Source organism: Dasypus novemcinctus, chromosome 6, assembly GCF_030445035.2.
Source record: "Dasypus novemcinctus isolate mDasNov1 chromosome 6, mDasNov1.1.hap2, whole genome shotgun sequence".
Classification (NCBI taxonomy): Eukaryota; Metazoa; Chordata; class Mammalia; order Cingulata; family Dasypodidae; genus Dasypus; species Dasypus novemcinctus.
In genome coordinates, this window is record NC_080678.1 from 106,778,653 (window position 1) to 106,900,548 (window position 121,896).

General features: G+C 49.2%; 1 protein-coding gene across 1 annotated transcript; it reads right to left on the reverse strand.

Annotated features, from left to right (window-relative positions):
• Positions 1 to 68,495: 68,495 nt before the first annotated feature.
• LOC131278918 (anthrax toxin receptor-like) lies at positions 68,496 to 121,294 on the reverse strand. The gene is made up of 16 exons (XM_058299555.1): positions 121,123 to 121,294; positions 93,280 to 93,351; positions 92,576 to 92,647; positions 90,869 to 90,953; positions 90,730 to 90,763; positions 89,671 to 89,750; positions 89,525 to 89,593; positions 89,109 to 89,186; positions 88,930 to 88,990; positions 80,927 to 81,025; positions 77,394 to 77,463; positions 76,403 to 76,481; positions 75,549 to 75,959; positions 74,384 to 74,425; positions 73,018 to 73,101; positions 68,496 to 68,729 (listed from the first exon to the last, which is right to left on the reverse strand). The coding sequence occupies exons 3-16, from the start codon at positions 92,638 to 92,640 to the stop codon at positions 68,496 to 68,498; spliced, it is 1,491 nt and encodes a 496-aa protein (XP_058155538.1). The 5' UTR covers positions 92,641 to 92,647; positions 93,280 to 93,351; positions 121,123 to 121,294.
• Between the last annotated feature and the right edge of the window lie 602 nt (positions 121,295 to 121,896).

Consider the following 121,896-nt stretch of genomic DNA (forward strand, 5'->3'; position numbering starts at 1 on the left):
TGATTTAGGGCTCACCTGGATACACCAGGATAATCTCCCATATGAAAATCCTTGAGTTAATCATATCTGCAAAGTCCCTTTTGCCATAGAGGGCCACTTTCAGAGGCTCTGGGGATTAGGACGTGCCCATCTTGGGGTTCGTGTGTCCACCTTCTGCAGTGTGTTAAGTGAACAGCATTTTTAAAGGACGGTGACGAGATGTCCCTTGTGAGGGCAGGGGCACCAGAGACATGTGCTAAGTTGGGGAGCAGTGCCTTAAAAAGGGGTAAGAGGCTCAGTCCTTTAGTTCACCCCCTTAGCTGCTCCTAATGCTCTCCTCGCACCTGCTTGAGCTGGAGGCAGTTTCTCTGGAGGCCCAGGAGCCTCACTCTCACTGTCTTCTGCAGCCAGCATCTTCCTTACACCACAGTGCTTGCTCCTGTGTTTTTTGCCTTTCTATCTTATATGTCCTAGTAAGCACTTGCTGAATTATAGACAATTGACTAGTAATATCAGCACAGAGGCACCCCAAGTCCAGAGCCACGTGTCTCCCTTCTGACCCATCTGCTTAGGTGACTCTGGACTCAAGGGCCTGGGGGCAGAGTGATTTAATGGAGGTGAACAGAGTGCTGGGCAGGGAGCCTCCAGCAAGGCCACTGCCATGGACTGGTGGGGTGGGCTTTTCTGGACTTGCCCAGAGGCCTCTGTAGCTATCAGGGTGCCCTTGTGCATGGATGGCTAAGACGACTGTGTGCAAGAGTGTGTGGACCGAGCCTGATGAAGCCCTCCTGGCGCTCCCCTCCAGGCTCCCCGGAAGGGCCTTGGGGAGGAGCGATTAGTGAGCTGTGCTGCCTGCAGCTCGGGGACCACCAGAGAAGGGTTGGGTGGGGCGAGCTGGGGTTGCAAACCTGGCTTTCCTGGCTCTGGGGAGGGGCACCTTCCGAGGGCCATTGGGGCTCGTTGCTCTGACTCAGAGGTACTTGTACCTGGCTCTCCCCTTCCAAAGGAGTGGAGGTGGCCCCAACTTAGAGCCAGCCTGCCCTTTCAGCAGCGTCACCTACAGAGGGACCGAGGGGACCCGGGAACTGGGGGAGCCAGGAGGTCTGAGCGAAGGGTGGGACACGGAGCCTGAGGAGCACCCCTGGGCCCCAGCCCTTCCGTGGTGGCAGGAAAGATGGCAGCCGAGGGGATGTGTTCATGACGTGGCACTGTATCTGCACCTGCTTCCTTTCAGGCCACGTGGGCTGGTGAGGAGCATGGATTCAGTGCCAGCTCTGCTGTTTCCAACCTCCGGAAATCTTAGTGTTCTGTGAAATGGGCAGAATCCCAGAGCCTCCCTCTCAGAGTGTGCCCGACTCGGAGAGCTAATCCTCTTCAATACTGGGCACGTAGGATGCCCCTAGATCACTCTGTCATCACTCCTGTACGTCAGCCAGCCCAGGGCCTGTGGGGCCCAGCCTTGGTTGCCTGATGTGTGGAAAAGCTTTCCAGAAAGGGGAGTCTCTGCCTCCTCCCTCCAGCCCTCCCGTCTCAGGGCTCGTCCCCCCGAGACCCCTCTGGGCTCTTCCGCAGACTGAGGTAGGCTGCCCTGGAGGCAGAGCTGCCCACGTTGGGGCAGGCCCTGAGCAGAGGGTCAAGAGCTCCAGGCCCCTTGTCTAACATCCCTGCCAGGAGCAACTGAGAAAGAGGGAGGTGGGCAAAGCCCCACGTTTGGAGTCAAACAGCCCTGGTGTGAAGCCCAGCCTGGTCACTTCCAAATTTAGTAACTTCCAAGAGCCTCAGTTTCCCCCACTGAAGGATGAGGTTACTGCTCAACCTGTGGGCTGAGGAGAGACCATGGGGGCCCCATTGTGAAGTCCTCCCCAGCTGTGGACTCTGTGCTGGCTCTTTCTTGCAGTGTCTCCTTGGCCCCAAGGAGGGCCTGGGGTGCACGCCCTGGCAGCTCGTAAGTGCTGGCGCAGGGCTCCTGCTGTCTGAGTGGACCTCTGCAGTCCCAGGCCCCGGGTGGCAGCCGGTGGGCTGGGGGCCAGGGAACGCCCCTCTCAGCTCCCCTGAGCCCAGCAGCTGGCCTCCTGGCCCGCCCCTGCATCTGCTGTTAGAACCATGGTTTTTATGGCTGTTCTCTTGCTGTCAGTCTTGAGGTGGTTTTACGGGCTCCGTGTTCTGGGAGCCACACCTCAGCCTGAGCCAGGGCCCTTGACATTCCCTAGAGCCTTTATGGCACCACAGCGGCATACGGTGGGTGCATGCCCGGAGCCACCTGCGGGGACCGAGCTGAAGGTGGTGGGAGGATGGGCTGTGAGCAGAGTGCTGCCCAGGTGAAGTCCAAGGCCCCCCGGGCAGCGCATTTATTCTTCCCATTGCCTGCTGCCATGGGAGCGATCTGCTTGCCTGTGGGACTGGAATGCTTCTGGGTTCTGTGTCCTGACATAAAGTAATCTCAAAAGACCTGAGGAGAATTTGGCGACTTTAAAAAACTAATACATAATGAGTTATCCTGTCTGTCAGTTAATTATTTTTTGAAGAGGCTGCCTCCCTCCCCCCCCCCCCCGGTCCTATATCCGTGTCCCTTACAGTGGTTGCCTTTCAAGGCTGCCTTTTGACATTTTCTCCCACTGGACTATATACTCCTTAGGCTTTGCAGGAGGTGGTTTAGTGTAGGGCAGTGGTTAGAGCTGGACTAACCTTGGTTGGAACCCTGTTGTCACCCCTCAGCCATCTGGGTAGTCATTGAGACCAGAGGAGCCCCTGTCCTTACTTCCCAGGGGCCAAGAATCCTGCTACGTACAAGGTGGCCCTGGAGAAAGAAGTGTTGTCCAGCCCAAATGCCGTGGCTTCCCTGGAGAGACACTGTTAGAAAGTCCCCAGTAATACCTGGTGTTTGTTGTACACCTTTATGTGTTGGCCGCTGTTGTAAGAACTTTGCAGTAACCCTGTGAGGCGGGAAGCATGGCTATCCTTCTTTTACAGATAAGCAAAGTGAGGTCAAGTAGTTGTCCAAGGTTACACAGCTAGTGAGTGGCAGAGCTGGGATTTGAACCCTGGGCATTCTGACTCTGGAGCCCACACTCTTACTTACTCAAGGTACATGGCCTCCCTAAGGCTGTTCTGGTTCTAAGAGACTACAACTCTCTTACCATGTGTCATTCTTACCTATGTACTCAAAGAATTGATAACAGGTTCTCAAACAGATACTTGCATGCCAATATTAATAGCAATACTATTCACAATTGCCAGAAGGTAGAAGCACCGCAAGTGAGGGCCAACTGACAAATGGATAAACAACATGTAGTACATCCATGCAATGGAATATTATTGAGCTATGAAAAGAGTGAAGTTCTGATACATGAGACAATATGGATGAACCTTGGAGACATTACATGGAGTGCAATAAGCCAGACAGTCACAAAGGACACATGTTGTATGAGCTCACTGACCCAAAATAATTAGAATAAGCAAACTCAGAGTCAGGAATTAGATTATAGGCTATCGGGGGCCAGAGTGGAGGTAGAGGATAAGAGTTAAGGCTAAAATTGTACAGTTTCTGTTTGGGGTGATATAAAAGTTTTGGAAATGGCTGGTGGTGATGGAAGAACAACATCGTGAACATAATGAACGGGCCTGAACTGTAAATTTGAATGAGGTTAAAAGGGCAAATTTTTGGCTGTGTATATGACTAAAAAGAAAAACAAACCTATAGGACTGTTCAATGCAGTGAGCCCTAATATAAACCATGGACTTAAGCTAACATGTAATGATGAGCTCTTCTCAGTTGTAGTAATGATAGCAATGAATGCAAGGTGTTAGTAATGGGGGCGGTATATGGGAACTTGTATTTTCTGCATGATTTTTCTGTAAACCTACAGTTTCTCTAATAATAATAAAAAAGGAGTATTGGGCAGCCCAGGGGCTGGGGGGTGGCTGTGGAAGGAGGGAGAGGTGGCACTGCCTGCTGAGTAAGGGGGCTGGGGGTGGGTTGAGTAATGGCACACGTCTGTGTGACCCCACCACTGGACCCTGGGCAGCCAGCCTGCCTGCCTTGAGAGACACTGCCCTTGGTTCTCAAGGCCGGGACCACATCCCTGAAACGGGACATTAGGAGGAAACAACCATATCTGTGGACACGCTTCCTTTAGGCCGGGGCTCCTTGCTGCCTTGGGCTGCGGAAACCCATGGCCGAGGTGGCTGAGAAGGGGCGAATCGAAGGGTGATCAGAGTGAGGCTGGCTCAGCCGGGAATCCTGAGAATTCTGGTACTGGAAAGACCGAGTCCGTTGCTCTATTTTTAGCAGTATAAGGGGCCCTCGGGCAACGGGGTATGTGGGAATCCTATTTTTTCCTCCATCTTGTTAATGGAACCTCTAGCAGTGTTTATGCCTGATTAGGTTTCCTCTGAAGTCTCCCTTGCCTGCAGCCCCAAACTGTCCTTTTCCTTCAGCGCAGCTGGGAGGAGCAAACAATGAACTTGTGAATCTGCCCTGTTTCCATTCTCCCTTCCTACCAGATCCAGCTCCTCCCAGAAGGCAGGTGGCAGCCTCTCTGGTTTTACATCCTTCCCCATCCTGGGCTGTTGCCAGAAAAGCAGAGGGCTCCCCTCCCAGATGAATGAGTATTCCCAGAGGAGTTTCCTGGGAATGTTCTGAGAATGTTCCCAGGCCTGCCTGGCTTGTTTGGAACCTGTGAGTCCCCCAGGCTGGCCCACCAGAGGGATGAAGGAGACTGCTTGGCTGGAGGGGCCTGCTGAGGGCTGGACAAAATGTGGGTGTGTGGCATGCGGGTGGGTCCCACCCCTGCAGGGCCACCGAGGATATGAGGACCCAGTGCAGGGGGCAACTGGTAAGACATGGGGCAGGGATGTGCCTCCTCATTCGATACATTCATGTTCTCTCTCTCCACCATGAATGCTTTTTCAGAACAGCTTTATTGAGATACAATTCTCGTGTCATACATTTCCCTCTTTTAAATGGCTTTTAGTAGACTCACGAAGTTATGCCAACATCACCAAGATCTAATTTCAAAATATTGTCACCACCCCAAAATGAAACCCTGTACCCATACCCCACTTCCTATATCCCCTGGCAATGACTAATCTGCTTTCTGCCTATTCTGGATGTTTCAAATAAATTGCATCCTCCAGTGGGTAGCTTCTGATCTCCATGTTCTGTGACAGTGGGGAGCCTCTGTCTTTTTCTCTGAGCATGTTTGTCTACAGAATTTCATAGGTAACAGACACAAAGAAGAGGCCTCTTAGGCCATCAAGACAGAAAGTTAGGGATGAATAATCAGAATCTGAAAAAAGTTGGTATCTTGAGAGAATCTCTCTTTCCCCTTACCCTGGCAAATGGGAGCCCATCAGATTTTGCTGCCAGATATTGATGAGTTTTTGTGCCTCAATTGTCGGAATAATTTCCCTCCCACCAACTAGGATGGTGAAATGTATAAAGGATGGATTCAGGATTAAAGGGCATTTTCACTGCCCTTTTGTGATATACCATTTGATGAGCAGCAAGGTTAGTTTCATAGGTGGCATGGCATCCTCTTATAAGCAAGGGAGCAGGGACTACGTTACCTTGGTTACAACTCTTTGCTACCTGGACCTTAGCAAGTGTATGTCATTTTCTTTGACTCTGGGTCCAAGTAGCTTGTTATATCCTTTGACCAACATGACCTTGGCCATGCCCTTGAAGGCCAAGAAGTTGCCTTGAAGTACACATGGTCCCTGATAGAGTCACTGGCAAATAAAGTGGGTTTGATGCTTACTAGTGGCTGTGGGGAGGGGAGGTACCATGGCAATGACCTTTGGTGATTAACAGACCATCAGGATTAAAGGGGGGCCTCATTGGAACCATATGCCAGAGCTGCTTTATCGTGGGGCTGCTGGAAGTAAGTTGCCAATAGATATTTCAGTTCCTAGATTATGAAAGGAGAGCAAATGTATAATCCAAGGGTATAAAGGTTTCATGCTCCCAGTCTCATGTGATGGCATTATTTGTGCTTGGATGGCTGAGTCATGTGCTGATTTCTTCCTAACTCCCTTCACCAAACACTTGCAGAGTATTGATCACATACGAGACACATCACAGTCTTTGTATTTGAATATGGGTTTAATTGTATCTCTTTCTTGAAATGAAATTTTTGAGATGATCTTTATTCCCCCCACCCACGGGCCTTGGCTGGGATGGGAAGACAGATGTTGGCTGGTGTTCTTGGATATGTCCATGCTGGTCTGACTGGGGACCTTGAGTAGAACCTTCTCATCTGAGCCTCAGTTGCCTTCTCAGTCAAGTTCCTGCCTCTCAGAGGGGTGACGCTTAAATGAGATCATGTTTCTGAAAATAGTTTGAAAAAAAAAGGAAAGGGCTAGCTGTGAGAGCACAGAGTCAGCCCTGGCTCTGTACGAAGGGCTGGGATGAAGTCTTCCCTTGCTTTTGTCTTTGCTCAGTGGGAGGGACCTTTGACCATCTCAATCTGGGGTGAATCATTAAGTGTCCATTATGTGGCTGTCATCGCTGTGTCAGGCCATTTAACGTGAGGTTTCATGCCCTTTTGGGGGGGTTAGAATGAAGCTGTGGTTTGAGCATAAGGTACAGAGTCAGAGGACTTTGAGGCAAATCTGGGCTCTGTCCTCTCTAACTGTGTGACCTTGAGCCAGGTGTGTGCATGTGTGTATATGTGCGTGTGTGTGCATGTGTTTATATTGTAGTAACTTCTCTATGTATCCTGATTCCTAAAAGAGTTACTGTGAGGACTAAACAAGGAAATGTATATAAGGTGCTTGGAAATTCTAGATAAATCCTACCTCCTGCTCTTTCTTCTAGGCTGTTACCACCTCCTGCTCACATTCCTCTTGTTTTGTCTAATTATCCTCATTTTACACATGAGGAGACTCTAGTTCATTTTCATCTTGTGCAGCAATACATTCATGGGTGGCAATCCCACCTCTGTTTAAATAATCCTGTGAGAGGGGAACTGACTCTCTCTTGAGAGCTTGCCTTCCATTTTGGATCAGCTTTACGTGAACCTTTGAACATGCTGAGGTGGATGGTGTTGTATTTACGTCAAAATAATGAGCTGTTATTTACATCAATGTGAATAATCCTGAGATGTGATACGATCTGCCTGCTTCCCAGAGTTCATACTTGGGTTGTTTGTCAAGACATAGAGATGGGTTGATAGTGAACTTTCTCTTGTCTTGATGGTCCCCTTCCCACAGGTGAAGGCCTTTGGCATTTTAGGGACTAGTTCAGGATGGAGATGCAGGAGATTAGCTAGGGGAGTTGAGGGTACAGGGGGAAGGGCTGTGTCTGGGAGGAAATGTCCATCAGGAGCTGTCTGGCCACTGAGTAGGAGTGATGGCATCATGTCCAGGATCACAGGCTGTGTTCTGCCTGCCTGGCAAGTGGAGCATCCCAGATCTGTGCAGCTCTCTATGAGAATAGAGAAGAACAGACGATGACTCCTGTGTGTTGCTGGAGAAGCATTCAAGAGAATCCCATAGGTACTTCATGGATAAAACACAGTAAACTACATACAGAAGGAAACTTTCTTAATGTGATGGTATTTGCTAAAATCTGTAGCATGTGCTCAGTGGATAAATGCTAGACACAGTCCCTTGAGGTTAAGAATAAGACAAGAATGCCCGCTATCACTGCTCTTACTCAGCATTGACCCTTAGTTCTGAGCCAGTGCAATAAGACAAGAGAAATGCAGGAGAAACACAAATGGAAAAGAAGAGTAAAAGAGTCATTATTTGGGGGGATCTGATCATCTAGCTGGAGGGACACTAGACTCTGAATCTATAAATTATTAGGAGCAAGAGAGTTCAGCAAGGTGGCCAAAGGGCAAGTACAAAAATCATGGCTTTCCAATATACAACAACTAATTAGAAAGTAAATTTGAAGAAACCACTGTTCTATTTGGTGTGAAATATTGGTACTTATCCTATGTGGCAACCACAGCAGCAATTATTTTTGCCTAACATATATTTGTACAACATGATAAGTACTATTAAATATAAAAATAGATGAATAGATTTATAAAATAAAAAAATATGTACTATAATATCAAGCCCGTTGGGGCAAGATACGTATCTTTAATTTTATTTTTATAGGGAGGAAACTGACTCAGAGAGGTTAAAATGACCTTACCCAAGGTCACCTAGTGAATAAGAGGCTGAGGTGGGACTTGGCCTCCCAGGAAGGGCTCCTCTTCTTGGTTGCTCTCTGCCACCTTCTTTGGGCCTTTGTGTATCCAGCAGTTTGTCTTGTGCTGTAGTTCTTTATTATCCATCTTCGGTGGTGGCAGATCTCGGTGGAAGGAATAATCCAGAAACATTTATATTTGGGTTGGAATGTACTCTTTGAATTCTTTTATGAGCAGCAGCTTGACCTGCCTAGAATGCTCGCTTTGTCTGCTGCTGGGAGGAGTTGGCTTCCTTTGGAGGTGCCTGGTTGAGGCACGTAGAGGGCAGACAGGGTCAAGCAGCTGCTGGTTATGACCTGGGGTCCCTCTCTTTTCATATTGGCTCAACTGCTTTCTTTTCATCCAATGTACATTTTTTGCTTTTTAAAATTTTATTAAACGGTTCTGCAAAAATGATAAAAATGACATGTTCATTGCAACTGGTAGAAATACAATCATATTTATTTTTTTCTTTGAAAGCTCTCGGCTGCTACACTCCCCTTTTCCCATGCTTCCCTAATCAGTGGTCAGAACTCATTTCTCCTGCACTTGTTTCTCCAGGCTCATGTCAAGATATGCAAACATGTTTTCGTTCATTCAATAAGTATTTATGGAATGTCTATTCTGTGCCAGCCACTATGCCAGAATGAGAAAGATAAAATTCCCTTCCCTCATGGAACTTACAGACCAGAGGGTTACAATATCTGATGGTTAAGAATCTACTGTGCCAGCCAATGATAAATGCTATGGAGAAAAATAAAGCATGACCCTTTTCTCCTGCCTTTTTATTGCAATTTGAAAGGAAGGGTCAGGGTAGAGTTCATTGAAAGGTGAATTTTTTAGAGTCCTGCAGGAGATGTGGGAGAAAGCTATTCAGATCTCTGGAGAAGGAACACTGTAGCTGAGAGGAATTGAAAAGGCCCTGAGGTAGTACTATGCCTAGAAATGGGCTCTTTCTACTGGAACAGAATGTGATACCAGAAGAAAGGCAGGAAGTGAAGTTACAGAGGCAGGGGGAAGGAGCTGGAGGAGGGCAGGTTGCAGAGGGCCCTGCGGGCATCTTATAGGACCCTTTTTGGTTGTTTAATGAAAATGGGACCTTATTTTGTAGTCTTTTTCCTCACAACTTGCTTTTCTTATTTAATAATACCCCTTCAGGTGCATAGATATATAGATCTGTCTTTCTTAGTTTTTAACAGTTATGAAATATCCATGGTGTAGATGTACCTAATTTATTCAACCATTCTTTTTTGATGGACATTCAGGTATCTTTGAGTTCCATCTCCTACCTCCCCCATCCCCGATCCCATGACAGAGCTGCAGTTAACATCCTTGTATACACCGCCCTCTGTTCTGGCACTTATATTCTGGAAATTAGAAAGTGCAATTGCTAGCTCAAAACATGTGTATATTTTAAATTTTAATAGATATTGTTAGAGTTCTCTCTAAAAAGGTTGGTGCCATTTTTTTTTTCCTGCTAGAATTCCATTCCTAAGACTCAGATGCCTGGCTTTGCTCCCTAGGAGCTAAATAGCTACCCTGCAGAGGGGGATGTCACAGTTACCAAAAGGAATGAGTCTAGAATCCTCCATCTGGGGGGAAGACGTGTGGCCTTTTGGAGGATGCTGCTGGGAGTGGTATTGGCAGCTCTTTTTTAGGGTTTGTTTTTGATGGTTGTGATGTCAGGATATCCAAGAAGATGAAAACACAGCTGTTGCTGTGTTGTTTGCATTACGGCTAATTTTCCATATGCTTAAAATAAGCACATCACCTAAGCACTGCTGGGAAACAGATTCACACCTTGTCTGATATTGAATTGTGCCCGGTAACTTAAAGATATGGTTTCTCTGTTGCATGCTCTCTGTGGCCTTGTAAATCCTATAAAATGGTGGTGGGTGGGTGGTGCTTGACCAGATCACAGTGGGGAAGGCGTAGTAATTGCCCATCTCTCCTTTCCCACCCTCAACATATGGGAACAGGGTCTTATAAACTTGGAAGTACACTTTCCATCTGTTTAATAGCCATGTGTATTTGTGTGATTCGTACTGTTGGACATGTAGCTTGTTTCCCTTCTGTTGCAATTCAAACAATGAATTATCTTGCATGTGGGTCTTTTTATACATGGATGAGCATATCTTTTGGGAAGATTTATCAAAGTGGAACTGCTGGATCAAAAGGAATCTGCTGTTTACAAATGCTGATAGAGATTGCCAAATTGACGTCCACAGGGGAAACCGGTGTCCCCAACCATGGTGATGTAAGTAGTGCCATCGCACACCTGCTGCAGTAGCACCGGGTCTGGTCACACTTCCTGGATTTTCACCAATGTGATGGGTGCAATGTCTTATTTTATTGTCATTTCATTTTATATTTATTTCTCATGAGTAAGAGTGAATGTCCCTTCGGATATTCATGAGCTATTTCTGTTATGTGTGTGTGAACTGTATTTCCAATCCTTTACCTTTTATTTTTTCCTTCCTGGTGGATTATTAGTCTTTTTCTTATCTGGCTGCTTTCAGCATGGTCTGTCCACATTACGAGGACATTTGACACTGTGCTCAGATAACCTAACCCGTCTGACTAGTTAGAGGTCGATCCACACTGTCTTTGTTGGCAGGAGTGAAAGTCTAGGCATTGGAGAAAAGGAGGTACATCTCAACCATCTGTAGGTGCGTGTTGCATTTTGACAAGTGTGTTGCCCCAACAGTTCTTCAAACAGGTTGAAAGCAGACATGACAGAGAACCGCTGATCCCTGGAGTCCATCAGCTGGTGTGTATCTTTTATATGGTCTCATTGTTATCCTGTTATTGGTTTGAGGACATATGAGGAATCTTGGTTGGTTGCTACTAAAGTGTATTTCTCCATTTGCTTGAATTTACAACCCTATCGTGTGGGAGTTTTCCAAGTGATGACTCCTTTGGGTTATGATTTAGTCCTGGTGCCCTAACTGCTGTAAGGACCCCCGACTTCAGTATCTTAGTTCAATAAAAAGGTTTCTCTCCCTGGATCCTGACCCATGTGGGGATCCTCATGGGGGAGCTCTCCTGGCAGGGCTCTCCAGCACCTGTCAGGGGTCCATGCTCTTTGTGTTGGGGGCTCAGCCCTTTCTAGTCTTTGGAGTTCTCTGAGTGCTGGGCTGGCAGAGGGATGAGAGAATCATGTGGAGGGTGGCATGGGCCAGGTGCTCTGCTGCCGGGGCAGTCCATAGCCAGTCTCAGTCTTAGGGCCGAGTGCCCCAGGGAGCCTGGGAAATGCAGGCGGGCCATGTGCTCCAGTCCTTGGCCCTGATCCCAGCCCTCCCCGCATGTGCCCTTGTCTCTTGTAAGTTCTCAGAGTGGCTTCCCAAGTGGGATATCGTTCCAGCTCTGCGAGGGAGGTGAGTCTAGTGTCTGAACCCCTTTTTGAGCCAAGGAACCTTAGGTCCAGGGAGACTCCCAAGTGAGGCAAGGCCTTTAGGAGTAGACAAAGTGGGTATGGAGAATGGGCTTGAGAACAAGGCTCTCACCCCGCTGGTCCTTTCTTTCATTGCACTAGAGGGGTCGCCCACTTTGGCTGCACCTGAGCCACCTCTGTGCATGGCGGGCAGGGGAGAATGGGTGGTTTAGAAAGGCAAAATTGGAGGCAGGCCAGAGCCCTTCCTTTACCCTGGTGAGTGACATGAGGGACAGTTGTCCCTTGCCCTTCATCAACAGCAGCCAAATGGTGAGGGGTGACAGCACTGCTCTGGGTAGGAAGGTTTGGCCAAGGTGTCCCATGTGGGGCAGAATTTCCCAGGCTGCTGTGAACCTGGTGCCTCCAGGGGAGCTGTCCCCTTACCTTGAGTTCAGCTGTCGTCCCTCTCCTACCATTGGTGTGGCACACTGGCATTGTCACTGGAGCTTTCTTCCTCACACTCCCATTGCCCTTTATTTAATTATTTTGAAAACATCTGATGCTGCAGTGAGATCAGCATGCGAGCTGTGATATCGCATTGGTTCTATATCGAGTAGTGGGGAAGCATGTGTGAGATGCTGTCACCACCCCCACCTGCCCCCGGCAAGGGCTGCACTCTCAGGGGCTGGTTGGATAAGCTGAGGCATGGCCGCTCTGGGCGCACCTTGGATGCTTTTCACTCTAAGGGGACACCTGGGTTTCCTTATTCCACGAATGCCTTGAACTAACGTGGCCAAAGTCTATAGAGAGACCCTTTAGGTGGTTTTATGAGTTATCAGGGTGGCAGATACAGCACCGAGGAGCAGAAGGAAAGCGAGCTATCAGAAGACCTGCACACAGATATTAGCACTGTCACTTATGATTGAATGACCATGCAACTTTGTTTTTTTCATCTGTACAAAAGAAATAATATCCCTACCTGCCCTCCCACCCTGGATTCTTACGAGGATCACATTTATGTAGAAGTGCTTTATAAATGGAAAAGCACCCTTGAATATAAGGTAATATTGTATTTATGGTAACAGTGGTCATGTGCAATCCTGGTGACCCATTTGGGGTAGAAGCTCATCGACCTCACTGCCATTCCTACCCCACATTGTATTTCAAATCTGCAGTCACCATCTGGAAGTCCATTTGATACACCATTGTTCTTGGAATGTTAGAACTGGAAAGAAGCTTGAGGCCTAACTAAACCAACCTCATCCTTTTATAGAGGTTGAAACTGATACATGGAGGGGAGAGACTTGCCCAAGGTCCCTAGAATGTAGGGGCTTCAGACTCTCAGTTCTAGGGAGTGGGCTCTTTTGTTAGTTTTTTGGGGTCAGGGTGCTCTGTCCATTCTGAAGAGGCTGGAAACCTGGAGCCTCGGGTGGGACTTTACCCTCTGTCATGAGGAGGAGTTGCAGCTCTGACTCACATTGGCTCACTCCTGCTGACCCCAGGCCGAGCTCCATGGCTTGAGGTTCTTGGAAAATGTGGAGAGTGCTTGGAGGAGGAGCTTAGATGCTGAAAAGGTTGGGCACAGGGTCTAAGAGAGAAGGAAGGAGGAACTGAAAGTGTTTGCTGGGAAGAAAAGGAGACCAGGGGTTTTCCAGAACAAAGAAAGTGAGGAGCCCGCTCCTGACCTTGGTGCTCATAGGCCCTCCACACCCCCTCCCCCAGCTCCCACCTCCTATGCTCTCTCTGCCCTCTCTAGGGGGGCGTCGGCCCCCAGGGCATACTCAGGAGGGACAGCTGCAGGACTGTGAAGTTCCTTCTGAGGAGCAGACTGAGGAGCTCCCCAAGTGACCTTTAAGTTAACCTAGAGACGACAAGGAGCAGTTGGTGAAAGTCCTTGCGAGACCGACTTAGGCCTGCTACTCGCCGAGCCCCAGCTACTCCTCTGCTGCCTTCAGTCTTGCTCATGTGTCACCTTCTCGTTGAGGCCTTCGGAAACCCCTCTGTAGGTACAGATATACAACTAGTCCCCACCCTCATTTGTCTCTTCTTTCCAGGCTCGATTGCTTTTTCCATAACATATGTTTTAGTTTGCTGGGCTGCCAAAATGCAATATACCAGACATGGGTTGGCTTTTACAACAGGGATTTATTAGGTTATAAGCTTACAGTTTTGAGGCTAAGAAAAATATCCAAATCAAGGCACCATCAGGTGATGCTTTCTCTTCTAACCTTCAAATGCTGTAATTTTACAACCTGGTAGTGGTTCATGAATTCTGTGTATGTTAACTGAACACATACTTGCTGTGAAACCTGTGCTGGACAAAGGGGACTGAAGACATGGACACCTGTGATCCAGGCTCTGAAATCAATTACATTCCCCGTGGAACTCAGAGCCTCGGCAAACACATGGATCCATGCTATTGACAGCAGCACATCTAGAATGTAGATTCTAGAATCAAATCTAGTGCAAGAACTAGTCAAATCCAGAATCAAGTTTGGTATCTAGACTCAAGTCTAGAATCCTCCCATACTTTAGTGTGCCTTAGAATCACCCAGAGGACTTTGTCAAAACACAAATTGCTAGCCCTACCCTCTGGTTTCTCATTCACTAGAACTGGGTAGGACCTGAGAATTTGCATTTTCAACACGTTCTCAGGTGATGCTAATGCTGCCAGGCCAGGGGCCACCCTTTGAAAACCACTGCTGTAGATGTAGATGTAGAGGAGAAACAGGTCAGTGTGAATTGCTAAAATCTGGGAAAGCTCAGTGCAGGAGGTTAGGTTTGAGTGGGATACCATTGGAACAAGTGAGCGTGGAGGTTGAATTTATGCACAGCCGTCTTGGAATCACCACATGAAATCTGTGGGTACCTTTTGCTGGCCTTTCTCCTCTTGGCATCTGGCCTCACTCATGGCCTTGTCCAGTTCTCTTGGTACCATGAGCAATCTTGGCTGGCAGAGTTGGAGCCCCCAGAAGAGGAGGCTGACTAAGGCTTTGCCTGAAGTTGACCTTGGCCAGCTTGGATGAAGTCACTCTGAGCCCTGGACGTGTCCCTTACTGCACAGACTGTCTTAATGTGCTTATTTGCCTGGGCCTCACTCACTGCCTGCAGGCATCATCAGAGGTATTGCTGTTGGGTTCCGTGGCTCTATTTCTGTTTTCCCGTCTGGCACCAGCACAGCAGGGCCAGATGAGGTGTGTGGCCACCCTTGCTTTACTCCTGGCTTCATGTTATTCTTAAGGCTGGTACTTGGTCAAGTAGAACATTTGAATCTCACCAGAGAATCTGGTGTGGGAGCAGGTGGATTCTTTTAAGGGGAGAGAAATTCCTTGGAGGAGGGAGAAAGCCTTTAGGAAGATAAAGAATGAGATTATGTTTAGATTTAACACACAGCGATGGGAGGGATGTTTACATGTGTGTGTGTGTGTTTAAACTCCAGAATGATTTAGGAATTTTTATTCCTTCATGTGCCCTTCCGAAATTGGATATTAGACATTCTGAAATGGATGTTAGAGGTGAGGGGAGGCATCTGGGAAGCTTCGGAGGGGCCATATCGCTTGTGTGGTTGAAAGACTCTGGGCTGGAAGACAGCAGGTCATACAAATCACAGAATGTTGGGACAAGAGGGACCCATCAGCAGGCTTCTGCTGAGACCCCATCATTTTAACTGTGACCAAGACTTGTCTTGCTTGAATGTCACCTCTCCAACCATTGCCCGACCAAATAGCTCTCTCTTTCCTCTATGCTCCAAAGCTGTTTTATTTATGAAGTACTTCCCTTGCTTTCTAACTAGTTTTGTATGGGTTTGTTTTACGCACTAGATCAGGGATCATCAAGCTACAGCCTGTGGGTCAAATTTGGTGAACTGCCAGTTTTTGTCCATAAAGTTTTATTAGAACACAGCGATGCCCATTTGTTTATGAATTGCTCATGGCTGCTTCTGTGCTACAGCTGCAGAATTGAATAGTTGAGGCAAAGACCAAATGGTCTTCAAAGCTTGACTTTCTGGCTCTTTACAGAGAAACTTTGCCTACCTATCCCAGCACGAGAAGGCAAACTTCTTGTGGGCAGGAATAAGGTTTCACATATTTTTATATCTTCCATTCCTTGCTCCCAATAAGATGCTCAATAAATACATATTGACTAGACTTGATATGCAGTGAATTGATTTGTCAACAATCTTATCCATGAAGCTGGAGCCATCCCCTGGCTCTTCTTATTTCCTAAGCGATTTGTCTCACTGTCTGACCACTTTGTGCCCCAGTTTTTTCTAGGTAGAAAGAAGACAATTTTGTCGGCTTTGTTGAGTTCACTAATCTGTGGTGAGGATAGAACAGGAAAGTAGAATATCTTACCCTAACTGTGGGCCTACCTTCTGGTCTTCTGCATAGTTCTGGCATAGCCTAAAAATAGCACTTCTAATTTCGGGGCCCTCTTGCTCCTCTGTCCCCACACTTTCAGTGCTCCCATTTGCAGGCTCCCATTTGCCTTCAGGCTAAAGTTCAGCACTCACTGCCTGGCATTCAGGAGTCTCCTTCCTTTGACCCTGACCTGTCTGTCCTGGTCTCTCATTCTATCAGCATTTGTTTCATTCAGGGCCTTCTGCACACTGTCCCCTGCATGTGCCACCTTTGCCTGGGAACCCCCTTCCCCTGGCCCCACTTTGGAGGAGTGCCTTCCTTCTCCCTTCTCTGTTGTCTGCTTCCTGTTGGCCTTTGCAGTTTCCCCTAATGTCTGACCTTCCTGGAGTCCTTTGACCTTGGCCAGTAGGAGTGACTGTCTCCTTTGTAGTGTAGTGTTTTGGTTTTTTTTTTTTATGGCTTTGTGCATCCTTGTTAAAAACAGGGACCAGACCCCAGACCCATGGAATGAGAGCACAAGCCTCTTTGTTTGATTGTGTTTTGAACAAGCTCCTAATAGAGTTATAATTCTGATTGAAGTTGAAGGATCACTAACTTCAAATTATCTTTTTATGGGACTCTTTCTTGTCTCTTCAGATTAACTGTAAACCTCTTGAGGGGAGATCCGGCCTTATTTTTCTCTTCAGAGCTGCAGGCCTATTTGGAGCTCCAGGCAGTGAGATGATTTGTAGGTGAGATAATCTCCTGCATCAGCCTGAAGTCTGGTAGGCTCTCAGTAAACGTTTGCTTATTGATGGATACCAGATGTGAAAGTGCCTGGGAAAGCAAACCATGCTCTGCTTTCTACAGGTTTTGCAAAAAACCTTCTCAAAGCCTGTGTGTTCAGGAGCCCACAACCCAGACACAGAAATCCCACCCCACTGAGAAAAGTGCACCCGGCAGAATCCTTGCATTTCTTCAGCTCAGTTCTCTTTACTTTGATCTCTTAACACTTATGAGATAAAGTCTCTTTTCTTCCCTCCCTTTGGCTCATTCCAGTAACGGAAAACCATAGGTGTACAGGCTGACTGCTGGGGAGAAGTTTATGTGAACACTTAAGAATGTAGCAGAGGGTTTAATTTGTACAACGAGTTTTGCTTTCCCATTTAAAATGCTCAGAGAGACGTGCAAGTTATACTGCTTGTTTACACAAGTCCGGACTCTGCGATCTCAGCAAAGCCTCCTTCCCTCTTCAGGGAGTGACGGTACAGCCTTGGTGTTGAGGGCTGAGCTCAGGCCTCATGCTTTACTTCAGCCATGTGGCGGGAGGGAGGTTCAATTCCAGAAAAAATAAGTTCAAGCAGTGTTTGCTTAGAACACGGGAAGTTGACATTTCACAAAGCTGGGAGAACAGAGCAGTGTATAGCCAACTCGTCATAACTGGGAGCCTGGGTCCCAGGTCAGGGCTCTCCTCTAACTGGAACAGAAAACTCTTAGGCTATAATGGAAATAAACTAGAGTCAAACAACCAAAACAGATGATCAAAAAATTGTGCTAGCAGTCAATAGGGAGGGCAGATTTGGGAAAGTTCTCTGTGCTCCTTGGTATGCAGATAAACACTTCTTTCATGTAGGGAAAAAATATGATTCTTCAACTTATTCCCCTCCTCTCTTCCTCTCTCATGATTTTACTCCATTAATATTAGGCTTAATTATTCCAATTTATTTTAGTACAGGTTAATGGTGTAACGTTAAAAATGAATGAACCCTTCATTTTAAAATAGGCAGTAATATTTAATATCTGATTAAAGCTCAAATAATTTAACACTGCATCTCTATTCTGTCATGAAATGCAACAGGAACTTACCTGTAAGATACCTGGATTTGTTGCTGTGCTCTTGAGAAAACCCACAGCCCTCTTTCTCTCTTTGTCATGAATCTAGACAGTGGAGGGCAGTCCTTTCAGAATCCAGAACAGGTATCTTCTGGGGCACAACAAGAAGCCATCAAACTTGAAACAGTCTGCATTTAAGTGCTACAACTGTTTTTCCTCTGTTGCCCCTGGAACCAAGAGCATTGGTGGGAAAAGCTCAGTAGTGTTAGTGTGTGATCCTGTATTACAAATAAAGACAGAATCTGGCACCTTAGCCTCCTCTTTGCACTCGCAGATTCTCTCCAGTGGTGACTGTAAAACTGGCTCATCCGCTATCACATTCAGAAGAGGAGAGAGTGACACAACAATTTCAGAAATATGTCTGATGAAAACTGGGATCTCTTATTCTGTGAAGGGAAAATGTGTACTAATAAGCATGTTGTTTGATTTGGACAGTTAATTACTTTGCGATATAAAGTATGCTTGGTCAAACTGGCTTCTATTTGTGTTAAATATGAGAGTTTAGAAGGCCATCTGGCTTGTGTGCTTATGAGAGGGAGGTTTCAGAAAGGAGCTTTGGGGAAGCGGACTTGGCTCAATGGATAGGGTGTCTGCCTACCACATGGAGGTCTGCAGTTCAAACCCTGGGCCTCCTTGACCCGTGTGCAGCTGGCCCATGTGCAGTGCTGATGCATGCAAGGAGTGCCATACCATGCAGGGGTGTCCCCCACATAGGGGAGCCCCATGTGCAAGGAGTGCACCCTGTAAGGAGAGCTGCCCAGGGTGAAATAAAGACCAGCCTGCCCAAGAGTGGTGCTGCACACACAGAGAGCTGATGCAACAAAAAGACAGATTCCCGTGCTGCTGACAACAAGGATAGATTACATAATTTTGTCTTTCTGTGTCTGGCTTATTTCACTTGACATATCTTCAAGGCTCATCTATGTTGTTGCATGTATCAGGGCTTCATTTCTTTTTACAGCTGAATAATATTCTATTGTACGTATATACCACATTTTGTTTATCTTTTCATCTGTTGATGGAGACTTGTGTTTCTTCCCCCTTTTTTGCTATAAACATTAGTGTACAAATATCTGTTTGGAGTCCCTGCTTTCAATTATTTTGGGAAGACCAAGAAATGGGATTGCTGGGTCGTATGGTACTTCTATGTTCAACTTTCTTTTGCACTCTGGATTTTTGTAACAGCTATGTATGCAATTGGAGCAATTAACAAATTATTAACCAATTAGATCCTTGGCAAAGTATGATTAAATATAACATATTAAAGAGGAACAGAGATTAATCATCCTACCCCATAAATCCAACCCCTCTGCTATCTGTGTCCTTTGTGAATGAGACTTTGCTTTTAAGATATGTAAACTCTTCTTAAATCTACCTATGGTTATGCCTCCTTAGAATTTCCTCCCTAGATATGGCCAGGGCTTGGGTTGAAGAAGTGTGGTTGGATGCACTGGCTTCTCCTGTTGATCCAATGCCGTGGCTGGACTTGGAACATGGGTGACCAAGACAGGAAATCTCTGGGAGAGCCCCAAAGCCATAATCCTTCAACATCACACAAAGCCAAGGAGGTTACAGCAAGACCCAGGACTAGCCTTGATCTTGCCCTCCTTGCAGAAATAATTCTTCAGAGAGGGGTAAGCCAGTTTCTGTCAAGGGTGGCCTCCTTATCGTGAAGCTGATGGTTGTTGTATTACTCAAATTCCAGATCTTAGAATATTATCACTGCATGGGCTCCCAAGGCCAAGTGTGTGATACTAATCCCTTTTTGGGGTTAGACTCTCCTAGTGTTATGACCAGTACCCACAGTTACTGCCTTTGAACTGGAGTTGCTGTGTGTTTGCCAGAGCTTGGATTCCAGTGCCCATTTGTGACCCCATCCATCTTTCTGTGAAACTGGGCCCATGGTACATTGACCTGATTTCTAATGAGCTTTTAACTGCTCAGGATGGTATTTGCTGTGGTCAGGCCAGAATGGGGTGAGGGAGAAGCCTTGCCTGGGAGCCCAGGCAGCAAGAGCAAGGGTCAGGGCTGGGGAGGGGCAGGCAGAGTCACAGGATCCAGGCTGGCAAGAACAGCCCTGCTCGTGAGCCTGGCACAGGGATGCCTGCTAGACATGATAGTCCTGGGCCCACGAGCAACCTTTGGAGCCAAAAGAAGGTTGGAGGCCCACAGTGCTGTTGATTGAAGCAGGAGGGGACGGAGATGCTGGAATTATGTCACCTTGCCAGAGTCGACTTTGCCCCATACACAAATTGGTAGATGGGCTGCTGGCGGGTCATGGGTGCAGACAGATTACAAAGAAGTGGGTCCTCCCTGGCTGGGTGCTTGTTCCCTGCGTTGGGGCCGTGCCTGCATCTAAGCAGCCATGTGCCTGTGAAAGTCAATTGAAAGTGTTATCTGCAATCAAATATGGAACTGAATGTCTCAACCCCCCAAATCAAGGAGGCCCAAAGGGGTGGCTCTGTGAGCTGACCTCGTGGGGTGGGCTTTGGCAAAGTCCCAGTGTCCTAGCAGGGACAGGTAACTTCCCTGCAGTTGGTCAAGAAAGGGTAGTACTGCTTGCTTGTCCCTGGGATTCTAGAGGGAAGGAAAGGCTGAGGCTGCTTCTGGGTTTGTGAACATTTCTTTGTGTACCTAAATCAGAGCTCAGAGATGATGACAGTAATACCAATTGCTAGCAACTCTTAAGCTTTTAGTCCACATATATTAATACATTTATGCTTCATAATAGCCCTATGTGATAAGTGCTAGTTTCTCTGTCTCACAGAGGAGGAAACTAAGGCACAAGAAGGTTCAGTAACTTGCCAAGGTCAGTCAGCTAGTAGGTGACCAAGCCAGGATTCAAGCCTGGGCAGGGTGGCCCCAGAGCCCGCGCTTGCCTCCGTGCCCGCTGACCCTGGGGATGTGCTAGGCTTTTGCCCTGTGGGTCTGTGTGGAGATGCCTTTGATCTTGCTGGAGAAATTTCCCATCTTCTAAACCCTTGGAAAATGTGAGGAGTTGAACCTCCCAGCTCTATCCTGAGGGGATGTCTCCTGGATTTGCTGAATTTTTAAAAAAGGTTTCATTCTCTAGGAAGCTTTCTCCTGGGGATATCAGAGACTGGTGATGGCTCGCAGCATCAGCCTCTGTTCTGGCTCCCTTCCATCACTCCTAAAGCTTGGGTGCTCTTTGCAGTTAGCTCTGCCTGCACCTGTCAAGGTGTGTGTGTGTGCACAGCCACAGCCAGAGACCTGGGCTGGCTGAGCGGGCCTTCATCGGCCTCCCCTCTGCGGTATTGCCATCCCAAGGATGTCACAGTGTGCCTGGGAGGCTTCGTGGCCCAGGAGGGATGGCCACATGCAGAAGGTGCCTCTTACCCAAGGAGGGAGAGAATGTTTGGGAGGAAGGTTGGGCCTGGGGGCTGGACTGGCCCAGACCCATGCAGCGGGTTTTTCCTGCTTGGATGAGAAGTCCAGTCCTTGGGTTGAACAGCCTGGAGGATGTCCTGGCATGGGCTTTTCAGAGCCTGGGCCCTGGTTGGCACTTCCGTGCCATTTCGGATGGAGTAGTGGTCGGACAGGCAGCTGCTAGAGTCCTGTTGACACGGTAACCCTGACTCCACCATTGCTTAGCCACGTGACCTTAACCACTTAAGGCAGGCCCAGCTACATAATTTGCAGGGTCCAGTGGAAAATGAAAATGCAGGGTCTCTTGTTCAAAAAGTTAAATTCAGTCTTCTTGGTATGGCATCAGAGTCCCTCTGCCACTGGGCGCTTCTGCCTCCCCAGCCCCACCTTGCTTCTTCTGCCCTTTCTGCTCTTGGGAACAGCCCGCTGCTCCGAGAGCCCTCACTGGCTGCTTCTGTGCCTTTGCTCTTCCTCTTCTCTCCTCAAGGAAATGCCCTTCCCCTTCCTTGGCCAGACAGCACTGCATCCTCCTGTGGCAGCCACCTTCCCAGGCTCCCACCTTCTTCCTCCTTTCCTCTCCTCCCTCTCTGGTTTCACAGCTCTCTGCTCTGGGATGCCTTTTTGGATAATGAGAAACAGGGAGAAGCCCAGAGACTCCAAGAGCTGGGGGGCTGGTGCTTAGCACAGGGGCAGCAGGCCTGCAGGGGAAATGGCTCACCCATCAGGCGACATCTGTCCAGTGCCTGATCCCTGCCAGGCACTCTTCTGGGCTTGGGCTGTAGAGGTGAAGATGACAGACACCGCTCTGTCCCATGGGGCTTACATTCGAGTGGAGGAAGATAGTGACACATATATTAACAAATTGATGGGGAAAGAGTTTCTGGTCATCGGAGGTGCTGTGCAAAGGAAGTGGAGGGGAGGGTGGGTTGTTTAAGATAAGGAGGGCAGGGAAGGCCTCTGAGTGCTGCATGAGGCAGGACACTGGGCTGTCAGAAGCTCTGGGGTCTCCCAACCCCCTCTGTCCATTTCCTCTTCAGCCCCATGAGATGGGGAGGGGCCATCAGTTTTCTTTGCCCCAGTGCCCACTGCACCAGCAGCCTGAGAAGTCACACCCTGTCTTTCCATCACATCCCTCCCTCCAAGTGAACAGCATCCACCCTCAAGGTTTCTGCCTCGTGGATGGGCTGCTGGTTTCCCATAGACCCTGCTTTGGAGCCTCCTGGCGTTTTTTTTTTTTTTTTTAAGATTTATTTATTTATTTAATTTCCCCCCCTCCCCTGGTTGTCTGTTCTTGGTGTCTATTTGCTGCGTCTTGTTTCTTTGTCCGCTTCTGTTGTCGTCAGCGGCACGGGAAGTGTGGGTGGCGCCATTCCTGGGCAGGCTGCTCTTTCTTTTCACGCTGGGCGGCTTTCCTCACGGGTGCACTCCTTGCGCGTGGGGCTCCCGCACACGGGGGACACCCTTGCGTGGCACGGCACTCCTTGCGCGCATCAGCACTGCGCATGGCCAGCTCCACACGGGTCAAGGAGGCCCAGGGTTTGAACCGCGGACCTCCCATATGGTAGACGGACGGCGTAACCACTGGGCCAAAGTCTGTTTCCCCTCCTGGCGTTTTATCCCAGCCACCAAACTTAACCCAGAGCCCTTTTTGAGATCCCTGAGATGGCTGGGAGTTTAGAGCTGCAGGGAACTGCAGTGATGGACCTGGCTGACCTCTTCATTTAAGAAGGTGAGTCGCTTGGTCACGGGGCTGAGAGGCAGGGGCAGGTGCCGCATCCCAGTCTCCTGACCCTGTGAGAAAGGGGTCATTCTTTCTCTACTTTTGATTTTTGATTTTCTTGGGGGATGCCAGGGGCCGGACTGAGGTCAGGACATTTCAGTCATGTGGGTAACCCTTTGGATCAACAAACCAGCCCAGAGAAAGGCCCACTGGCCGAGAATGGGCTGTTTCCTTGAAGCGACTCCTCTTACGTATCACCAGTTCTTCTTTGCAGGAGGTGTCCGGAGCTGCTGGCCTCTAATCCCACTGGCTTAATTTAGCTCCAGGCTGGACAGAGGCTGGGCTAATTATAGCCAGCTGGCCATGCTAGATGCTATAAATAGTGTGGGATGCACCTGTTGGGTCATTAATAGGCATTTATCAAGGATTCCGTAGAGGGCTGGACACCAGGTGTGGACAGGAAGCACCTAGAAGCTTTGAACTGTGCTCACAATTTACAGTTTAGTCAGAGGGAGTCGGTGTGAGCAGGGGAGTGGGATGGTCAGGAGCACAGGCTTGGGAACCAGACGGCCCGAGCACAAATCCTGGCTTCACCACTAACTAGCCGTGAAACCCTGAGAAAGTTCCCAGCCTCTGTCCTTCCATTTTCTCATCTACCAAATGCAAAGTTTAGTAATATCTACCTAAAAAGGATGTTGTGAGGATGGAGTGTAGGTATACACACACACACATAATATATGGGTGTATGTGTGTAATATGTGTATATCATTTAGAATAGCCTAATGTATTACATGTACTAAGATTGTCATTATTGTTATGTGTGAAATGCCATGAGGATGTCAGAAGCACCCTGGCCAAGCATGTGCCATCCTGTTGGAGGGCTGGGGAGGCCTGGCCCCTCCCACCTGGGCACTTCCCCTTGGACAAGTTGTCTCCTATCATCAAGTCTCCATTCTTCCTCTGTAACAGGGGCACCCCGGTTACATTTCATGGGCAGCTGTGAGGATGAAATGGAAGGATCCCGGCAGGGCACTTTACACAAGGCCAAGCACCTAGCGAGCATGAAAGCAGGGCTCATTTGTAATTGTGACCCCTGCCCTGTTGGATGACTCTGGCAGGTCATGCAACATCTCCAGGCTTGACAGATGATCTAATCTGCGGGAGAATGGGACCAGGACCTTAGAGGGCAGAGAGCTGGCAATCCTGAGACCCCCTGGCTAAGATGGGAAGCTGGATCTTCTTCCTGTGCCATCGTCATGCACCCGCCGCTGGTGGCTCTCGCCTTGGGACCTCATGGCACTCTCGCTGCAGGGCTGTTTGCTCTGTGTCTCTACCCCTGCACCCAGTGGGGTTCTGAGTGCCATGCAATGGAGAGTTTTGTCTGTGGTCATGTTTGAAGAAGATTTAAAGGGACAAGGGACCATTGGCTTAGTGTGGTGAAACAGAGGTCAAAGGACGGAGATAACTGTATTCAGAAGAGCTCTCCTGGGAAAGAGGGGCACGTTCACTTTGTTCTGCTCTCAGAGCAAGCGTGCGTGATGGGAGTTTCAAGGAGGCAGCTCTGTTCTGGGAAAGGGGGAGTTGCCTGCCTTAGACCTGCTTGAAGTGAGAAGACCCAAGAGCTCCGCAGCTCATCTTGGGCTTTGTTATTCAAAGTGAGGTGAGTGGGAGGAGCCGGGGCACAAGCCCTGCCCCAGGCCTGAGACCCAATTTACCTTTTTTGTTGTTTTAAATTTTTTGTAATATGGCACTTTATTTTTAGAGAAGTTTTAGATTTGCCTTTTAATGGGATTCCGGGGAGATTGGCGTGTACATGCAAGTTTGAGAAGCGTTGCTCCAGACCAGGGCTTCTCAAGCCAGGAAGCATTTGCCCCAAGCTAAGGCAGAGACATCGGAGGCTTTTGCATGGATCTTGAGCTTGGTTCTCACAGTGCCCTGGCAGCTCACCTGGGAGCTTGTTAGACATGGGATGGGTCAGGCCCCACCCCAGACCTGCTGAATGAGAGATAACTGGGGGTGGAGCCCAGGGCTGTGTTTTCACCAGCCCACCAGGGGCTCGGGTGCAGATTGAGAAGCAGGAGCTGGAGCTGGTTGTCAGCCCTGACTGCACCTTGGCGTCACCTGGGGAGGGAATCAGATACAGTGCCTGGGTCTCACCCAAAGAGGTGTGCCTGTGCCATGGCCACTAGGATTGGTAAAAGCTCTGTAAGGGATTCTCGGGTGCAGCCAGGCTCCAGAACTGCTGCTTGAGGCCTATAAGTCTCAGTTTTCTCAGCTATAAATTGGGCAGAAGAGCCCTGTTTACCTGCCGGGAGAGGTGAAAGTACCCTCTAAGCTACCATTTAGCTTCCTGGGCCCAGGAAAAGTGCACAAAGGAGACAGGTTTCCTTCCATGAGGAAAGGTGCAGCAGGGGTGCTTGCCCTGGGCCTGGAGGGAGGGTGGTGGGGCCGCGTTGTAGACCTTCTGCAGCATCGGGATGGAATTGTAACATGGCGACTTGCTGGCCTTCCAGCCAAGCACTAAAAGAGCAATGTCCTGCTTGATGCAAAAGCTCTGCTCCCAAAAAGGACATGGCCAGTTCCTGGAGAGCCCAGTTTGCACAGCCTCTTCCTTTTATGCTTCCCACACTCTGCCACTGCTGCCCAGTTCTAGGGCTTGCCTTTTTGTGTGGCCTTCGTGCTGTATTCAGGGAGGAGGTTGACTTCTGTTCCTTGCTGGCTTCCCTTGCATTAGAATGGGGAGGGGGCTGCTGGGGCACTGGGCCCCCTGGTTCTCAGTACTGGTGGTGGCAAGAGTGAGGTTTAGAGAAATATTTACGCACAGTAATCCCTCTGCTATGCCACTGCCCATCTCCCGGGAAGCTGTGGAGCAAACACAGAGTTCTGGCTGTAATTTATTGAGGGGATGCGCTGAGCCTTCCAAGGGTGAGGATGAAGCTGGAGAAGGGGGGCAGGGTGATCATGGCCTCCAGCCCCAGTCCCTTTAGCGGCCAGGGTCTGAGGGCCCTGAAAGTCACCAGTAACTCCAGCTACAAAGGAACAAACTGTACACGCGTCATGCACGCTCAGTTCAAAGCACTGTGGACACCAGGTGTGGCAAGTAGTCAGCGTCTTATCTTAAAAACCAAATTATATGGCCCTTACTGTGTGCCAGGAGGCACTGTTCTAAGTATTGCCTCATGGCATCCTCGCAACAGCCCTGGGAGGTAGGTGCCATTATTTCCCTCATTTGCATGAGCAGTTGCTTCTCAGGGTCTGTGATGGTCAACTTCTGCTTGGCACAGATGGGGAAACTAAGGTCCAGAGAGTAGGGACCTGCCCAAGGGGTCAGAGTGAGGAAATGGCAGAGATAAAATGAGAAGTCAGGTCTCCATCGTTAAGGCAAATCTTGAAAAACAAAAGGCTTAGCCAGGTCTCTTCTTGGTTTTTAGTTTAGGAAGACTTTATTACCAGGGCTTGGATTATGTAACAGCAGAAAAAAGAATTCCCCGGATATTTGTGCTGAAAAGATTTATAGGAAAGCATCGAGTATGGTAAATTTAAAAACTGAAGACCATTTCCCTAGTAAGAAATACCTGTACATTATGAGTATGTGTCTATCTATATCTATGTGCATCTACCTACACATATAATACATATATTGTGTATACAATGCTAGATTATACATATACCATACAGAAACAAAAGGCCAACAAACAATAGCTGCTCTTACCACATGAGATGCAGCCTGATGTTTTCTTTCTGGTCTGTTCCATTTTATTAAAAATGATAGCCCATGGCCCATTAAGCAGACTTCTACTGGGTTAAGTCCTGCAGCTTGCAAACTGTTGGTCTAGTCCCGCTCTCTCACATTACAGAAGGGGAAGCAGGGCCTTGCTCATGTGCCACATCTTTTAGTGGGCTCCCTTCCTGCCTGCCCCTACCACTGCACCTGCGGCTTTTGCTAAGAACCTTTTTAGGGTGTTGCTGCCGGGTTCTCTGAGGCTTCTGGGTTTTGAGGCCTGGTCTATCTCCCCTTCCTGTCCCATGAACATGCTGCAGATACGGGGCTCTCAGGCCTTCCCTGGCCTTTGCTGTCTCAATGCTTCTGTCGCTCCAGGTCCCTGTTCTTTTCAGCTCCTTCTGAGAAGCAGAGCTGGGACTTTGACACTGCATCCCTAGGAGTTGTGGGCTGGTGGATACGGGTGTTAGGGACTTTGAGAAAGGATTCATTTATCTAGACCCCAAACCCCTTGTTCCCAGTTCTAAAACCAGTCCCCCAAAGCTTTGAAATGTGAGGGTTTTCACATAATTCATTTGGGAGCAAACTGACCTGAACTGACGTGAGGTTGTTCATTGCCTTTATTCATTCAACGTGGTGTGAATATTCAAATATCTCACCGGAGAAATGCTAATGTGTTTGCAATGTTTGGCCCAAACCTCATTCACCTTATCAATTTTCTAAAACTTAAAATAATCTGAATTCTAAAACACATCTGACCCCAAGAGTTTTGGTAAGAGATTGTGGACCTATAGATATATTTGAAGTGTGTGTGTTATTGATTAATCAATGAATATTTCTTGAGAGAAAAGATTGATAGATGGCAGAAAGTATACAGGACCAGCTTTCAGGAAGTTGACTGTGAATAGCTAGAAAATGAACCTCTGAGGGTTTTTGTGGGCGTGAAATGAGTGATGGCAATGAAAACACTTTGTAAACAATCTTCATACCTGTGTAAGGCTGGGTGTAGTATGGCTTTTTAAAAAACTCTGAATTATATTTTCTAACCCTGCTCTGCTTTTCTACTTTTTACAATGTCCATGTGTTGTGTGTGTGGGTTGAAAAGGTATCGCTTTTATTTTGTTGTGCCCTGATGAAGACTAACCAAATGCAAAATAAGAAGACAGAACTACAGCTCTGCATCTTTGTTGAATCTTTTCCCATCTCCTCTGCTCTTTTCAAATATTGTCTTCCTCTTCTCTGTCCTTCCTTCATGATATTTCAGGTTTCCCTTTATAAGGGCTGTTGCCTACAAACTGGCATACATTTTTTCCTTTATGACTGTTAGCCTTGTAGGGCATTAAAACCTCACTGCGTTTTCTTTTTCCTGAGAAATGCTTCACAATTTCAAAGTTTTTTGAAGTTTCTGCTTTAGAGGGCCCTGGAAACCTTGGACTCCTGAGACAAGAGCAAGGCTTGTCCAGCTTAAAATCAGAACCATCGAGACAGCAATCCTCAATAAGGAGGCATCAAAGACAACATTTCCTATAAAGTAGCATACACGGTTTTCCAGGATTTGATGTGCTGTAATAGCCTGCAAGTAAGACTGATTTGGACTCCAGTGTCCTGCCTGCTTCGAGCCTGATGGTTTCATGTGGTGGCCGTGTCACCTGATGTCACATCTTAACATGGGGTCTGTGCTTGTGTATCACAGGGCAATGACCTTGACCAGGCAGGTCTGTTCTGAGGGCTCAAGGAGATTTGTATTTCAGTTGTATTTGTAAGCATCCTTATTTCCCTTTCCCATTACTGCGCTGGATTCTGGAGCCCAGATCATCTCCCCCACCTCCATTTCCCTTGGGAAGGGTCCAATCCTACAATTTCTTGTTTAATTAAATTCACTCCTCAGATGAATAAGGGGACTTGTATTCATAACTGCCAAGACTTCCTCCAGAGACTGTTATTTGCTCCTGAGTGAAATGTATTTATTTGGAAACTGGCAGGGGAGCCTGGCTGCTCTGCGAGGAGAGGGCTGGGCTGGCCGAGAGGCAGGTCGCCTGCCAGAGGGCTGGGGCCTGGGCAGCATGGCCCTGGCCAGGCCTTCCATCCCCAGGTGGTGATGGATGGTGTGGCCTCTGAGTTGGAGAGGGGCACGAATGTGGTTGACACATGACAGACATGGACCTTGGGTGGGTCCAGCCTGCAAATCCATCCCCGATTAATCTAATCCTAACTCTTGGGAGATTTGAGCTTTGCATGAATTTGAACTCTACTTTAGGGCTTGGGGCCAAACCTGTTACATTGCCCTGCAGGCATCCTGCCCCCTTCCCCCTTGGTCAGCTCTGCCAGAGGACAGGACATACCAGGGCTGTCCCAGTGCGGGAGCTCCCTGAGCAGCAGGGGTGGTGGGGAAACAGGAGAGCTGGCTCCTCTTCTCTGTCTCCCTCCTTTCCCCCCACTTCCTTTCTCTTTTTTCTTTTCAGTTTCTGCTTTACTGTTCTTTTTTTCCCCCTTCCTCTTCTTTTTTTTCTTTCCCCTTTCTCTCCCTCTTCTTCCCCTCATTCTGTATCAGAGGAATGCAGGACCTTTTTTTTTTTTTTTCATTCTGGGAAATGAATACAGTGAGAATTTGGGGATTAGATCTCACCTAGGCTTGCCTGAGCAATGCTTGATGCACAGTAAGTTTTTAGAAGGTGTCCTGGACATTGGAATCACTTCTGAACTTTTCCTGGTGGGAGGCCAAGTCATCCCAGCAGAATTCTACCTGGGAAGGGCAGCAGTGGCAGCCTGGGGAAGGTGATGGTGGGGGACCCTCTCCCCAGGGACGTGAGCTCGGCCAGCTGGGGACCTTTCTGCCCAGCCCAGCCTTGGAACTCGGCACAGTCAGGCCTGCTGATAACACCACCGGCCTGCAGTGGGACAGCTGCAGGCACCAGCAGGCCACTCCAGAAATGCCAGCGGTAATCAGAAACTTTATTTCAAATGCTTTCCTCAGCATTCATGGATGGCCAGAAGCACTTTTGCTGTGGCACTTCTCAGGTGGCTGCCCTAGGCTGGGCCGGGGCAGACCAGGGAGGCCTGAAGCCAGCTTCCATCGTCCCTGGACAGGGCCCCTGGGAGCAGAATGGAAGGACAGTCCCCAGAAGCCTGCAGCTTCATGCCCAATGGGATTCTGGTGCTTTAGGCCCCTGGAGAGCAGAATCATGGGGGACATTGCTAGGCAGGAGTTTTCAAGGTATTCTACTTTAAAAAATATATTCTTACTATTTTTACTTATCATTGCTTCCTATCCTTCTCTGTGCAGTGGGTGAACGTAAGAGAAATGAGGGGAATGAGTAACAGAAAGAAAGATTTTGGGGAAGAGGATATTCTGTGGAGGCATGACAGCTGCTTTACCTCTGACAGTTTATAATGGCGAAGAGGCACTAACTTGTTCCGTGTGTCCCCTGATAAGAGAATTAGGGCTGCAGGGAGGCATTTTTCATCTCAGAATTCCAGTGGGGTGGGGTGTGGGTGGGAGGCTACATTTACACTGTGGGGCAGCCACGGCGTTGGGTGCTTGCTCCCCCAGATGAAGAGACACTATATGCTGCAGGAGATCACCTCTAGCATAGCACCCATATTAGCTGCCAGTTACCGACCCCTTCTAACGTGCGGGGTGCTCAGTGCTGTCCCGGGATCAACCCATTTGATTCTCACAGCTCCCTGCTGGGCAGGAGCCATCGCCAACACCATTTTCCTGATGGGGAAAATTGACACATAAAGAATCCAGTCGCCCAAGTGCACGGCTAATTAGAGTTAGTGACAGGGCCTGAATTCTCCCCGGGGCAGTCTGACGTCAGCCCCTTCCCCTCCTTCCCACTCCCATCTTCACCCCCAGGCCCTGCTCCACTCTTCAGCATCAGCGTCTGCTTCTCAGTGATGTTTTAATTGTGGGTTGAATGGCCTGGCTCTTTCTTTCACTCTTTTCCCTCTCTGCTTTCTTTTTATCATAGTCTTAACTGTCATATAAACATATTACCTTATAACCTAGTTGAAAAGGTACCACTTCGGGTAGATGTGCTTGGAAGTGAGAGCTTTCCCCTGCCTCCCCACCCCACTCCTGCCCATTTCTCTCCTCTAAGGGAGAACCTACCTTGGAAGTTGTCATCTACACATGGAATGGCTCTGCTCTAGAGGGATTCAGGAGGGTACTGGGTGAGAGGACTCGAGGACACGTAAAAAGCCCAGTCGGTCAAGGCCATTCCCAGGGTGTGCCCTGATGGCCCTCTACCTGGGTAGAGATGGATGCTGCCAGAAGCAGGATTTGCCCGGAGGCAGGTGCAGCAGGCCCTTCTCTGCAGTTCCCTGGAATTATGTCCTGCTCTGCCCGCTCAACTCTGCTCCCTTCTGCAGGCTGTCCTGCACCAGCTTAATCCCCCCCCCACACACACTGACTTCATGTCACTCCTCTGAGCTTCCTTTACTTCCGTGAATGCTGAGAGCCAGAGCTCCTCAACCCCAGAGTCACGGCCTCTGCTCTCTGACCCCAGCTTGTTGTTCCAACCTTCCCTTCCTTGTCTGCCCTCCATGAACCCCTTCCATGCCCAGGTGGCCTGGCAGGGCATCCTAAGTGCACCTTCACAACATCCTTGTCTTTGTCTGGGATTTTCTCTCCTCTCCTATTGACCGAAGTCTTGCTCATTCAGGGTTCAGCCCATTCTTTCATTCACTCAATACTGGGCCAACTTCAGGCCAGAAAGAGGCTGGGAAGCCGAGACCTAACAGGGCAGGTCTCTCACCTGTGGAGAGCCCTGGGCCTAGGAAGGGGCATGTTTAAAATACTTAAAAAAATTTTTTTTAGAAGGAATGGAGTATTGAATTTGCTAACTCCTACATGGGAAGCAGGTGCTCAACTATTGAGCTATATCTGCTCTGGAAAAGTACTCCCCCTTACACTTAAAAAATTTTTTAAAAAGATTCTTCGATTACTTAAATGTTACAGAGATTATATAGGGGATTCCCATATGCCTCACTCCCACACCTCCCACATTTTTCCACATTAGCAACATCTTTCATCAGTGTGGTACATTCATTGCAATTGATAAACACATTTTAGAACATTGCCACTAAGCATGGATTGTAGTTTATACTCTCTCTCATTCGTCTCTGTAGGTTATGGCAGGATATATAATGGCTGTATCTGTTGTTGTAATGTCATTCAGGATGATTCCCAAGCCCTGTAAATGCCCCCCTATTAAACCTGTTTTTCCTTCTCCCTAACCCCAGAACATCCATGGGTCACTGCCTCCACAACAGTGGTGTTTCTTCCATTTCTAGAATCACAATAAGTCTATAATAGAATACTCATAAGTTTATTTTAGCCCATAGCTTGTTTCCCAATCCTGGGGACTCTGGGATGGTGACACCCACTCCACCATTATTAATTGAGGGGGCTTCAATCCCATATATCCAATGGAAGGGACTCTCTTACAGTTGTAGGCACTCACGGTTCCTTGCTAAGTTGTTTGTCCATCATCTCCCTGTTAGTTGTCATCACACAGAGTGCCTCTCCGGGGGTAGAGTATAAAGCACCCAGTAATCCCCTCTCCTAGGAAGCCTTTATTGATTGCTTCTGTCACTGTGAACCTGCCCTTCCCTGGAACCCTACAGATCGTCATCTAGATTCTTCTCTTTTGGTTGCTTGTTTTCTGCCTGGTATAATTCACTTTCTTTTATTGCCAATGTCTCTTGGCCTCTCTCCTCAAGGAACATACCACACTGCCTAGCACTGCACTGTGTGTGCCTATTAATAGGAATGTGCACTTCTATTGAGCTCCGACTTCAATGCGCGTTTGCATCCGTGCTTCCCCTTGATTCTCCTAACAGCCCCGTGTGACGGCAGAGCAGAGCGATGAGCCCCATCTGCCAGAGTGTACATGGATTGTTCATGGCCATGTGGTTGATAGGTGGTAGGACCTGGGTGAGGTCCTGGGTGCTCTGGTCCTCACCCTAGTTCTGCTGATGCATGTACCCCTGCCATGGTAGCATGAGCAGATGGAGCTCCTCTGGGCCTGCAGCATGGGTGAGAGTGTGTGCTGGAGGATCAGAGGGCATTAGGCAACTGGGCAGAGAGGAAGGTTTTGAGGTTGAGATGGAGGAGGCTCACTGTGGGCCAGGGAGGTACCGGGGGCAATGCAGGGTGAGTGGATAAAGAGGAATTCATACCCCAACTCTTCTTATCCTGACACTTGTGCTCATTCTCTTTCTCCACGGAGACTGGGAATAGCTGGTGGAGTGAGGGTTCAAGGAATGATGGGGTGGGGCTGGGGGCACAGCAGGCAAGGATGGATGAGAGAGAACAAACTGAGCAAGGCCTGGGACCCATCCCTTCTCCCCGCGGTGACATGGCCTCTGGGGAGTATGCAGGTGAACCAGAGACAGGGGTTCCCAGGGAGGAGAAAAAGCTGGAGCCCCCACCCACTCACACATTTCAGAATTACATGCAGTTCTTTAAAGTATTTAGTGGAACTGGAGACAATCTATACAAAAAGTGGAATTCTCGTTCCCGCTCACCCTGGCTATTGACTTCTGGCCTTGCTGTGACAGCAAAGGAGCTCTGTCAACACCACCTGGTTGAAAAATTGTGGCTTTTGAAGCTCGGCTGTTTGAGTTACCTATGTGTTAAAAAAAACTTACCTTGCGCTTGACAAGAACAAAGTGTGTTTCTTTAGCCCTGGCATGAATCAAAAAATAGTTGAACTTTATTTTATTTTTTGCTCAAGTTTAAAAATAAAAAGCCACCTTTGGGCTGAGATCAAGAATGGAAAATTTCAGGGCATAGGAGTAATTTTTTTTCCATCTGTTCTGGGCAAGGGATGATAATATGTTTTGATGGAAGGTTGTGTGTGAACCTCAAGATGAGGCTCAGTACATATTGCCTTGCATCCTTCATTAGGAGGGTGTTCTCAATGAAAGGCCCTCCTACCCTGCCCTGGCACAGCTGAATAGACACGGTACAGAATGGTATGGGAGAGACTCATGTAATTGAATACGAGTCGCTGCCTGGGACAGGCAAAGAAGGAGGTAATTAAAAGTAATTGAAAGTGAAGCAGACTTGGCCCAGTGGATAGGGTGTCCATCTACCACATGGGAGGTCCACAGTTCAAACCCCAGGCCTCCTTGACCCATGTGGAGTTGGCCCATGCACAGCACTGATGCACACAAGGAGTGCCCTGCCATGCAGGGGTGTCCCCCACATAGGGGAGCCCCACATGCAAGGAGTGCACCCTGTAAGGAGAGCCACCCAGCGCAAAAGAAAGTGCAGCCTGCCTAAGAATGGTTCCACACCCACGGAGAGCTGATGCAACAAGATGATGCAACAAAAAGAGACAAAGATTCCCATGCTGCTGACAACAACAGAAGTGGACAAAGAAGAACACTCAGCAAATGGACACCGAGAGCAGACAACTGGGAGCGGAGGAGAAGGGGAGAGCAAAAAATCATCCAAAAAAAAAAAAAGTAATTGAAGCTGCATTTTCTGCAAAGGTGGCTTTTATCACATAAAGTGCAGGCCAGTACCTCACATGATCGGTCACTGTGCTCTAGATGGACAAATGTCTAGAGGTAGCTGCTGAAACCAGGGAATTTTGCATTGAGAGAATAAGGGTTGGAACAGCATTGAGTTTTCATTAAAAACATCTAGAGGGAAATGGACTTGGCCCAGTGGATAGGGCATCTGCCTATGTCATGGGAGGTCTGCAGTTCAAACCCCGGGCCTCCTTGACCCATGTGGAGCTGGCCCATTTGCAGTGCTGATGTGCGCAAGGAGTGCTGTGTCATGCAGGGGTGTCCCCTGCATAGGGGAGCCCCATGCACAAGGAGTACACCCTGTAAGGAGAGCCGCCCCACGTGAAAGAACGTGCAGCCTGCCCAGGAATGGTGCTGCACACACGGAGAGCTGATACAATAAGATGATGCAACAAAAAGAGACACAGATTCCCGGTGCCGCTGATAAGGATAGAAGTGGTCAAAGAAAGACAACAACAACAAAAAACCATCTAGAGAGTTCTTGACTACTATAGTTTATTTTGAAGGATATTATGGTTAAAGCTTTGTCTGAGATACTCTATTCTTACAGTTTAATATTATTAAGGTATGAAGAAACTGTTTTATGTATGTCAATTTGATGGTTTCTGACCTCTTCGAGGAAGTACACATTTGTGCTACCAACTGCCTCGGATGTTCATTCTAAATGTCTCCCATGGGTGCTGAAATTAGTCACAAAATTCATGTTCTTTCTGAAAAAATCTGAATGTCCATGAGGCTAGCACAGTCACTGGTGGAAATTTGGGCAGCTGAGACTCTTCCTTAGAAACCCAGGGTTGTCCTGGTGCGGCATCTCCACGTGGGGCTGGGTGCTCCATGTGCCCACCCACAGATCTCACTGAGCAGCACCAGTGTGGCTGGAGGAGGGACAGGCAGCCAGCAGCAAACCCCCAAAGCACAAATCAGGTGACCCGGAATTTTGTCTCAACTCGGTCGTTTTCTTCCTATGTGACCTTGGGCATGATGCAGACTCATCTTCCTTGTCTGTAAAATAAGTGTGTTGAATCATATATTCTCTAGGTCCTTTCTAGATCCCAAACCTTGTAATGAACAAACTAAAATTCAAAAATTCAAGGAAGAGCATTAGCTCTTATTGGGGTAGTCAATGTTGATAAAAAGTTGAAACACTTCCTGCCGGTTAAAAGTAGCCATGGCCCCAAGCAGCTTGATTGTCCCACTTACCAGGACCCCTTCCCTAAAAGCCTCTGGATCCCCCATGACCAGCTACTACAGAATTGAAGCCCAGCGCAGCTTTAGGCATCAGACCTCCACCCTGGACGGGCACCCACCCTGGTGGCCATGGCTGTCAGATAGGGTGCCCGTCACCCCAGCTTATGGGAACAGCCTCCAGGTGGAGTCAGAAGCCTGAGTCCGTTCTGCAGTTGATGTGACTTCCTGTTTCTACATCTGAAAACAGAATTCATCATAAGGAGCCTACCTGCCTCTGGGGGGAAAGGGGGGCTCTGAAGCTTGACAGCCTGGCTCTGCCACTAATTAGCTGTGTGATCTTGGCCAAGTCACGATGTCTTTCTTACCTCAATTCATTGCCTGTAAAATGGGATTAATAACAGCACCTACCATACAGAGCTGATGATGAGATGAAATGAGCTAACCCTTGTAAGATGCTTAGAGTAGAGTAAGCATTGTAGAAGTGACAGGTTCTGTGGTCAAGGCAGATGGCTCTGGAGTTCAGAGCCATGTCAATTGGCCCTACTTTGGAGTTTGTGTTCCTGAGTGTGATGGTGTTGGACTCAGATATAATTTTTCTACACATGCCTCTTCTGTTACTTTTACCGGACCTTTGGTTGGCATTTGGGTTGGTATATACTCAGGAGACCTGAATCTCTGAACTGTCCATGTGACAGCCAGGCCCTGGGCCTCAGCAGACTTGCAGCTCCTACCCTCTGGTTTCTTAGCCTTACCCTGACCAGCTGGCAGGGAGGTGAAGCGGATCATCCACCACACCAGGGAGCCAAGAGTATCTACAGCTGCAAGCAGGAGAATTGCATCCATCACCCATGTGGAATCTAAACCCCCTCTTGATGTAGAGGGGGACTGGACATAGCCATCCCAGCTATACAAGATGGAGGATTAGAGTATGGATTTGAGTGGACTTACTGTTGTGCTGCTGGGGAACTATTGTGATTAGTAAGGGAAGAAATTGTAGTAGTGATGTGGAGAGGGTGGCCATGGTGGCTGCTGATGGTCGGGAGAGGGAAGAAGAGATAAAGTATGGGGGCATTTTCAAGATTTGGAGTTGTCCTAGGTGGTGCTGCAGGGACGGATGCTGGACGTTGTGTGTCCTGTTGTGGCCCACTGGGTGGACTGGGGGAGAGTGTGGACTACAATTTGTCCATGTGTTGCAGTGGTTCTCCAGAATGTATTCGCCAGGTGCAGTGGAAGTGCCACAATCATGGAAGAGTTTGTTGATGTGGGAGGGGTGGCATGGGTGGGGTGGGGGGTATATGGTGGGGACCTCATATTTTTTGAATGTAAAATTTAAAAGAAAATAAAGAAGAAGAAGAAATGAAAAAAAATAAGTAAAAAAAATAAAAAAAATAAAATAAGCCATCATGGGGGAAAGACACTAAAAAAAAAAAAAAGCAATGATAGCTGTGTGTGTGCTGCAAATGCTTGCACCTGAAATACTGAAATAGAGGGCTTTATGATGCATCAAATGAGATAATGTGTAGCAAGCACCTAGCACAATGCTTGAGAAATAGGTCACATGGTAAACCAATGCTAGCTCTTATCTAACTAGGTCCTATTAGAAAAACAACAGTCACATTTGAGGTGTTTTTAGTAGTGTCTCTCCCAGGATCTATGTTATTTCTAATTGAGATAAAAATAAGTTTAAGTAAATTATCTGGAGGAGCATTCCCCCTGCCCTAGTCTATCACAGCCACACCTGCACACAGGCACATGCACACTCACACACTCTCTCCTGTTTTCAGTAGCCCCAGGGCGGGCCACCTGTGGAGGTAAGGAAGATTTGCTAAAGAGCAGAGGCATTTTTTTTTTTAAGGAGAACCCTAGTTCCTTGCTTGAGCTTAGTTTGGGGTAGACCCTGTTTGGCCTGGAGCCCCATGGTATACTGGTGACTTAGGGACTTTAGTGGTGCAGAAGGGGGTCTGTCTCTTCTCTGGGTCTTTGCTGAGAGAAGTCACAAAGGCACTAGAGAACTTGAGAGCAACTTTTTGACGCTTTAGAGGCAGCACCTAGCATCTCAGAAACTGGATGCCTGTGCCTAGAGCCCCAGCAGATCTGATGGGAAGGGAAGTGGGAGCCACATGCCCTGCCAGGAACTACCACTGGCTCCACGCTGGGTGGGCTCGCCCAGCTCACTGCTGCCTCATCAGCACAGGGTGGAATTTGCTGGGTCAGGGGCTTTCTAACTTCATGTGGTCTTCCCCTGAGACCCGCACACAGTAAGAGATACATTTTACTTCTCAACCCATTCCACACATCCCTGAATGCAACCAAACAGAAGATTGGTGAAGCAGCACCATTGTGAGGTGCCATGCACTCTATGTTGTGTGCTATATTATTTTCTATTTCAGTTAAAAATTACTGACTGTGAATTACTAAATAGGTTCCTTTTTTTAAAAATTTATTTTTAAAATTTATTCCCCCCCGACACCTGCCATTGTCTGCTCTCTGTGTGGACTTGCTGTGTCTTCTTCTGTGCCAACTTGCACCCTCGGTGGCACCGGGAAACAGCGTCTCTTTTTTGTTGCATCATCTTGCTGCATCAGCTCTCTGTATGTGTGGCACCACTTCTGGGTGGGCTGTACTTTTTCACATGGGGCAGCCCTCCTTGTAGCATGCACTCCTTGACATGGCACTCCTTGTGCACAGCAGCCCTGTGCATGGGCTAGCTCACCACATGGGTCAGGAGGCTCTGGGGATCAAACCCTGGACCCTCCCATATGCCCATATGATAGGCAGATGCTCTATCAGCTGAGCCATGACTGCTTCCCTAACCTAAATAGGTTCTTGTGGCCTGCTATGGGTCATGACTTGTGGCTTGAAAAACCAGGTGGAATGATATTGGAGGTCACTTGGGTGCTGTTATTCTGTACTCTGCTTGGGACAGGAGGGGAGGGTGCAGGGGTTTCATCTCTGTTGCTCTGGACATTGTGCTGAACTATTATACCAGCTGCCTATCCGGTTCCAGCGTTGGGGCCAGAAACTCAGCATGTGGGCATTTACATAAACATGAAGACTTGAAGGTATGGATAAAATACTTTTAGGCTGTAGTGCCCCTTCCAGATTCCCCAGACTTAGGGGTTAAAAATGGGAGATCCCTAGCCAAAGGGACGTGCTGGCATGGCACTTTCATCACCCCACGTGGACAACATAGATGATGTGGTCTCACGAGTTCTCAATAGAGCAGGGTCCTTTAGCTCTTACAGTGGGCCACTGTCTTAGTTTTCCAGGGCTGTTGTGACAGATGGTACACGCAGGATGACTTGAAAACAGGACTTTACTGTCCCATGGTTTTGGAGGCTAGATGTCCAAAATCAAGGTCTTGACAGGCCATGCCTTCCCCCAGAGTTTGTATCATTCTGGAGGTGGCTTGCTGCAATCCTTGGGGTTCCTTGGCTTGGCTTGCATTTGCCTTTGCCACATGACCATCTTCTCTGGCTTTGACTCCCTCTTCTTAGTCCCCTGTATCTCTCTCTAGATTTCCTGTCCTCATAAGGGCCAGTCATATGGATAAAGGCCCATCTTGACTCATTTGGGCCTCATTTAAATAGGATCTTTGTTCACAAATGAGTCCACACCGTAACCAATAATAGGATCTACAAGGATCCTGTTTACAAATAGGCTCATACCCATGGACTTGGGGGGAAGTTGGTTAGAACTTGAACATGTGTTTTGTGGGGGACATGATTCGATGGCCCACAGGTGCTGTGGTCAGGCTGCAGCACATGAGCTGGGCACGTCAGGGAGGGTGTGCACAATGGCTAATCGCTGCCCAGTGTGGGCCCTGACCAAGTCCAGGAGCAGCGTCCAGCCACCGTGGCAGGTGCCAACCTTGGCATTGCTGGATCATGAGGGACTCTGGGGTCCCACTGGAGGGTCTGGAGTGATGGTGATGACCATGCAGCAGTTCAGGGCAGCAGCTGCTTGCTGATATGTAACAAGTCTTTCAGTATTTTAGCAACTGGGAGACTGTACCAGTATGTACTTCCCAATCTCAGCCCTGGACAACTTAGCCCTGTTGCCTTAGGTTGTGCCAAGGAGAACACCATTAGACCCCACCTTTTATGCACCAGCTGGGGGTGGCCCTAACTCTCACCCAGTGCTGCCTGGTGACAGGGACTGGGCTGACCATGGGTGTGGGGGTGGCTAGCCTTCTGGGCCTGAAGCCCCCAGACAAAAAGAACCCATCAGTCCTTTTCAAATATATGACCAGAAGTCACTCACTCATGTCCCTGGATTAGCATGGAAGTGAGATGTACACTGATGATGAAGTTGCTTTAGCTGGCTCTATAATTAAGGTTCTCTGGGCCTGAGCTGCAGCCATGGTCCTGATGGACAGGGCAGCTTTCCAGAGGCAGGGACTGACCATTGGGCATTGAGGGAAGGTGGCCCTGGTGTTGGACTGGGGAGTCTCCATTATCACAGACCTGTCTGTTTCTTTGCCTCAAGCATCCACTGCTGAATCTGTGATGAAGGTGTCAGGTGGTATCAATTTAAATGTGGACACCTGTGTCCTTGGGCCTGGTCAGATGCCACTGCCTCTTTTCCTACATGATGCAGAGCAGCTGATGGGCCCCACCACTTGGCTTTCCAGCACTGCATTCGTGCCAACCTCTCCTCCCCTCCCCCAGCATCAAATGGCTCTGAGGAAATCTCTCTCAGGCTGGGTGAGGAGTTGAAGTTGACACTCCAAGTCCCATACCGCCAGGGTGTCACCTGCCTCAGGAGGTGGGTCCTACCAGCTTTGTTATTTTTTTAAGACTAGGGTTATGATCTTTCCAGGACTCAATTGGAGAAGCAAGGACTCACTTTCTGAGCCCCCTCATACCATGGGATAGGACTATCGATTTCATGGATGTACTGTGAAGATCAAAGGAGATAGAAAACCAGCTTTGGCAAAAGAAAAGAATGTATTATTATTGTCATTGTTATTTAGCATTTCTTAGACTATGAATACCCAAATACCTCATTTGATAGGTACAATCTTCTACCAACCCAGTCTGGGATGTTGGCTGACTTTCTTAGAGAATGGCATAAAGAGAAAAAATCACTTCCCATGTATAGTCTCATGTCTTAACTTGGCTTGACATTGTAAATTAAAACAAACAAAAACAAAAATATGGAAGAGGGGGACCCAGAATTATCCAGCCCCTCTTCTAATAGCCCATTATTGCTGTCTTTTGATACCCCTTGTTCAATTCTGGAAACCCTAAAGAGGATGAGAATTATATTCTGCCCAGGAGTCCCCTATAAGCCATTTAAACAGTGTTGAATTGTACACTCATTTTTTGTAAACCCAGTTGAGCTAATATTATAAACTTGGTTCTCTGTCACTTCTGGCTGGCTTGGTATTTGTGTCTTTCTACATATCTCTTCTGTCTAGTGCACACTCTGTACAGAAGAAGCTTGCACCCTCCCAGCTGGAGAATGCCTATAACTCATGAACTGGAAATTAAAGGGCTAGTTGTGGACCTTGATTCATAGTGATCCTGAAAGCTTTGGGGCAAGATTAAACTGCCTTTGGACAGTGACTGGCAGCTGCCAAGATTGAAATAATGAGCCTGGAGCCCCCAATTCCCTGCAAAACACTTGAGTTAATTTCCTTCCATAGCTTTCCCTTCCTTTCACAAACCTGCCTCTTGTCCTGTTCTATGTTCATTATGTCACATCCATCTACTGCTCTTTTGCCAGACTCAATTGCCAGAATTATCTGAGTGAGTTATTTATATTAGTCTAAAACCAACCTGCTCTTGCAGCTAGAGGACCATCAAATAGAGCACATTTGATTGTCTTGTGACTTTCAGCCCCAGCTCTGGCAGCATCTATAGGAGAAGGGTTTGATGTATTAGAGTGTGATTGTTCCTGTGACTAATGGGCTGAAGGCTGGAGCTGGGGAAATGCCCCAATGATTGTATTTTCAGCTCCCACCTGTGCACCTTCACCTGTGACTGTTGGGTATTGATGGAAGCTGGCTTCCTGGGGTTGGGCATGAGACACTAGGTGGGGAGTGTTTGTGACCCAGGCACCTGTGCTCATCTTGATCCTCAATTCTGGATGGATCTGGGCCACATTTCCAGGGTCCTGGTTTCCACCAGATGCCTCATGGTCATGGCTTTGAGGTGAATGAAGTGTGCAGACCCTACCTTATTGTATCACTGTCTTCATCAATATCAATGTTGACATTTCTGTGGAGGGTACTTTACAGTTGATAGAGGCCTGTCACTTCCATTATGACTTTTCATTCCTCCCAACCACTTTTGGAAATTATTGCTCCATTTCTGAAGATGAAGAAACTGAGTCTCAGAGTGGTCAGTGACTTGCCCAAAGTCTCCCAGTGGTTTCAGTGACAGAAAGGGGCTTTGATCTGTGGTCAAAGCTTAAGGTCTTTCAGGCCACACGACATGTCAACCATGAATTCTTATCCATTCTTTTTTGAAAGGAGCTCAGCAGGCTTTCAGGAAACATGCATTTTGCTATTGCTCTTTTACAGGATGTCAGCATTTGCCTACGTTAATTTCCACATGGTCTTGATCAGGACTCTTAACAGTTAAACAAGGCTTACTTGATTGATTCCAGCACAGAACCAGAGGGCCCAAAACGCAACCAGGACTCCTGACCTCTGTAGTGTTAGCTCTCATCTCTGGATGCCGCTCCCGGTCAGGCCTGTGTGTGCGCAAAGGACGTGGGGGAGGTTTCTGCCTTGCAGAGCTAAGTTTGGGTCTCTGTACTGCTCCCTTTTCATCTGTTTAGTTTAACCTCCAAAGTATTATACCATGTTCTCTGTGCCAAATGAAAAATGATGTTTTCACTTTGCTTCATGTATCATTCTTAATGCCAGCATAGGGGCTGGGTTGTTGGAACACTTTACCACACTCGGCACAGAGCTCACTCTGCTTAAAGCTCCAAGAGGTACTTGGATTTAAAAAGAAATCAAACTGACTGAACAATAGGATGTTGTAAAGATAAACCATTGTTTTGGAAGTTCAGCCCAGAAAGACAAGCTGGAAAAATAGGTAATGCTGAAGTGTCATTTTAGTAAATTATTTTTCCCCCCCAGAGATGGAAGGTGGGCTATTCCTTGATGATAATTTTTAGATTATTTCTCCAAGATTTACATTTCTGTTATTCTTTAAAAATTTTTTTCCTGCCCCATGGGGTCTTCAGTCCTGGATACTCATTTCTTACAATAGTCAAAGTGACCCTTGATCCATAGAGTTTTATTTGGGCTGAAGTCAATTTCCCAGGAGAGAACACCCCAGCTTTTCCTAAAGTAGATCAGACACATCTTATCATGCTCTCTGGCCCCAGCCACCCAGGTCACTTCTCCTAATATAAAGACCTTCTTCCTCTTCCTTAAATGTGGGCACAATCAGGAATTCTTTATCCTATACATTTTTCTCTGGTGCACACATGTGTTGGTGTTTGTGCAAATGTGTGTCAGAGTGAAGAGATGATAAGGAAAGAGATATGGGAGTTGGGATCTTATGAGTTGGAAGATTTTTCTCAGAAAAGAATGTCATTTTTTATATGTTGGAGGAAGTTAGTAATATGTCACCACCGACCTGGCCCACACCCTGCTTTGATCGACCCTTCTTCTGGGTTCTTTGCTTGATGTTTTCTGTCTTTCATAAGCCCTGTTGGCTCGGAGCTTTGTGCCATGACCTGTGAAGTCAGGTTCTTTCAAACACAAAGCGTTCTTTAGAGATGGCAGCGATTCCATGAACAGGAAGGCCTTGGAAAGCATGTGGGCTCATTAGCCAGAGGCTCAGGTTCTTTTGGATTCTTCCCCAGTCTTCATTTCCAAATTGCAAAAACAGTTTCTGTGGACTCTTCCTCACCTCATCAGAAAGGACTGTACACAAGGGAGCTTTTCCAGGGAGTCTTTGATAGTTTCTCTCCTGGGCCCTGTGGCATAACCTGGGATGTCTGAGGGTTACAGAAAGAGCAGGCATGCCATTGGCCCTGGAAAATCTAGTTTTGGCCTGACTTCAAGGAATTTGTTCTGCCTGCTTTGAAGAGCCGGTGTTACCAGCTCAGGGACACAATGGGCTCCCCTCTCCATGAGCTTTATGAGTAGCCTATGCCAGTGGTTCCTGATCTTGGCCATCGAGTCACCCGTTGGAACCTACAAAGGAGATCAATCCTACTCAAGACCTATCCAGCATGGTGGAATTATCATGTACAGTGATAATGTTTTTTTTTTTTTAAGATTTATTTATTTATTTAATTCCCCCCCTCCCCTGGTTGTCTGTTCTCTGTGTCTATTTGCTGCGTCTTGTTTCTTTGTCCGCTTCCGTTGTCCTCAGCAGCACAGTAAGTGTGGGCGGTGCCATTCCTGGGCAGGCTGCGCTTTCCTTCATGCTTGGCGGCTCTCCCTATGGGCACACTCCCTGCGTGTGGGGCTCCTTCATGCGGGGGACACCCCCGTGTGGCAGGGCACTCCTTGCACACATCAGCACTGCGCACGGGTCAGCTCCACACAGATCAAGGAGGCCTGGGGTTTGAACTGTGGACCTCCCATGTGGTAGATGGATGCTCTAACCACTGGGCCAAGTCTGTTTCCCATGTATTTTTTAAAAACCAACTCTACAGGGGATGCCTTTTCAGGCACGAGAACCAGGGACTCCTTACTTATTGACTAGGAAGTGGGGAGAAGGTGGTGGTTGGGGGATGACACTTGACTAGCACCTTCTTTCCTTCTGGTCAACTTGAACTCAGCCCCTGGCCACACAGCTTCATGGATCTGGAAACATCCTGTTGCTGGCATTGAGCCCTGGGTTCAGCAGGACACCCTAGTCCCTGTGGGGGCATTTCCCTGAGAAATGGCCCTGAGATAGAAGCTGCTTCCTGGGGGTGGGATGCTCCTGGGACATCACAGGGGGGTTCACGACTGAAAAACTCAGCAGTTCCTCCTTGCCCACAATGGTGCCCAGGCTGTGGCCCAATGTGCATGGCAAGTGGGCAGCTCATTTCATGGCCACGTAGAGTTGCCTGATAACTGCCCAGCAGAGGTTGGTGCACTCCTCAGTCCAGATCTTAACCTGGGCCTGAGTTGAGGGACCCGTTAGCTCCTTGAGGAGTTCCTCCCTGCCCCCATTTCTCCATTTCCCTTCCCTTTACTGCAGCAGGAAAGGAAGGCGTGGGCAGTGGTGCAGAGCCATTGATCCTTGATGGCCCATTTGGGAACATTCAAAATATGTAAGGGTTACATTAAAAAAAATCAAAATAAAAATAGCTTATGGAGTCCCAAGAGGAAAAGCAAAAAGCACACAAACAATTTCAGATTTTCTGATTTATGAAATAGGGGAATAATACTGAGAAAGTTGGCTTTGCCTTTTTGTTGCTAAAATCTTAATGATGATGTAGCAGCACAGAGGCTACTTTCTACCTTTTTTTCATTCTTTAATTAGATAATGGGCTTCATCAAGATTCTGAGCCACAGCTGATGCCCAGGCCATCGTGGTCCCCAGGTCTAAGCGGTCCACAACAAGAGAAAATCATATACATGATTTTCAGGAAGAACAAAACTATCCCCTCTGGGGGGTTAAGTTCTGGTGCTGGAAATTCCAAATGCTGAAGGGGAATCAGAGAGCACCAGCAGACAGGTGTATCGGTTGTCTACTCACCTGGCAGATGCGTGCCTCCACCGGGTGTTTATGATGGTTACCACTTAGCTAGTACTTCTCCGTGCTACCTGCTTGACCTATTATCCCTTCAATCCTTCCCACACCCGCAATGCATGTGCCCAGTTACTGTCCCTGTTTTCACATGAGAAAACAGACCCAAAGAATTAAATAACCTTTTTAAGGTCTCCCAGCTGGGAAATGGTAGAATTAGGACCCAAACCCAGGCAAGTACATTGCAGAAGTCACGGGTTTATCCACTGCACTGCTCTGCTCTTTCCTGATGTAGCAGATGACTCTGCTCGGGAAGCCCCACTGTACATAATTCCATCACCCTTGCAAACCTCATGTTTGTTTTGGCGGGACTCTCCACTGATAGAAATCTCCCCATCTCTTTACATACAAGCTCTTAGCCTCCTGCATCTAAACCCTTTTACTCTCTGTCCAGGTCCCAGAAACACTTGGAGAGTGTAGATTTGTCCAGGGAGTATTTTCCCCGCTTGGCTAAAGGAAGTTCTATGACTCTGTCAACTAATATTTGACCTTGTTGCTTCTGGCCTTTCAGTGGACTTTGTAGGCACCTGTAAGCTTTTAATTGTAGTGCTCCCTTAGTGGAAATCAACTTCCCAAGCTGTCTTCAGGAGGAGAGGGTGACCTTTAAATGCATATCTGTCATCTTAATGATGGCTAGAGTAGATGATGCTGATCAGGCTTTACAGTAGGGTACCTGTCTTTCCTTTTTTTTAAGGCTTTATTTTATTTATTTCTCCCCCCTGCCCATTCCCCCTATTGTCTTCTCTCTGTGTCCATTTGCTATGTGTTTTTCTGTGTCTGCTTTTATTCTCATTAGTGGCTCCAGGAACCAATCCTGGGACCTTCTGGAGTGGGAGAGAGGCAATTACTCTCTTGCACTACCTCAACTCCCTGTTCTGCTACATTGTCTTATTTTCTCTCCTCTGTGTCTTGTGTTGGTTCATCTTGCTGCGCTAGCTCTCTCCGTTGGCTGGCACTCCTGTGCAGTGTGGATTACCTGTGCTGGGTGGCCTTCCCACACAGGGTGGCACTCAGCATGGGCCAGCTTGCTGCATGGGCCAGCTTGCCTTCACCAGAAGGCTCTGGGCATTGAACCCTATATGGTAGAAGGGAGCCCAATTGGTTGAGCCACATCTGTTTCCACCATCCTTCCTTGATGCTCCATGTATGTACTTGGTAGAAAGAGGACCTTCCTTGAAGGACCAAGGCTGAAGCATCAGTGAATCTCTGGGTGGAATCTTGGAGCATCATTGCGCTCATCAGAAATAGTCAACTGAGGATGCCTCTTAGAAGCGTGCTCTCCTGGGCTCTTGTCTGGGCAAGATATACTGGAAACAGTGCCTGGCCTCTTGGGTGGGGGACCTAAATGTAGAGACGGTGATGTATTAATGGAAAGAACATGGAATGGACTGTGGGGTTGCGGAGCTTAGAATTCAGTCTGATTCTGCTGTTCTCTTTCTCTGGCCCTCAGTTTTCTCATCTGTAAAATGAGGCCACTGAGTTAGAATCACGGTACTTTTCAGAATTTTCTACTGAAAATCTTTCAGGGGAGAGAAAAATAAAGGTAAACAAGCCCTTCTCCATCCCTCCTCCCAAATTATAGGAGATTAATCCAAAGTCAGCCACTCTACACACAACATTTATTTAATAAACTTGTGTAGGTTTTTCTATGTTACTCCATGTTATTTTTTTAGGTACTAGGGCTGGCGATTAAACCTGAGACCTTGTATGTAGGAAGCCAGTGTGCAACCACTGAGCCACATTGGCTCCCCTGGTTTGGATTCCCCCCCCCCATTAATTTGTTTGTTGTATGTTCTTTTTGTTTTTAGGAGGCACCAGGGACTGAACTTGGGACCTCCCAAATGAGAAGCGGGTGCTCAACCACTTGAGCCATATCCACTCCCCTCCCTACATCTTTTAACCAATTTTATATTCTATTAGTATGTCTCCTGAGTGGCTTTGTATACTGTATCCCTCACACCATAATTCTCCTTGAGGCCTAAGTTCTGGGAGGCAAATTTTGAGGTTGGATTGGGGAGGGCAGTATATGAAAATAATTCTTCCGCTTTGACTACCTTTTCTGCATGTCTATTTTCGCATTGCTTCTAGTATTGTTTCCTCACGGACTTAACAATTATGTCAACATCTTACCTTAAAAATGCTCCACTTTTTGAAAATGTGCTCAGAGGGAGCATGTCCAGTCCCACTTCTCCCCCCAGCCTTGACCCAGCCACCTTCCCTGGGGAGAGGCATGCCCGAGACTGACATGCCTGCTTGGGGATGTTCTCCAAGGCCCCTTCCAGCTCAGCTCTGTGGGTCTGTGCGGGATTGCAAAGTTAAGATAAGCATGCCCACAGCTTTGCAGATGGCCCCACAATATGTTCACCCAAGAGAGAAAAGAGAAATTGAGGCAGGAGAGAACAGCATGAAATCCCAGAGGGAGCGGGGGCCCTGGGAACTTCCCAGTGCTTCCAGCAGTGGAGTAAAGGCAACTCTGGCTGCTGCTGCACCCCCTGGGGCCAAGCATGGGCTAGTCTCCCATTGCAAGCACTGGGAGCGAGGCAGCCCTGACCCAGCCATGCTCAAATGGGAGCCTCTGGGAAATGATGATCAGATCTGGGCTGGAAGCAGGGCCAGACCTCTGTCTTCTCCAAGCCATCTCCATCCCAAGCAGACACCCAGGACCTCCCCTTGGCTGTCTCTTCTTTCTCATCCTTTCTCTTTGCTCTTCCCTGGCCATGGCCATGAGCAGACCAGAGGCTAGCACCATTGCCTGGTTTGGGAAAGTCTCTTAAGGGGCTGAGGCTAGGGGTCCCTGCACAACTCCTGAATCTTACACCTTTCCTTTACACTCCATTCTTTTTCTCCTCTTAGCACCCTCATCTTCTGAAGCTGTTCTCTCTCTGAATAAACTAGCACTTAATCCTCCAGGGTTGGCAATGGAGGAAATTTCTCAACATGGACAAAATATGCCCAATGTCCCTGACTGTCCAGTTTTACCTTTCTCTTCAAAAATTGCCTGCTTATCGGTACTACCGCCAAAACTACTTACAGGGTCACTCTTTCCCTCTAAACTTGGTGGCTCAAACTTGGATGCATAGCTTTCCCACCTTTCTCTAATTCCCTGTATCATGTTGGAATTTGATCTGGGACTTTACTAAAGACTCTGGGACAGCAAAAGTGAAGGAAACTGAGGGTAAAAGCCAGGTAGCAGCCTCCCGGCATCTAGTTTATCCCTCATAGCTCACAAATCCTCCACCGTGTCCTAGATTTGGGTTTGCCTCCATGAGATGGGACCACCCGTTTTTCCCCAGCCCACAACTAGATCATCTGCTCTTCTAGACACCCAGAACCAGGAGAGGGAGGTCAGAGAGGGAGCTGTGAGGGCCACTCCCTCCTTAGGTCAAGGCTCATCTTCTGGGTCTCCTGTTAGAAGACCTCCTCTTCCAGGGATCACTAGTGAAGGAACAAGAGCCTCCTCCCCCATTCAGGGACATTTCCTCCTGGCCCAGAGGTGCATCCCCCGACCCCCCAGGATAGTGGTGGTAGAATTCAATGTAGTTCATTCAACACCTCCAGCCAGCCTGGGAGACACCCTAAGGGCAGGACCCTTGGATTGGTCTTGGTGGAGGCAGGATAAGATAGTGGCTGGACGTGGCTAACCTCAGATCACCTGCATTCTAATCCTGTCTCTGCCTCATTTGAGTTGTCCTTCTGAGAGGATATCTTAACTGCTCTATGCCTCAGTTTCCTTCTTTGCAGAATATGTGTATTTATAGTGCCTATTTCAGCATGGACAGGTATTTGGGATTGCTGGGTTAATACATACAAGGCATTTGGAATGGTTTCTGCTGGTAACCATTGCCAGTGATTTATTCCGAGTGGGTCTGCTCTGTGGGTCTAATCCTTGAGTGGCCGGTGTGGCAAGATAGTGTCACCATCCATGGCACAGCAAGGCATGTTGTAATTTTTCAGAGCCTTCATATGTGCTTCTCCTTATTAGGTCCCATCCCCTCCCTGGGGTATTAGCTCCACGAGGCAAGGCTCTTGCCCATTTAATTTGCCTCTAGAGCTTCAGTACCTAAAACCATATCCAGCCCATAGTAGATGCTCAGTAATTATTTGTTGGGGGATTGAGCCCTGCGAGTGAGTCATAGCTGGTGGTATTAACTCATTTGACAGAAGAAAAATCCAAAGCTTGGAGATACAAAACACCTCTTCTAAGGTTGCATAAGGAGCCAGCAGCAGAGCTGGGATGAGACCCCAATCTCCCACCCTGCTACACCATTGCCTCTATCAAGAGTCATACCCTCAAGTAGGCTGGTGAAGGGGCTAGAAGGTGGGTTGCTGCCAGGGCCCCTGTCTAAGAGCGTTCTCAGCCTCCACTGTAGGAGTACGTGGTGGTTTCAGTTGGGACTGCGTGGAGCCTTTAGGAGGGACAGACCTGTTCCTCCAGAGTACAGAGCCCCAGGCCTGGGCAGGGGCCTGCTCAGTTCACACAGGGTCAGGGGAGTGCAGCAGCCAGCTGAGGCACACCGAGCCTCGGGGCACAGCCAGCTGAGGCACACCGAGCCTCAGGCACAGCCAGCTGAGGCACACCGAGCCTCGGGGCACAGCCAGCCGAGGCACACCGAGCCTCAGGCACAGCCAGCTGAGGCACACCGAGCCTCGGGGCACAGCCAGCTGAGGCACACCAGGCCTCAAGGCACCAGTTATGGATGGCCCAAAGTATCTGCCAGCCAAGGAAAAGAGAGCATTTCTATGCTGCCAGGTGATTGCAACCCCCTTGCTATAGTTTTCTTTTTTCAGTGCAAGTAGTTTGGGGGCTGATCCCAGGAAGCACCTCGGGAAGAGGGGTGGGGATGGCGATGAGGAGGCAGAGAGCACAAGGCAGCGGGTCTCAGCAGATGACTGCTGTGGGTAGGACTGAGACCAGGGGCTCTTAGGAGACAGTGTAGACCACTCGTCTGAGTTTTCCCTGCAGAGGTGGTGGATAGGGCTGGGGCAGTGGCCCACCAGCTACTGTGTCCCGTGAGCCTCCCTGCAAGGGGCACTGACTCCCTGACATTTCCAGCATGCCCAGTGTGCAGGCAGGGCAGGCTCAGGTGACTTGAAAAGGCCCCAGGTGAGAACTGCAGGTGCTGGCAGCTGGAAGTCTTGTTTTGGGGTTTGGGTACATAGTGGGGTGCTGAGGGGACATGGGGGGCAAACCTATAGCATCTGCCACATCTTTATTGAGTGCCTACTGTGTGATGAGTCATCATCATGGTATAGCTCCCAACCCAGAAGACTAGAACCTAGTAAATTAGAGGCAGCGGGACACCCAGTGAAGCAGGAAGGGGACATTTTAGTTGCAGCAGGTTCAAGCAGGCTTCTGGAGGAAATAGCATCTGAATCTGAATGTTGAGAAGATCCAAAATCCAGACATCTTGGGGAGCAGCATTTTAGGTGCAGGACAACCAGCGAGGAAGGCCTGAGGGGATGGAGGGCAATTGTGAAGATGAAAGGAGCTGATACCTTAGAGGACTCATGGCTTTCCATACTTTTGACCCTAGTTCTGCACCAGGCCCCCAGAGCCATAAATCCACTCCCTCTTCCAAAGTCAGTCCTTGAGAGGCCCCTGATCCAGGGGTCAGGGGAAGGGTCTGGGCTCCCCCATCTGATTACTCCCACTCCTCAGAAGCCCTTTCACCTTAGACAAGGCCTTCAGCTCTGAGCCTTACTTTCCTCCTCTGCAAAATGGCAGGAAAAACAGTGCCTACCTTGTAGGATTGGGAAGCAGGTTGGGAGGCTCCCTTTCTCCCAGGCAGAGGAGAAGGGGTCCCCAGTGCATGTTAATCTTGTACCCTGCAAGGCTGTTGAATTTGTTTTTTACTCTATTTTCTTGTGAATTCTTTGGGATTGTCTATACAAAGGATCCTGTCATCTTGAACAGAGTTTTACTTCTTCCTTTTCAAATTGGATGACTTTTATTTCTTATTCTTGTCTAATTGCTCTGGCTAGAACTTCCAGTACAATGTTGAAGAACAGTAATGAATGCAGAAACCATTATCTTAGTCCTGATCTCAGAGGGAAAGCTTTCTGTCTTTCATCATTGAGTAAGATATTAGCTATGGCATTTTCATAAATGCCCTTTAGAATGCCAAGGAAGTTCCCCTCTCTTATTTTTTTCTAAATGTCTTCATCACAAACAGGTGCTGGATATTTTCAAATGTCTTTACTGTGTCAATTGAGATGACTGTATATATATTTTTTCCTTCATTCTATTAATGCGGTGAATTTGTTTGATTGTTTTCTGTTGAATTAGCCTTGTATTTCTGGGATAAATCCTAGTTGGTCGTGGTGCATAATTATTTTAATATGCTATTGGATTCATTTTTTGTCTTTATTTTTTTAATATTACATTTAAAAAATATGAGGTCCCCATATACCCCCCATCCCCCTCATCCCACTCCTCCCCCCATAACAACAATCTCCTCCATCATCATGAGACATTCATTGCATATGGTGAATGTGGCTTCATTTTGTTTTGGTTTTTGCAGCTACATAAGGAAAATTAGCCTGCAATTTTCTTTTCTTTCTTTCTTTCTTTCTTTCTTTCTTTCTTTCTTTCTTTCTTTCTTTCTTTCTTTCTTTCTTTCTTTCTTTCTTTCTTTCTTTCTTTCTTTCTTTCTTTCTTTCTTTCTTTCTTTCTTTCTTTCTTTCTTTCTTTCTTTCTTTCTTTCAGTTGGTGCCAGGGATTGAGCCTAAGACCTCATACATGGGAAGCATGCACTCAAACCACTGAGCTACACCCAGTCCCCTAGTTTTCTTTTCTTGTCATATCTTTCTCTGGTTTTCTTTTTTTTTTTTTTTTTTAATTTTAATTTTAATTTTTTTTATTATTGACTTTGTAATAATATTACATTAAAAATATATATGTGATGAGAATAACGGTAGTCACAAAATGACCTAGGAAGAGATCCCTCCTCTTCGAATTTGGAAGAGATTGAGAAAGTTTGGGTTAATTCTTCTTTTGAGTGTTTGGTCGAATCACCAATAAAGGCACCTGGTTCTGGACTTTTCTTTTGTCGGAGATTTTTGATTATTGATTCACTCTCTTGTTATAAGTCTGAAAAGTTCTTCTATTTTTTTTTTTTCTTGAGTCCATTTAGGTATACTGTGTGTTTCTAGATTTGACCTTTTCATCTAGGTTATCAGATTTGTTGGTGCATAATTGTTCATAGCTGTAGCAGTTTGATATGATTTGAATTCTGAAAATAGATTATTGGATTTGTAATCTGGTCTGCACCTCGGTGTGGTTACGTTATGATTAGGGTTTTGATTGGGCCGCATCATAAGGGCATTGAGATAAAAGGCATGGCAAAGGACAGAGTTGAGGGTTTTTTATGTTGGAATTTTGATGTTGGAGTTTGATACTGAAGCCTTAAGCTGGAGCCCCTTGAATTAAACTCACAGAGAAAACAGAAGAAAGCCCCAGGAAGATATGAACCTGGAGCCAAGGAAGAAGCAAGATCCTGGAAGGGAGGAATCCAAGAAACCTGAACCCTTACAGATGTCAGCAGCCATCTTGCTCCAACATGTGAAAATAGACTTTGGTGAGGGAAGTAACTTATGCTTTATGGCCTAGTATTTGTAAGGTCCTCCCCAAATAAATACCCTGTATAAACCAACCCATTTCTGACACCCCTTTGGCTGACTAATACAGAATTTGGTACCGAGGAGTGGGGAAATGCTTTTGCAATTACTTAAATGCTGGAATGGTTTTATAAATGAGTAAGGGGTATTTTTTGGAGGAATTGTGAGATGCTTGGAAAAAAAGACCTACAATGCTTTGAAGAGACTGTTGAAAGCAATGTGGATGCTAGAGAGACTTTATGATGCCTTAGAAGTAAATTGCTGAGAGTTGCTATTCTAAGTTAGCAACCCCTGCTGTGGGCTGCTATTCTAAGTTAGCAACCCACGAGGACCGGGCGGGCTTCCACGGCTCAGCGGTGAGCCCCTAGGCCAGCGCATAGGCCTAGGTTCTCCAGGCGTGGGGGACGGGCGGTAAAAACCACGGAGACAGCCTATGAGAATGAGCTAGTCCAATTTATTGCGGAAATACACTGGATTATATAAGGTCGGGTCAAGGGAGGGGTAGGGATTGGGGCGGGTAAACTACGGGGCGGTAGTGGATAGGCGGAACTGTGCAGGCAGCTATGAGGTAGGCGGTGAAGGATAGCAATGGCTGGAAAAGGGAGATAACAAAGGCTAGGAGGAGGGGTGAAGGGAGGCAGCAACAATTGCTCCTTTTGTTTTATAAAAAAAGGGTGTGAGAGAGTAGAGGGATGGGCTGTGGAGGGTGAGAGAAAAAGGGGGCAGGATTGACTGGCGATGGGCAAATGACATATCATTTGGCCAGAATGTATGCATAGCCCTTAGGGTTGGTGTGTGCCGGTGCTAGACGAAATATCTAACATGATGTTGCGCACGCTTTTTTGGGGTGGATAGCGCTGTGGCTAGCTTAACTGCGAAGAATTCTCAGACGTATAGCAATAAAGGGGGGCGGAGGGTGCACCCAAGCCCTTTACGCCGAGGGAAGCGAACCCGTACCGACGGCTAAAGTCAGAGAGCTTCACAGCAAGCAGCTTCACAGGCGGGATGTACAGTGGGAAGGGGGGTGAGGACGTGGTCGAGATTGAGGAGTGGAATTAGAGGTAGCAAGACATTGGTAATGGATTTGCACGAAAGAGCTGAATACTGCATGGGATACAGTCTTGGCTTGATCTTTGGCAATGCTGAACACTCTCTTGATGCCCCAGGGGCCTACAGTGAGAATTAAAATGACGACAATGAGCGGACCTAGAAATGGAAGGAGGTAGGGGAGGAGGGCATGAAAAAGATTAGAAGAATAGTTTGCGTTTTCTCGTTCTTTGCGGCGCTTTTCTAGTCCTTCTTCGACCTTTTTCAGATTGTCTTCGACTAGGCCGGTGGAGTTGGCGTATATGCAGCATTCTTCTCCAAGAGCAGCGCAAAGACCTCCTTCTTTGAGAAGGAGGAGGTCGAGGCCACGATGGTTTTGCAGGACTACTTCGGAGAGAGAGTTAAGAGAGTCTTTTAGATATTTGACAGCTTCGCAAAGATAGGTTATGTCTTCATCTACGGCCTGTCTGAGAGAGAAGAGGGCAGAAGACTGTGTGGTGAGGGCAGCGATGCCGGTGCCTGCCCCTGCGAGACCCAGAAGGGAAGCAACAGTTAGGGCTGCTGTGATTGGTTCTCTTTTTAGTAGGTGGAGAGAGGTTTGTTTGCGCAGCAAATGGCGGAAAAAGTCAGTGTCAGAGTGGTAGAGGACTCGAGGGGCGAGAAAGATAAGCACACAAGTTTCATTATTAGCATCGAGGGTGGCGACATTGAGGCAGGGGGTTAGTCCAGTGGAGGTACAAAGCCATTGAGAGGTGTTATGAGGAATTAAGAATCTGGTAGTAGTGTCGGGAGAGGAGTAATTAGAGCAAACACTAAGGGAGGGGTGAGGGCCCCGACGAGAGTGAACACAGTGTCCTGTGGAGGAAACAGACTGAAAGTTTAGGGGGACAGAAGAGGCATTCCAATTGCATCCGGCGGGATTATGTTCGGAGGATTTGCTGAAGGAGAGGTTGGTGGCGACAGGTTCATAGAGAGGAAGGGAGGGGGAGAGGCAGAGCCAACAGCTTCGAGTGAGGTTGGGGTAAGATGTGTTTAGGGAGGTGTATGAGGCATTGATTAGTTTGAAGAGGGGACTGGAGTACTGAGTAGGGGGCAAGTGAGGCTTAGGAGCATGGGAGCTGAGGGAGGCAGTGGTAAGGGGGGGTACCAGGTGAGGGAGTGGACGAGGTGGAGCAGAGCGGAGGTAGAGAAGGAGGAGGAGGCAGTGCCTTAGGAAGGTTGAGAACTCGATTTGGGCTTATAGCAGAGGGACGTGTTGCAGTGGTTGCATGGCGCTTTTGTATGGTGAAGAGGCTGCCGTGGTGGTAGCCGTGTGCATATAGGCGAGCTCCCCACGTGCGGCCAGTCAACCACTGGTCATCATTGGGATTTTTGATCGAAAACGTGATGCTGGTGGCCAGGTTGGTTCGCAGGGGGGTGGTGCTTAAGAGAGAGAGATGAGAGTCTCGATTAGGAGGATTTCGCCAGCAGTAGGCTATAGTTTCACAGCCCCAGGAGGGGCAGAAGAAATTTGTTGGGTCTTGGCAGCCAATGGCGGAAGCTGGGCAGATATAGAAACCAGTGGTGGATAAGACTATAGTCTCTTCACGAGTGGGGCCACGTTTTTCGCAGTTGACAAAGGAGTGCCGGTTTGCTTTTTGATACTTGGGCTGGAAGCCGGCGAGCTGACAAAAGGGCAGGGTAAAGGAGGGGGCACCTGCAGTTACGTTGAAGGAGATGAGTTTGTCAAACTGAGTGAGAGTCCAGTTGAAAGGTCGGTGATTCTGATTGGCAGCGGCCGAGAGGGCGAAGAAGGCCAGGGTGCAGGGAATAGCAAGTGGATTATAAAGGGGGAGGTTGGGGGAAAGACATAACCAGCAGGAGCTTTGGGCAGAAGAGGCTAGAGACAACATGAGAATGAGGAGATGAATGAGGCGGGGGAGGGTGGGGGAGCAGGAGGCAGGGGTATGAACAGAGCGGGCTTGTCGGAGGAGTTGGAGAACTTGGCGTTCGATGGGGTCATCATCTTCAAGAGAAAGACGGCTTAGGCGGCGGGCAAAGAAGCGTTGTCGACGTCATTCGCGGCGAGAGAGCTGGTGTGGTCCCCATGGGCGACGGTGTTGGAGTAGCAGGCTCAGATGAATGTACTTGGGGGCGCATAGTAGTCATGGGAGGAGGACCACAAGGGAGGTGAAGATGCCAATTAGAAGCAGCCAGGCGACAGCGAGGAGAAGGCGTTGACGAAGGTTCCAATCTGTCGGGGCTGTGGCTGCGAGACAGACAGCTGAAAAGATTGTTAAGAAAATGAAAATTACAAGAAAGAAGCAGAGTAAGAGTGGGTGCGAGGGGAGCTTGAGGAGCATCTGCACTGAGAGTTCTTTTTTGATGAACTATAAGGCACGTTTTGGTGAAGGTCAGGCACTTGTCAACGGCGGGTTGCGGAGGCAGCAAAGGCTCTTCTTGTAGAGTATGCAGAGTTGGGTCCTTTGAGAGATCTGTAATGACAAAAGAAGGAGAAGAGAGCCCTCATAGAGGAGGGGCAATCAGCAGAAAGAAACTCGGAGAGAGCACTTATTTAAATATAAGCATTTCAGGGAGGGGCTGGTTGGTGCTGAATTTGAGCGAATGGGGCGACATCTGGGCCTCCGCTGTCAATGTTGTCTCTCACGGAGGGCATAGGGTACTTATCATTAAGGGGAACCTTGGGGACGGTGGCAGGCCTGATATAGCGCCCAGGAACCCAGAGTGGTTGTGGCTCAGAGTCTGGGAAGATACAAGCAAAACCTCTCCCCTGTGCTAGCAAGGGAGCTGGATCTTGCCAAAGGTTTGTGGCGGGGTCTTTCCAATGAACAAGGGGAACTTGCGAAGGTTGCCACATGGGTCCCCAATGTTTGTGGGTTGGGGAAAGTCCCTTGTCATCGAAGGTCAGGAGATTGTGATGAATAAGGCAGGCAGTGATGACGGCAGCAGGGGCTTTATGGGGGGAGGAAGCTCTTTCTTTTTGAATGAGTAGCTTGAGCTGTTGGTGAGTGCGCTCAACAATTCCTTGCCCTTGTGGATTGTAGGGGATGCCAAAATGGTGTGTGATGTGGTACATTTGTACGAAGCTGGCAAAGGTGGCACTGCGATAGGCTGGTCCATTGTCGGTTTTGAGATCCCAGGGAATTCCCATGAATAGAATGGCTTGTCGGAGTGCTTTGGTGCAATGTTTAGCGCTCTCTCCTGTGAGGGGCACGGCGTAGCACAGGTGCGAGAAAGTATCAACTGCAACATGAAGATACTTAAGGCGTCCAAAGGCGCTAACGTGTGTGACGTCAAGTTGCCAGCGGGAGTTAGGCCGTAGGCCACGGGGATTAGCTCCGCGAGGCTGCAAGGGTCCAAGAGGCAGCAAAGGTGCACATGTTTGGCAGGAACGCACAAGATGTTTACATGTTTCAATGGGGAGGTCTGGGAAGAGCTTTTGAATGGATCGCGCTGAGAAGTGGAACTGAGAGTGTAGGAGCTTAGCTTGGTTGACAAAGTCTCCCAGTCTTGTTTTGTCAGTGAGGTTTTCTTGAATGGCAACTGGGCATACATGGCGGCCGGATGCTAAAGCGTCGGCGAGGGCATTTCCTTGAGCTAGCGGTCCTGGCAGGCCAGAGTGACTTCTGATATGAGCAATGAACCAGGGTTGTTGCCTTTCTTCAAGCAGTCGCTGTACAAAAGCGAGTGCTTGGTCAATAGTTAAGTCACTGGGTAGGAAAGTAGCGAGTGGGAGGCTGCGACACACTTCTAAAGTGTACAAGCTGTCTGTGAAGATGTTAAGAGGCTGGTCTGGGTAGAGATTGAGGACTGCGGCGACAGCTAAAAGTTCACCTGTTTGGACAGAAAAGTCATTAGCAAACACTAACTGTCGTGGCTCAGGTTCTCTTGGCGTATATATGACAGCAGCGAATGCCTTTTTTGAAGCATCGGTGAAAGCAGTGATGGCAAAGGGGATTGGCTTTCTTGCGGGCAGCGGACGGAACGGGTTGGAAAATGCTAATTGAGATACCCCTTGTAGTAGTGGATGATGTGGATAGTGATTGTCAAAGGAGCCACGAAAGAATTCTATTAGGCTTTGCATTTGGGCATTATTCATGATGAGAGAGGTAACTTCTTTTGCATCGAAAGGCCAAACAATGGTATGTGGCGGGACGCCGTAAGTCTGTATGGAGAGAAGTACTAAGTCCGTGGCTAATGTGATCCAAGCCCTTGTGAAAGGGCAGATTTTTGGGAGTTTACTTTTTGACGTGTGCAGAAAAAGAAGAGGACCATCTTGCCATAGGAGACCCGTTGGGGTGACTGGTGTTGGCAAAACTAAGGCAAGGATTGGGAGATCGGGAGAGAATCGCTCTAGGCGGCATTGCTGGAGTGCAGCATTTACTTGTTGGATGGCTTCTTTGGCAGCTGGGGTGATGGTGATGGGACGAGCAACTGCAGCGGATGGGCTGCACTTGGTTTGCAGGAGCTCGAAGAGAGGCTGCATTTGCGCTGTTGTGATAGGGAGCGCTGATCGAAGCCAATTGATTTGTCCGCAAAGCCGTTGGAGCTCAGTCAGTGTCATGTGATCAGAAACATGGATTTGCGGGCTGGTGGGCCGAATATATTGATGAAAATGAAAGCCTAAGAACTGGAAAGGTGGCTGGGGGTTGACTTTGTCAGGTTGCACTATTAATCCAAGACTTGAGAGGTTCGTCGTAACTGCAGAGAGTAGATCATTGAGAAGTGTGTTAGAACTTGCTGCTAAAAGAAGGTCATCCATATAGTGGATGATGTATGTGTGCTCTGGATGGAACTTAGAGCGTAGTGGCTCAATGGCATGATTGACATAGAGCTGACATATAGTTGGACTGTTCCGCATGCCTTGCGGTAGTACTCGCCATTGGAATCGAAGCGCTGCGCCCTGATTGTTGGTGCGTGGGACTGTAAACGCAAATCGTGGACAGTCTTGCAGGTGAAGAGGGATAGAGAAAAAGCAGTCTTTGATATCGATGGTGGCTGCATGAAAATGCTGAGGGACTGCAGTGGGATGCAGGCAACCAGGCTGAGGTGATCCCATTGGCTTAATATGTTTGTTAATTTCTCGAAGGTCATGAAGGAGGCGGAACTTGCTCGTGTTCTTTTTATTGATGACGAAGACTGGCGAATTGTAGGGACTGGTAGACGGCTCAATATGCCCTGCTTGTAGCTGTTCTTCGACGAGGGCAGAGAGAGCTTGCAGTTTATGAGTTGGCAAGGGCCACTACTCGACCCAGATGGGCTCCTCTGTGTCCCATTCCAGAGGGATAGGGTCAGGTCTTGAGACGGGAGCAGTAGCCCCTATAAGGGGGGGGGGCGGTGCAGCTATGAAGGCTTCTGTGGTGATTCGAGCTTTTAGCTGGCTGAGTACATCTCTTCCCCACAGGATGGTTTGGACTGAAGAAAGGACGAGTGGACGAATCTGGCCTTCATGACCTTCTTGGTCGCTCCAATGCAGAGGCTGGGAGGTTTTCCAGGAGGTAGCAGCTCCCGTGGCGCCGATGACTTGACAGCCGGTTTCGAGGGGCCAATGATTGAAGGCGGCGATTTCAAAGGGAATACAAGAGATTTCAGCACCAGAGTCTAAGAGCCCTTCAAGCCATTGTCCGTTTATTTTAAGCTCTAAGGAAGGTTTTTGGTGACGTTTGATAGGCATTGTCCACATTAAGGTTTTGGAGCTCTCTGGAGGGCCTCTTGGGGGAGGGGCTGAGGCCTGCCCCGCTGGAAGTTTAAAGACTGGGAGATACGTTGCGATGAGCGGCAATCGCGGGCCCAGTGATACCCCTTGCCACAGCGCGGGCATGGTGTGGGGGGGCCTCTTGGTCTGTGCAGTGCTACGGCAGGGCGGGGAGCTGCCTGTTGAGGGCACTCGCGGACAAAATGACCGGGCTGACCGCATCGAAAGCAGGCAGAAGTGGAGGCAGATGAGACAGCCATGGCGGAAGCGAAGGCAGCAGTAAGTGCTTTAGTCTGTGGGTCAATATCTCGACAAGCCAATACCCATTCATGTATTGGCTTATCACGGATAGGAAGAATAACGGCCCGGAAGGGTGCAAGGCACCCATCAAGAATGAGTTCTTTTGCTAACACAAACTGAGCATCTTCGTTAGTAATTTTCCGCTGGCATGCTTCTAAAACGCGTGTGACAAATGCTGGAAAGGTTTCTTGCGAGTCTTGAAGCATTTGCGTAAATTTGGTGGACTGCTTGGTAGAAACTAAAGAGAACGATCGCTGGACAAGAGCTTTTACTCGGTGCCAAAACCCTGGATCTATGTTTATATAAGAACGAGGGTCAGCATAGTTGTTAATTCCTGTGTAGGCGTCAGCTGGATCTTGGATACCCGCCTGGACATTTTCTACCACTTGCTTATCAACAGCTACTTGATAGTAAGCACGCCATTCAAGGAACTGGCCTGGTGGAAGGATGGAACGGGCTAGAGAAATCCAGTCATAAGGAAGAGCAAGTTGAACCCCTAACTCTTCTATTAATTGTTGGACATATGGGCTACCTATGCCGTCTTCTTTAACAGCTTTGTGAAGAGTTTTAACTTCTTCGGCTGTGAAGGGAAGCCAAGTCTGAGGGTGTTGCTGCGTGGGCAGCGGGTTGAGCGGGTATAGCTGGGGGGCGGGAGAATGTGCTTCACTAGAGGCAGGTGGGGAGCTGCTGCCATACGGTGGTGGCGAGGGATGAACGGTAGCAGGAAACAGATGAGAGAATGATGGCTTAGCAGCGTCAAGGCGGCAACAAACTGGCGGCGGGATATTTTTGGGCGCTGGACAAGATGGCGGAGCGGCGACGTCACTTCTAGGCGCCTGCCAAGATGGCGGTGTAGTTACGTCATTTTTGGGCGCCGGCCAAGATGGCGGCGAAGTCACGTCATTTCCGGGAGCTGGCCAAGATGGCGGCGAAGTCACGTCATTTCCGGGGGCCGGCCAAGATGGCGGCGAAGTCACGTCATTTCCGGGGGCCAGCCAAGATGGCGGCGAAGTCATGTCATTTCCGGGGGCCGGCCAAGATGGCGGCGAAGTCACGTCATTCCCGGGGGCCGGCCAAGATGGCGGCGAAGTCACGTCATTTCTGGGGGCAGGGCCGGAAGATGACGAGACAGGGAGGGGCGGGTAAAGGTGAGAGGAAGCGCCTTTGTTCCCGCCGGCGGGCTTGGACATAGGTGAAGAAGAAGCCGGAAGTGCGCCATTTTGGGCAGAGGTGGAAGAAGAAGGAGAAAGTACGTTATTTTGAGGAGCTACTGAAGCGGCTTCTGCGGGCCGTGGGGAGTGCGGGCGGGGAGGTTCGCGCTCGAGAGCGGCAGCGAGCTGGTCAGACAGAGAATTTGGGTCGCCAGGATCATCGGGCTCATAGTCATTGGGTTGCTTGACCGATTTGTCTCGGATGGCTTCTGACAGTGCACCGAGGAGACAGGCGCGTATGGCTACTAGCGCAGGCAGCAGGCCGTGCAGAAAAGACCGCTTTTCATGCTCTATGGCGGAGGTGACTCGATCTATGAGTCGAGAGTATGTGTCTGGGCTCCAGAGCTGGCAGGTGGTGAGCCACGGATTAAAAGGGAGTAGCAGGTCCCAATGTTTTTGGAGCTGTTTTAGGGAAACGCGGACTCCATTGGTATCAAGCAGGGTGGCTAAAAGCCGAACCTGAGGGGTATGGTGTGAGGATAGAGAGGTGCCCATAGTGGGAGAAGAAAAGACGGCGATGGGGTCCCTACCTGGAGAGCTGAAATGGTCGCCAGTAGACAGCAGCAGCAGCAGCAGAGAGGGGCCAGAGGGCAGTGGAAGGAAAGGATCCCGGATGAGCCCCCTGCTGAGAGTTGCTATTGTAAGTTAGCAACCCCTGCTGTGGGCTGCTATTCTAAGTTAGCAACCCACGAGGACCGGGTGGGCTTCCACGGCTCGGCGGTGAGCCCCTAGGCCAGCGCGTAGGCCTAGGTTCTCCAGGCGTGGGGGACGCGCGGTAAAAACCACGGAGACAGCCTATGAGAATGAGCTAGTCCAATTTATTGTGGAAATACACTGGATTATATAAGGTTGGGTCAAGGGAGGGGTAGGGATTGGGGCGGGTAAACTACGGGGCGGTAGTGGATAGGTGGAACTGTGCAGGCAGCTATGAGGTAGGCGGTGAAGGATAGCAATGGCTGGAAAAGGGAGATAACAAAGGCTAGGAGGAGGGGTGAAGGGAGGCAGCAACAGTAAATGATGAAACTATTATTGGAAACTGGGGGAAAGGCGATTCATGTTTTAAAGTTGCAGAGAACTTAGCAAGATTAACTCCTGGTGTTTTAAGGAAGGCAGAATTTGAAAATGGTGAGCCTGGGTATTTAGCTGAAGAAACGTCCAAAGTAAACCAGGAGAATGCACCTTGGCTTATGCTTGCAGCTTACAGCAAAATGCTAGATGAGAGAGATATGCTGAGGACTGAACTGTCAGGTACAAAGAAAACAGAAACTGATTCTGGAAATTCCAAGTCTCTGGAAATCAAGCTCCCAGATGAAAGTGCCCCATTGGAGGACTTAACTAAACCTGGGACTTGTAAATCAGGATTGAAGTTGCTGTTATCTTGAAAGACTTGTAGAAAGTCTTAGTGTCTAATGGCTTTGACCCCTGCTTCCTGCATGCTAAACCAACAAGGTTTTTGGGAGAGCTGTATGAACAAAACCACTGTCAGTCTGGAATCAAAAGGACATGGAAAGGAGAGATTGAAGGAGAAACAGCTTTAAGAGGAACATCATGGAAGCTGAGATCTGGAATTAGGACATCACCTTGGGCCAAGAGAGGAACCCCACCCATGTGTACAGAGAGGGTGAGTTAGCCCCAGCAGCTGAAGAGGATAGATGTTCCCACCCAGTGTTCTGGGAGAGTTTTGCTGCCTCAGGGTACAGAGAGGATGGAGCACATTCCCCAAGGATTATGGTGGTTAAGATCAGCACCTCACAGGTCTGAGAGGGTTGGACCTGTCCCCCAAAGGTTAGGGAAGGTCAGGTGGTCAACTCATTGCTCTGCGAGGGTTGAGCCTGTATGCCAAAGGTTAGAGGGAATGTTGTCTTCACATCACTGTATTAGAGGGATTAAGACTCTAACCTAAAGATTGGATGAGGTGTGGTAACCACCCAACACTCTTGGAGGGAGAGGTCTGGAGCTTGGTTGACACCCAGATCCTTGATGAGGTGGAACCAAGAAAATAGTCATTGGACAAGCAGGTGGACAGGGTGGGTTCCCATATGGCCCTAAGAAGAAGAAACCATCATCTTAAGAATGACTCTCAGTCTGAAATGGAATGGAGGATGCCTTGTAGGTTTACTGAACTGTAGAGGACTCATGACTCATGTTTCCCTCCCAATTTCTCCATATTGTGATGAAAATGTTTATCCTTTGTACATTTGTGTATTGGAAGAAGATGAATTGTTTTGTAAGTTTCAGAAGTCTGTAGTAGACAGGACTTGGCCCCAAGACAAACTATATTTCTTTACATTGATTGTGATATGATTTAGTACTTGCATAGTTACTGATTTAAGGTTTTTTTGAATATTGTAAAGTTTTTTTTTGGAATTCAGAGGGTGGAGTGTAGCAGTTTGATATGGTTATGAATTCCAAAAATAGATATTGGATTATGTTTGTAATCTGGTCTGTACCTGGGTATGATTAAGTTATGATTAGGGCTTTGATTGGGCCATATCACTAGTGCATTCAGTCCCCATCTCTTGGTGGGTGGGCTTCACAAATAAAAGGCATGGCAAAGGACAGAACTGAGGGTTTTTTATGTTGGAGTTTTGATGCTGGAGTTTGATGCTGAAGCCTTAAGGTGGAGCCCTGGGAAGTAAGCACACAGAGGAAACAGAAGCAAGCCCCAGGAAGAGAGGAACCCTGAGCCCAGGAAGAAGCAAGACCCTGGAAGGGAGGATCTGAGAAGCCTGAACCCTCGCAAATGTCAGCAGCCATCCTGCTCCAACATGTGAAAATAAACTTGGTGAGGGAAGTAACTTATGCTTTATGGCCTGGTATCTGTAAGCTCCTATCCCAAATAAATGCCCTTTATAAAAACCAACCCATTTCTGCTTTTTGCACCAGCACCCCTTGGCTGACTAATAATACAATAGCTGTCTTTTGTAATCCTAACTTCTACAAGATCAGTAGAAATACATCCTGTTTCATTTCCAATTTTGTCTTTTGTGTGTCTTTCCTCAAATGTTTATAAATTTTATTTTTCCATAGAACAACTTTTGATTTTGTTGATTCTCTTGATTGGTTTTCTGCTCTATATTTCATTCATGTCTGCTTTAATACTTATTATTTGCTTACTTTTGCTAACTTCAGATTTAGTTGGTCTTCTTATTCTAGTTCCTCAAGATCTGAAATTAGGTTTTGGATTTGAGATCTTTCTTTTTTCTAATGTACACATTTACAGCTATAGTTTTCACCCTGATCTTTGTTTTTGCTGTACCCATAAATTTTAGTATGTTGCATTTTCATTTTTATCATTTTCTAAGAATTTTATGATTTCTCTTGTAATTTCTCTTTTGATTGATTTTGTGTTTAAAGGTGTGTTAATTTCCAAATTATCTGTGGATTTTCCAAAATCCCTTTTGTTCATGGTTTCTAGCTTCATTCCACTGTGGTCAAAGAAGAAACTTTTCATGATTTCAATTATTTCAAAATTATTATTTATTGTGACCTAACATATATTCTGTCCTAAAGAGTGATCTGAGTCAACTAGAGAAGAATATGTGTTCTGCTGTTCTTGGGTGGATAATTTTGCACGTGTCTCCTGGGTCCCATTGGTTTATAATATTTTTCAAGTCCTCTTTCTATTTTGAAGTTCTGCCTAGATGTTCTGTTGATTATTGAAAGTCATGTACTGAAGCCATCAACTACTACTGTAGAACTGCCTGTTTCTCCTTTCAATTCTTTCAGTATTTGTTTTAAATTTTTTTGGGCTCTGTTATTAGCTGCATAGTTATTTGTAATCATTATATTTTCTTGATATATTGACCCTTTTATTAATATATAGTGAAGTTATTTCTTATAACTCTTTTTGACTTAAAGTCCATTTTGTCTGCTATTATTCACTTGGAATATTTTTCTTTCCTTTCACCCTTGGGTTTAAGGTGAGTCATTTTGTAAATGCATATAGCTGGTCATGCTTTTTACCCATTTTGTCAATCTCTGCCTTTTAGTTGGCTAGTGTAATCCATTTACATCCAATGTAATTACTGATATGGCAGGATTGACTATGGCCATTTTGCTTTGTGTGTGTGTGTAAATCTGATGCCTTTTGTACCCTACATTTCCTCCATCTCCTTCTTTTGTTTTAATTAATCTTTTGTAGTGAAATGATATGATTCTCTTCTCATTTCCTTTTCTGGATATTTTAAAGATATTTTCTTTGTGGTTCTCATGAGGTTTACATTTAGCATCCTTAATATATAACAATCTAGATAGAATTGATACTAATAATTTGCCTTCAATAGAATACACAATCTCTGCTCTTAATACTCCTCCAAACCCTCGCATAGTGTTTTTTTTCTCCACAAATTGCATCTTTATATAGTATGTGCTCAATAACATAGAATTATTCTTTTATGCTTTTATATTTTAAGTCATGTAAAAAAATAAAAAAAAATTAGAGTTACAAACCAACATTACAATAACTCTTCCTTTCTTCATATGACTTCAAGTTGCTGTCTTGTGTCCTGTCCTTTCCTCCTGGAGGACTCACTTTAGTATATCTTGTAGGGAAGTTAGAGTGGTAACAATCTCCCTCTATTTTTGGGTTTCTGTGGATGCCTTGGTTTCTCCTTCCTTTTTGAAGGACAGTTTTGCCAGATATAGAGTTCTTGGTTGACAATTTTTCTCTTTCAGCACTTTAAATATGTCCCGTCACTGCGTTTTCACCTCCATGGGTTCTGATTAGAAATCAGCAATTAATTTTAATGAGGATCCCATGTATGTAACTAGTGACTTCTCTCTTGCTGCGTTTAGGAGACTCTTTGTCTTTGCCCTTTGACAGTTTGACTATAATGCATCTCAATGTGGATATCTTTGAATTTATCCTATTTAAACTTTGTTGAGCTTCTTGGATGTTATATTCACACCTTTCACCAAATTTGGGAAATTTCCATCCTTTATTCTTTCAAATATTCTGTCTCTTTTTCTTCTACTCTGGAACTATGATATGTTGATATGGCTCATTGTGTCCCACAGCTTTCTTAGGCTCTGTTTACTTTTTTTTTCATTGTTTTTCATTTTTCCTCACCAGCCTGAATAATCTCTTGTCTTATTTTCAAGGTTGCTGATTCTTTCTTTTGCCTGTTCAGATCTGTTGTTGAACCCCTCTAGTGAGTTATTTCAGTTACTATACGCTTTATCTTCATAATTTGTTTTGATCCTCTTTTAGATTTCTAATTCTTCCTTTTGCTCATGTATAATTTTTCTGATTTATTTTAGTTCGTTGTCCATATTTCATCTCACTGAACTTATTTAGGAAAGTTGACTTACTGTCTTTGATTAGGAATTCCAGTGTCTGACCTTTCTCAGGGGTAGTTTATTCATTTTATTTTGTTCATTTGAATGAGCCATCATATCCTGTTTCTTTGTATGACTTGTGATATTTTTGCTGAAGTCTAAACATTGGATATTTTCATGTGTTAATGTTTAAAGTCAGATTCTACCACTTCCCAGTGTTCTGTAATGTTTGTTTAGTGATCGTTGAAGGCTGTAATGTGGATCAACTCTGTGTTGAGGGTCTCCTTCTACATGTAGGCCTATTTGTACTGAGCTCTCATAAACCAGCCCATATTAAAGAATTAGGTTCCTCTGTGGTCTTTCTACACATGCATCTTGCCCTGGACATGTGTAGGAGCTTTCAAAAATTCTCTGGCATGCACAAATTTCTTTTTTGTGTCCCAGCTTCCCATCCTAAAGAGAAACTCTCCAGCTCTTCCTCCTGTGTGCCAGGCAGCTTTTATATCTTCACCACATTTTACCCTGGTGGCTGTGGCTTATTTCTTCCCCATGATCTGTCTGCCCTGCTTCTCCACCCATTTTCTCTGCCCTGCATACTTTCCACATTAGGCAAAACCAGTGATCACCTTGAGTCAGTCTTTCAGGAGCCGTTGTGTGTGCAGACAGGCAGATGCACTAAATGGGACCCACCCTGTGAACCTGCAGTATTTGTCGGATGTGTGAAGTACTGATAAATGTCACAATGATGGTTTATTTTCTAGATTATCACTTAGGTAGGTTAGTCCTTACCACAATGAGTCATTTTTTTAAATGTGCATTTTTTTTTAATGAGCAGATTTTACAGATACATCATAATAAAATGTACTGCTACATTTGAAAAATAGGGGATGATGTGGGAGAGTGAGGAGGGTACGGGGAATTCCTCATAATTTCGATGTAACATTTCTGTAATCTAAAAGCTCTTTAAAAATAAATTTTATTATATTAAAAAAACACACACACAACTGCCGAGCCCCTCCCCAGGGCTTTAAGCCCCTCTCCCTCGCTCCTGGCTCTGAGTTGGCCCATTGCTCGGCCTCGCCTTATGCGGCATTTTGTCACAGGAACAACCTTCTTACCACCAGCTTGGGAGAGGATTTGCTGGCACACAGACGGCCTGGGAGGCGAGTGGGAAATGCTCTCCCCAAGCCCGTCCTGGTGGCTGGCTGGACAGACGGGGGACTCGGCTGCACAGGAGGGTGATGGGCAGGGAGGGGGAGAGGGGGCTCCCTGAAGCAGCAGCAACGCCAGACAGGAAGGCTTTGAAGGCCAATGGTTATTTGTCCCAGGGTAAGCCTGCACACACAACCTGCATACGCAGAAACGGGCCCCTCCAGAGAAATTTTTTTAAACATGGGAGAAATTATGGTTATTTTCTTCACTAGCCATCTAACTCAATCGATATTAAACTCCAAAACCTGCCATCTTTCCCCCCGTTCTTGCCGTGCACTCAATTGAAAGGCAGAAATGTAGCATTCAGGAAGACGGGATTGAGGTGGAGAACAGCCTAGTTCCCTAATGAAGTGAATGCCTGGGTGCCCTCAGTCACAGCTGCCCTTGCAGACCCTCCTGAGGTGCTCGGGGACCCCACGCCAGGTTCCGGGGGCCTGTGGGCCTGGTGATTTCACAGACACAGAGAGACCGTGGGCTACGCCTGGTGGGAGGACGCTGCTCACTAAAACTCAGCCTTCTTGGGCGTGGATTCTCCAACAGGGGCAGATGGAACCAGATGGGGAATTGTTTTTCTTCTCTAGTGGAGAGGACACGGTTCAGTGGAATCCTTCTGGGCTTGGGCACAGTTCGGGGCACCTGGACGGAGAAGTCATGCTTCCAGCTAGTGACCCTGGGGGCTCCTCACCACCTTCTATGACACGTTCAGAATGTGGGACTCCAAAGTGGGAAACCAGGAACATGGAGAAAGGAGATGAGAAATTCAAAGGCTTCTCTTTGCATGAAGTTAGGGCGGGAGACACAGGACTGGATTGACATGAAATAGGCTCTTTGGGCTTTTTCATGGAGCGGAATTTGGCAGATGGATGAAGACGAGGTGCTGTGAGAGGCACAATCCATGTCCGTCCCCCACAGGGCCCCGGGATGTGTTATTCTAGCAGGTGGAGCGTACATGCATCTCGGAGAGGACAGAAACTCACCATGTAATAAACTCTTTTAATCATCAGCAACAAATGCCAACATCTTTTTGACTGTAAAACCAAAACTGTGTGTCCACCTAAGCAAGTCTACAATCCGGGTCATTTGGTGCCTTAGCGATGGGGCTTTGCAGGCAGGGCTCGCGGAGGGCAGGCGGCCTGTGCCCGGGAACAGGGCGAGACCAGCGGCAGCATCCGGGAGGACCAGGAGTACGCACGGGGGGAATGGCAGCACCCTGGGCACACGGGGAAGGGGACCCCCCTGCGGCAAGGTGGGGCGCACAGGGCTGGGTCGCAGACCACCGGCATGCATGGGGCTCTCACTGGGGCGAACGTGAGGCACCTCCCCTGGAGGGCAGAGAAGAGAGAGAAGGTCACAAGAAGGTTGTCCGATTTGGGAGCGGAGGTTGCAGTTCCCTTGTCACGGTGGGCTGGGCTCAGGACACCTGCACCCATTGGTGGACCTTTCCCTGGGTGCTGGCCTCCAGCCTCCACTCTACTTGGTGACGAGCGTCGGCTGTCACCTCCTCTGCAGGGGCACTCCCCGCCCTCCCCAGGCCCGACCTCTGACCTTGGTCTCCCCCCAGGCCCGACTCCACCCAGGGCTGTAGCTTTGACCGGTTTGGGCCTCGGCATGTGTCTGCTGAAGGAGGACCCCTCCCCACAGCCTAGGCCACGGCGGGGCCCTGAGGCTGGGGGCTGCAGGGGGCCCCTGAAGGCAGAGGGTCTGCCCCACCCACTGTGCGAGGAAGCCCGTGCAGACCCTGCGTCTGTCTGCGGCACCTGCCGCCCCGGCGCTGCTGTCCTCTCTGCCCCTCCCTCCTGGGCTTGCCGAGGACCCCCACCCTCCACTCAAGGCCCCCGCAAGTGCCAGGAGAGTGACCAGAGCACATTGGCCCCTCCCTCACTCCCAGTAAGGAAGGGTCTCCCCGCGCCTTCGGTCAGCCCCCTGGGAGAAGGGAGACGGCCGGCCTTCTGGGACCCCCGCTCGCCTCCAGCGGCAGCACCTCAAGACCCCGGTGTCTATCTTTAGAGCCCAGCACCCCCGGTGCCCAGGAGGCCGGCCTCAGCAGGACAGGCCCGGCAGGGCCCCGGCGGGTGCTCGGCCGCCACCCTCGGCTCAGGCCCGGGGCCGCAGTCCTCCAACTCGCCCGCACACCCGTGTCCGCCTGGCCTTCCACGAGGGCCCGCCCGTGCCCGCTCTGAGCCAGGCGCCTGACATCAAGACAGCCCTGCTCTCAGGCACATGGCCCTCGGCTGCTGGAAAGCGAGCCCAGGGCGCCCATGTCCTTGAGGGGCCTGCAGAGCTGTGCACGTTGCCAGGTGAGGCCAAGGGGCCTGGAGACCCCCTCCAGCCTGTAGATGGAGGACGGGCCAGTGTGCGCGCCTGAAGCCATGGAGCTCGGGAAACTTCCATGGCAGCTGGAGGAAGCTCTGACACCGCCAGGACAGCCAAGCAGGGACTCCAGGAAATGGTCGCGTCACAGCCTCCAAGCCACCCAGGAAAGGCCACTGGAACCACGTGAGGTCCCCAGGCCCTGCTGACCTCACGTGTCCCTCCCCACACCCCAAGCACACGCCGGGGCCTGTCCTGTGTGGTGGGGTCACCTCAGGACCTCACGCAAGAGGGACAGCAGAGGACACAGAAGGCAGGTGGAAGCCAGCCCCGCACAGCTGGGGTCAAGCTAGGGTCAAGCTGGGGCCCGGCATGTCGGGGAGCTCAGAGCTTTCCTCTGCAAGACACGGGGCCTGACCCCCAACCCAGGACACAGTGGGGATCGGATTTGGGGGCCACGAGCCACCCAGGAGCACTTGGAGAGTCTTCCAGCACGTGGACACGCTGCTGCTGGGCAGACGCCTCCTCAGTCGGAGACCTGCTGTCCCCTGGCTGTGGTCACTCATTGGCCCCACAGTGCCTGTGCTGTCCTGCAGCAATCCCGCTGCGGCAGAGACCAGGGCACCCTGCTCAGGGGTGCAAAGTCCCGACGAGGAGCAAGGGGCACGCCTAGATGGGAGGCGTGTTCTCCGGGGCAGCATTTGGTGGCCGGGTGGGGTGTCAGCTTGACCAGTCATCTACTGGATAACACAGCTGCCATCTCTAGAACGGAGCTGGAGCCGAGCCAGGAGAGCAGGAGGGAGAGGCTGGGCATGTGCACCGTCATCCACGTCTGCCAGCCCAGGGGACTGCGCGGCCCTGGGACCACTCGCCAGGCCAGACTCTTACCTTCACCAAGAGGAATTTCTCCTTTCCTGTGTTTACTAAGTGTGCTCGGCTCTGGGGGCGAATCTAAGAGCAGGCTGTGTGGCTCTAGGGTTCTCTTTCCTCCTGTCTGTTCCACCCCTGTGCTCACCAGTCCAGGGACGATGGGCCCAACAGGCATGATGAGGCTGATCTGATGGCAAGGGCACCGTGTGCCATCCAGAACAGATGTGCATGGAAACTTTACATCAGATCAGGCAGGGTGGAGGAGGGCTGCTGCAGCAGGTGGGCGAGCAGTGCTCGGGCCGCCCGGTCCTCGGGACAGCCGCACCCTCCCTGGCTCGGGCCTGTCTGCCCTGGGTGGCCTCAGGTGCTCTCTGTGCCCTCGGGCACACAGCAACCAGAGCTGCACATGCCCCGCACCTGCCAGGATGCAGCAGTCCTTCCACCTGCAGTGCCTGTCCTTGCTGGGCTTTCTCTCTGCTGGGTGCTTTTCCCAGATGATGCAGGACTAGCCTGGTCCCAGCCCAGAGCAGTCCTGGAGCACCGCCTGAGCCACAGATGTGGCGGTCAAGGGCCGGGCGCCTCCAGGGCCCCTGCCCCACCTGCACAAAGCGTGACGGGGGAGGCCGCGCAGGGTGGGCTGCAGGCCGGGCCAGGGGGCCCGCGGCCACGTGGGGACAGCTGCCAGGTGATGTAGGAGGACCACATGAGATCCCAAGTGCTGACCCGAGCACAGGCAGTGCAGGGTGAGGAGGGTGCTGGGCTCTGGAGCCAGGCCACCGGGTCCCAGTCCATCCCCGCCCCGCAGTGGCTGTGTGAGGTGGGGCAAAGCACAAGCCTCTCTGTGCTCCAGCTTCCCGGTCTTTACAGCTGCACGTAACACAGTGCCAAGGCTTGGGCCAGAGGAGGGGCCAGAGGGGAGGACTGTAGGGCTCCCCAAGGGCAGCTGCCCAGGAGGTCCACCATGAGCGCAGCACTGCCCTGACTCCAGGTGCACACGTAGTGCTGCCGTTTACCCCCCGTGCCAGGGAGCCAACTCCAGGGGACCGTGGCTACCTGGAAGAGCCTGTGGGGGCTGCACCCGGAGCCTCCCACATGGGAGGCCACCTCCCGGGTGGCATAAAGCCAGCTGACCCCCAGGGCTGCAGGCGCAGGGGCCTCGTGGGCCAGGAGCGCTGGAGCTGGCGGCCAGCCCTGCTCTGCAGCCCCTTGCCCTTGACTCTGGCTGTGGCCTTCAGCCTCCAGCCTGGACAGTCCCCCGCCCATCCGAGACCACAGGGAGGAGTGTGTGGGCGGCCACGGCCGGCCCCTGGGGCCTGCGTGCTCCTGAGGCCCCTGTCTGTGGGCACGTGTCACAAGGGAAAAGCACTGGGGTGTCGGCCCGCCATGAAATGGGGGCCACATCAGGTGCACTGGGGTGCAGCATGGACTGAACAGGGCACACAGGAGGTCCACCTTTCCCTGCAAAGGAAATGTGGTGTGAGGATGCATCCAGAGAGGGTCAGGCACCCCTGCTGCATGCCTGCTGGGGTGGTGGTCGCTGTGCTCAGTGTCAGAATTTGGAACAAGACACCCTTTTGGCGTGTGGGGTCAGTGGCTCATTTAGGGGACAAGTTCCCAGGTCGGGCGAGCTACACCAGGAGCCAGGAGAGGTCCCTGAGGGGGTGGTCAGGGGGTGCAGGGAGTTGGGCAGGAGCCCACGGTGGGCAGGGAGGCCTGCACTGGGGTGGAGTGAGGAGGGGGCAGGCAGGGGCCAGGCAGGAGGCAGGTTCCTGATATGGGGGGTGGGCAGGGCAGAGAACAGCCCAGAAGGAGCCCTGCGCCGGTAGAGGCAACACCTGGCTGGCCTGAGCCACAGGGTGGGGCGGGTCTGGGCCAAGCAGGCCGAACAAGTCACTGTGTCAGGACAGGGGTGGGGCTGGCTGTTCCAGTGCCTTCCGGGTCCACAGAGGGGCACGGAGCAGACGCAGGAGAAGGGCGGAGGGGCCCGGCCAGGAGGAGGTGGGACTCTTGTCCTCCAGGTGGCTCTTTCACCCCAGGACACTCGGCCTGGCAGGGCTCTCCTGACCAGGTGGGTGGCATGACCAGGGAGGGGGTCTTGGGGCTCCTCCTCCCTGCAGCCCTGCGCCCCGTGTCACCAGCCACACAGCCAGCAGCTCTTGTCCTCATTCTGAGGAAACCTCAGTGGGAACTGCTTACCTGCCTGCTGTGGGCTGCCCGCAAGCACCGAGAGACCAGGTGGGGCAGGGGCGGCAAGGCTCGGTCAACTTGGAGCACCTGGGGCACAGGCCCCCCAGCTTCATGCCCTCCCCTGGCCCCCGCACCCAGGGAGGAAGTAAAGCGACCCAGACCCTGCACTCCCCCAGGTGAAGCCTTCCAGCCAGGCCTCTGCACCTGAACCGTCGCCCTCTCCCCTGCCCCAGCCCTCCTCACCTCCATTTGGCTCAGACGCCCAGTGCCTGGGCAGTCACAGCAGCGGGTAATCATCACAGGGCGTGGCAGGCTGCAGCACACTGTCTGTGGGAAGAGAAAGCACCTGCTTCAGGGTGGCACAACCGGGGGGCTGGTGCTGCCACTCAGCTGATGTTTGTGGGATGAATAAGGAACGATCGAGTGAGGGACCCCGGATTCCATCAGCAGCCCGCACCCCCAGGGAGCATCCTCTGGGGTAAACAAGACATCATCTGGCTCGTCCCCAAAGTGCTGCAAAGCTCCCCTGTCCCCTCACTGCTCTGACGCTCCCATTGGCAGAGCCTCCTTGAGGCTGTGCCCTGTGTGGGGCCTGGACCGAGGGCCCCAGAAGACAGGGGTTCATGCCTGCAGCTGTGCTCTCTGCGGGGAGCCATCTGTAACATGGCGTGCCCAGGACGTCACTACTGGATGGGTGGCCAAAGAGAAGCGGGGGCTCTGTCCACTCCAGGAGCCTCATGAAGGAGGAAATGTGACTCAGGAGGAGCCTGAAGGCAGAGGATGGAGGGGACCAAGGATGGCACTGTGTGGCCGAGGCATGAGGCCAGCCAAGGACCCCGAGAGCCGCAGTGACTGGCACTGGAACCTGCGGACCCGGGAGAAAGCAGGACTTCTGGGCTCCAGACCAGAGACAGTGACCTCCGGGTTCAAGCCACCCGGTGCATGGCGTTTGTCAGAGCAGCCCTGGCAAATGAAGACACCACATGCTGGGCTGGTCAGGGGTCCACGCACGGGCAGGGGACACCCCTCAGCCACCGGGCTCGAGCTTTGAAAGCATGACTGCCCCAGGCCCACCTGGTCCCATGGCTGCTGCCCTGAACCTGGCCCTGGGCTCCCCCAGGTGGGCGCCCCTCACAGCTCCATGCCAGGTAAGCTCCCTTGCCCACCCTCAGCCCTGCAGGCCCCAAGGGCTGACCTGGCCAGGCCCCTCTGCCCACCAGGAGACCGTGATTAAGACAAGGGCCCGGCAGATCCCAGAGCTGGGTCCTTGCAACATGAGGCTCCTTTTCCAGAAGCTTCCCTGAGTCCTGGGCAAGTACCATCCTGCCAGCCGGCAGGGGCTCAAGTTCCCCACCTGTCTCAGGAGGGTCCGTGGCAGACCCCCACAGGCTGCCCACACTGCCCCTTTGGTGGGAGCCCAGGAAGGGGGACGCCTGGCTTTGCTAGCAGCCCCCATCGCCCCACCCCTGCGCCCTCCTCCTCCTGCTCTGCAGGCTCTTGGCACAGGCGGTGGAGCTCCTGGGGCGGGAGCGGACCCCTCCCTGGGCCGTGGGAGGCTCGGTGCATGGCAGATGAGCTCACAGGAAGTCAGGACGCACTTAGGACTTACAGTAGAGGGTTCCAGCAGGAGTCGTGGCAGCTCCTTTTCTGTCTAGATTGAGAAAAAAACATAACCTGTGCTGGAAGGTGTGATTTGGGCTCAGCCTCAGCCCCTGGGAGAGGTGGGGACCCTGCTCAGAACCGCGGGGCACAGACCGATGCCTGTGGAGCTGTGGCCAGCATGGCTGCCTCTGAGCCTCAGTTTCCTCCTTTGTCACAGGGACACCACCCCTCCCTGGACGGCTTGGGCAGACCAGGCAGGCTGAGGCCACCCCAAGCCGAGAGCCCTTTGCGGGATGGTCCCCGCAGGCTTTCCCTCGAGCCCTCCCTGGGCAGGGACCCGCCTGCTCCTTCTCTGCCCCCCCCTTCTCCTCCTCCTTCCCGCAGCTCTCTGGATGGTCCTTCAGCCCCTCGAAGGCCCCTCCTTCCTAACCCAGGAGCACTCCTGTCTGTCCTCCTGCTGCCCTGCTGCACACTGGCCTCTGGTCACCTCTAGAAGGGCTGTGGGCACTGGAGCAGCCTGGCCCAGCGTGCGCAGCCTCCCCGTGAGCATCCCATGGCAGGTGGGGCAGGAGGCCAGGGCGCCTCTAGGTTCCAGGGGGGAATGGAGCCTGAGCCGTGAGCAGTCTTGGGAGCTGCCACCATAGCAGGGGCACTCACCTGCCTGCTCATGTAGCAGGGCACTCACCTGCCTGCTCACATAGCAGGGGCACTCACCTGCTTGATCACATAGCAGGGGCACTCACCTGCCTGCTCATGTAGCAGGGCACTCACCTGCCTGCTCACATAGCAGGGGCACTCACCTGCTTGATCACATAGCGGGGCACTCACCTGCTTGCTCAGGCAGCAGGGGCACTCACCTGCCTGCTCAGGCAGCAGGGGCACTCACCTGCCTGCTCATGTAGCAGGGCACTCACCTGCTTGATCACATAGCGGGGCACTCACCTGCTTGCTCAGGCAGCAGGGGCGCTCACCTGCCTGCTCAGGCAGCAGGGGCACTCACCTGCCTGCTCATGTAGCAGGGCACTCACCTGCTTGATCACATAGCGGGGCACTCACCTGCTTGCTCAGGCAGCAGGGGCGCTCACCTGCCTGCTCAGGCAGCAGGGGCGCTCACCTGCCTGCTCAGGCAGCAGGGGCACTCACCTGCCTGCTCAGGTAGCAGAGACACTCACCGGCCAGCACAGGTAGCAGAGGCAGCCCAGCAGCAGCAGCAGGAGCAGCAGGGCGGATGCGCCAGCCACGACAGGGATCCAGGGGAATTTGGAGCTGCCTTGGCTCTCGGTGGGGTCGTCATCCTCATACTGGTACTCCTCATCAGCGTCCTCCTCGGGGTCCTCCTCCTCATCAGTGCCCTCGTCTTCTCTATTCGTGTTCTTGCTGGCATGCTTGGGGGACTGCTCAGGGGACTGCTTGGGGGACTGCTCGGGGGACTTCCTGGGAGTGCTGGCTGCAGCATTCTTGGAGGGCTTTGTGGGGCTCTTCTCAGGGGGTGTGTCGGGGGATTGTGCAGCGAGGCTTTGGCTGTTGACCTTGCTTGGGTTCCCAGCCTTGTCCTCGGTGGGTTTGGCAGCAGGATTCTCCCCCTGTGGAAGGGCCACCGTCACCATCCAGCCTTGGCTGCCAGAGAACAGGTGTGGCCAAGGGCTGGGCTGGGGCTGGGTGGTCCCCTCCTGGCTCCCGTCCCCTGGCATTCCACCCCCAGCCTCCTCCTCTCCTCAGGTGCTCCACCTCCAGGGACCCCAGGGGGGGCCAGGAGTCCATGGCCAGATGCCCAGACCACCTCGGCAGTGCCCAGGGCCACAGACACCACATGTGGCGGAGGCTGCCCCATCCCCCTGCCTGAACCCCAACCTGGAGGGGTGGGCCTTGGGGCCCACACAGCTAGGGGTGCCACAGGCGTGGACTCTGGTCCTGGTGGGCCCCCTGCCCCACCCACTCGCCCTGGCTGCCAGCTGCCCCCCAGCGTGTCTGCATCAGGGCTGGGCCGACGTGCCCCATGATGGGGGTGCCCCCACCCAGTACTCACGCAGTCCTTTCCACTGAATTTGAGGTTGTTGGCGATGAAGGTTATGCCTTTGTTGAGGCTGATTTCAACGAAGATGGGCCTAAAGCACAGAGGGGGTGGGCCGGTGACAAGCAGGTCTCCCCCATGGCTGAACCTTGGCCCCCAGCTCTCCTGGGTGCAGTGACTGTGCCAGCAAGGTAGTGGGGTAGTGGAGAGAACGAGGCAAGAGCTCCTTCCCCAGAGCATGAGGTCGGCCTGGCTTGGAGGCCCCAAGGGACACGGCCGGCCCCAGGAGCCCGGCATCGTCTGCCTGCCGTGCGGCCACGTGCCACGTGAGCGGCGGCCACGGGGGGGGGGGTCACTTGGCTCCTCCTTGTGGACAGGGCACGTGGGCTCAGCTCTGGCGAGTGGCAGGAGCCCTTTGGAACCAGATGGGCTGAAGCGCGTGCCCCAGAAAAACCATGTTCACGACCTGCACCCAGTCCTGGGGTGTAACCCAATGTCAGTGGACCTTCTTAAGACATCGTTACGCTGCGGTCAGGGGAATGAGACTGCCCTTAGTGCTGTGACTGGGGGCTTTCAAGGGAAAGCCATTTGTAGGAGAAGACACTGGAAGTCCTTGGGAACCCGGCAGAGAGAGGAGAGCACGTGGCCGTGTGGTGGGGGAGCCACGGGACCCCAGGATTGCCGGCTGCCAGTACCAGAGCGCTGCCCACCCTGGAGGGAGCCAGCTTCCAGCCCCAGCACTGGCAGCCAAGAAAGCCCTCTTGTCAAGACAACCCATGGCTTGGTAGATGTCACAGCGTGGGGAAACTGAGGCAGGCACCCTCCACCTCCTGCCGTCCTCAGCAGAGCCGGGCCACATGGATCCCTGCCCACCTCCAGGACCACCCATCAGGGCAGGTACAGAGGGCTCCCTGGGTGCCCTGGCCAAGGGTGCCCTCACCCAGGACCCTTAAACCACTGCCCACCTGGTCTCCTGCCATGAGGGTCCCCAGACCGGGGCACTTACTTTCCAAGTACTTGAGGTTCTACTCCAGGACAAGTTATGAAGTTGTCTCCAGAAGAGTTTGCTGCTTTATCTAAAAGAAAACCCACAGCAGAAGGTCAGTGCACGTCCATCCATCCACCACCTCCTGCTGCCCTCGGCCAGACAAGTGGACCCTGGCAGGTGGCCAGCCTCTCCTTCGGTCATCGTCTACTCAGAGAAATTGGGGGATCCCTGGCCTTGCCCCAGGCACTGGGCAGCCGATGGTATTTAACAGAAGCAAGGCAGGCAGAGAGATGTTCTCAAGGCAGGAACGTTCTCATGACTGGATGGGGAGGCAATCCCATAAAATATAACCATGAACAAAATAAATGTCAGGGAGTGCGAAGTGCATGACAATGAAAACGGGGAAGGCACAGAGCATGCAAGTGAAGGGACATCTACTCAGAACAGGTGGCCTGGATCATCTCTTACAGGTACAATTTCTCATTTGGAGACATTACGATATTTGCAGATGGACAGATGTGATGTCCGGGATTTGCTTCAAATAATTGGCAGTGGGGATACCGACGTCACCAGCTTGGCATGGGTGGACCATTACTGACAGCAGGTGATGAGTATTTCAAGTTCATTCTATAATTCTCACAAGAATTGTATGCTGTTGAAACTTCACTAAAAATCAGGCCTCTCCAAGGAGGCAGTGCTTGCTCTGAGCCCCAACAGGTGAGGAAGCCATCAGGGAGAGGTCTGAGGGAGGAATGTTCCAGGCTGTGGAAGGGCCTGTGCCAAGGTCCTGAGGTCAGAACTACTCGCGCGTGTGCAGGGAGGAAGGGAGTGAGCAGGATGGGCAGCGTGGGCTTTATCCAAGGACAGCGAGTGTGCCGGGGCCTGACAGATCCCGGGGTGCTATGGACTTAAAGGCAGCAGGACTTTTGGTGGTTGGATGCAGGGGAAGCAAAGAGGCACGAGGGGGCCGTGAGCTTTGGAGGAGAGGACTGAGTGGCTAGGGGCGCCCTTTCCCGCGATGGGGAAGCCTGACAAGGGAAAGGATGTGGGCTGCTTTGGCTTTCCTTTAGCCTTCAGTTTCTGTGGGGTTTGGGACTGGGGCACAGGAGGCTGAGTGCAGGCCCACAGCTGTGGGGGGACCTCTCAGTCCACAGCCCACGCACTCACTGGCCCCTGGACTGGGGTGAAGGGCACTGCAAAGCTGCCCTCTGAGCAGGGCTCGGCCTCACGGTCATCCCCCAGGCTGGAGGAGCAGGACCTCCGCTTCCCAAGGCCCAGGGCCAGCTGCGCCCAGGAAGGAGGGTGAGCAGCAGCGTCCACTGTCTCTCTGCAGGATGGAGGCTGGGTCTGCCACCACCTGCAGCCCCCGAGAGCTGTGCTCAGAGCTGCTGGGAGCACTGCCCTCTCCAGCAGAAGGACCCTGGAGGTGGCAGGTCAGCCCCCTGCAGGGGAGAAGATTTAGGGGTGGTTCTTGTGGAATGTTTTCAAAACTAGGCTTTTTATCTCTTTAGAAATGCCAATTTTGGTGGGACTGGCAGCCAGGTGTTACTTCCTGGGCACTTGACCTATAAAGCACATGGATCAAAATGAAATGGAACCCCTGGTTACTGTCCTAACCACTTCAGGGGTTCCAGTCTCCTTTAACTTCAAGGGTGTCTTTTAGGAACCAATAGGTCTTATAAAGAAATATTTCTAGGGCATGAGAGTTGCATTAATTCCAGTTCAGTTTCTTTTCTTTTTTCTGTCAAATTTGAGAAAAATTATTTCACTATGCTGTATTTGAGAGGGTAAATGGTAGTTATTTGGGTTTGGGATCGGGGTAATGTTTTATTCTCTATTCTTTCCTCTAATTCCCTGTGGCTGCATCAATCTTATAATTAAGAATCTCTAACATTGTGATTGTTTTTCTCTTTTCTACCACAGATCAGGGCTCTTCTCAACAAAATGGCTCGTTTCCACAGTGACCCGCTGACATTACAACTGTCAGAGGAGCCATGAACCTGGAGATCTGGAAACTCATCTCCAAAGCAGGGCTCGAGGTGAGGATTTGCTGTGGGAAGGTTGGGAGCCACTGGAAAATGGACTCCCAGGGAGAGGATGACCACAGCATGTCCAAGGTCAGGGTCAGGAAGCACAGGGCACTGCAGGTGCCACCAAGCCACGGCCAAGATGGCTCGTGGCCAAGACGGCTGCCTGAGGGGCAAGGTGGGCAGATCAGGAGGGAGGTGCCACCCAGAACGAGCTCATCACCCGAATTTATAGGCCTTCCCACTGTCGTGAAAACAGCATGCTAAAGACAGAACTCATGGGACAGGGGGACACACTGGCTATTACATTTTTCTTCTCATTTCTCTGGTTTCCAAAAGTTTTCCCAGGTGTTTTAATAAGAGGAAAATGTGATTAGAAGTAACAAGACAAATTCTTCTCAGTGCATCAGAGCTGCTCATGACATGCCACGTGCCCTGGCTCTGCCCACGTGGTATGGCCGGGTGCCCGGCACCCAGCACTGCCTTAGAGGGGACACCAGGGACCCCCGGGGGGGGGCGCAGGAACCCCCAGCTCTCTGGGGAAGGACCTAGAAGCATTTCCAGGGCCGTCAGGTGGGCTCTGCCTGCTCCAGGAACTCTCTTCTAGGTGAACTAGAAGGTGCCCTCCGTGGTTTTGGCTGTCAGCACTGAGGGGCTCGGGCTCACCCACCCTGGGGAAGGGCAGGTAAAGGGAAACAGCACTTCCCTGGGCGCATCACCCACATGCAGGGTGGAGAGCCAGTGCTGAGATCCTCCCCATGCTCTGCCCACCCAGAGGAGCAGATGCCCACCAGTGCTGGAGAAGGGAGCCGTTCTGGGTCTACCAGGCGGCTGGGCAAGGCACTGGCCCAGGAAGATGCAACTGCAGCAAATGGAGGCAGCGAGGAGCCGGCTGGGAGCAGAGGGTGCTGAGGGCCACCCAGCAGCCCAGGCTCTGGGAAGGCCCACCCAGCCCCAGCTCCCTGGGCGCCGCCTGCCGGGCCCTCTGCTTCCTAAGGCTGCTCACCCTTGGTCACGTGCCTGGCACCTCAGTTCTGCCAAATAATAGGCTGCTTCTTACATTTTCACACAATTATTACACCCTCGAGGGCACCTCCCGCTCTACGTATGAGATCTTGCCATGACCACGGCCCATGTTACAGGAAAGAAAACAGGTTCAGGAGCAAGGCCCTGGGGCCTGGGCCTCGGACTCTGGAGTCCAGGCCTGGCCAGGGCTCCTTGTCTCAGCTCAGGATGAGCCACCTTCCCTGCAGGGGTCAGTGAACCAGGCAGGGCACAGGGCCCAGGCTGGCTGCCCATGCCCCCAGAGCCACCTGCGGCCCTGCTCCAGGTGCCCAGGGCCTGTTTCCAGTCGGGGTGGGAGGGGCCAGGCCCCCAGCCCATCTGACTCTACATGGCATGCTGCCTCTGACCCCACCAAGGCCACTGAAAGAGGCCATCAAGGGCAGGCAAGGCTGGGCATCTCAGAAGGAACACATGCTGTGGGGTCACTCGGGACTCAGAGGCATTTGGGCAGGTACTTACCTTCGAACTTGGTTCTGCTGAACTTGAATCTGCAAATTATGTCCTTCTTATTCAGGGCATTCGCAAAGCCTCTTCCGTGCACCTTGATATCAGGGCTTTCTGCAAGGACAATGTGGAACAGGCTTGTGAGGATGCGCTCAGGGCTGTGTTCCCTCGGCTCTTCCTTTCAGGACAGGCTGCCCCAGAATGAACACCCAAGGGGACTCAGGCAAGGAAGTAGCTGTGGGGACACCACCTCTGGGGGACACCACCTCTGAGCAGCCTCTTCTCTCCACTGATTCTTAGAAGCCCTGTGTCCTGCCAGGCCTCTCCTTAGGGTGAGCTCCGCCCCTGAAATCCCATGGGGCTCCCTAAAGCCATGGGATGCTGGCAGTGGGCAGTCACCCCTTGCTTTACAGGTGAGAGCAGAGCTCGGTCCAGGTGGGTCCAAGGCCCCCAGGCTGCCTGAGCTGGGCCTCCAGGCCTGGAGCCATGGGACTTCTGCACATACAGGGGCTGTTCCTTCATCCTGTCCTGTTGGTGCCCAGGGCAGCATGGAGGCCCCCAGGGCCCTGCTCCTGAGAGGCCCTCATGGCAGGGGCAGTTCCATCCTAGCCCTGGGTGCAGAGCCCTGAGTCAGCTACCCCAGCACCCACCTCTCCCTGGCCACCAGGGACCACTCCTGGCCCATGCTGGGCTCAGTGTGCACATCCGTCCCCATGTGAGAAAGGCTGACACGGAGGTGCCATTCGGTGCCTTGCACATGTCCAGGCACTGGGGGTCCCCTGGGCTTCCTGGCCCTGAGGCAAATACTACAGTGGCTTTAGGGAGGCCCGCTGGACCTTCGGCAACTCCATCGCCGTTCCACCCCGGTGCACCCACCTGAAATCCATCCATCCCCCCCCCCCGCGCTGCCCCCTGACCCGGGCCTGCTAATTCCAGCCCTCATGCTTGGATGGTCCCCAGTCACTGGACCTGAGGGACTTTGCCTCTGAGGCCCGGCATGGCCCAGTGATTCCCTTGCTCAGGCAGCACCTGGTGGCTGTGGCCATGCCTTTGGAAATGAGCCATGCGGAAGCACCAAGGGCCAGGGGCCAATCATGCCTGCCATAAAAGTCACTTCCAAGGCCAGTCCCTGTGCACGTGGGTTCAACCCCTTTGTAAAGAGGAACTTTGAAGATGCTATTACGAGTTAAGGAATGAGCTCATCTATGAACAAGAAACCCAGGGATCATATTTCTTAAAATGCAGAGAATATGCAAACACAGGCAAGGAGAAAATGCCAGGGGAGGAGACCATGGAGACTGCTGGCCTTGGAGTGGTAGGTGGGGGAGCCAGCCAAGACCCCCAAGGATTGTGAGGCACTTACGCCAGCAGGCCACAGACCCCAGGAGAAAGCCTGGCCTGGAGCCCTTCATGTGGGACTTTGGGGGCCTCCAACATGATGAGCCAAGAAACTCCTGAGTGAAGCCAACCAGCACACGACCCTTGTCATGTAGCCTGGCAAGCTATGAGGACCTGTGGTGACAACATCACCTGCGGCTAATGGCAGGCTGTGTCGCTCGGCACGGGCTCCCCCTCCAGGCGGGGGGCACAGGCTCCTTCAGTCATGGCCTTCTGGCTGCACCCTCAGGCACATCCCTTCTCCCCCAGCGGGACGTGGGCTGGGCCTTGGCCCAGCATTGAGTCGCCACCCACACGGGCCGTTGCTGACCGGCCGACCCCGCCCACACTGAGCAGGGGACGGTGCTCAGTCATTTCCAACTTCCATCCTGGGATTATTTATATAACAGAAGGCGGAACCCTGACGAACACAGCGAGGCGTGGCTAGATAGACCCCAAGAAGGGACATTCCCTGCCGGAGTGCAGGCAAGCTAGGCTCTGGACGGGGCCTTCCTGCCCCAAGAAGAAGCCAAGAAGAAACGTCCATGGGCAAGTTCGAGTGGCGCGTGGACGACGGGCTCATCCTAAATCGCATTCCCTCGTTTCTGAGCATCTTGTGAGCAGAAGGTTCCCACTTTACAGAACCGGAGGCTACAAAGGGCCCTGGGCCAGGGCCCAGCTCGGCGCACGCAGCCCGGATCCCAGGCTGCTTCCCACGGGGCCCAGCCGGGGTCGCGCCACCCCAGCAGCCCTGCTCCTGCCCGTCCCTGTCTTGTTCTGAGCCGCCCCCTCAGGGCTCCTCCCCAGTAAGCCCCCGAGCCCCTGAGGAGTCGTCAGCTCCAGGAGATGTGGGTCCTGAGCCAGAAAGCCCCGAGCAGGGGTGGGCGTGGAGGGCAGGGATGGAGGCCCAGGACAGGGCCTTTTGGGGACCCCGGAATGGCGAGCACTTGCCCCCACAGCACAACCCTCACCCCCAGCCTCTACCTGGAACGCGCGTCCAGCCCCACAGCCCCAGCCGGCCTCAGGCTCCAGATCAACCCACCCACGCCCTGGACCCACCCCCACCCCCCAAGGATTCAGCTTCAAGAGGAACCTGCTTCCATGAGGGAAGGACAGGGAAGGGGCAGGGAAGAGGATGCCCAGGCAAGGACTTCTGCTCTGTGCAGCAGCCGCTCCTTCCCCTTCCCAGCCCCTCACCACCCCTGCCCCCTCAGCACCATCCCGGGGCAGGGCATCCACCACCCGCAGCGCCGGCAGCCCCGGAGGGAGGCCGGGCTTTTGGCAAAGGGGTCTCTTCCTCTCAGGAAAAGGCCCTACACCAGGCTGCCTGGGTCAGGGAGCTGAGCTGGGCAGCAGGGGTTCCCCAGGAGGGAAGGGCTGGGCAGGAGCTGAGGGCCGACAGGCGGGCAGCACTGTGTGGGCAGCAGCTTCCAGGTGAAGAGCCTGGCGATGGGAGGGCCTCCCACACTTGGAGACCCAGCACCAAGTCACTGCTGAGCAGGTCCCCTCTGGCTGCGCTCAGCAGGGCCCCGTGGCCGTGACTGGGGAGAGGGCTTCTGCCCAGTCCCCAGGTGGGCGTGGGGCTCAGGATTCCACCTCCAGGAGGAGGCAGCTGCTGGCCGATGAGCAGGCACCCCTGCCAGGCTGGGAGGCCCTTCTCCCCGGCGCTGAGCGGGGGGCATCTGGATGTCGGGCTCGGCCATGTCTTTCCTCCATGCCTGAGCCGCACTTGTTGGGCTCCCCGTCCTCCGACGCTGTGACTTGCAGGTTTCAAATGGCCACTCAGTTTTGCACAGCGGGGATGATGGCTAATTCCTCCTGTGTGATGTCTGTCTCGTGTGCTCCTGTGCTCCACTGCCTGGTGCTGTGCTGAGGGGGCTCTAAATATGCTTTTCCTTTCTCATTGTTTGTTAAACATTTTGTTTTGAGAGGGGAAAAATGTACTTGCACACACATACCCACAAACACCCTCACAAAGCCACTCACAAATGAGCACCTTCCTGCACACTTCAAACACACTCACACACCACACACACACAAACACGTGCACACACATATAGACACCAAAGTATAAACACACAAAGGCACATACACGTGCACATGTGCACACACCACACATCCAAACACATATTCATGCTCACACGTACACATGCATACATTGCAAATACACACACACTGCATGTACATAGATACATACACAAACATGATTCTCACACATGCCCATGAACACACATAAACACACATGGATATGCATGCATAAACATACACAACAACCCAAATATACACATACACATGCATGTACACACATCATGATATCCACATGCACACACACATGAAGTCTGAAACACATACACACAAACATGCATGCATACACACATACAGGTTCATGCTCCTATTATACTCGTATCTGTGCACAAAAGCATGCCTGCACACACACACGATTGTTCTGGTCCACTAGGCTGCCGAAAGCAATATACCAGAAAGGGGTTGGCTTTTACAGTGGGGATTTATTAGCGTACAAGTTCATGGTTCTGAGCCTTGGAAAGGTCCAAATCAAGGCACCATCAAGATGGTACCTTCCTCCTGAAGACCACCAGCTGCCAGTGACCTTGCCTCCTCTGTCACACCACAAGGTCCTTGTTGGCATCTGCTGGTCTCCCTCCTCTTCCAGGCTGTTGCTTCCAGCTTCTTCCTTCCATGGCTTTCTTTCTCTTTGTGTGGATTTCATTGTCTTATAAGGACTCCAATAAGAGGATTAAGACCCACCCTGAGCCAGGCCTTAACTGAAGGAACCTCATCAAAAGGCCCTACTTACCATAGGTACACACCCACGGGAATGGATCAGCTTTAAGAACATACTTTTCTGGGGTTTATACATGTTCAAACCATCACACTCTGCCCCGTGAATCCAAAAAGACATGCTCTTTCTATACTGAAATACATTCATTCCATCACAATATCCCAGAGACTTAATTCATTTCAGTAACAATATTAAGTAAACTTCTCATCAAAAGCAGTTACAGCTGTCATCTGTCCTGGGGCACAATTCCTCTGGCTGTGGACCTGGGGACTCAGAGCACAAGTTACCTGCTTTCAAGAGACACAGAAGGGATAGTCATAGGACAAACATTCCCACTGCCATAGGGAGAAATTGGAAGGAAAACAGGGGTCACAGGTCCCAAACAATTCCAAAACCCTTCAGGTCAGACCCATGAGATTTCCAGGTCTGAGAGTCATTATGGAACAATGGTGTGACCTCAGGCCCTAGTACATCAGAAGCCCCACCCTTTCCAGGTGCTTGCACAGAGTCCCTGCCGCCACAAACACTGGGGTGAAGGCTTGTCAAGCATCTGAGTGGCAAACATCCTCTCTGCAATTCCACAGGCATCTGAGAAACCTGGCATGGTGGCACTCTTCCACAACAAGGCAGAAGGCCACCACCTCCAAGCTCCCAGGCATACTCACACCTTCCACATGGAAGTGCTAACCTCCAAGCTCCCAGGTGTACTCACACCTTCCATATGGCAGGGCTGACCTCCAAGCTCCTGTGTGTACTCAAACCTTCCACATGGCAGGCTGAGCTCCAAGCTCCCGGGTGTACTCACACCTCCACATGGCAGGGCTGAGCTCCAAGCTCCTGTGTGTACTCACACCTTCCACATGGCAGGGCTGAGCTCCAAGCTCCTGTGTGTACTCAAACCTTCCACATGGCAGAGCTGAGCTCCAAGCTCCTGGGTGTACTCACACCTCCACATGGCAGGGCTGAGCTCCAAGCTCCTGTGCGTACTCACACCTCCACATGGCAGGGCTGAGCTCCAAGCTCCTCTGTGTACTCACACCTTCCACATGGCAGGGCTGAGCTCCAAGCTCCTGTGTGTACTCACACCTTCCACATGGCAGGGCTGAGCTCCAAGCTCCTGGGTGTACTCACACTTCCACATGGCAGGGCTGAGCTCCAAGCTCCTGTGTGTACTCACACCTTCCACATGGCAGGGCTGAGCTCCAAGCTCCTGTGTGTACTCAAACCTTCCACATGGCAGAGCTGAGCTCCAAGCTCCTGGGTGTACTCACACCTCCACATGGCAGGGCTGAGCTCCAAGCTCCTGTGCGTACTCACACCTCCACATGGCAGGGCTGAGCTCCAAGCTCCTCTGTGTACTCACACCTTCCACATGGCAGGGCTGAGCTCCAAGCTCCTGTGTGTACTCACACCTCCACATGGCAGGGCTGAGCTCCAAGCTCCTGTGTGTACTCACACCTCCACATGGCAGGGCTGAGCTCTAAGCTCCTGTGTGTACTCAAACCTTCCACATGGCAGGGCTGAGCTCCAAGCTTCTGGACATACTCACACCTTCCACATGGCAGGGCTGAGCTCCAAGCTCCCGGACATACTCACACCTTCCACATGGCAGGACTGAGCTCCAAACTCCTGTGTGTACTCACACCTCCACATGGAAGGCCTGAGCTCTAAGCTCCTGTGTGTACTCACACTTCCACATGGCAGGGCTGAGCTCCACGCTCCCGGACATATTCACACCTTCCACATAGCAGGGCTGACCTCCAAGCTCCTGTGTGTACTCAAACCTTCCACATGGCAGGGCTGACCTCCAAGCTCCCAGGTGTACTCATACCTCCACAAGGCAGGGCTGAGCTCCAAGCTCCTGTGTCTACTCACACCTTCCATAGAGCAGGGCTGACCTCCAAGCTCATGGGTGTACTCACACCTTCCACATGGGAGGGCTGACCTCCAAGCTCCTGGGTGTACTCACACCTTCCACATGGCAGGGCTGATCTCCAGGCTCCTGGGTGTACTCACACCTTCCACATGGCAGGGCTGACCTCCACACTCCCGGGTGTACTCACACCTCCACATGGCAGGGCTGACCTCCAGCTTCCTGGGCATACTCACACCTTGGCTGGGCTGGTCTGCTCTCTTGGCTGAATACTGTCTACAGTGCAGATCTCAGCTGCCATCATTGTGCCTTTGAAGTTATTTTTCCATCAGTCTACCCCTTTTCTGTTCCTTATAGACCAAACTGGTAATGGCTCCATTCATACAGATTTTGCAAAAAACGTGTTGGTTTCACAGGTAGAATACTGGGGTCCAGGCCATAATACAAAGGACCTTCCAGAGATCCTCCCTGGATGGTTGTGTTCCCAGTCCTGATACACACTGACGACCGGCTCCCTGTTCAGGGATGTTTTCACATGGGGCACTATTCTCTGGGGACTCGCTTTTCAGAAGCTCAGAATTTACCACCCATCAATATCTGCTCTCTTTGTGCCCATCAGTTCAGTCCTCAGCTTATCCCTTTCCTCTCACATTTTACTATGAGCTGCAAGGAGAAGCCAGGCTGCATTTTCTACATTTAGTCTCATATCTCCTCAGCTACATTTCCAAGCTTGTCATTTCCAAATTCTATCATCTTCCATATGATATCAGGACTCAATTTTGCCAAATTCTCTGCCATTTTAAAACAAGGATTGCCTTTCTTCCAGTTTGCAATGACACATTCATCATCTCTGACTGAGGCCTCATCGGAAGTTCCTTTAGCATCTGTGTTTCTACCAAAAATCTCTTCAAAGTACTCTGGGCCTTTTCTATCATGCTTTGCCCAATTCTTCCCACCTCTACTCTCTCTCCCTTCTAACAGTTTTTTAAACATTTTAGGTATTTGCACTAGCAGCTACCCACTTTCCTGGTACCAAAGTCTATTCCAGTTTGCTAGGTTGCTGACAGCAACATACCAGAAATGAGTTGACTTTTACAGTGGGGATTTATTAGCATATAAGCTTACAGTTCTGAGGCCTTGGAAAGGTCCAAACAAGGCATCATCAGGATGATACTTTGTTCCTGAAGATGGGCTGTTGGGACCCTGGACTTCTCTGTCACATGGCATGGGGTGCATCTGCTGATCTCTCTCTTCACTTCTGGGTTTCATTACTTCCAGAATCTTGCTTCTGTGGCTTTCTCACTCTTTTTCTGAATAATCAACCCAAATGCCCATCAACAGATGGATGGATAAACAAAATGTCATTTATACATACAATGGAATACTACTCAGCTGTAAGAAGGAATACAGTACTAACACATGAGATAATATGGATGAATCTTGAGGACCTTATGTTGAGTGAAGCAAGCCAGGCATTGAAGGACAAATACTACATGACCTCTCTGATATGAATAAAGCAAGTCAAGCTCTCTCAGAGAGCTGGAGACTAGAAGATAGGCTTACAGGAAATAGGGGGAAAGAAGAAGGTTGTGAGCCATTGTCCACCTGGGCAAAATCTATCATTCACTTTAAACAACTCCAGTAAGAGGACTGAGAACATCCCTGGGCCATGCCTTAACTAAAGAAACCTCAGCAAAAGGCCCTACATGCAATAGGTTTACACCCACAGGAATGGAATAGCTGTAAGAACATGCATTTCAGGGGTCCATGCAGCTTCAAACCACCACCACAACACACGTATATACACACACAAAAACATGCCAACACACACATGCACACATACAGACTCATGCAGAGGCACACACCTACACACACACCCATATGTATGCACACACACACATACATATACACATACACAAGCAGACACACACACACCTCTGTCTACACCAGTGACACCTCAGCCCTTACCTCCCATGCAGACACTGGTAGGCTCCAAAGATTTAATTTCGATACAGCTCTTCTCAATTACCTAGAATCCACAGTGGGCAAGAGGGCAGGGTGTGAGCTGTGGGGAGATTCTCGACAAGCCCCTCCTCACTTGCAGCTTCTCACACCCATCAGGGTTCTCACATCCAGTTCCCACTCACCTGGGAACTGATGCTTGACAGGGAGTCCAGATCAGGGACCCCAAACATATGGTCCTTGGAGTCTGCAATTCCTTCCAGCTATGAGGGAGAGGAGGTGGTTGGGATGTACAGCCAGGGCATGGAAGGGGCAGCTGCTTCCACAAACGGGACAGTGCCTGGCCAACACGTCAGGGTCTGGGCAGTGTTTCCCTGGAACTAGATCCTTCCATCTGCAGGAGAACTCATGGGGGGCGGCCTCCACCCTCAGCTGGGGTGCAACCGAGCCCACCAACTCCATCCTTTAAAGTGGACGGGGTAGACCCAAGTAATTGGGGGGGGTTAGGATGGCATCCCTGGGCTACCCAGGGAAAGCAGCCTCTGACACCTGCCCCCAAACAGGCTCAAGGGTGGCCCCTGCGTTACCTGCTCTCACTTACCTGTTTTTGCTCAAATTCGTTTGCGCCAATGGCGAAAACGATTGCTCCCATCTTCCGAGCCTTTTGAGCCTAAGAGAAAGAAGGTGTTGAGTAGAATTCCCCAGAATCAGTGCAGCATAATGGCTGTAACGATGGATTGGACTCACTTCCTCCGCAGCCAGCCTGTCTGCCCCTTTAGGTATTTTTGCAGCCGTCAGAGCATAGACAATGCTGGTGACCTTCTTACCTGGAGGACAAGCAAAGAGGGCCCAGGTGGGAACGGGACCTTGGGTGCACCAGGGAGCCGTGGCGGCAGAACCTCAGGGCTGCCCGTGCGGGCAAGGTCTGAGCAGCTCACTGGGAGGCGCATGTGCCGGCCACCCTACTCTGCAGGCTTTCAGCAGAGAAGGGCCTGAGCCCAGGACCCACCTGGCAGACAGGAGTCCAAGCCCACCTCAGGGCACCTCCTGCTAGGCTGCCCCACCCTCCCCCACCAGATGGTACCACCTGTGCCAGGAAGGGAAACCCAGCTCATGCACCTGACAGGTGCAAGACTCCAGAACAGCAGGGAGACCACAGGCTGACCTGCCGTAATGGGTGGGCTGCAGGTTCAGGGTAAGGGCTCCTTGAGCCGGGCTGGCCTCGGGGTTCCTGCCAGTGTCCTGGGCCCCAGAGCCCCTGGCCAAGGCCCTTGATGGGGGACCATGCACCCAGCTAAGGGCTCTGCAAAACCCAGTGCAGGCCCCTGGGAAGCCTGGAAGGACGTCAGTCCTGGTCTGAGGACAGCACCCAACACCATCAGGGAGGGAGGCACAGGGTGAAAGGAAGAAGAGCTGAAAGCCACAGTGCAGCTCAGAGGGCACAGCGGGCAGCAAAGGGCGGCAATCGAGAAGATCCATAAACCAAATCCTACGTCTGTGCGGGAACATTGGCTGCTTCCTTTTTTTTTCCCAAGTGCAGGTCAGAGAGGGAAATGGCCTCACCTGGACACACCTGCAGCCTCTCAAGACCAAAGGTGCAGGCAGGTACCTTAGTTCTCATAAAGGCGAGGTGGGTATTACCTTAGCCTCCTTGTCCAGGGGAGGAATCTGTAACTCGGAGACCGTAAGGAACTTTCTCCAACTCAGAGCTAGAATGTGGGGGAGGGATTGGGACCCGAACGCGCTGATGCCCAAGCCCGGCTTTGCCCTCGGCCCCTGAGCCCACGGCGGGCAGGAGGGGCTTACCTCCAGTGGCGGCTTTTCTGATCATCATATTTGCCTGCAAAAAAGGAAGGAAATGTTGGGACAAGGGGTTTAGATGAACAAGGAGCACTCCAAGAACGCAGTCAGGCGGGATGAAAGCCCCAGGCTCCAGCAGCTGTACCTTCTCTAGTCCTTCATTCACGTATGAAAATGTCACGAGAATGGGCTCAACTGTTAGTCTCCGAAGGCCTTGTTGAAGATATTCTCTGAAATGCAACATGGAAAAGGCAGTGGAGGTGGGCGTGGCCCTCCCCCGTCACTCTGCGTGGACGTGCAAGGACGCGGGTGCATCTCACACGCAGACAGGGCTCCGCTGTCCCCATGGGCTCGACCTGGCTTGCTGGGTGCATCCCTGACCCACAGCACCCAGCCCCCAGCCCCAGGGGCCCTGCCTCTGACCATCCTCTCCACAGTGGGGGCATCCCTGCATGTGCAGCTGCGAGGCAGCACTCACGAGGGACCAGTGTTTCCGTGGAACTCCTGGGGGACCGCCGGCAGGCGGCCCACGGGAGGCTGAGTTTGGGAAAGCTCGTCCTGCTTCTCCACTGCCCACCCCCTCCTCTGTTCAGCAGCCCCCTGTGCGGGGGTGTGGACTCAGTGCCACTAGATGCTTGTGTCAGTGCTAGAGGAAGCAGCAAATAGGCCTGAGAGGGTTCCTGGGCTGCTGCGGGAGAAAGGCCAAAAGCTGGGAGGAGCGTGGGCTGTGAGCAGAGGGCAGGGCAGTGGGGGCAGACTTACAGGCCCGCCCAGCCCAGGAGGTGGGGCTGGGACCCCTGGAGGCTGGTGTGCAGGCTCCGCCTCCCTGGGCAAGCCCCTCCTCTTGCAGATGCCTCTTCCCCTAGGAAACCCCCCTCCCAGGTCTCACTCTCCTGACAGCCCAGCTGGGGCCACCCAGCCCCTGTGCTCTGGCCTCTGCCCCCACAGCAGACCCTCCATGACCCTGCACCCACCACCCATGGCCACACGCTCTCCACACCCCCCCAGCGGGTCAGGCTCCCTCTGCTCCCAGGCCCAGGGCCCCTTCAGGCCCCACCCCACCCCTCTGCCCCACCCCTCCTCAGCTCGGGCAGGGAGCACCTGTGGGAGCACCAGTCCCAGGCCGCCCCAGCTCTGCTGCAGGCCACGCGCCCCCAGGGCTGCTGCTTGAGGACTTGGGGCTCCCTGCACGTGTCCCTCCTGCATGGCTCCCACAGCCTCCTGCCTGGGGGGGGCCTTCCTGGCCCAGGCATGCTCCCCCTGGACACCACAGCCCCACCCAGGGGCCTTCCAGACTTGCTTCCTCCCACCTCCAAACCCACATGACACACACTCCCCCTCCATGCTCTCACCCCTGCCCAGAGCATCAGCCCTTGCAGCTCCTCCTGGAGCACCATGGGGAGGCCTGGCCCCCCCGGTGCCCCCTCTCGGGTGCTGCCTCCTGCTTCCCCTGCTGCCCTGGCTTCCCTCCAAGGTGCGGGCAGTGTGCTCTGCTCCACCCCCAGGCACCACCCACAGGATGACATATCCCCAGGTCTCATTTGGGCTCCCCACTCGGCATGGGGCCCCAGCGCTGGTGTCCCCAAGTGCCTGGACCCTGCATCCACCAGGCACTTCCCCAGCCCCACCCCCAGGCTTTGTGACCCCCTTCAGGCCACTGCATGCCCCCAGCTGTGCCCGCCCCATGCTCGCAGGACCCTGCCCTTGGGCTCCTCTTTTTGACCCACTCTGGCTTCCCCGGACCCTTTGCTCCAGCACCCTGACTGCCCCCATTGTCCCGCCTGGCACTGGGGCTCACTCCTCACTGCCCTGCCGGGCCTCTGGGTCCACCGAGGGCATCCAGGGGTCTTACTCGTCTGAGGTGAGGTCCATGGACACGTAGCCCCGAGAGTCGAACGTGATGAAGCAAATCCGCATTTTTGGGCTGCGAGGAAGTGCCCACTTGTGAGAGGCCACTCACAGCTGGAAGCCGCACACCCAGGCAGCCAGGCCAGGCCACAGCCCAGCTGCCCCCTCCCTACCACATCTCACGTTTGAGCCCACTCCCCACCAGACAGTGCCGACAACTTGAGTGAAGGATTTGGAGGCTTCACGCAAGAGCGGGTGCCAGGATGGCATTCTGCCCACCTCTAGAGCCCACACCCCAGAAGATGCATGTGCACACCTGCACACACCTGCACACACCTGCACCTGCATCTCTGAGGCATCTCCCTTCTACTGTGATATTCTTGCAGCTCTGTCCCTCCTTCCTCTCCGCCATCTCCCCTCCTCCCTCCTCCACCAATTAGCCCCCTCTGGGGAGTTGGTCACCACCTCCCTGTCTTGGCCATGGATGGTCTTTACTGAGCTCCCCCCCCTTGGCACCACCCCTCGGTCACCACAGGGGGCATCCACTGGCATCTGTCCATGTGTCCTCTGCTCTGGCTCAGAGCACTGGGCTCGGGGCTCCCACCCGAGGGACGTGCAGACCCCTAGAGGCTCCAAGGGATATGTGCTCTGCCTGACCAGGGCCAAGCTCCCACAGCCCAAGGGGCCTGCAGCTCGGAGAAGCCTTACTTCTTTAATTTATTTGCGATGTCGGCAACAAGGTTGCAAATGCTTTTCCAGTTTTTCCCCACAAATGTCGACCTGAGGACAAGAGGGCATGGGTCAGGGGGATGAGGTGCCCTGTCGGGCAAGAGGGCAGGGAGAGTTTCTACCTGTCCCCCAATTCCAGCAGCCTCTCTAACAGGCACCTCCCTCCCGCACACAGCCTTGGAGAGCAACAGCCCTCAGGCCCCATGGCGCATCTGGTGAGCAGGGCAGGGGGTGCCCCCAGCCCATTTGCCCAGGTCAGAGGAGCTTCCTGGACCAGGGCCTTCCAGTGCTGAAGCTGAGTCAGCCCCAGGCAGATGGAGGTGTGGACCCTGGAGGGGCCAAGAGGGCCAGGATGGGGGCGGTGGATTGGCTGGCTGAGCCCATCAGGTACTGACCAGCAGGGAAAGCCACAGGCCCTCCCACCCACACTTTCAGGTACTTTCTCCCTCTGAGTAAATGGAGAAGCTTCTCCAGGTTGTGTTCAGTGCCTGGAAGAAGTGAGGTGGTTGGAGAAGGCTGAGGCCCCTTCTGGCCAGGTGGGAAGCTGCTTGTGTCTATGTATCTCCCCTGGGTTCAAGGTCTTTGCACGTCCACAGATCTGTTGTGTACAGCTTTGTGGAGCTGGGAATGACTCAGGTTATGTAGGGAAGTGGCAAGTGCCTGGGTTCCTTGCAGGCCTGCAGTCTGAAGGCCTGCAGAGGTAAGTCATGGGGGCAAGGCTGGCCCCAGGCCTCCTTGTTCCCTGCTGGCTCTCTCCCTGGATCTGGGACCACTCAAGTCTCCCCTAAGCCATGCATCAGAGGGACCAACCCACAGGGAGGCCCTTCCTTTCCCTTCCAGCAGTTAATGTACCTTTGGGCAGTTTGGAGCTCTGTATCCCATAAAAAACATGTTCTGAAACCAAATCCATTACTCTGGGTATGAACCCTTGAGGATAAGGACTTTGATGAGGTTGCCTCAGTAGTATGTGGTCCACGATGGGTCCTAATCCTGTTACTGAAGACCTTATAGGTAAGGTCACAGAGAAAAAGCCACAGAGGGAGCAGCTGGAAGGTAAAAGTCAACAGAGCCAAGAAGAGAAGGGGGAGACCAGGAGAGGCTGCCATGTGCATTGCATCATGACATAGGGGCTCAGGACCAAAGACCTAAACAGCCTGCCCTGGGAGGCCAGTCTTCGGGAAGAAAGCATCATCTTGGCTTGGACCTCTCTCAGCGTCAAAACCATGAGCCAATAAATTTTTTTGTCTTTATTTATTTTTCAATATTAAATTAAAAAAATATGAGGTCCCCATATACCCCCCACCCCCCTTACCCCACTCCTCCTACAACAACCTCCTCCAACATCATGGGACACTCGCTGCACTCGGTGAACTCATCTATGAGCACTGCTGCACCACCTGGTCAGTGGTCCACATTTAAGTCCATACTCTCCCCCAGTCCACCCAGTGGGCCATGGGAGAACACACAATGTCCAGTAACTGTCCCTGCAGTATCACCCAGGACAACTCTAAGTCCAGAAAATGCCCCCACATCACATATTTTCTTCCCACTCCCCACCCCCAGCAGCCACCATGGCCACTTTCTCCACCTCAATGCCACATTTACTTCCATCACTAATCACAATTCCAGAATAGAGCATCGGCAAGTCCTCTCTAATCCATACTCCACTCCTTCATCCTGTGGACCCTGGGATGGTTATGTCCACTCCACCTCTGTATCAAGAGGGGGCTTAGCTTCCACTTGGATGATGGATGCAGTTCTCCTGTTTGCAGTTGTAGGCACTCTTGGCTCCCTGGTGTGGTGGTTGACCTTCTTCACCTCCCTGTTAGCTGGCTTTTTGTTTAATCCAACCCACTGTATGGTATTTGCTTTAGCAATGAGGAAACTAAAACAATTCTCAATGTCCTGTTTACAGACATTGCTATACACCCAAGAGCAAACTTCTCCTCCCCTCCCTCCTTACTGCCTCCTCTAGGCTTTGTCTAGAACTGTCAGCAGGGCAGTGCTCCAGGGTGTATTCACCAAATGCAATGAATGTGTCTTACTGATAAAAGAGGATGTTGATGTGGGAGGAGCGGGGGTGGGGGGTGGGGAGTGGAGTATATGGGAACTTTTGTTTTTTAACGTAAGAGTTGTGTGATGTATTTATCTTTTTAAAAAAAATTTTAAATAAGTAAAACTGCCAGCAGACAATGAGGAAACTAAGGACAGATGGTTCTAATGATATCAGGATTATCAATTATGGGGTATTTATATCCCAGGCACTTTTTATGCATGACTTCGAATTCCAGGACAACCTGATGACCCAGTGTTACTATCATTTCACAGATGGGATAACTGAGGGTCAGGCGGGTCAAGTCGTTGGCCACACTTTCTGGGGCTAGCATGGATAAGAACCCATCTCCAATCACAAAGCACCTGCTCTGCCCATTGCAGGAGGTGCAGGCACTCTGGGTCCTCTCTAGCATTGGACAACTTCTGGACTGCAAAGCTCTAGCTTCTGAAAAGGCACCCACAGTACAGACTTTACCCTTGGCAGCCCACAGGAAAAAGTACAAGGCCCTGCCTTTTCCTAGCTAATGCTAACACTTCTCTCTACTCTTCTCTTCTTGCCCTGAGTGAAAAGGCCCTTCCAAAGAATTACAATTACAAGAATATTTATAGGAAGCAAGAGTCGTCAGCTCACACAGAACATCTAGGAAAGTTCCCAGTTTGAGATGATTTTGAAGGAGGGTCTAGACTACAAAAAGAAAGCAAGGGCTTATGGCCAGTAGAATGAGTCACAGGATACCCAAAGACTGGAGAAGGACATGGTGTGGAATAGCAAAAAGCTTCTGGCACAACAAGCTGCAATAGTGTTTTTGTGCCCCCCTTTTAGATGAGAATGGACAAAGATGGTCAGACACTCGAGGAACACCTCAGCTCTTAAAATTTGTGACCAAAATATCAGTACCTACAGCAACAACCAGAAAAATTCAGAAGAATTAGTGAGCAGGATAAAATGTAAAAATTCTGCAATTCATAGTCTCAGAGAATTAAGAGAATATCTATGAAAAAATTGGGAAGCTAGTTATATAAGAGGGAAGCTTCTACATAATCAGAAAGCATGGGAAACTAAAAGATCCCTGAAGTAACAAGATAAAAAATAAACATAACAAATCTTTAAAAACTAAATAACACCATAATAAATAGCTCAGCTATAAACAATATTTATATTGTAAGGGCAAAGTAAGCAATAAATATTTAGTATGAAATTATTTAACTCTGTTGGGAAAATGGAAGAGGTCAAGAGATAATATGTAAACTTTAATAAGAAACTGCACTCAGTACAACCATGTTATCAGAATAATGTGCAACATGCTCACAAAAGAAGAGGTTTTGCAAGTGGCTGCTTCTGGAGGGTAGGAGTGGAGGTCAGGAGATGGGAGGTTAATTTTCAGTTTTGATAGGGCCATTCCTGCAGGGTATGAAAATGTTGGTCCATGCAAGGAAACCTGACCTAAAATTCAGAGTTATCTTCACAGTGTCTCCGTAAAGAATGTGTCCCTGGGCACTGGACATGTGTGAGTGGAGGTAGATTAGCAGTGCAGTTCTATCCCCAGGTGGAGATTGAGCCTGATGACCTGTGAGGTCACTAACCACTCTCTGAGCTGTGAATCCTGAAAACAAGCAGCAAACAAGACAGGGTGGAAAAAATATGTTTCAGCATCAAGCCTGTACCTTCCTCCTGATCTTCCCACTGCCTGAATATACTGAGGTCAAACCACAAAAGCCACATGGGGCCATTGGCCTGCAAGGGCATCCAGTGAGCCACTAGGTCTCAAGCATCTTGGGGAGAGGCCCCAACATTTGGCTACTAGGACCGTCTGGAGCAGGCTGATGCTTCTTGGACAGTGAGATGACAACTCCCAGCAGGAAGTGGTGGATGGCATGAGTGCCAGAGGAAAGGACAGGAGGCTGCAGGTGGGACCAGGCATCCCATCCAGCCTTTGAGCACCCTGGAATGCCCTTTATTCCACACCTGCACATCAACCACAGGTGCCTCCTTGTGGACTTGTGAGGGGTCCTGAGAAGGTGAAAACAAGAGAACCTGGATGGCCCTCTGAAAGGGAGAGCAGAGATTAACTGCTGCCTTGCCCGGCTCTATTAATCCTTGTGCATCTGCTGCCTTCCTAAGGTCAGTTCCTGGAACAGACTTAATCCAGCAGTACACCAAGATCTCAAGGATGCTGAGAAAGGGGGTACAAGTCACAGCCAAGGCTGTAGGGAAGCTGTGCAGCAGCCTATTTTGTGGGTTGAAAGAATTTTGTTTGAAGACTCCAGGCTCACTGCCTCGGGCCATTGGCTAGATCTCTGCTGTAACACTGGCTCAGGCCTGGTGTGAACTGGGGGGCCCAGGCTGCAGCTCCCTGAGGCAAGCTATGTGACATCTCAAAAAAAAGATGGGCCAAGTGCATGTCACAAGCCAAAGGGAGAAGAAGGGACACTCGGAGATGCCCAGGAGAGGAGCAGGACAGGCAGGACCTCTCCCCTTTTGGAAGAGAATTTAGGACAGGTTCTAGATCTGTCATCAGCCTATCAGAAGCCGCTTCTCAACCATCTACTCCAGGTCCAAGAAATAATTAACCAGCTGAAATACTTTGGCCTTCCTTCAGTTAAATCCCCCCCAAATTTGGCTGCAAACCCCAGACATGAAGAAGCAACAGGATGGTCCAAATCCAAGGCGCTCATGGGGAGGCTGCACACAGAGCTGGTTAAGAAAGAACCGAGGGATTTTGCATCCTGACCTCAAGATCTCTAAGCATGGAGAGGGGCGGGCCTGGCTCATGTCCCACAGAGCCTGGCCTGGAACCCAGGTCGGGATGCTTGGCATGTGCTCTGAGGCCTGGGTGCTGCCAGAAAAGAGCCATGTTGCGGGCAGACAAAGGGTGTGGGTGGGTACTGTGGGTTCTACAGAGAGTGGAGGCTGGTGGGGGCGGCCCTGGATGTCCCTTCCCACCTCCCTTGCCTGTGGGGCTATCCCCCCACCAGGGGGCTTTGGTGTGGGCCCTGGAACGTTAAAGGCTATCCCAGCTGCAGGGATCTTGGCTGACAGCTGAGGACAGGCACAGCCAACCCAGCAGAGACCCAGGCGAGGGCTTCCTCACTCAACCTGAGCCTTTCCTTTTCTGCAAAAAGAATTGAGAGTGGTCCTGCCTCGTTCTGGTAGAAAACTGGAAGGGTAAAGCTGCAACTGAGAAGGAACATTCCTTCCTTCTTCCCAGGGTCGAGGCACCAGGCTGCGTTCCTCCAGTGTTGCCATCCAGCCTGATGGAGGCGGGGCTGGAGACTGAGGAGGAATGTCAGTGTGTGGCTCTGACTCAAGGCCCCCAGAGCAGAAAGCCAGTCAGGGACCCTCAGGGACTGCAGCATGCCATCAGCAGAACACTGGAGACTATGGGAAGAGCATGTCCTTGATCGGGCCTTAGTGTGGGACTTCGAAACCCATGAGCCAATAAAAGGCTGTTCTAAGCTGACTCGTTGTGTGCCTCAACAGTGTCAGCAAACCAAGACAGTTTTTGGTACTGGGAGTGGGGTGCTGCTTTTAAAATTATCTAAACATATGGAAGTGGCTTTAGAATTGGATAATGGGTGAGGGTTGGAAGAATGTGAAGCATTTGATTTAAAAAAAAAAAACCTAGATTACTTTGAAGAGAAGATTGGTAGAAAACTGTATATTGGTGGGTGGACCCGTGGCACCAGCGCCAGAAGCCGCGTTTTCTGGAGGCTTTGCATTACTGGGAAATTCATAAGCCCTGAGCGGCCTATCAGGGGGTTAACAGGACAGGAGGCCTTTGCAGACTGATTTGGGGAGACAAATGGGAGTTTTATTGCGAAGCGGGGGAATTTTTGATTGCAGACACAAATAATAGCACTTCCGCCTAGAGCCCCGGCCCCCCCAAGCCTGGCTGCCGATCTGCAGTGGACTTAAATTGATAGCAATAAAGAGACATCACCAGGGTCTGGCAGGGTGAGAGACATCTGGAAGCTGATTAGGGGAATATTTTGTGAAGCGTGGGAATTTCAGTTTTGGACTGTTATCAGCGTTTCCAGCTGGAGCCCCACCCCCGGGCCTGGCTATTGATCTGTGTCATTAAATTGGCTGCAGTGTAGAGGTGCCCCCAGGAGGCCGTTCTGGGGGTTTAAAGGGTGGGAGGGGTCCTGAAGTCAAATTGGTGATACATCCACAGAATAGACCCCAGTGAGCGAGTGAATTGTGGGGTTCAGACACACAGGATACAGTTTGTGGATGTGATCTCACCCATAGGGCTGGCACCCAGCTGTGGGGATCCCTGAAGGCTGTGTTGTACTGTGGTGCTCCCAGGCTCTCTGTTAACTGGACTTGAAGTTGCCAGGTCTGAGTCCCCTAAACCCTGGTGGCCCACACCCCAGAGACTCACATCTCTTGAGTCTTCAATATCTCAGACTTTCCATCCCTGAATCCATCATGCCTTGAGGTCCATCTGAAGTCCTTGAATGTCCTAGCCCTCAACGTTTGTGTTTTTTCTTTTTTGTTTTGTTTTGTTTTGTGTTTATATTTATTTTATTTTATTATTTATTTTTTTAATGTCCTGATTGCTAACATTGCATTATTCCCTAGTCTTTTCTCACAGCATATCCCCCAAAGTCTTTTTTTTTTCAGTTATTTAGGGTTTTTTGTTGTTGTTGTTGTTGCTGTTGTGGTTGGTGTATATCTTTTTTTCCTTTTCCCTACCTGTTCCCTGCCCTTTACCCACCCCCTTTTTCTATCTTCCTTTCTTCTCTTTTTTTTTTCTCTCTCTCTTGTCCCTCATTTACTTCTTATTTTATTTTATCTTAATTATACAGTAGGTGCTGCAGGGAACACCTCACATTTGCTGGGTTTCCTCATTCTCCACTGCCTCATTTCTGTGTGAATTGATTTTGGCTACCTACACTACAACCTTTCCCCTACATCTTGATATCCTCCATCATCTACTGTCTCTCCTATATTCCACCTCCCTTTCTTTGATCCACAAAGTGTCTAACTAAATTTCTAATATCTTTGTTTTGTTTTCTGTCTGTTATCCACTCTTGAAACTATTGCCTTTCTTTTCTCTTTCCCTCTTTCACAAAAATACTAGCTTTTTAATTCATACCATATTCCTCCCATATTCAGTCAACTACCTCATTATAGGTACTCTACCTCCTGCTATAACTCTACACAACTTACATGAATCTAATATCCATCCTCCCAGATCTCATATTGTTGCTCTGTTAACATTTATCACCAATACTACTTTACACTTTTTCCTTGCTTACATAATTGCCTTTCCCTGGCCCTAATACTTTCCTTTAAAGTGAACTCAACCAGCAATAAGAAATTAGAATAAGAAGAACAAAGTGACAAAGAGAAGATATAACACTTATGCAAAAACAACAGCTAATTAATCCCCAAGACTAGACAAAGAAGCTAAGGAACTGATTAAACCTGTCAAGATAAAATGACCAGACAGCAACAAAAACTAAAAACCAAAACAGTAATCAGGAAAACATGGCTGAATCCAGTGAATAAACTAAAAATCAGGAAGGGGAGCAGAACTTCACACAAGTAATTAAAGATCTCAGAACATTTATCACTGACAAATTTAATGAAGTAAAGGAAGAGGTTAACAACTTGAAGACAACACTTGGAGGGGAAATTGCAGACATATGCAAAAAGATAACAGATATGATGAGAATGAACACCACAGTTCAAGAAATCAAAAATAACTTGCAGCAAATATCAGCAGACTAGAAGAGGCAGAGAAAAGAATTAGTGATGTGGAAGACAATACATCAGAAATCAAACAGATAGTAGAATTGGTTGATAAAAAGATAGAAAAAATCCAGCTAGGACTTAGGGACCTGAATGATAATACAAAATGCTCAGACATATGTATTATAGGCATCCCAGAAGGAGAAGAGAAGGGAAAGGGGTCAGAAGGAGTATTGCAGGAAATAATGGCTAAAAACTTCCCAAATCTACTGAAAGAGACAGATGTACATATCCAAGAAGCACAGCGCACCCCAATCGTCATAAACCCCAACAGGCCCACCCCAAGACATATACTTGTCAAATTATCCAACACTCAAGATAAAGAGAAAATTCTAAAAGCAGCAAGAGAAAAGAAAACCATCACATACAAGGGAAGCTCCATAAGATTAAGTGCTGATTTCTCATATGAAACCATGGAGGCAAGAAGGCAGTGGTATGATATAGTCAAGGAACTAAAGGAAAAAAATTTCCAACCGAGAACACTCTACCAGCTAAAGTAGCATTCAAAAATGATGGAGAGTTCAAAATATTCACAGATAAACAGAAACTGAAAGAGTATGCCAACAAGAAACCTCCCCTTCAAGAAATTCTAAAGGGAGTTCTGCAGGAAGAAAGGAAAAAACAGGACAGGCAGAGTTAGAGGAGAGTGTAAGAGCAACAAAAAAGACAAAAAGAGAAGGGGGGAAAAAGCAAACAAAATATGACAAACACAAGTCCAATCAAAATATGGCTAACACAAATAATTCCTGGAAAGTAATAACACTGAATGTCAATGGATTAAACTCACCTATCAAAAGATTCAGACTGAGACATTGGATAAGGGAATATGACCCATCTATATGCTGTCTACAAGAGACACATCTTAGACCCAGAGACTCATGGAGGCTGAAAGTGAATGGTTGGAAAACAATCATACAAGCAAACAATAACCCAAAAAAAGCCAGGAGTAGCTATATTAATATCAGACAACATAGACTTTGAATGCAAAACAATTGTGAGAGGCAAAGAAGGATACTACATTTAGTGAAAGGGACCATCTGTCAAGAAGATCAAACAATCATAAATATTTATGCTCCTAACAAGGGTGCCTCTAAATAGATGAGGCAAACACTGGAAAAACTAAGTGAAAGAATAGATGCATCTACAATTATAGTGGGGGATTTTAATACACCACTATCAACTCTGGACAGAACATCTCAAAAGAGAATCACTAAAGAAACAAAATATTTTAACAGTATATTAGAGGAGCTGGATCTAATAGACATATATAGATAATTACAACCACACACAGCAGGATATACATTTTTTTAAGCGCACACGGATCATTCTCCAAGATAGACCATATGCTAGGCCACAAAGAAAGGCTTAATGAATTCAGAAAGATCAAAATCATACAAAATAATATCTCTGACCACAGTGGAGTGAAGCTGGAAATTTGCAGGGGTCAGAGGCCCAGATTTCACACCATGATTTGGAAATTAAACAGCACACTCTTCAAAAAAACAGTGGGTCAAAGAGGAAATCTCAAAAGAAATCAATGACTACCTTGAAACAAATGATAATGGTAACACAACATACCAAAATTTATGGGATGCAGCAAAAGCAGTACTGAGAGGGAAATTTATAGCCATAAATTCATATATCAAAAAAGAAGAAAGAGTAAAAATTGAAGAACTAACTGCACATTTGGAGGAATTACAAAAAAAAACAAAAACAAAATAATCCAACAGAAAGAAGAAGGAAGGAAATAACAAAGATAAGAGGAAAACTAAGTGAAATAGAAAATAAAGCACTTGAAAAGATACACAAGACCAAGAGCTGGTTTTCTGAGAAGATGAACAAAATTGACAAACCTTTAGCGAGACTAACAAAGAAAAAAAGAGAGAAGATGCAAATACACAAAATAAGAAATGAGAAAGGAGATATCACCACTGGCCTCACAGAAATAAAGACTATCATAAGAGGATACTTTGAAAAACTATATTCCAACAAAAATGACAATTCAGAGGGAATGGAAAAATTCCTAGAAACATATAAGCAGCCCATATTGATGAAAGAAGAAATTGATGATCTCAACAAACCAATCACAAGTAAAGAGATAGAATCAGTCATTAAAAACCTCCCAACTAAGAAGAGCCCAGGGCCAGACGGCTTCACAGGTGAACTCTACAAAACATTTTGGTAAGAACTAACACCAATCCTGCTGAAACTATTACAAAAAATCGAAACAGAAGGAACATTGCCTAACTCCTTCTATGATGCCAACATTACCCTAGTACCAAAGCCAAACAAAGACACCACAAGAAAGGAAAATTACAGACCAATTTCTCTAATGAACCTAGACACAAAAATACTTAACAAAATACTTGCTAATCATATTTGACAACACATTAAATGAATCATACACCACAACCAAGTGGGATTCATTCCAGGTAAGCAAGGATGGTTCAACATAAGGAAATCAATCAATGTAATACACCATATAAAGAGATTGAAGGAAAAAATCACATGATTATATCTATAGATGCAGAAAAAGCATTTGACAAAATACAGCACCCTTTCCTGATAAAAACACTCCAAAAGATTGGAAAACAAGGAAATTATTTGAACATGATTGCGGCGGCTTGCTCGGTCGGTAGAGGGGGGTTGCACTGCCCCACGTTGGGCGCCAGCTGTGGCGGCTTCCTCGGTCGGTAGAGGTGGGGTCTGGCTGCGGACGAGGGGTCGGTCCAGCTCAGGACGAGGGGTCAGTCCTGCTTGGGATGAGGGATCGGTCCCGCTTGGGACGAGGGGTCGGTCCGGCAGCAGACAAGGGGGCGGTCTCACAGGGGTTGCGCGGTTCGGCTGACGGGGTCGCCCGGCGAAGCCGGCGATGAAGGGGTCGCCCGGAGAAGCAGGCGACAAACTGGGGACAAGGGAGGCCAGACCCTTGTCGGGGGCTCTCAGGACTGGAGGGCGCACGGCAGAAGAACTACCGCGGAGACGAGGTAAACACGCAGGTCCACTTTATTGAGGGAGAGGCAACAGTTTTATAGGGGCTGGGGAAGGCTGATTGGTCGAAGCCACGCCCTGTTCTGATTGGTTGCCGGCGAAAGGTCAGTGGGCGGTACTGGATGGGGGAGGGGTGGTGGTTAGGGATTGGCCATCGCTGTTGCTGGGGGAAGGGGCAGGGTTTAGGGATTGGTGGCTGCTGTTGCTGGGGTGGAGGGCAGACTTGAGTTTCCCACCCACGCCTGGCTGTTGCTGCTGTCGGGGGAAGGGAAAAGGGCAGACTGGAATTTTCCACCCTGCGCCTGCGCAGGGAGAAAGAAGAAGAAAGGTGCCGCCCCACAGGTATTGTGTGGTGCCACCCGGGAGGAGGGGCGGCCGCGGAAGCATGGCTGCCGAGAAGGGGAGACCCGAGGGCACTCTGCGCCCATGCTGAGCTCCCTTCAGGGGTGGCGGTGAGTCCGACCAACCACCCTATTATGGGGGCAGAGGCTTGGCCTGCCGCAGCTGCTCCCCCGCCAGGCCAGCAAACCACGCTTCAGCCCGAGGGGTGACCACACATGATAAAGAGTATATATGAAAAACCTACAGCCAACATTGTTTACAATGGAGAAATCCTAAAATTCTTCCCTCTAAACTCAGGAACAAGATAAGGATGCCCATTGTCTCCTCTTCTAATTAATGTTGTCTTAGAAGTACTTGCTCGAGCACTGAGGCAAGAACCAGATATAAAAGGCATTCAAATTGGAAAGGAAGAAGTCAAAATTTCATTATTTGCTGATGACATGATCCTATACATAGAAAACCCTGAGAGATCTACAACACAGCTTCTAGAACTCATAAATGAATTTAGTAAAGTTGCAGGTTATAAGATCAATGTGCAAAAATCAGTAGCACTTCTTACACCAATAATGAGCAAGCTCAGGAGGAAATCAAGAAACAAATGCCATTTACAATAGTAAATTAAAAAAATCAAATATTTAGGAATAAATTGAACTAAAGATGTAAAAAACTTATACACTGAGAACTATACAAGACTGTTCAAGGAAATCAAAGAAGACCTAAATAAATGGAAGAATATTCCTTGTTCATAGATAGGAAGACTAAATATTATTAAGATGTCTATCCTACCAAAACTGATCTACACATTCAATGCAATCTCAATAAAAATCAACAGAGCCTTCTTTAAGGAACTACAAAAACTAACTATGAAATTTATTTGGAAAGGAAAGAGGCCCCGAATAACCAAAGACATATTGAAAAAGAAAAATGAAATTGGAGGAATCACACTACCTGACGTCAAAACATACTACAAAGCTACAGTAGTGAAAACAGCATGGTATTGGCATAAGGAGAGACACACAGACCAATGGAATCAAATTAAAAGTTCAGATATAGAATCTCATATATATAGGCATATAATATTCGATAAAGCCACCAAGCCCTCTCAACTGGGAGAGAATGGCCTATTCAACAAATTGTGCCTGGAGAACTGGATAGCCATATGTAGAAGAATAAAAGAGGATTACCATCTCACATCTTATACAAAGATCAATTCAAGATGGATCAAAGACCTAAATATAAGAGCCAAGACCATAAAGACCTTGGAAAGCAGTGTAGGGAAACATCTACAGGACCTTGTAATAGGAAATGGCTTCATGAATATCACACCAAAAGCACGAGCAGCAAAAGAACAAATAGATAAATGGGACTTCCTCAAAATTAAAGCCTTCTGCACCTCAAAGGAGTTTGTCAAGAAAGTAAAAAGGGAACCCACACAATGGGAGAAAATATTTGGCAACCATATATCTGATAAGAGACTTATAACTTGCATATATAAAGAAATCATATATCTTGAAAACAAAAAGATAAACAACCCATTTAAAAAATGGGAAAAAGATTTAAACAGACACTTCTCCAAAGAAGAAATACAAATGGCTAAAAAGCACATGAAAAAATGTTCCAAATCTCTAGCTATCAGGGAAATGCAAATCAAAACTACAATGAGATACCATCTTACTCCCATAAGATTGGCAGCTATGAAAAAAAAAACAGAAGAATACAAATGCTGGAGAGGATGTGAAGAAATGGGAACACTCATCCACTGCTGGTGGGAATGCAGAAGGATACAACCATTCTGGAGGACAGTCTGGTGGTTTCTCAAAAAACTAACCATAGATTTGCCATAGGACCCAGCAATACCACTGCTGGGTATATACCCAGCAGAACTGAAAACAAGGACACAAACCAATATATACACACCAATGTTCATAGCAGCATTGTTCACTATCGCCAAAAGTTGGAATCAACCCAAATGCCCATCAACAGATGAGTGGATCAATAAAATGTGGTATATACACACAATGGAATACTACTTGGCTGTAAGAACAAATACACTACAAACACACGTGATAACATGGATGAATCTTGAGAACCTTATGTTGAGTGAAGCAACCCAGGCATTGAAGGACAAATACTACATGACCTCAATGATATGAAATAAGCAACCTGCCTCAGAGAGCTAGAGACTGGAAGATAGGCTTACAAGAAATCGGGGGGTGGAGGAAGGATGTGAGCCGACGTCTGCAGGGGTGGAATCTATGATGAGCTGGCAGTAAGTATGAGCACAAAGAAGAGATAAAATGGGGGCAAGGGGTTGCCTTTGGGTGGGGCTTTGCAGGTTTGATGGGGGCTGGGGATGGGCAGATGGGTAATATTGCCCAAAAAATTGGGGGAAGGGAGGGTCAACATATGAACATAGGAGAGTGTCAGGTGTTGGTTGAGAGTAAAATGCTTAGAAAACCATATCAAAATATAATTAGGAGGGTTACCTGTTTAGGATGCTCGGAGGGGATGGTCTGACACAGGACGGACTCCTGGGGAATGTCTGAATGCTCATTTTGCCAGGGTGGGTTGTACCATTGGGTAGAGACCCAAGTAGTTAGAGTGGGGGTGGACCCACATCCTGAGGAGGACCAATGCCATCAAATAGAGGGAACTGTATCTCTCGAGAGAAAGGGTGGCTCCCAGGGCATTAGGGCAGTTGAGAAAGTCAGGCCCTGAACACTGTTGCAAGTATCTCTGGATGTGGCTCCTTGGGAAATGGAGATTGGCTGTTGCTGTGGGCCCCAAGGGGAGGGGAAAATCGATGTTGAATGGATGGAACCAAGGTAAATGTGAGGGTAAGAGAGGAGTTTCATGAGAGTACACAGGGATGGATATAAAACATGTAATATTACACCAAAAATGTATAGGGGACGACAGACTAATAATATAAACCATAATGTAAAACATAGGATAACTAAAAATTTAGAAAACTGTATATCCTAAAGCATGGACCACAATGTAAGCACAGATGTCACCTTGTTTGAAAGCTATTGTCTCAGAGTCTGTACATCAGTTTAAGTAAATATGATATGAATGTTATAAGATTATCACTGTGGAAGGGAAAAGGTTTTATGGTGGATGTGTGGGAGTACTGTATATTGTATATATGAATTACTGTGATCTAAGGCTCTTGTGAAGAGAAGCTCAATAATTAGGAAAAAAGAAAAGAAAAAGATAGGATGTAGAATTTTTCCAAATCAATACGTATTCTATATCTAACCTTTAAACTCATCGCTATATTCCATTTTACTATTAAGGGAACCTGACATTATATTGGGCTTCACTTTTCAGGAAGTTTTGGATCACAGAGTGGTTCAACAATGGCAGCGAAGGAATACTGGTATGGGATGTTATTGACAGGCGATATATGGCTGACAGGGAGTTATACATGGCATATGTCCAGGGTGCATGGTAATGTTTGGATATACTCATAGTAGAAACAATAAAAACAACACCTGGGGGATACTGGGTTACTGGCTGGGGGGGCTCTTTCATGGTCCCTAGGGGAGCAGCAGCACTCCCCCATGTGCAACAGTAAAGACCAGGAAGGAATGAGGGTCCAACAGTGAGCCCCTGATACTAATGACTATGCTTGTGAGCCTATATGCCTGAAATAAGAACAAGGCCTAGAGCAGCACTGTGCCTAGGAGTTTCCTCCTGACAGCCTTCATGTTACTCAAATGTGGCCAGTCTTGAAGCCAAACTCAGCATGTAAATGCAATGCATTCCCCCCAGCATGGGACATGACACCTGGGGATGAGCCTCCCTGGCACCAAGGGATCACTACCAAGTACCAGTTGATGATACAACTAGAAAATGACCTTGAATTGAAGGTTCAATGTGGACCAGCAGAATATCCCTGTCTACATATAATAACAGGAGTTTAAAATGCTGTTTCACCTAAATTAAGGGGGAAATGGAAAGGACAAGTGAGTTTATATGGCTATGAGTCTCTAAAAAAGAGTCTGGAGCTTGTCAGAAGGATTGCCCTTATGCACACCTGAGCAGAGCCTCAAAGACAGATAAAGTAGATACAACCCCAGGTATTGGTCCTTTTGAGGGCTAAAGAGACCCACAGGTTCTATGGTCATGGCAGATGGGTTTCACTGCCATGCCAGTTGACCCTTCTTTGGAGCTGGTGTTTCTGCGTGATGGAGCTGGACTCAGATGGGATCTCTTTTCACAAGACTTTCATGCTACTTTACTGGAATTGTAGTTGGTACTGGGGTTTAAGATATATCTAGGGGATTTGAATCTCTGGATTGACAACATGATAGCCAGGCACAGACCTCAACAGACGTCAGCTCCTACACTCTGATTTATTGGACTTACTCCACTCAGCTAACATGGAGTTGAAGAATGTCAACCACCACACCATGGAGCCTAGAGTACCTACAACTGACATAGATGTGGAATGGACACAACCATGCCAAGGTCCACAGGAAGCAGGAATACAGTAAGGATCAGAGTGGACTTAATGATAGTCTATTCATGAACTATTGTGGTTAATAATCGAGAAAATGTGGCATTGATGTGGAAAAAGTGGTCATGGTGGCTGCTGGGTGTGAGGAAGGGGAGGAAGAGAAGAGATGTGCATGCATTCTTGGGACTTGGAGTTGTCCTGGGTGGTGCCCCAGGGACAATTGCCGGATGTTGTATGTCCTCCCATGGCCGACTGGATGGAACGAGGGAAAGTGTGGGCTATGGTGTGGAACACGGGACGTGGGGTGCTGCGATGCCCGGAGATGTACTCACCAGATGCAATGGATGTGACATGATTATGGGGGAGAGTGTTATTGGGGGTCGAGTGGTGGGGTGGGGGCGGTGGGGGCAAATGGGGACCTCATATTTTTTAATGTAATGTCTTTTTAAAAAATGAATACATTGAGTAGAATTTGGAAAAAAAAGAATTAAACAAAAAAAAGAAAAGTGTATATTAAAAGTAAATTGTATACAGTATCTATTTGGTTTGAGCCTAAAGTTTTGGTAATGAAGGGTGGTGATGGTTGCACTGCATTGTGAATGTAATTAGCAACACTGATTCATAGCCCTGAATTACATTGTGAATGTGGTTAAAGGGGAAATGTCAGGTTGTATATGTGTTACTAGATTAAAATTTTTAAAGAAAACTTAGGATTGTACAACTCAGGCAGAGAACCATTGTAAACTATGGACTACAGTTAATAATACAATTATAAAAATGTCCTTTCATGAATTGTAACAAATGTAAAACACTAATGTAAGGTATTAATAATAGGGTGGTATATTTGAATTATTTTTCTTGCATGATTTTTCTGTAAGTCTACAACTTTTCTAATAAAAAAAAGAAATTGGCAAGCAAGTGTTTCTGGTGAGGGTTCAGAAATAATTGAAAGGTGTATAGAAAGTTTCTATCAACTTAGAGAACACTTGTATTGCAATGAACATCATGTTCATAGAAATATGGACATCAAAAGTGCTTCTGGTGAGGCCTTAGGAGGAAATGATGAATGTGTTCTTGGAAACTGGAAGAAAGGCAATCCTTATTATGTAGCAATGAACTTGTTGAAATTGTGTACCTAAGCTGGATGGAAGACAACACTTGTAAGTGAGCTCTTGGATGTTTAGCTAGGAAATTTCCAAGGTAAGTGTGGAAAATGCTGCCTGGTATCTCCTTGCTATTTTTAGCAAATTGAGGGAGGGAAAACAGGTCTAAAAGGAATGAGCTATTGATGCTTTGGAAAGTTCTCAGCAGATCAAGACAACATATTCTGATTAGGCATGGAAACAGCTCTATTAGGGCCCTCCCCGAGATATGAGAAAGGCAGCTCCCAAGAACACGATCCCACAGGAGGCTTTGGTTGAACTGAAATTTGCAAAGATTAGGTGTATGACTCATGGATCCAACCAGCCCCCTCAGAGGAAGTCAGGCTTGAAAATGCATTTATCCAGGAAGGATCTGTGGGAAATCCTTTTGTCTGGTAGCATGGGCACTCTTGAACTGCATGCAAAACTGACAAGAATTTTGAGAACTTTTTGAGTACAGGCACTGCCAGCCTTGGCACAGAGGGTCAGAGATGGGACAAAATCAAGAAAAAATGACTGCAGAGGCAGAGCCATGGAAGCAGAAGTCTGGGCTAACTCTTCTCCTTTGCACTTCGGTCCTTGATTCCGTCCTTCCTCCTTCATATCCATTCTCTCCACAGATGCCAAAGGCTCTTTTTTTTTTTTTTAAGATTTATTTATTTATTTAATTTCCCCCCCTCCCATGGTTGTCTGTTCTTGGTGTCTGTTTGCTGCGTCTTGTTTCTTTGTCTGCTTCTGTTGTCGTCAGCTGCATGGGAAGTGTGGGCAGCGCCATTCCTGGGCAGGCTGCACTTTCTTTTCACGCTGGTCGGCTTTCCTCACGGGCGCACTCCTTGCGCGTGGGGTTTCCCCACGCGGGGGACACCCTTGCGTGGCACGGCACTCCCTGTGCGCATCAGCACTGCACATGGCCAGCTCCACACGGGTCAAGGAGGCCTGGGGTTTGAACCGCGGACCTCCCATATGGTAGACGGACGCCCTAACCACTGAGCCAAAGTCCGTTTCCCGCAAAGGCTCTTTTGAAAACACAAGTCTGACCCATCACACCTCTGATGAAGGCCTCCTTTCAATGACCCCCAAATGCCCTTGAGATGAAGAGCAAACCTTATTCATGGCCCCAGGTCCCCACCATCTGGCCTGTCCTCTCCTCTCCCTCTTCCTTTCTCCCCCCACTTCCTTGAGCTCCAGGCCTGCCTAGACCACCTGACATCTGCTTTCTCTGGACCTCTGCACAGGCTTCACCCTCAGTATGGAGTCTCTTCCCTAGAAGTCAGAGGTGCCCTGGTCAAGGAAGTGGGCACACAGTAGGGTCTTACCCACATTTTCCAAGTCCATCCAGTGTAAACACCTGGTCCCCAAATTCTGGGTGTCCCTGAATGGCAATGATAACCAGAGAGCCTCCACATGGCTAACAGATTTTTTTTAAAATTCCTCCCACTCCTTGCAGCTTGCTTGTTGTCTGCTCTCTGTGTTCATTCACTGTGCTTTCTTCTGTGTGTCTGTATATTTATTTTTATTTATTGCCCCCCCCTTTGTGGTTTGCTTGTGTTGTCTGCTCTCTGTGTCCATTTGCTGCACACTCCTCTAAGATTTTACTTGTCTCCCTTTTAGTTGCATCCCCTTGCTGGGTTGGCTCTCCACGGCATGCAGGCGAGCCTGCCTTCACAAGCCTACCACCATATGGTAAATGGGAGCCCAACTGACTGAGCCACAGCCACTTCCCTAAAAGATTATTTTTGCCTCCAAGACCACATCAGCAGCTCCCAGGGACCTCAGCCATTGGTTTAGGACTGGGTCCTGGAGTTGCACACTCCAGAGTTTCTATTCTGTCTCCATGTCTTCCTTCTAGAAGTGTCAACAGACCACTTTCAGTCCATGAGCCTCCTCCTCTCATTCTCTAAAAAATAAGGGAAATGCCATTTACCCACAGTGTTGTCAGACACTCAGTCAGGGGCGTTAACTTCCTCCTTACACTTACCCAAGTCCAGGCCACAACTCACTTTCCTCACTCAAACTGTCAAAAATTTCATGGCCTCTGGTTTCAATATGGGTTTGGAATGTGGCCAGTTACCATATTCTCCACCAACCTATATCCTCACCATCATCTTCTCCAACTCCCACATGAATACGCGCCGGGCTCAGGAAATAGGGCACATTAGTTCCCTGGGGTTAAGAAGTCCACTGTGGTCCTGATAAGACTTCCACACCCACCTCTGGCCACATGCCAGCTTGAGGATATGCAATGTGTATACAAGGGCGATTTCTTTGGCAAGCTCAGCATACACTCCATTTTCATAATCCAGTAGCATCGTGGACTAGCAAATAAATAGACTGAGTGTGAGGAAAGGACCATGTAGAGCATCATTAATCCTAGGGTCTGATCTGGACCATAGGCAACTTGAGTTGCTCACCCCCTCCCCTGCTCTCCAAGGATACCTAGAGGTACCTGTGCTTCCTCCCCTCTTTTAAGAAGCCAAATGAGAGCTATTAGGAGCAAAATGGTAAAATAGGAAGTATTAAAGAATCTTCCCTCCACTTAAAAAAAAATGAGCTAGAAAAAGAGAGTGTAATTAACTAGGGGGTAACCCCAAAACCAGATCAGACATTCAGAACAACCATGGGGAGTTCAGGATGAAAGGAAAGACTGCCAAGAATTCAGTTTTGTAATGAAGACTAGAAACCATGAGGTACTGCAGTGCTGGCAGTGGAGGTGGCACAGCTGTGGAAACATGTCATAGATTCTAAGAGTAGCTGGCTGTAGTCACTGTGGGCAGAGGAAACATCAGCCTCCAAAAGTCTGGCTGGAGGTCAAGGTCAGTTTGGGAAATCCTGAGACACCAGCACACATGCTAAGTTTAGTCTGGGCCCACTCATCAGTAGGGCGTTCTGGCCTCAAACAGCATCTGCTGGAGGTAAAGATCCAAGCATCTTTATATTTGGTAGGTATCTATGATGGTTAGGCTAATGTGTCAACTCAGCCAGGTAATCGTACCCAGTTGTTTGGTCAAGCAAGCACTGAGCTAACTGTAGTAGAAGGGCATTTATGGACTTTAGTCACCACTGACTTTACTGCATAGATAGCTGATTACATCTACATCAGTCAGGGAGATTTCTGTCAGCAATGAGTGACGCTTTATCCAATCAGTTGAATGCCTTAAAAGGGGAAGTGATTCAGCACTCAGAGAGAATTTCCCAGCTCGTCTTTGGACAGCCAACATCTCTCAGAAACTCATCAAGGACCTCCATTGGACGTTCATCAGAGCCATGCTTTGCAGCCTGCCTGTGGAACCTGGAGGTGTGCAACCCCACGGTGATGTAAGAGATTCTTATAAAATCGCATACTATTGACCGATATCTATTATTGGTTTTGTTTCTCTAGAGAACCCTGACTAACACAGTTTCATTTCTCTTTTTGTGTGTATTTTCTGGTGGATGGGTCATGAAGGACCTGCAGAGACACAACCCTTGATTTTGGCTTTCCTGGCAACAATAGCTTCCAGCTTTCCATTGGCATCTACTTAGAGAATTAAGGGGTGGCAGACATTTTTTGAAGGGGTGGGGGTATGTTTTTTTCCTTATTATTCTACCCCCTCACTTTTTTGTCTTTTACTTGATCTGGCAAACTGAGGAAGGCAATAGCTAGCCTGCAGAGTGACCACAATACTCAAAACTCAAAATGTCCAATTCTCAACCAAAAATTACAAAAATGCAAGGAGAGAGGAAAGTATGATTCAATTGCAGGAAAAATGAATTCAAAAGAATCTTTTAACAGAGGAAGCCCAGTCACTTGGATTACTAATCAAAGATCATAGATCAACTCTCTTAACAGGACAAATGAACTAAAGGAAACCAGGAAAACAATTTATTAACAAAATTATTATTTCAATCATGAGACAGAAATTATAAAGAGGAATCAAATAGAAATTCTTGAACTAAAATTATTCTAACATGAGGAAAATTCAATAGCATGAACAGACTGAAACAAGAAGAAAGGATCAGCAAACCAGAAGATAAGACCATTGAAATTATGCAAGTTGAGAAGCAGAAAGAAAAAAGAATGAAAAAGTGAAGAGAGTATAAGGAAATGGTAGGAGCAAATAAAGTGTTCCAATTCATATGTCATAGGAATCCCAGAGGTAGAAGAGAAGGGGAAGAAAGAATGCTAAAACAGATAATTGCCAAAAATGTCACAAATATGATGAAAGATAGAAATAAACTAATTCAAAAAGCTCAATCAATTTATGAATTTATGCAAGATAAATTCAAAGAGATCTACATTAAGACACATTTTAGTGGAAATGGCAAAGCCCAGAGATAAAAAGAGAATCTTGAAAACAGCAGGAAAGAAGTGATATATCTTGTAAAAGGGATGCTTAGTAAGATTAACATTTGGTTGTTAAGTCAAATATATGGAAGACAGAAGGCAATGGCATGAAATATTTAAAGAGTTGAAAGAAATAAATGACTGTCAAAGGAAAATAATATATCTATAAAAGTGCTCCTCAAATATGAGGGAGAAACTGTAATATTTCCAAATAAACACAAACTGAGGAAGTTCATTACAAAAATGTCCAAAATATCTACACAAATGGAAATGAGAAGTGATTCAAAATGGGTCATGATAAAGGATCACCTTAGCAAAAAAGGTAGATAATAATGGAGCAAAGGAGGGATAAAAAATGTATGAGACATACAAAAAGCAAGTAGCAAAATGTTAGAAGTCTTGCCTTTTAAATAAATACATTACTGTAAATGAATTAAACACTCAAATAAAAAGGTAGAGATTGGCAGAAAGAATAAAGAAGCATGATCCAACTATATGCACTTAAAAGAGACTCATTTTCATTCCAAAGACACAAATAGGTTGAAAGTGAAAAAATGAAAAAGAATGCCCCAAGCAAATTATAACCCAAAGAGAGCTAAGATGGATATCTGATATCTTTCATATCAGAAAAAATATATGGTAAGCAAACACTCTTACAAGAAACAAAGATGGTTATTATATATTGATAAAAGAGTCAACTAAAAAAGAAGATATAACAATTATAAAACATATATGCACATAACAACAGGGCCCCAAATACATGAAGAAAAAGTAGAAAGAGCTCAAAGGAGAAATAGACAGTTCTATAATAATAGTTTCAACACACAATTTTCCATAGTAGATGAAACATTGAGAAAGAAAATCAGCATAGAAATAGAAAATTGAAATAGCACCATAAACCACCTAGAATTAAGAGACATATATAGGGCAATTTACCCAACGACACAGAACACATACATCCTTCAAGTGCACATGGATCATTCCATAGGAAGACCATATGTTAGGGCATAAGACTTGTAAATTTTAAAAAATGGAAATCATGCAAAGTAACTTCTTGGAGCACAATGGAATGAAGCTAGAAATCAATAACAGAAGGATCACTGGAAAAATTATAAATATGTGGAAATTAAACTACAAACTCTTCAAAACCAGTGGGTTGAAGAAGAAACCACAGAGGAAATTAAGAAGAGATCTGATGCGGGGGCATTTTCAGGACTTGGAGTTGTCCTGGGTGGAACTGCAGGGACAGATGCTGTACATTGTATGTCCTGCCATGGCCCACGGGGTGGACTGGGGGAGAGTGTAAACTACAGTGTAAACCATTATCCATGTGGTGCAGCAGTGCTCCAAAATGTATTCACCAAATGCAATGAATGTGCCACGATGATGAAAGAGATTGTTGATGTGGGAGGAGTGGGGTGAGGGGGGTAGGGGATATATGGGGACCTCATATTCCTTTAATGTAACATTTTTTAAAAATTAAAAAGGAAGAAAAAATAAATAAAATACTTAGAAAGAATTTTTAAAGCCAACATACCAAAATTCATGGGATAGAATGAATGCAGTGCTGAAAAGAAAATTTATAGCTATGAATTCCTATATGAAAAAGAAGAGAAAAATCTCAAATCAATAACTTAACTTCACATCCTGATGAACCGGTGAGAGCAAAATAAATTCAGTGTTAGCAGAAGGAAGGAAATAATTTCTATATTAGACCAGAGATTAATGAAATGGAGAATGGAAAACCATTTGAGGCAATCAACACAAATAAACTTGGGTTTATGATAATTTGACAAAATGGACTGTATTTTAGCTACAGTGTCAAAGAAAAAATATACAAATAACTAAAATCAAAATAAAATAGTGCTGTCTTTACTGACTTTATAGAAATAAAAAGAATTAGAAAAGAATACTCTAAACATTTTATATCAACAAATTAGAGGGCCAAGGTCAATTAGAAAAAGTCTTAAAAACACATCAACTACCTAAACTGACTCAAGAAGAAAGAGAAAATCTCTACAAATCTATAACAAATAAAGACACTGAATAAACAGAACCATCCACCAAAAGTCCAGGAATAGATGGTTTCAATAGTTAATTCTACCAATATTTCAAGTACAAAATAACACCAATCCTTCTCTGATCCTTCCAAAGCATTCAAGAAGAAGGAACACTTTATAATTCATTCTATAAGGCCAGCATTACCTGGATACCAAAGGCTGATAAGGGAAGAAATTTACAGAGCAAGTTCCCTTGTGAATACTGATGCCAAAAACCTAAACAAAATGCTAGCAAACTGAATCCAACAGCATGTGACAAAAGATTGTACCCATGACCAAGTGGTGTATATATACCACTTGGTTCAAGACTGGTTCAATATATGAAAATCAATCCACGAATAGAATGAAGGAAACAAAAACACATGATCATCTAAATGGATGCAGAAAACACACTTGGAAAAAAACCCAGCATCCTATCTTGATAAAAACACTTAGAATTCTAGGATTAGAAGGGAAATTTTTCTTTATGATAAAGGTCAATTACTAAAAAATGACCTTAAATAAAAGGGTCAACTCAGACCAGCAGAATATCTCAGTCTACATATAGTACCAGGAGTTAAAAATGCTTTTTGACCTGAATAAAAGGGAGAAATGGAAAGGACAAATGAGTTTATATGGCTATGGGTCTCCAAAAAGAGCCAGGAGGTTATCAGAGGGGTTGCCCTTATGCACACCTGAGCAGAGTCCCAGAGACAGATAAAGTAGATACAATCCCAGGTACTGGTTCTTCTGAGGGCTACAGACACCCACAGGTTCTATGGTCATGGCAGATGGAGTTCAGTGCCATGTCAGTTGGCCCTACTTTGGAGTTTATGTTTCCATGTGATGGAGCTGGACTCAGATGTGATCTTTGTCCACAAGTCTCTCCTGTTACTTTTACCGGAAATGTAGTTGGTGCTGGGGATTCAGGGGACCTGAATCTCTGGACTGACCATGTGATAGCCAGGCCCTGAGCCTCAACAGACTTGCAACTCCTACACTCTGGTTTATTGGACTTACCCCACTCAGCCAACAAGGAGGTGAAGAAGGTCAACCACCACACCAGGGAGCCAAGAGTGCCTACAACTGAAAGCAGGAGGATTGCATCCAGCATGCATGTGGAATCTAAGCCCCCTCTAGATATAGATGTGGAGTGGAAACAACCATTCTAAGGTCCACAGGATGGAGGGATAGAGTATGGATTAGAGTGGAATTACTGATATTCTATTCATGAACTATTGTGATTAGTAATTGAAGAAAATGTGGCATTGGTGTGGAGAAAGTGGCCATGGTGGCTGCTGGGGGTAGAGCATGGGAGAAAGAGAGGTGATGTGGGGGCGTTTTTGGTACTTGGAGTTGTCCTGGGTGGTGCTGCAAGGACAGTTATCGGACATTGTCCTCCCATGGCCCACTGGGTGGACTGTGGGAGAGTGTGGGCTATGGTGTGGACCATTGACCATGAGGTGCAGTGGTGTTCAGAGATGTATTCACCAAGTGCAATGAATGTCTCATGATGATGGAGGAGGTTGTTGTTATGGGGGGAGGAGTGGGGTGAGGGGGTGGGGGGTATATGGGGCCCCATATTTTGTTAATTTAACATTAAAGAAAATAAAGACAAAAAAGAAAAAAGAAAAACTCACATCTAACATCTTGCTCAATGATGAAAACTGAAAACTTTCCCCTTAAGATCAGAAACAAGATAAGGATGCCCATTTTAATCATGCTATTCAATATTCAATATTGTACTAGAAGTTCTAGCCAGAACAATTAAGAAGGAAGAAGAAATAAACTGTATCCAAATTGGAATCAAGAAGTAGATCTATTTTGCAAATGATGTTGTCTTTTAAATAGAAAAGCCAAGGGAATCCATGAGAAAACTACTAGAATTAACAAATTCAGCAAAGCAACTGGGTACAAGTTTAACACATTAAAAATCAGTTATGCTTCTATATACTAACAATGCACAATCTAAACACAAAAATAGGAAAACAATTCCAGTTATGACAGCATATAAATGAATGATATATCTAGGAATAAATTTAAGCAAGGATGTAAAAAACTTTTATAGTGAAAATTACAAAAGACCATTGAAAGATATCAAAGAAGGCATAAATGTATGGCATGACAAAGCCCATGTCCATGGATTGAAAGAGTTAATATTGCCAAAATGTCAATTCTGCCCAATATGATCTATGGATCCAACACAATCACTGTCAAATTACAGCAGCCATTTTTGCAGAAATGGAAAAGCTGATCCTCAAATTCACATAGAACCGCAAGGAGCCTCAGATAGCAAAACAATTTTGAAAGAGAAGAATTAGGTTGAAAGAGTACCATTTTCCAATTTCAAAATACACTACAAAGTTACAGTAATCAAAACAGTGTGGAAGTGGCCTACAGATAATGCATAGTTGGACCATTGGAATAGAATTGAAAGTACAGAAATAAGCCCAAACATATATGGACAATTGATTTTGTACAAAAATGTCAGTAACACACATATGTGAAAGATTAGATTCTAACAAATGACACCATTAAAACCTGGATATCCCCTTGCAAAGGAATGAGGCTAGACTCCTACCTCATATCATATACAAAAATTGACTCAAATTGGATGAAGGTCCTAATTATAATGGCTAAAAATGCAAAGCTCTTTGAAGAAAGCAATCTTTATGATATACTATTTGGCTATGGAGTCATAGATATGATGCCAGAGTATGAACAACAAAAGAAACAATATGTAAGTTCCATTTCATGAACAATTAAAACTTTAATTCATTAAGGCAGTATTAAAAAAACTGAAAATATTTTACAAAATGGGAGAATAGTGGCAAATCATAGACTAATAAGGGTTTAATGTCTAAAATATACAGAAATTTTTGCAATGCAACAACAGAAGCATAAAAAACTCAGTCAAACAAAAGGCAAAAGCTTGAACATACCAAAGAAGATGCACAAATGAAAAATAAGCATATGAAAAGAGCCCCTACATCATTAGCCAGTAAGGAAATATAAAGCCAAACTAGGTTTATGTGGCCTTGACCAACCCACTTAGCCCCTCCAAGCCTTAGTCGCCTCATCCTAAAAGAGGGGAATCGAACACACTCCCTCAGTTGTCAGGGACTAAAGTGTCTAGTACGTTGCTTATCATGTAGTAAGTGCTCAGTTAATGTGATTTCACACACCCCTGGTGCCAGAGCTCCTCCTCCAACCCTGGCTGGGCTGTGCCCCCACTGGGCCAAACAGCAGAGCCTGGGAGAGCAGTAGGATGGCTGCCCAGCAGCGGGGGGCCCTCTGGACTCACTACCCTTTCTGGAAAGACTAAACTAGAGAGGCTGTCATCCCCTCCAGATCCAGCCGTCCTCCAACCCTGATCCACTCTCCAAGGGGGCGTCAACCAGGCGAGACCTGTCCAGGGTGTGTCAGAAGTCCCCCCACTAGGCAGAGGAAGGGATTCTCTTCCAAGATCTGCCTCCATCACTTGACCCTGGGTCTCTCACTCACCCCTAGGGCCTCACCCCTCCCACCCAGACTTGGATGGACACCCCCCTTTGCTCCTGTCCATTCCAGGGCTGTTTGGAGGATGAAAGAAGACAACCACGATGAAACCGTAAAGTGCTCCAGCAGAATTACCATTGGTTGCACTTCCATTACTCTTCAATGAATGCAAAGTTCACTGTCAACCCAACAGGAGGAGCTGAAGGTCGAAGCAAGACAATCTCTCCAAGGCTGACCCTGCACCTCCCTTTCCTTCTTTGGAAGGACAACCTCACAGGGGCCAGGAGGCACCTGAGCCACTGCCCAGGGGCCAAGGCCACAAGCAGACCCGCCAGCTGCTCCTGAAAGTGACTGTGAAGAAGGAAGCAAAGCCACCAGAAGAAGCAAAGCAAAGATTTTCCAAGCACCAGCGACACTTAAAATACCCAAAGAAAGCCACGAACCTGCTCCTTTGGGACCCTGTAGAGACAGAAGTCTTATAGACTAAAGATCAGCCCACTTGAAGTCCACTTAAAAGGAGGGACAGAAGCTTCAGAAACATTGTGGTGGCTTATGTTCCCTTCCTTATAAAGAACTAAAAGAAAACAGAGTTTGACAGCCAAGAGATTTCAAATGGAGTCAGGAAGCCACGCGGGAGGTGACTCTTAGGCAGGTCTCAGGTGTCACAAACCGCTGGAGTCTGCAAAGCCTCAGGCACAGGCTCCTCAAAACCTCAGGGGCATCCCCACTCCAAAAAGCAAAGTGCAATGAAAGAACTCAGCTAACTCCTAACATAAACCCGAACATCCTCCAACCACAGTCAACTTTTGTGCTCGTCTTTTTCTTTGAAATCTCCTGCTTGGAAATGCCACAACACAACACTACTTGGGGTGCTCCCTGACTCTCTGCTTCCTGAATTGCCATTCAGGACCCCAGATGAACGACTTGGTTGCCTTGCAGCTTAGCCTATTTCTCAGTAGAAACCTCCAAAGGAAAAGTATCTGGACACAAAAGCCTGGAGCATCCTTCTGCCTCGGGAAACGAGGCATTCCCAGTGCCACCTCTCTTGCGACTGACCCCTGGGCCTCCCGCAGCGCCCACAAAACAGGGGCTCCCCAGGCCCTGGACCCAGGCAGAACCTCCCTGTGGAGCCTGGACCTGCTCCAACAACCCTCCCCGCCCCCCCACCCCCACCCCCAGTGCACCAGGCGCCCCCAGCAACTTACTTGTCCAGGACGAAATAGAGATCCAAGGAGGGCTGGCAGGTTCCCAAATCCCCTGAATTCTGGAGCCACGCGCCCCTCCCGCTCCGAACGTGATGGGGTCTGCCCCCCACGCTCAACACCTGCAGCTGCAGGAGCAGCAGCAGCAGCCATAAGGGCGCTGGCCCGGGCGCCCGGGGAGCGCGGCTCCCCATCCGTCTGGTATCTCTGGAAGCCTGGAGTCAGGCCCAGCAAATCCACCAAAGTCTCTTCCAGGCGCTACCTCCGCCTCTGCGCGTGCTCAGCGGCCGCCGGCCCGCGCCTCTAGCCTAGACACGCACGACCTCGCCACGCACCCACGGAGCGCACCAAGCAAGACAGCGACTGGCTCTGGGCACCAGCCGCAACTGCCTGCTCGCCCCCTTCCGCCGCCCGGGGCCAGGTTATTACGACGGCCATGAGGCTGACGTGCCACTTTGTGACCTGCAGCACTGCGGGGCTGCTCACAACAGCAAGGGGGAGTCACAGGATCTGTGCGGGGTGGGAGGGGGCTAAACGAGGCGCCCCTTTCCCCCAGACCCTCACAGGGGGCCTCTAGGACCCTCAAAATCGCTGCGTTTTTCCTTAATAGCATGTTACCACAAGGGTCTGGGTGCTGGCGGATGAGTATCCGGCATTCCCTCGCCCCCCACCCGCTCTCCCCACCCCGGCCTGGGAGCAGAGCCTGGAGGCAGAGGCTGGGCTCAGGCATCTCTCTGGTCCTGTTACTGTCAATCCTGCGGGGAATGCAAGTGGAAC

Coding starts and splice junctions, on each gene's coding strand:
- LOC131278918 (XM_058299555.1), bottom strand. CDS start 92,640: ATGCGGATTTGCTTCATCACGTTCGACTCTCGGGGCTACGTGTCCATG. Junction 89,187..89,524: donor ACGAATTTGAGCAAAAACAG/GTAAGTGAGAGC, acceptor TCTCCCTCATAG/CTGGAAGGAATTGCAGACTC. Junction 88,991..89,108: donor TGTCAAGCATCAGTTCCCAG/GTGAGTGGGAAC, acceptor TGTGGATTCTAG/GTAATTGAGAAGAGCTGTAT.